Source organism: Esox lucius, chromosome 17, assembly GCF_011004845.1.
Source record: "Esox lucius isolate fEsoLuc1 chromosome 17, fEsoLuc1.pri, whole genome shotgun sequence".
NCBI lineage: Eukaryota > Metazoa > Chordata > Actinopteri > Esociformes > Esocidae > Esox > Esox lucius.
The window spans coordinates 8383870-8512241 of NC_047585.1; the positions used below are offsets into that span (position 1 = coordinate 8383870).

The following is a 128372-nucleotide window of genomic DNA, read 5'->3' on the forward strand; positions in this document are numbered from 1 at the left end:
GCTTGTACACTTTTTTCTACCACATCTTTTCCTTCCCTTCGCCTCTATATTAATGTGCTTGGACACAGAGTTCTGTGAAAAGCCAGCCTCTTTAGCTATGACTATGACCTTTTGTGTCTTGCCCTCCTTGTGCAATGGTCGTCTTTTGGACAGCTGTCAAGTTAGCAGTCTTCCCCATGATTGTGTAGCCTACAGAACTAGACTGAGAGACCATTTAAAGGCCTTTGCAGGTGATTTGGGTTAATTAGCTGATTAGAGTGTGGCACCAGGTGTCTTCAATATTGGACCTTTTCACAATATTCAAATTTTCTGAGATTTTTAAATGGAATTACTGAAATAAATCAACTTTTTGATGATATTCAAATTATATGACCAGCACCTGTATACTGTAAAAAGATTGCATACTGCCTGTTTTAATAATTGGGATAGAGATCATTATATAACCTTTGGATAATGTGACAATTCCCAATATGTTCCACTTCTAAAGAAATACAATTTGAAGGAGAATTCCAATGATTTCTTTCATTTGGACATCTGGGATTGTAATGGATTCATGAGGAGCTTGAACCCCTGCCATTTCCCAGCAGACTCAACAAGTGCCCTTCTTGGCCATCCATCATCGGTACCCTCAGTCTATTGTCATTCGCATTATCTGTCTGTGTGATGGCCGTCACTTGAGCAGTCGGGCATGCGTCGCCCGTCAGCACTTCGCGCATCTTGGAGGCTGACAGTCATAAGGAAACCAAACGGGTGCATTCCGAAATACAATTTGTTGAATTTTTTTTAAATACAGCCACCTAAAAATAGGTGAACTTCTCCTTTAATAGCGTGAAGCGCAGATAAGAAATCACACCGACGACTAACTGCACTTCCTCTACTTCTAGCTGAGTAATGTCCCGTGGTCTGTACTGTATTATCTCACTGTAATAACCTCGGACACACACGCGCATACACCCGGGGTAGGCGGTGCTTGTAGCAGCAATACAGCTCCGCGGTGGACTATAGTTTGTGTTCCATGAAGCGTCAATGCATGAAACAAAAGTGGATTCAGAAAAAAAGCACTTAAGGTGAAAAACAAAAAACTAATCTAAGCTACCTCAAGGGCGATGCGTTATGGACGTAAATATTTCCGTTTATGAACGTTTACCACTGACGAATTGTTAAAACGGGATTTATTCAGATTTTGTGATCGGATTGTTTTCAGTTCAGCCTATGTATGACAAGAGAAGAGCATAGCCCTTTTCTTTCCTATTTCCAATAAACTTTCCGGTTTTTGGAACACATCACTTAGCATCTAATCACATGCAAACTAGCGATGGAAACAACGACATGTCAAGGTAAGATTATAAAAAACCGTTCTTATTTACTTAGCTGAAACTCAACCAATGGAACTGAAGCATAACTGCCATATTGCGTAGTAAATGCATTTGTTTAATTTCGTTTTGTCAGTTTTGCAGACTACATTGCCAATAAACATGTTACTTTTATATGCGCATCCAGACTTGAGGTAAGCTATATCCTACAGTGTCAGTAATGTTATTGAGAAATATTATACTGTAGTATTGTAATTGATGTGGGTAGAGCTATGACCATTTACTGTGTGACAGATGTGGATTGGGCAGCTTGAGCTTTGCCAATACATTCTCTTGTCTACAGTCCATCACTCACATATCACTCGAGTGTATTCAGTATGAGCTCACTATGAGGCCACTATGGAGTTAAAGCAGTGAACAAATAACTAGTAACCTCATTATGTAGCAGGATGCTCAACTTCCTCCACCAGCCTATGATTTACAGTCTTTCTGTTGTCTACCTAACCGAGTCAGTCCTCTGGGTCAGAGACTTCTGTACTCAGATACTTCTAATGTTTTGTCCCATCTTTGTCCTGCCATTCATGGTCTATTACGAGAGCAAACATAGCATCAAGGTGCTGGAATGCTGTTGCCACTTGGTTTGCATTTCCAGAATCTTCTCCAATTCAGCAGACTGGGAGTTCTGATTCTTCTTTTTAAGGTTAATTTGTTCCAGGTCCCAGAATGCTTTCTGTTCTGTTATGTCCCATGTGCTTATGACTATGTCATATGATGACAGAAAAAATAAAGGAACTATATGATGGTTCTCAACAACATTTGCCATTTGGAGACATTTACTTATATGTTTTGGATTGAGACAGAGGAACGTTTTGCTGGGTTAGCTCAGTTGGTATTTTAAACATGTACTTCAACATTCAGTCAAAAGCCATGATGACAGATAAGGTGGCTGGCTTGAATTTTCACCTGTTGCAACTTTTGAATCAGCAGGTGTTAAGGCTTTAGTTCTAGAGGCCAGTATTAACTTGAGTAGTAGTCGTGGTTGTCCACACAATGTCTCAGACTTGTGCATTCCAGGATTTGTGTGGTATGTGGGAGCCATCAGGTCAGATGAACTGAACAGAAACGAAGTCCAGGGATGCGTCTCAATTCATACCTTATTCCCTACATAGTTTACTACTTTTGACAAGATAGAGGAGTGGGGTTTTAACATTTGGGACCCCCCCCCCCCCCCCCCCCCCCCCCCCCCCCCCCCCCCCCCCCCCCCCCCCCCCCCGTCAGGGCCAAGCCAGGGCAGGGAAAAGGAAAAGAGGACCAGCAGAGCGTGCTCACCCCTAATCTCCAAACTAATCCCCTTTCAGTGTGTCAGAAGATATAATCTTTTGACACCGATTGACATCCATGCTGCTCCTCTGCTGTTCTGCCCTGAAGTCCCTTCACTCTATCTCTATTTCTTAGTGTCTTTGTCCCTCTCTGTCACTCACTATCTTAATCTCTCTTTCTATCTCTGCTTTTCTCAGCCAGCGAGATTCCATCCCTGCCTTCTGTGTCAGGCTTCCCTCAGCTCAGTGAGTCCCCCTACAGTCCGTCTCAACATGGTTTCTCACTGTCCCCGTTTGTCTAGTTGCCCAGGGGCAGACAGAAAGTTCCCAACTCTTCCTCACACATCAGTTCACAAACCAAGCTCTGAATGGCCAGTGAGGAAATGGCAGATTGTAGGGTGGTTATGCGCATGCCTGATTGCATAGTGGTGGTGGGAGTCACAGGGTGCCGCTGGAAACCTTCTCCAGAAGTCTGGAAACTTCCCTGGAGCTTTAATAGTCTCATAGTTACCCCTCCCAATCATCTTCCTCCCTCTTTCCATCTCTCTCCTCTCTCCCTTGATCCTCCCTCCTGCTCCCTCTCGCCCAGCTGAGGGTGGCAGTTTGGGAACTGTTCCTTTATCCATCCTAATAACGGTTTATAATATTCCACTGTGCTCGTCTCTTTACAAACAATCCCCAAGTAATAACACATAATCCCTGAATGTTCCAATGGACAAGACATTTCTTCTGTGGAAAGAAAGTTACATTATTTTTAAAGTTGCTGTCGCTACAGTTCTTTATTTGAGGTTTAGGTGAATGTGAAAGTTCTAGCAGTCAAGACTGTTTTGGAGTTTCCACTATTTCCTTTTGTCCTAAATGAGGAAGAGATTAATTCTGTTCGTAAAAACAACAACTACTGAACAACATGTATGTAGTTCTTCCACTTAGTTCTTCAGTTGATAGGTTGGTCGTGCCCATATACAGTATTACTCTATACATACAGTACTATAGTATGACTGTGTAGCTATAATAGTTATTCTTGAGTTGTTCTTTTGGTTTCAACTGTATGGGGTGTGCTCCTATAGGAAAATGGAGGCTAAGGCAGTACTGTGAAAACATGGTGCATCAATGACACATTATGGTCTTCCAAGCAGTTCCAGTGGAGGGTGTGGGCATGTGAATCTGTCCCTGCCTGCCCATTATGCTCTGGCTTCATGTTGGATACAGATGTTTGTCTACCTCTGTCCTGCAGTCAGAGGCATATATTACGCAAAGTATGCAGTTATCACAGACATCATATCACCAGGGCCTTAATGAACTGAGCATGCTTAAAAATAATAACAGTGATTAAAAACAATGGTTGAATATAGTAAATTGATTACTGAATGTTATTGGTAGACTTAGGTTTACAGAATCAAAACATACACAGTCAGCCTCTTTGCCAGACATATATCAGTGGGTTCCTCCTCTGAATAGAAGAGAACTGCTTAATTGAACAGAAATGTATTGTTCAGCCAGATGTTGTAGGCTAGTTAGTACAACCTAAATGGACACAAGCATCAGTCAGGCCTACAAAATTATATTGTCATGGTTGTGGTAGGACACAGGCACAGAGTCAAAATAGTGGAAGTAATCCATGGTTTTTAATGAAACAAAACAAAACAAAACAATAGCATCAACCAGTGACGTAGGGCATTCAACACGAAACAAAACCAAAATGAACCACACTGGGTGTGGCCTCACATAGAACATAAATAGGGTCCCCAATTGGAGGCAACGATCTACACCTGGCTCCAATTGGGGAGACCAAAATAATTAGAGGTGGCTAAAGGCACCACATTCTGTCCTGTCCTGACTATGGCCCCAGCCCAGTGCAGAGATGGCTAGGGGCATAGCCAGGACATGATATATATCCACTGTTTTGTACTGGTTTTTGTTTTGTTTTAAAACAATGTTTCCAAAGAAGTTGGGACGCTGTGTAAAATGCAAGTAAAAACAGAATGCAATGATCTATAAATCATGTATACCTGTATTTAATAGAAAATAGTACAAAGACAACATATCAACTGTTGAAACTTGATAAATGAAACTTCATACATTTTTGGAAAATACTGAATTTGCTGCCAACACACAAAAAAAGCTGGGACAGGAGCATGTTTACTACTGTTTTGCATCACCTCTTCTTTTAGCAACACTCTGTGTTTGGGAACAGAGGAGACCTATTACTGTAGTTTTGAAAGTGAAATGTAATCCCATTCTTGCTTGATATAGGATTTCATCTGCTCAACAGTTCGGGGTCTCCTTTGTCATATGTTTTGTTTTATTATGTGCCAAATGTTTTCAATGGGTGATAGGTCTGGAGTGCAGACAGGCCTGTTTATGACCCAGACCCTTTTACTACATAGCAATGCTGTTGTAATATGTGCAGAATGTGGTTTGGCATTGTCTTTCTGAAATAAGCAAGGCCTTCCCTGAAAAAAACATGGATGGCAGCATATGTTGCCCTGTATATATTTTTAACTGCATACAGTATCCTACCAGTAAATGTTGTTCAGCATTAATGGTGCTTTTACAGATGTGCAAGTCTTCCGTGCCATGTGCACTAATGCACCCCCATACCATCACAGATGCTGGCTTTTGAACTGTCCGCTTATAACAAGCCAGATGGTCCCTCTCCTCTTTGGCCCAGAGGACTATCCCAAAAAGGTTTTGGGATGCCTTCCCAAAAATTACTCCCAAAAAGTATCTCAAATTTTTATTTATCAGACCACAGGACAGTTTTGCACTTCGCCTCAGTCCCTCTTGAATGAGCCCAGGGGACACTGTGGTGGTTTTCTGGATCTTGTTTATACAGTTGTGCTCATAGGTTTGCATACCCTGGCAGAAATTGTGACATTTTGGCATTGATTTTGAAAATATGACTAATCATGCAAAACAACTTGTCTTTTATTTAAGCCATTTATTATCACATAGTAGTTTTGCTCCTTTTTAAATCATAATGATAACAGAAATCACCCAAATGTCCCTGATCAGAAGTTTACATACCCTTGAAGGTTTGGCCTTGTTACAGTCACACAAGGTGACACACAGAGGAGAAAATGGCAATTAAAGGTGAATATTCCACACCTGTGGCTTTTTAAATTGCAATTAGTATCTGTGTATAAATAGTCATTGAGTTTGATAGCTCTCACATGGATGTACTGAGCAAGCAAGATACTGAGCCATGGGGAGGAGAAAAGAACTGCCAAAAGACCTGCGTAACAAGGTAATGAAACTTTATAGAGATGGAAAATGACATAAAAAGATATCCAAAGCCTTGCAAATGCCAGTCAGTACTGTTCAATCATTTATTAAGAAGTGGAAAATTTGGGGATCTCTTAATACCAAGCCAAGGTCAGGTAGACCAAGAAAGATTTCAGCCAAAACTGCCAGAAGAATTGTTTGGGATACAAAGAAAAACCCACAGGTAATCTGAGGAGAAATACAGGCTGCTCTGGAAAAAGACGGTGTGGTTGTTTCAAAGAGCACAATACGACAATACTTGAACAAAAATTAGATGCATGGGCAAGTTGCCCGAAAGAAGCCTTTACTGTGCAAATTCCACAAAAAAGCCCAGTTACAATATGCCCGACAAACAACTTGACACGCCTCACAGTGTCTGGCACACTGTAATTTGGAGTGACGAGACCAAAAATAGAGTTTTATGGTCACAACCATAATCGCTATGTTTGGAGATGGGTCAATAGTGAACAGAATACCATCCCCACTGTGAAGCATGGTGGTGGCTCACTGATGTTTTGGGGGGGTGTGAGCTCTAAAGGCAAGGGGAATCTTGTGAAAATTGATGGCAAGATGAATGCAGCATGTTATCAGAAAATACTGGCAGACAATTTGCATTAGTCTGCACAAAAACTGCGCATGGGATGCTCTTGGACTTTCCAGCACGACAATGACCCTAAGCACAAGGCCAAGTTTCCCCTCCAGTGGATATGGACGAAAAAGGTGAAGGTTCTGGAGTGGCCATCATAGTCTCCTGACCTTAATATCATCGAGATATCAAACGTGCAGTTCATGCAAGACGACCAAAGACTCTGCATGACCTGGAGGCATTTTGCCAAGACGAATAGGCAGCTATACCACCTGCAAGAATTCAGGGCCTCATAGACAACTATTAAAAAAGACTGCATGCTGTCATTGATGCTAAAGGGGGCAATACACAGTATTAAGAACTAATGGTATGCAGACTTTTTAAAAGAGGTCAGTTCATTTTTTTCTTTGTTGCCATGTTTTGTTTTATGATTGTGCCATTCTGTTATGACCAACAGTTGAATGTGAATCCCATAAGAAATAAATTATATGTGTTTTGCCTGCTCACTCATGTTTTCTTTACAAATGGTACATATACAGTTTTGGAAAAAATTAAGAGACCACTCCTAATTTTTCTTAAATCAGCATCTCTGCATGTATGGCAGCCATTCCATTCCAGTGTCTGTTAAATTCCAACACAGGCACACCTCATTTTACTTAATGAGGTACTGATTAGTTGATTACCTCAACCAAATCTAATTTAATGAGGAAAAGTATAAACACTGCTGTGGTCATCACTATCCTCTTGCAATAGGACCAGCTGGATGGCAAAAACAGTGCAAGTAGTACCTCAAATAATTTGAATAAAAAAATAACTATTCAGTGTGACAAAAGAGTTGGAAAAAAAAGCTTTGAGTGAGGAAAAGAAGGGTTCAATTCTGGCTTTATTAGCAGAGGGATACAGTGAGCGTCAGGTTGCTTCCATCCTGAACATTTCAAAGAGGGCGGTTCATAAGAACAAGGTCAAGCAACAGACATTGGGGACAACAAAGCTACAGACTGGCAGAGGGCAAAAACGACTGTCCACTGACAGAGATGACCATCAACTCATTCAAATGTCACTCAACAACCGTAGGATGACATCAAGTGACCTACAAAAAGAATTGCAAACAGCAACTGGGGTGAAGTGTACGGCGAGGATGGTTCCAAACAGGCTCTTAGGGGCAGGGATGAAGTTGTGCAAAGCTAGAAAAAAGCCCTTCATCAATGAGAAGCAAAGAAGTGCCAGGCTGAAGTTTGCAAAAGACCATAAGGATTGGAACGTAGAGGAATGGAGTAAAGTCATCTTCTCTGATGAGTAAAATGTTCAGCTTTGCCCAACACCTGGTTGTCTAACGGTTAGACATAGAGCTGGAGAGGACTACAAGCCACAGTGTCTCACACCACTGTGAAATTTGGTGGAGGATCGGTGATGATCTGGGGGTGCTTCAGCAAGGCTGGAATCGGGCAGATCTGTCTTTGTGAAGGATGCATGAATCAAGCCAAGTACAAGGTTATCCTGGAAGAACACCTGCTTCCTTCTGTTCTGACAATGTTCCCCAACTCTGGGAATTGGTTTTTCCAGCAGGACAATGCTCCATGCCACACAGCCAGGTCAATCAAGGTGTGGATGGAGGACCACCAGATCAAGACCCTGTCATGGTTATTCCACCAAATATTGATTTCTGAACTCTTCCTAACTTAAAACCTTAGTATTTTGTTGTTGAAGAATGTTTTCTTTGCATTATTTGAGGTCTGAAAACAATGCATCTTTTGTTTGGTTATTTTGACCAGTTGTTATTTTCTACAAATAAATACTCTAAATGACAAAATTTTCATTTGGAATTTGGGTGTAATGTTGTCAGTAGTTTATAGATTAAAACAAAACTGTTCATTTTACTCAAACACATACCTATGAATAGTAAAATCAGAGGGACTGATAATAATTTTGCAGTGGTGTCTTAATTTTTTCCAGAGCTTTATTACCAATTATCCAAGGGTATGCAAACTTTTGAGTACAACTGTGTTTTTCAAAAAACAATGAAATTTCTCAGTTACAATATTTGATATGTTGTCTTTGTACTAATTTTATTGAATACATGGTTTAAATTATTTACACATTATTGCATTCTGTTTTTCTTTAGATTTTATATCGTCTCAACTTTTTGGGAAACAGGGTTATACAATCAACAGAAATGTTTGTTTCACCTTTTTGATAAATTAGGGCTACATTTAATCTGTATTGCTGAATTACCCTAAATAAATAAATGTTTTCCTTTTTTCCTTTTTTCCAGTTTTTCTGCGTAGTTCTTATCAAGCTTTTGTTCAAACAGGAAGCCTTGTATAGAATCCATAGGCTCTGCCTTATATTGTGATTGATTGTGCTCACAGTCTCCCAATCTGCCACTAGCTGTCAGTAGAGGCAACCAAATTTGATTAATAGTAACACCAAAACCAGGATGTTGCTGGCCAATTGCACCACCCTCTGCGGGACCCCATGGCTAATCAACAAGCAGGATTTGAATCATGTTCTCACCATTACAGTTACTGCAAGGCATTTAACACAAGGACTGCCGACTGCCTGCGGGAATTGGAGTTTGAATTTGTAATAAAAATAAAACTGTCATTTTGAAAGCTACACCCTCCTCCTTCCATGACTTTTCCTATATAGGCGTATATTATATTGTTCTATTGTCAGAATTCTAAACTCGCAAACGAAATATATTTAGAGATGATTTACCTGTTTCTTTTGCCCTTTTTTACATCTTAATCGGCCAACAGCCCACGGCACTTAGCGTTGTTACCCAGGCAGCCCGCTAATGGTACCCAGGCGCTAATCACCTCTCACTGAATGCATGACGTCAGTGGATGAATGTGCAATACTCCCAGATAAATGATAGAGTCTTGGTTGAATTTGAATTAACTTACAAATGAAATTCTAAATGTCCATGACCATTCAACAAATTCATTAGGCCATTATTGAAACATAATACAAACGATATAGGCTACTTGACAATTCAACATATGTATCACAGTTTACTGTTTTTTGATTGGAGATTCATATTCTTGTGTAGGCTAATTCATCAAATGTAATCTAAAATGTAAATAAAAAAATAATAATTAAGTAATGAAATACCAGACATTCTTTACCAATGGCAAACTACCAATTTAACAAAGGTATTACACGTTACTGTTTATCTTAGGAGAGAAAGCGAAACAAAATCGCATAAACATCTTATCTCTCTTTGAAATTTCTCTGCTTATTTTACTGAAGATAAAAATTCTACAAAATGTATAAAGCTAAATAATTATTCACTAAACTAAATACCAACTATCACCATTCTCAGTTAAGCAAATGTATTACACGTTACTGTTTTTCATCAAAACAATCGACAAATGAATTTTCTCTTTTTTCATGTAGGCTACTGAGGGTAGAAATTTTATATAATCTGAACTCGGTGAGCAAATCAGACACAACTCACAAATTACACCTGTTGAAATGGCTAGAACTGACATAAAGGAACAAGCGCACCATGCCAGAAAAACTGCGAAAACTCACGGACAACTAGCAAACAATACTCCACACAAAGACTCCAACAAACACAAGGGCAGTTCTAGGCTGTAGTAGTGAGGATCCGGTGTGTGTAATGATGGGAAGTCCGGGGTGATGTGATGAGGGACAGGTGTTCGTAATAGTGGAGAGTCCAGGGTGTTCTGTGAATGCTTTGATTGTTGCAAACTGGTTGGTAATGTCTCTCATTTTACATTGTACATCATCAAAATTTGATCAAAATTTAAATTAAATTCTAATGAATGTGTTTTGAATAATTGACGTGTTGTGTAATTTTCATTGTATACATTTGTACGGCCTAATAAATGAATGAAGATACTATAGCTCGTTTTCCTAGAAATAATCGTTCTATGTATTATTTTTTACAGTGCCTTGCGAAAGTATTCGGCCCCCTTGAACTTTTCGATCTTTTGCCACATTTCAGGCCTCAAACATAAAGATATAAAACTGTAATTTTTGTGATGAATCAACAACAAGTGGGACACAATTATGAAGTGGAACGAAATTCATTGGATATTTCAATGATGTACAATGTAAATAGTCATTACCTTAGCAAACACAATGAACAAAAAAGACAGGAACTGTCCCAATTAATCAATGCAGATTTATTCAATGGACAGGGTGTTGCTGCCAGTTGTTGTCAGACATGCAACATGAACAAACATTTCTACAATGTTCTCGTAAAGTTTGATCAATATCCTGTACAGTACAATAAACCATATCAAACTATTCAGCCCTTAATGGGGAACAAGAGAAATCCAAACACTACAGATAAATGTCCACAATATCATGCATTTAGTTACATTCCAGTTCACTTAGTTTCACATCGCTCTAAGTGAGCCCACACCTGGTGTTCCAGCTCTTTAGAGAAGCAAATGTTATGCAGGACCCCAGATTAACATCACCCTCATTTCCATTGGTGCTTTACCCCGGTAACAGGGCTACACCAGTGATTTATGCTAATGTTGGCTCTAGACTTTCCTGTTTCAACTTTATGTTTGGTACCAAGGACTTAAGGAGTGGCTCAGATTGGTAGGGAAGACTAAACTATCAATGCAGCTACGAAAAATAGAAGGTGATATTTTTCTGGTAGTAAGATAACATAAACAATAATGCCATACTCAGTTTGTTTATAATATGACGTTGGAACCTGAGTAATAAAACAAAATTTCTTCCTCAAAATCCTGCGACCACTTTCACTTGTGACACCGCAACAAAGCCAGTGTATTCATTATTTAGTTTAATAAAGTATTTTGTCAAAACTGTCTACCCTTAATAAAAGAATTTGAGAGAATTCTGAGGTAATTTGTGTTGTCATAGGTTCTGCAGGAAACGTGTCGGGCTCGCAGCTCTGTACTTCTATTGAGTCACTGGTATCGTATCACGTTCATTTGTTCCAACTCTTTACGTTGTGAGTCTTTTCTTTCCTGTACTATTGCTTTATTTTATTTATTTTATCATGGATCTGTTTGTTAGATCGGATTAAACCCATCACGAGAAGCCTAAGACTAAGCAAATCAAGGGTGTGTTGGAGACTTGGTGGGGCCAGATGCTCCTCTTCGTCAAATTCACTTCCACTCTTCCTCAACAGATATTTAATATAACACTACAGGCCTGCCGTTGGGACTGCTGACGTGGTGAAATGATGATTTGAAATACCTCATTTACATAAGCATCCAGACCCCTCCGCCATAACATTCCAAACTGAGCTCAGATGCATCCGGTGTTTGATCATTCTTGAGAACCTGAGTCTGGAGTCTACCTGTGTCACATTCTATTTAATTTTTATTTAATAAATTACACATGATTTAGAAAGGACCCACACTTCACTGTGCAAGTCAGAGCAAAAATCTAACTCCAAAGAACTTTCTATAGACCTTTGATATTGTGTCGAGGCATAGATATGGGGAAGGTTATTTCAAAAATTGCAATTGTACAATGACTCCCCCATTGTGAAAAGGAAGAAATTTGGAACTACCAAGACTCTTCTAAAGCTGTTCATCTGGCTAGAATATGTAATCAGGCAAGAAGGGCTTTGATTAGGGAGCTTCAGTGTTTCTCTGCAGAAATAGAACTTCCCAGAAGGAAAACCATCTCTGCAGCATTCCATCAATCAGGCCGTTATGGTAGATGTAGCCAATGATGATGAGGATATGTCACCTGAAGGACTCTGAGAGTATGAGGAAAAAGATTATCTTGTATAATAAGACCAATACAAGTATTTTTTGAACTATTAGGCTTGAATACTAAGATTTACATCGGTCCAAAACAAGGTTTTGCTCATCACCTGGCTAATACCATACCAGTGGTAGGAGCATCACGTTATGGAGATGCTTCTCAGTGGCAAATCCAGTCTGGGAGACTGGTCAAGATTGAGGGAAAGATCAAAAGAGCAAAATACACAGAGGTCCTTGAAAAAAACCTGATCCAATGCGCACAGGACCTCTCACAGGGGCTTAGATTCATCTGTCATAATGACAACATCCCAAAGCACACAGCCAAGTCAGCATGGGAGTGGCTTTGGAATAAGTCTGTGAATGTCTTTGAGTACTGGAATTGAATTAATAGGAATCTCTGGGGAGACCAGAAGATTGCTCACTTCACAGACGCTCCCCATCCAATCTGAAAGGTCATGAGAGAATCAAATGTGAGAAAATGCCTCAAATCTGGAGGAGGGATAACCTAGAAGACTTGAAGCTGTGATCGCTGCCAACAGTGCTTTTACAAAGAACTGAATAAAGGTGATTGCAATGCAATCATTTAACCACAGTTTTTGCAACTTCTGGTAGTAATTGTCTTAAATTTGGTGGTCATGGGATATAGTGAGTAGCAGGCCATAATGTATTTTTCAGAAAATGAATTAGTCCCAAGTTTTGGTTACCACTACATAAAAAATGGCTAGCTAGGCTAACAAGTTGGCTTATAGTTTTGTTAGCCATCCATTCTTAATGGGAAGTGTGTACTATATTTAGTTTATCTATATATTGTCATGAAAGAGCACTTTGCATAGGCTTGTCCTTGCAAAGGCTATCTGGGCTAGCTCAAATCCTAGCATTGGCAACCATGTTATCGGGCAAGTATGTGTGCTTACATAAAACATTAGTGACTGATTAGGCTATTTCAGGCTAGTGTAGATGACAGGGAATTGTCAAAGACTTAGAACCCCAGCTACTAGCATATTTGTTGAAATAAAAAATAATAGTTCATCACCCCTCAGCACCGCCCCTTACTACTCAGCCAATTAGGAGCCATGACGGGTTAGGTTTAGTGGTTAAGGTTAGGTGAGTTTTTATTCTCTTAACTATATTATGGGGATGAAAATGTCACCAAACTCTGGTTAAAACAGCTTATTTTTTTTACCCTTTTTTTAAAAAGGCAATTGTTGGCTTAAGTGTTAGGTTTAGGTCCAAATTTACAGTTGGGGTTTGTGTTGTAATTAGATTTAATGTTTGGGTTCGTCATTGCCGTTTTTAGTTTTTTAGTTTAAGTTTAGGCGTAAGTGTTGTTATTGAGGTTATTGTGGTTAAGGTTAGGGTGAGAATGAGGTTAAGGTTTAGGGTCAGAGTTAAGATTAGTAGAACTGAGATTTATTAATAGCAATTTACTTTGGTGTCCGCATTTATTTACTTAAGTAAGTGTGTGTGTTTGTGTGTGTGTGTTTGTGTGGACTTCTTCTGTTTCCATTGCTGTGGAAAATGCGTTGCTAGAAAGTGAGGGCAGCTCTCAGGTCTATGCTGGAGTGCCAGCTGACTTGCACGCACGCTTTCACACATGGCCTAAACACTCAAGCTCATGTTTACTCAAACACTGACAATATCCACCAGACTTTTTCTCTGAGACTGGGCACACAATGGCCTTTGAAGTTGTTGAAAGGCACCCACTCTCCCTGGCACCCAGTGAATAGAAGCAGTCAAGCAAACAAGACCCTGTGAAAATACACAACAACAAACATGTGGACAGACACACACCAATCACGCATGCATGAATACATGAATACATGAATGCACACACAAATTGTGGAGTGAAAGACTAAACCGCCAAATAATAAGCTTGATGAACAAAAATGTTTAAGCCATACATTCAGTTGAATCTTATTTTACCACCACAGACCTTCAGAAATGTCTGCCCCTAATTGAACTGTTATTATTGGACCCAGACTGTTACTGTTGTAGCTCTCAGACCAGGAGCTGCAACTGATGTCTTCAGCAGGTGTTGAAATGTAGCCATAGAGCATGATCCTAGACTCATGAAATTACACTTCTCCTGTGTACCTCGTATGAAACATTGGATCCCAGACACTGGATAGTCCTATACCTCTGTGGCTGTGGCCTCTATCCCATAACATAATGTCATGTTTTGTTCCTGGGAGACTTTCTCGGACTGAAACCTGAAAGCAAGGCCAACGTTTTGACATGGAGCTGGTGACTGGGGAGGGAAGGATGGGAGAGAGAGAGGTGGTAGAAGTGAGAGAGCTGAATATGTGGATCCCTTGTGCCAGAAGACCTTTGTCTAGAAGTCTATTCTCTATCTGTCTCTGTTTCTCTCTCTCTCATTTGCACTCCTCTTCCTCTCACTTCACTCTCTCACCTTTCTCTATCTCTCCTCTGTTCCTTTCTTCTTCGTTCTCTCTTTCATATTGAATCTGTGCACAAATTCTCTCCAGATTTGAAACCAGGCCTCCCATGTTAGTGGCTGTGTCAAGTGAAAAGATGAGAGAATCATGGAATTCTGGTGATTTCAAAAAACAATTGACCTGATTATTCCCTTATTACTTTTATTTACTACTGATATTTTGCAAGCTGCTGCTGCTGAAGATCGATGAAGTTCAAAATTCTACATTTTTCAACCAGAGACCTATTGGAGAACATATATTTGATTTCCATTAGCTATACTTCGGATAGTATTTTTGTTGTTTTTTACAGATACATAAAATATAATACATAATGTGTCATTTTCTTCAGAATAGTCTGATGGTGGTTAATCAGTCTAATTAGATGATCTGAAGAAGGCATGTATTTGAAGAATGTGTATTTTTTAGCTCACAAGGTGAATCATGTATTCTTTATAGTTGCCATGGTGATAAAGGTTTGGCAGTGTTAGGACGGCACCCAGTGCTCCGGAAACAGCTGTGAGTGTGTCTTTATGTGAGTGTGAGAGTAGGCTGTCCTTTCCAGGTACAACAAACAAGATCAGGAAACAGTGTCAATGTCTCTACCTTCTCGCCCTCTCTCTTCCTCACTGCCTGTCACTCTCACTCCTTCACTCTCACTCCTTCACTCTCACTCCTTCACTCACTCCTTCACTCTCACTCCTTCACTCTCACTCCTTCACTCTCTCTTAGTTCTCTCTCTCCCTCAGATGTGACAAGGGTGATGTTCAAATTCAATTTGTATTAATCCCCCAAGTCTCATTACAGTACTTTTCCAAGCCATTTTTTTTTATTACCATCTGAAACAGACAGATCTGGCAACTGTAACAATGACACAACTCTGAACATCTAGCTGTCTTCTGGCTATAGTTTTTAAATCCAACATAAGTGGAAAATCTAAGTATATTGTTGCTCCTAGGCACTCTCCTACGGGCCTATGCACTGTATCAGGTGCCTGAGTTCAAGCATATTATGAAATAGACAGAGAGATATACATGTTCCTTGAATGGTTGCTTCTGTCTAACCCAGAGGTCAGAGGAATGACAGTAGTCATTCTAAGGTAAGTGTGCTGACCTTGTCATGTTTTGGTTATTTTAAAGTGTTTACAGGGTTTATATGGGCCAGAGGTTTTTCTTTACATGATCACATTGGTTGTAGATGAGATGCATCATTGATGTTCTCAGTAATTTGTCTGCAAACTCCTAGTCTAGAAAGTCTTAATCTTCCCAATTCCTGTCCAAACATTGTTTTAGAGTCCTATATAGTAGTCCTATATTTTCTCTATCTAGACTGCCTTTTGTAATCAGACAGTCAGTTGCTGTGGGTCTTCAGGTATGAAACCATCTCCTGATGGTAATGGGAAACTCATGGCCCCACAAATATGTTCTAACTGCATAACCTTTTTAAAAATCAAATAAACATTGATGTTGAGCACTTTTGACCACTAGATGGACCTATAGGTTTGTTTTTATTGAGGTTTCAGCCACAAAAAACCTGTCTCACTCTCAGAATGATCCTCATTCAGATCCTCCTGACACTAAATAATCGGTTAATACTAGGCTTAGCTTTTAAGAGAGTTAGAGGAAGGCAGATTTACCTCAACAACAGGTCCAGTCACTGCTATGGGTTGTTATTTGGTTCTTGTAATTAGACATCTTTAATCACTTATCCTGACTCACAATTTTCAGTAAAACAAACTCTATTTGGCACTAATGCTCATGATAAATGATATAAGGATAATTTAGTTTTTATTATTTTTAAAGCAAAAAGAAGATATAGATCAGTCACTGCACTATTATTTTTTGCAAACACCTTAAAGTTCTAAATCCTGTAATACATACATAGCCTGCTAATGTCTTATGTGACACTTTCTGCTGAACCCTTTGTCCATGGCCATTTGGTAATATACAGTGCCTTCAGAAAGTATTCAGAATATTGGCTTACTCCATAATCTCTTGAGTTATGGACTTAATTAATAATTGATTACATTTCCTTTCCTGTCAACACAATAAAAACAAAATACATAGTAGGGGTGTCACGATATACTGGTATTGACGATAACCGTGATATTTAAAAAACAAAATATTGACATCATGTTAATAACACACATGATAATATCATATTCACTAGGCGAAACTAATGTTGTATTTTTCCAAAAACCCCTCTTTAGCAAAATCAACTCTTTAGCCCCACTAGAACCCCAGGAGAAATCCACAAAGACGCACCATTTTTGTAGCATTTACATGGAAAAGGACATTGTATTTATCCAAAAACTCCTCTTAGGCTCTGGGATCTTTTGTTTATCAGTTTATCTGGTTGCCTTTTCATTATCCATTGTGTGTAAAAGTTCTTTTTGTACGCTTTTATTTTTTTATTTGTAGACTTATGGTTACAGACTCTCTTCACCTCCATACACTCGTATGTTGATTGTAAATCATTTGAAAAAAAATAGGGGGAAAAAACACATTAAACGTAGTTGAAGATTAATTTGACTGATATAATTTTTTTACTTCAAATGTCCTATAGATACCGTGATAATATTATTACCGTGAATTATTTTGGCCACAGTAATCGTGTAGGGAAAATCTGATATTGTGACAGCCCTAATATATAGTGAAAACACATATTTAAAGATTTGTGCCAATTTCTTGAAAATATCCATATAAATAAGTATTCAGACCCTTTTTCAGTACTTTGTAGAAGTGCCAGTGATCACAACTGTATTTTATTAGGTATTCCCCTACCAGCTTTGCACCCTTGTATTTGGCCAGCTTCTACCATTCTTCCTTGTAGATCCTCTCAATCTCTGTAGGATTAGATGGGGATTAGGGTGGCACGATTTTGACAAAATGTAATGTTGCAATATTGATCATGAACATTACGACGTCGATATTCATTTCGATATTCTGGGAAAACACATTAAAATAAATTAATAACATGAAAACAACAAGTTTTCTTACAACACAGGTGTTTATTTCAACTGACTTGGTTCACACTTGGTTCAGTTCTTTCAAAATGTATTTACAAAACATAAAATAAATGTGTTTTGTGGAATTTGCAAAGATTGTCTGCATGTTTGTTTCTGTTAATGTACAGTGTAGAATGGAGACAGTTTCTTATCTACTACTGTAACCCTGCTGAACTCGGTACCCAACACTAACCCTACCCACCTGCCCACCACTTAGTACTGCCTCTCAGGGACCAGCGTGAAGTTGGCCACCCACCCAACGCAAAACTTCAACAAAATAGGCTCAATTGTTTGTTCTCCATTTGTGCTGGTTTGTGCCTTTAACATTTTATTTTGTCCAACATTGGCAAAGATGTCAAGTCCTTGCTGTGTATTCCGGCAACATCCACGCCATCAATGTGTCTGTTTTCTGTAGCAAGAAACATTGCATCAAATCACAGAGAAAGGCTCAGTTGATTTGCTCATTTATGTACATCGCAACCACCACATGCTCATAATTTTGCATACCCTGGCAGAAATTGTGAAATATTGGCATTGTTTTTGAAAATATGACTGATCATGCAAAACAACCTGTCTTCTATTTTAGGATAGTGATCATATGAAGCCATTTATTATCACATCGTTTTTTGGCTCCTTTTTAAATCATAATGATATCAGAAATCACCCAAATGGCCCTGATCAAAAGTTTACACACTCTTGAATGTTTGGCCTTGTTACAGACACACAAGGTGACACACACATGGCAATTAAAGGTGACTTTCCCACACATGTGGCTTTTTAAATTGCAATTAGTGTCTGTGTATAAATAGTCAATGAGTTTGTTAGCTCTCACGTGGATGTACTGAGCAGGCAAGATACGGAGCCATGGGGAGCAGAAAATAACTGCCAAAAGACCTGCATAACAAGCTAATGGAACTTTATAAAGTTGGAAAAAAAAAGCCTTGCAAATGCCAGTCAGTAATGTTCAATCACTTATTAAGAAGTGAAAAATTCAGGGATGTCTTCATACCAAGCCAAGGTCGAGTAGACCTTAAATTAAAGATTTCAGCCAAAACTACCAGAAGAATTGTTTGGGCTACAAAGAAAACCCCACAGGTAACCTCAGGAGAAATACAGGCTGCTCTGGAAAAAGTGGTTGTGGTTGTTTCAAGGAGCACAATACGATGATACTTGATCAAAAATGAGCTGCATGGTTCAGTTGCCAAAAAGAAGCCTTTACTGCGTCAATGCCAGAAAGAAGCCCAGTTACAATATGCCCGACAACACCAGTTGAATGTATATGAAATAAAAGACATGCGTTTTGCTTAATCACTAAGTTTTCTTTACAAATGGTACTTACACTCACCTAAAGGATTATTAGGAACACCTGTTCAATTTCTCATTAATGCAATTATCTAATCAACCAATCACATGGCAATTGCTTCAATGCATTTAGGGGTGTGGTCCTGGTCAAGACAATCTCCTGAACTCCAAACTGAATGTCAGAATGGGAAAGAAAGGTGATTTGTTGGTTGTTGGTGCCAGACGGGCCGGTCTGAGTATTTCACAATCTGCTCAGTTACTGGGATTTTCACACACAACCATTTCTAGGGTTTACAAAGAATGGTGTGAAATGGGAAAAACATCCAGTATATGGCAGTCCTGTGGGCAAAAACTCCTTGTTTTTTGACATGCGTTTTTCTAGGATTTTTTAGTTGTTATTCTGTCTCTCACTGTTCAAATAAACCTACCATTAAAATTATAGACTGATAATTTCTTTGTCAGTGGGCATACGCACAAAATCAGCAGGGGATCCAAAAAAAAATCCCTCACTTATTCAGATTGGAAACATATGATTTTGGAATAATTATTAAACATTAAATATTGTGCAAAGATATCGTTGTCATAAAAATAGCTGTGTTCTGGCTCAAATAATAACGATCAGGCAATTCTGTAATAATTCTGACAGCCCAAATGCCACCCTTGAATTCCAACTTGCCACTCTCCTGCCAACCCATGTTACATTTTCTAGAAATACCACTGCATATATTAGTAATACATAAAATACATATATTAGTATATATATATATTTTTTTTTAATATTTACTAATAGCTTTTGAATTGACCAATCAATTGTTCATTTTAAGAGACTTGTCTTTTCTCTTTTGTATATTTACCATCATCCTCATTATCTTCCGCTTATCTGGGGCCGGGTTGCAGGGGCAGCAGTCTAAGCAGAGATGCCCAGACATCCCTCTCCCTAGACACTTCCTCCAGCTCTTCCAGGTGGACACCGAGGCTTTCCCAGGCCAGCCAGGAGACATAGTCCCTCCAGCATGTCCTAGGTCTTCCCCGGGGTCATCCGAAACAGATGCCCAAGCCACCTCAGCTCACCTCTTTAAAAAGCCCTACTCTGGATCAGATTTTCTTCACGGGCCTCTCTATATTTTGCTCCATTCATCCTTCCCTTATTCCTGACCACTCTCCTAGTCCCCGCAGCTCAGAAGATTTCCCATTGCATGATTCTCCCACTATGCTTCACCATAGGGATGGTATTAATCAAGTGATGAGCGGTACCTTCTTTTTGCCAGTTGTAGCCCTTGGCATTCACGCAGGGTTTCCCCATCTCTGTAGGAAACTCTAATGTTCTGTTAGAGTGGATACTGGGTCCTTTCGCAGATCTAGGCTTTGACATAATTTGGTCACTGAAGCCTATGGAGACGTCATGAGTTTGTTTTAGCTCTGCATGCACTGCTATGTGTGGGACCTTATAGAGACTGGTGTGTGCCCTTCTAAATCATGTTAAATTAATTGGTGTAATCCAGGCAAGTGTAAGGATGATGAAATGAAAGGATGCATCTGAGCTCAATTTGGAGTTTCATGGCAAAGGTTCTGAATACTTTCATGTGAAAAATAAGTACACTCCCTGGAAGGTTTTTTAACATACAGGGGTGGATGAAATAATGGGAAAACTAACATGTATGTCCAAGCTTTTCACTTGATGTGTCTGCTGTAAAAGAGGTGCAACAAATAGCTCTTTGATTTGAAATTTTTCTAAGCAGCTTGATGCAACTAACAGAGTTCCAAAGAGGCCATATAGCAAATGCCTGAATTGCAAAAATAAAATGCAAAATTCAATATGTAAAGGGGAACAATCTCAAAAACCAACATAATACAGTATATGCCAAACAAGGACAAATTGCTTCAGTAGAGGAACAGTGGTCGCAAGTTGAAGCTGACCCACAGGGATAGACGGAGACGTAACAGGGTAGTTACTCAATGCCCTGAAAGCACAGCCTCGAAAAGTACCACAGAATTGACCGAGCCTTCACCAATCACCAAATCTGAACATCACTGAACCATAATGGGAAGTTCTGGAATCCAGAGTATACAGTAGATTTCCTCCTTTATCCCTCAAAGAACTAGAGACATTTCTGCTTGAGGAGTGGTGCAACACAGTCCTTCACACAGTTCAGGACTTGAATGACGGCATTCCAAGAAGGACTGGAGCTGTTCTGAAGGTACAGGGGGGCCTACTCCTTATTAGTTCCTTGATATTAATATATACTGACAGGTGAAGGTAACCTAATTGAGCAAAGGACACTGAAATATTGTACTTTGCAATCATTCATCCATCAAAAATAATCAGAAATACAATTTTATCGTTCAGTAGAAGTTAATACACCCTTAGCTTCAATAGCTTTTGTTGACCCCTTTGGCTAAAATAACTTCATGTAGCCGTTCCTTGTCTCTCAGTTTTTTAAATCAACTGGGAGGAATGTTTGCCCCCTGTTCTTTATAGTTCTGCTTTAACTGTATCATGTTTGAAGGCTTGCAAAACCTGCCATGCACAGCCTCAGAGCATTTAGATAGGATTGAGATCTTGGCTTTTACTTTGTCATTCCATAACTTTCCATTAAAGGGGCACTGTGTAGAATCCTGCCTCTAAACAATAACATTTGTAATTGACTTCTCTTCCTTGTCTTCCCTTACCAAGCAAGACCCATATCATATTAGCTAATCCAGGGTGGTTTAGGGTGCAAAGGATAGTGAAGAGTTTACAAGTATGTGCAAACTGACGGACAGGCGAGAAAGTTTAAATAGGGAATATCTCAACTACTCAGATAAATTTAGTAGAAACATTTTATTTGAAAGATGTGCACTGGTCACTTTTGCTTTTATGTATGCTAGTACTACTACTAATAATAATAATATTTAATATTTAATCATTTTCTTTTTAGGCAACTTTCTAAGCACTCAAGGTCACCATTCAAGACACAAATAACAATAAAAATAAAAGCTCAAGGAGGATGAGAATGGTTGATTGTCCAGAGTCAGCTGCAATGAGAAGATCATTAGTGATTTTTACCAGTGCTGTTTCAGTGCTATGACAGGGGCGGAAGCCAGATTGGAATTCTTCATAGAGGTTATTGTCAGACAAGTGTGCATGAACCTGAGATGCAACAGTTTTTTCTAGGATTTTAGAAAAGGCAGGTTAGAAATAGGACAGAGGTTATTGAAATTGTTGGGGCCTGCACCATGTTTCTTAAGTATAGGAGTTTTTGCAGCAGACTTTAGTGGTGAAGGGTTGAAGAGGTGCCAGAGGTGAGAGAAGAATGTATATTGGTAGTTATTAGGGAGGAGAGAGAGGGTAAGCAGACTTTTACCAGGGTGGTAGGTAGAGGGTCTAGCTGACAGGTTGTTGGCTTTGACTTTTGAATAAGGTCAGATATTTCAGCAACAGAAGGAACTGTGAAACACGAAAATGCACGAGAAAGAGGGGCTGAGAGACCTGAGAGAGACAGACTACGATAAAAATCATACATATTGCCCCTTTAATATTTTTTTGAAATTGTTTTCAACTGTTGTAGTTTTGCTTCATTGTGTTTTGGATCATTGTCCTGTTGCAAGATTCATGTTTGGTTCAGCTTCTAGGTTTTTGGCAGATGGCCTCACATTCTCCTCAAGAATTATCTGATAAAAGATTAAATTCATGGTTGACTTAATGATAGCAAGTGGGCCAGGCCTGAGGCAGCAAAGCTGCCCCCAAACCATAATACCACCGCCTCTATGCTTTACTGTTGGCATTAAGGTTCTTCTGGTCGAAGGAAGTGTTTTGCTGTTGCCAAACATGGCCTCGTATAGGTCTATTGATCTTGGCATGTTGTGTTAAGATACGATTAAGACCAAACCGGAGCAGGTTTCTAATCTTTATGGAGTAGTGGACCCTCCCAAGTTACTCTAATCATTTGGAGCTGTTTTTGTATGCCTGATTCAAATTGTACCCATTTTATGTCAAATGTTAGACATTTTCAATTTAACTGTCTGGTTATGTGTGTTCATATTGTTGTACGTTTCAGGCCTTGGATGCCCTAATATTGCATTATGTCCTGATCTAATATTGTAAATAGATATTGTGGCATGGGTATGTCTTAAATGTTTACTGGTGGCTGAGACTAAGCTGTGGACGTTCAGTGTGACTTGGGTTGTATCGGTGAATCTCTGATGTGTATGTCCAATGAGTGTTCTTCCATTAGTCCTGAAACTCAGTAGTGAGACCATGATGTATTGTCTCCTGCAAATTAATTTGCGATCCAGCATTCTGTCACAGAAAAAGTCCCTGAAAGTTGTGTAAGTTTTTTCTGCTCTTTGTAAACAGATGAAAACTATCAACCCATTTTCATCAGGCCTCTTCTAGCCATCCATTTTCAGGATTCACTGTATTTATTGCTTTATCTTAAAGCTTTTTGTAAATGTCATTATATTGCATTTGGAAGTGCTCTTTTGGCAGATGTTTTCACAATTTTTCTTTTAAAGGATTACGTAGAGCACATTTATTTGTATAATACAAACCCAGAATATTAGTTAGGGGGGAGGCTACATTTATGAGCATTAAAGTGGACATGGGGAATTAAGTAGTGTGTATGGAGGAGAGTACTGTAGTGTGCATGGTACATTGACCAAAGTGACACTGGAAGCAAACTCCCCCAGTGAGTTCAGAGTGAGTCACAGGCAAAGCCTGTTGAATGCTCAATGGGCTCATTAGACCTGGGTCCATTTATGGTCATTTCCTGCTAGCGGACATTTCCTAGGTTACCCAGAGGGGCCTATTACTGTACAATGGCACATTAATAGGAATAATACTCCAAACCCAGATGCAGTGTATTGTTCAATTATATATTTATTGTATTATGTAAGGATGTCTTTGGACCAGAGTTCTTATTTTCTATACATATTGCTTCCCTACTAAATAAATATTTGGGGCAATATTTTCCTGTGAGGACTTGCGTAAGGATGGTGAATTGCCAAAGCCATCACTCAGCAGATTCAACTAATGTAGTTTGAATCAATAATTAAAACAGTTAGTTAGTCTAATTGGGTGGGTTTTCACTTTAGAGGGCTGTGCCCTCATCAGCCCATTGCTGATAAGATATGGACCATAAACACAAATACGTATGTGCACTTGCATGAATGAGGGTCTGTGCACACAGGCATGCTTTCGTGTTTAGGGTGCATCAGCGGCTCATAGTGTTAGCTAAGGATTATATTAATGGTACTCAGTTTTTTTTATCAGAAAATAGGACGTGACTTGTCAATACCTCTTGTCAGAGAGTCTCGCTCTTTTGGTTAAAATGCTGTTATCACAACCACTCTTGCAGCCTATCTGACCAATGACCTCTAGGACCGTGGGAAAAGACCTCAGCTGATAAGACAAGAATGGAGCACATCTTGGTTTTGCTTCTTCAATGGGTGTTATGGGAATAAACTTTATCAGGATGACATTTTAATTGAAATAACATGTAAGTAATATGTAGATACAATTTTATATTTTATATTAGAAAATTTAATATACACCAGAGTTTGGTAATAGGTGCCACACAAAATATGATCATCCACATCTCCACACTCATCTGTTGTGATAAAAATATCACAGCAAACACACTTTGATGAGAAAGAACCATATTATACCTAGCTTCACATCCTGAATATTTTGTTGATACAGTAAATAAGGAGAGAGGAGGAATGCTGGATGTGGGTAAATCTTTGCACTTGCTTGCTGTCCTCTGACAAAGGACATTGTTTCTCTGCTGATGTGTCCGCAGCTTGTAAATTGACTTAGGCCTCAAGACATGAATGGATATCATGACATTATGGAGGAGCTTGGTCCTACTGTTGTGTCACAAAGATATTGTAATTTTGGGCTAGTGACTAATTACTGAGTTTCTATTCCATAACCCTGACTGAACTTTACGCCAGATCTTTGCTGCTTACTGGCTAGCCATCTTTATAATAATCTCTGAACTCAGAACCAAATCTCCTGTTTGCGGGCCAGCAAGGTTAGCCTCAATTCCATTGGAAGTAAAACAAACCCCAATTCAAGTCTTTCTTTGTTCAAAATAATTGACAATATTTGGAATTCGAATGAAATTCCAGTATTGACTGGAATCGAAGTGCAATTGACTACAACCCTGCTGGCCACATAGGTTTGAATCCTGTCTGCTGGTCAGACCATCTAACTTACTTATCTAACTTACTCCCCATAGATAACCTGACTTCAGCCGTCTACCATGCTAAAAGCATGCTGTCAGTGTCTATGATTAAAGTCTGGCTTAGTGGCTTCTCTTTAGCTTAGCGGCTACTCTTTAGAGCACTATAAACACACTATAAACACACTTTAGAAACAATGTAAATAAATGTCTCGGATCGTCACCATCGGCAGGTCTTTGAAGTGTCCTTAATCACCAACGAACCATGTATCATGGCCATCTTTAGACAATGCCACTTCTGTCCGTTAACACTTACGATAAGGCCTGTTGGTGTTTAGGGTGTTGTGGATGTGTTTGTGTGTATGGCCAAGCGTGCGTGTGAATGAGGGTCTGCGCACACTGCCTCGATTGTGTGTTTAGGGTTCATCAGCGGCTTCCGGACGTTCACAGGGCCAGTCCAGGTTCATCCCCATTAACATTAACAGAGAGGTGATGTCGTTACTGGGTCTCTGTGAGGGCTGTACTATAGTGAATGCGATTAGAGCCTAAAAGCTGAAGCTGCCGCAGCGTCTTTGTTGCGACTATACTGTGGTTTCATGAAGAGAGAGATTTATACTGTTTTTCTTCTTTTCTCTCCCATCCTCCCTTTCTCTCCTTCCTCAGGCCGGCACTGCAAAAAAAGACATCCTTCTCCCTCCTCCCTTTGCCAGACAGCTGGATGTTCAGAGGGGTGAGCTGTCTAATTACATTATAAATCTAATTATTGTTCTAATTATTACTAATTAATCCCTCAGTTCTAAAATATAGCCTTGCGTCCCAGAGGGGAGCTATAAGGATGTTTCTGTTTAAGTGTGAATCATATTATACTCCTCTGAATCTTTCTCTTAGCAATTTGATTGATTATAACTCCCAGTAATTTTGTCAATGAAGGCACCCCGCTCAGAAATGATTTCCGGTAGAGTATGATATCATTTTCACTTGCAAATTCTCACTCAGTAGGTCCTGCCATTTTCTCTGTCCTGTCTGTGTGTTGAATGAGGTTAAGCTGAAGGACTGTCTGTGGCAGAGAAGTCTGGATGTGCCTGAGTTAAAGTAACTTCACTAAAGTGTTGAGAAATGGGTGACATTTTGGACTAAGCCACCAATGTGTTTTGACCTATTTTGTTTTCCTCTTTAAAAAGGGCTAACAAGATGTAATGCTCTGTGATGCTGTACATTTTGATCTGTGAGGCTAAGGTCAAGGAGGACTTCTGTCAGTCAATATAAAGGCCTTTCTGTCTAGCTTTCGGTCCTGTCCTACCTGCTAGTCAATATGAGAAAGAGACTGATTCAGTTTCCTGCCTGTCCTGTCCATGGCTTTTGGCGCTCAACTCAGTTCCCCTCCTCCTGCACATTGCTCTGACACTAACGCTGGGACTGAGACATGGTCGTTTGAGTGAGCAGACAGTGTGTCTGGTGGTTGGAACAGCCAACACAAACAAGGCCAGGGGCTGGCACCTCACACCCAGGGATGAGCCCTGGATTTCTGGACTGATTCATTCACTGGTGTGGAAAAGAGCGGTGTCTTCCTTTCCAAGGTTAGGGCACAGCATCTCTTGTATGCTGCCATGCATCTCCAGTCAGAAGGTGGTATATGATTAAAGTTTGTTTGAAACATTGGTATTTCATTGTCAAAGCCAACACATTTCAGTGAATGACAAGTTGCACATCAAGGCTTTAAAGTTCGAAACATTCCAGAGATTTCAGTTGGAGCCGCAGCGGCTCTTGATACGATGTCTTTGATGTAGATATCAAACACACTTTATGGCTTCTTTTTGATCTCTTTGGTATTCACTGGTTACAGTTTCCCGTCCAAGAGTTTACCGGTAATTGTGTTCAGCACAACCTTTTTTGCAATATGCTTAATAAAAATCATCACAAAGTGAGGGACAAGCCTTGATACATGTAACCACACATTCAGAGGTATGAATGCAAGCACTAACGGTCTCTAATATAATAAATAATAATAAAGCATGTTTTGACTCTAAAGTGTTACATATATATTTTTTTACAAACATTCAGATAAAACCCGCTTATATTTTGGATTCTGATGACATTTGAGGTGCAAATTATTATATTATTGTAAAGTCCTAAAAAGGATGTAGCAACTAAGGATTACATTTTGTTTTAATGTTCCAAGAGCAATTCTTCCTTGCATTTCCATGATTTTCCTTGCAGTTGCATTGGATTGCATGCAGTTATTTTGGGGGTTTGTATGACTGGAACTGTTACAACAACTTGCCTGACACTGGTTTACATTAGCAGTGAGTGGATGTTTGATAATATAATTTGGAGGCCTTATTTTACCAGTGACTTTGCCAATCCATGTCTGGAAAGCACACTGTGAGAATAACTGGGTTTTTCTGGGAACATTCAAGTTGGGGGAGGGTGCGGAAGCAGCCCAAAGACAAACAGAAAGATTTTCCCAAACTACAATGCTTTATAGACACAGCAACATTATTTATAGCAGACATGTTATCTTCTGGACTCTAGGGAACTCTTATCAGTGTTCTACTGTTTGCTTTTTTTTTGTAAAGATGTTTCTCATCGCTTATATCAAAGATAAGGTTTAGATTTTATTTCTAGAGAAAATTAGGAGAATAAAACTGAGTGCGAGGGAACACATCCCGAAAAAGTTTATCTTTGATGGCAAGTCATCAACCTTCACCTTAGACTCTTGTCAATCATATACACTGATTATATGCGCATAGCTACATTTCTTTGTCATTGCTATTTACTGACAGGATTTTTTGGATCTGGTTTCCCTTGTCAACGTTTCGTTTGGCAGAGCTTACTCCCTGCCTAGTGACAGACCGGGATCCGGGGATCCTTTCAGTGCAGCAGGGTAGGCCATCCCTGGGTCTGGACCTGGACCTAATCATGCCTCTGCAGCGCTGGTTTCTGTCTGGTCAGCTTCAACATGATTGACCGCTTCTACCTGGCTACCCATCAAAGCCCTTTGTGTTCAGCACACACGCAATATACACATGCAACCACACACACACATACACACACATACACACACACAGACACGTTTTCAATACTTTATTTGAATCTCATTACAGGGGGAATGATTCAGACAATATAATGGTTATGGATATCTTACGGGTACTGGAAGCACCTCCTGCTTCATATCGCCAGGCTTCCCATGTCGCTGACACAGAGCAGAACCTTGCTAGTTGTTTTGCCTTGGTTTTAGACAGTCCTGCAATCTGGAGGCCATGCACTGTCAACATGTGAGCGTGGACATGACCAAATATCAGAACTGCTAGGGTTAGTCCTGATGAGATAAGTGTGCTGAAGGCATTTGAAAGCATGGTAACCAGAACAGCTGCTTTCTCTATTTCTCTGCCAGTAGCCGTTATGCAGTTGTTTAAATAACCTGAATTGTAGAGGAATTAATGTATCTACATAGCCTTGTCTGGTCTGGCTTGTACTGTACAGGAATGACACCCGGAAACCTCCAGTGGGTAAAGTCACTCTCATATTACAATTGCATCATTGTGGCCTTGAGTTTAAATCCTGATTGCAGCATACCAACAATGACCGGCATGGTCTGTGGTTGGTTGGGTTCATGTAAGGAAGAGATGCCCTGCGTTGTTGCACTCTAGGGATTGTATGTGGTAGGTTTGACACCTGCAAGCTCAATCATGGTGGTTGGCCGGGAAATTTAGCTTGCTAAATTACCAACAACAGCAGATTTACAAGCAGTCAGAATGTCTGAATATATTTTATAGCTACAGAAGATTAGTGTAATGCAGGTAACATTAGAGATTTGGTTACCTCTGCCCCAAGGTATTGCGTACAGCTTAGATGAAACTGGTACAGCCTTGTGGGAGAGACCTACTGTTTTTGTCACAATTTAATTTTAGCAAATAATAACAATGCAGGGCGTAGCTCCAAAAGGATGCAGTAGTCAGGCAGGAACTTGAGAACCAATATGAATGGCCAAATCACCACTTTTCATTACTTGTACCATTTTATGTACAGTTTGCATACCCTGGCAGAAATGGGATATTTTGACAATGATTTTGAAAATACTGATCATGCAACAAAACTGTCTTTCATTGAAGGATAATGATCATATGAAGCCATTTATTATCACATAGTTGTTTGGCTCCTTTTTAAATCATAATGATAACAGAAATCACCCAAATGGCCCTGATCAAAAGTTTTCATGACTTTGAATGTCTGGCCTTGTTACAGACACACAACGTGACACACGCAGGTGAAAATGGCAATTAAAGGTGACTTTCCCACACCTGTGGCTTTTTAAATTGCAATTAGTGTCTGTGTATAAATAGTCAATGAGTTTGTTAGCTCTCACGTGGATGTACTGAGCAGGCTAGATACTGAGCCATGGGGAGCATAAATGAACTGTCAAAAGACCTGCATAACAAGCTAATGGAACTTTATAAAGTTGGAAAAGGATATAAAAAGATATCAAAAGCCTTGCAAATGCCAGTCAGTAATGTTCAATCACTTATTAAGAAGTGGAAAATTCAGGGATCTCTTGATACCAAGCCAAAACCACCAGATTGTTTGGGATACAATGAAAAAGCCACAGGTAACCTTGGGAGAAATACAGGCTACTCGGAAAAAGACATTGTGGTTGTTTCAAGGAGCACAATATGACGATATTTGAACAAAATTGAGCTGCATGGTCCAGTTGCCAGAAAGAAGCCTTTACTGCGCTAATGCCACAAAAAAGCCCAGTTACAATTTGTCCGACAATACCTTGACAAGACTCACAGCTTCTGGCACACTGTAATTTGGACGTGTTGGTCCCAACCAAGTGCTATGTTTGGAGAGGTGTCAAGATGGCCTATAGTGAACAGAATACCATCCCCACTGTGAAGCATGGTGGGGTGTGTGAGCTCTTAAGGCACAGGGTATCTTGTGAAAATGTATGGCATGTAGAATGCCGATATTATCAGAAAATACTGGCAGACAATTTGCATTCTTCTGCACAAAAACTGTGCATGGGATGCTCTTGGACTCTCCAGCACGACAATGACCCTAAGTACAAGGCCAGGTTGACCCTCCAATGGTTACAGCAGAAAAAGGTGAAGGTTCTGGAGTGGCCATCACAGTCTCCTTACCTTAATATCATCAAGCCCCTCTGGGGAGATCTCAAACGTATGGTTCATGCAAGACGACCAAAGACTTTGCATGGCGGCATTTTGCCAAGATGAATGGGCAGCTATACCACCTGCAAGAATAAGGGGCCTCATAGACAACTATTACAAAAGACTGCAAGCTGTCATTGATCCTAAAGGGGGCAATACACAGTATTAAGAACTAAGGGTATGCAGAATTTTTAACATATATATTTTTTTCTTTGTTGCCATGTTTTATTTTATGATTGTGCCATTCTGTTATGACCTACAGTTGAATGTGAATCCCATAAGAAATAAAAGACGTGTTTTGCGTGCTCACTCATGTTTTCTTTACAAATGGTACATATATTACCAATTCTTCAAGGGTATGCAAACTTTTGAGCACAGCTGTATGATCAAAGTATTCATGAAGTATGTTAGCTAATGATTTTGAAAATATCTGTCATATTTTCAAAATCAGTGCCAACATTTCAAAATTTTGGCCTGGGTATGCAAACTTATGAACACAAATGTACTTATAAAAGAACAGGTACAACCAAGATCTTTTTAACAGATGAACAGAGAGCCCCATGATCTGCTAATAATATTTACAGATGTGAGCCATAAACAAATAAAGGACAATTAAGGGCCACATTTTCTCTCCCAAAATATAATCTCCCACACCAAAGGGGGAGATACAAAGACTGGTTAAACAACAATGGTACAAAGACTGGTTAAAGGTACTGCCATTCAGTTAATACACTGATCAGCCATAACATTATGACCACCTGCCTAATATTGTGTAGGTCCCCCTTTTGAAGCCAAAACACAGCTGACCCATCGTGGCATGGACTCCACTAGACCTCTGAAGGTGTGCTGTGGTATCTGGCACCAAGACATAGCAGCAAATCCATTTAAGTCCTGTAAGTTGCGAGGTGGGATCGGACCTGTTTGTCCAGCACATCCCACAGATGGTCGATTGGATTGAAATCCAAGTCAATACCAACCACCTTGAACTCATTGTTGTGTTCCTCAAACTATTCCTGAACCATTTTTGCTTTGTGGCAAGACACATTATCCTGCTGAAAGAGGCCAATGCCATCAGGGAATACCATTACCATAATATGGTGCCCGTGGTCTGCAACAATGCTTAGGTAGGTGGTACATGTCAAAGTAACATCCACATGAATGGCAGGACCCAAGGTTTCCCATTGCCCAAAGCATCACACTACCTCTGCTGGCTTGCCTCCTTCCCATAGTACATCTTTGTGCCATATGTTCTCCAGGTAAGCGACACACAGGCACCCGGCCATCCACTTCATGTAAAAGGAAACATGATTCATCAGACCAGGCCACTTTCTTCCATTTCTCCGTGGTCCAATTCTGATGCTCACGTGCCCATTGTAGGCACTTTCTTCAGTGGACAGGGGTCGGCATGGGCACCCTGACTGGCTATGCAGCCCCATATGCAACAAACTGCGATGCACACCTTTCTATCAGTACCAGCATTAACTATTTCAGCCATTTGAGCTGCAGTAGCTCGTCTGTTGGACCACACAGGCCAGTCTTCGATCCCCACGTGCATCAATGAGCCTTGGTCAAGGGCTGCAGTTTTGGAGATGCTCTGACCAAGTGATCCAAACCTCAATTTCTTACAAAACCTTTTTTATGTTATTGGGCCCCTCCCTATCTTAATAATATTTTAAAACAATTTCTTGAAATTCTACATAATCTCCAAGGATTTGTTTGTTATTTCAAAGCAAATTTCATTATGTGTTGTTACTTTAATGACCCCTGCTGGTGAGTTATGACCTTGCGGCCTTGGAAGGCCTTGGAACGGAAGGAGTTAACTTTGCACACCTGTACCAATTAGAGTTAGAGGTTTGTTAAAGTGGGGAACGTTTTTATTTCTTCTTTTTGGATGTTGGAAATACATGGACGCCAGCAGGCATATGGTTTTTCAATGTATTTACTGGTCGTTTATCATCATGATGTGTTTGAGTTTATTATCAAGAGAATAAATGACACATTGGAATAAAACGAACAATATATATTGAAACCCCTGAGGCCTCCGAAGTGACTTACTGGAAGGCACTGCATAGTTGAAAAACATTTTGCTACTGGATAGAGGAACCTGCTGCATTGGGATATTTGGAAATCATCTGCGTTTGGAAAGTTTGATTTACGGATTTACCCTTAGGATACTTGGAAGAGTCGGAGCTGCATTTCGTAAAGTATGTGGATTATACACGTTCGTGCTGGAAATACGTGAGAATTTAACCTTTATTACCTTGGACATTTGTGAGTAAAACGCGGAATTGTTTTTTTCGGTGAGTTTACCAATTTACAAGCAACTGTGCAAAATTTGATAAAAGATGCATACGAAAGGGAGGCCGACAACTTAGACTGGTACCAACCCAAATATCACCTTTACAAAGGCTTCTTAAAAGACATCACAAATTGGCTCGAGGCTGATCAAGATAATGAGGAAGAAGAGCAGGACGATATAGGTGCTGTTAAGCCACAACATGGCGCATGTCAAGTAGCGCACAGTGACACGCATTGCCGTAAAGCAACAAGTGCTCTCAGGTGCGCGTCACGAGAATCTTTCATTCATCTAAAGGCCGAAGCGGAATGTGCGGTTATTAGAGCAAAGGCGCAGGCTCTGGATGACAAAATGTATCTTGATATCGAAGAAGCAAATATCATTGCAAAATGTAAAGCTCGAAAAGAAAAAATTGTCATAGATTCCGAACTTGCTGCTGCAGAGGCAAGAGTTAAAGTATTCAGAGAAGCTGAAAAAAAACAACGTTCAGTGTCGGGCGTATACAAATATGTACCAACGGAAGATGATACCCGTGCAACAGTACAAAGACCAGCGAGATTCAAGAGGGAAGGATCAGTTCCTCGAACTGACTTTAGGCAACCTGTAGGTGCCAATCAGAGCGTCTTCGTACCAATAGGAAGCAGGATTCACTCAGATCGCAATGATACAAACGTCACTGATGTATTAAAAAGACAATCTGAAATCACTGAAATGTTAGTGAAACAGCAAACTCTCTCTTCTGCCAGATAGAGAAATTCCCATATTTAATGGTGATGCTCTTTGTTATAGGACGTTCATCAAAGCATTTGAGCAATGTATTGAGAATAAAACTACTAATATGGATGACCGACTATACTACTTACAACAGTATACAAGAGACCAACCCCGAAACCTTGTCAGTAGCTTTATGCATATGGATTCCTCCATTGCGTGTAAAGAAGCTAAAAGGCAATTAGAATTCAATTTTGGGAACAGCTATAAAATAGCGTCTGCTTACATGAATAAAGTCTTGAACTGGCCAACCGTCAAGCCAGAGGATGGCAATGGGTTGCAATCATATGCCCCCTTTTTACATAGCTGCTACAATACAATGCAAGACATTAAAAACCTAAAAGAGCTTGAAAGTTCCACCAATTTAAGACTTATGTCTAAACTTCCATTTAGGCTGCGAGATAAATGGCGAGCAAATGTGTGTAGCATGCAAGATAACCAACACATAGCAACATTCAAGGACTTGGTAGACTTTATTGAAAGACAGTCCAGAGCAATGCTTGATCCTTTTTCGGTGACATACACAACTCAGAGAGTAAAGTAACGTCACACATTTGAAAATTGTGAAAATTTTAAGTCTAAATCAAATAGTGAGAAAATAGAATTCCTAAAATTAAACGAAATGTGTTTTGGATGTTTAACAAAAGGGCATGTTAGCAAAACCTGTAAAAACAGAATGAAATGTGAAACATGTTCTTTGTCTCATCCAACCATCCTTCACATTCACACTGGCAAAGAAAAGGATGGAATTAAAAATGACTGTGTCATGACTGGAAACAAACCACTGAGTAGTGCTATGGTTTCTGTAGAAGATGAGGACCCAATGGGAGTCAGTCAATCAAAACAATGCAAAAAGTCTCAAATTCAGATAAAATCATAAATACTCATGCATTTTTAGATCCCGGTAGCTCAGCTACATTTTGCACAGACTCATTGAAAAGAAAGTTAAACATCACAGGTAAAAACACCATAATACTCTTGTGCACAATGGGACAGGAAAAAAAATGTCCACAGTAGTATAGTCTCTGGTCTTGAAGTCAGCAGTACGGAAGGCCTGTTGTATCAAACTCCCAGAAGTCTATACTCAAACAAAATTACCAGTTTCAAAACGACACATACCAATAGAATCAATAGACGAATGGGAATACTTATGTGAGGTGAAGATTCCACAATTGGATGCTGACATTGAGTTGTTAATAGGCACAAATGCTGCAAAGCTTATGGAGCCTTGGAAAGTAATAAACAGCAGAGGTAATGGGCCATATGCTGTCAGAACACCCTTAGGTTGGGTCGTCAATGGGCTCATGCAAGAAACATGTCAAATGCAAGGAAGTCACTGATGTGCTGTAGTTAATCGCATATCTGTAGCAGATTTGAATGACTTGCTGATTAAACAGTATCATCAAGATTTTCCAGAACTGGCAGCTGAGGAGAAATTCAGAATCTCACAAATTCAGAACACGAAGTGCACACCTCGTTTATAATGGGGAAATCACGAGTTGCACCAATGAAACAAACTACAATGCCAAGAACGGAACTTACTGCAGCAGTACTAGCAGTACGAATGGATAGACTGATCAAGGCAGAGTTACAACTTGCTCTTGAGAACTAAATTTTTTGGACAGATAGTACATCAACATTGAAGTACATTCAGAATGAGAACAAAATATTTAAAACATTCGTGGCTAATAGAGTGAACACAATCAGAGAAATTAGCAAAGTAAAGCAATGGAGATACATAAACACTAAACAAAATCCAGCAGATTGTGCATCACGTGGTCTCAAGGTTGGTGCTCTTCTGAATTCAGAGGGTTGGCTAAATGGTCCAGAATTTCTCAAATGTCAGGAATCTGAATGGACAAATTCTGACTTTATCATACAAACACATGAAGATGATGATGTGGAAGTGAAGAAGGATGTTCTCATCATGAACTTAATTGTAAAGAAAGTGTATGAATGTATGAGTAGGATTTAGTTCTCTCTCTCAAATTGGAACGATCTAACCAGAGCAGTAGCATGGCTACATATGTTAAAAGACGTTCTCTTGCAGTTAAGTCTGAAAAGAAAAGAAATACTTGCCAACATGAGTATTAAACCCTCAAATGCAGAGAAACCACGTCTGACGGAAAGAAAAATGCAAACAGTCAAAAAATGCATGCATGTACGATTACCTTAGAAGATGTCAAAAGGGCAGAAAATGCAAATCGTACGCTTTACTCAAATGGAGGCATTTTCAGAAGAAATCGAAACCTTGCAAAGGGAAAATTCTCATGTCAGTCATCAGAGCCACATTCGTAAGCTTGATCCTATTCTGCAAGGTGGATTACTTCGTACAGGAGGGCGATTAAGCCGAAAGGCTATGACAGAGGATCGAAAACATCCTTTGATTCTTCCAAAACACCATCATGTGTCCAAACTGGTGTTGAAACACATACATGAAATACTAGGCCACTGTGGAAGGAACCATATGTTGGCCAAACTGCGACAGCAGTACTGGATTCCAGCAGCAACTTTCCTTGCTAGAAGGATACGGTCTGAGTGTGTGTTCTGTAGACGCCTACACTCAAATTTAGGAGAACAAAAAATGCCAGACTTGCCAAAATAAAGAATAACACCAGATTTACCACCATTTACCTTTGTTGGAGCAGACTTCTTTGGTCCAATTATAGTAAAAAGAGGACGCAGTGAAGTGAAAAGATATGGTGTCATTTTTACATGTTTCACAACTCGAGCAATACATTTGGAAATAGCCAATTCACTTGACACGGATTCATGTATCAACGCAATCCACAGATTTATAAGCAGACGAGGACAAGTACGGCAAATAAGATCTGACAATGGACTTCAGCTGATCGTGAACTAAAGAATGCCATAAAGGAATGGAACCAAAGCCACAAACTCCAAGTTGCTCTACAACAAAAGGGCATAGAATGGACTTACAACCCACCTGCCGCTTCACACTTTGGAGGAGTATGGGAAAGGTTAATAAAACAGGTCAAACTAATACTTCTATCACTAACAAAGGATCAAATAGTAGACGACGAATCCCTTCACACTTTCATCTGTGAGGTAGAAGCCATAATGAATAGTCACCCACTTACCTCAAACCCAGATATTCCAAATGACCTCTAACCTTTCACACCCAACCACCTTTTACTTCTCAAGGGACAACCCACACTACCGCCTGGCTTATTTCAAAAAGCAGATGTGTATGGTAGACGCAGATGGAAGCAAGTACAATACTTAGCTGATATGTTTTGGAAAAGATGGGTTAGAGAGTATCTTCCAAACCTACAAGAAAGACAAAAAAAATTTTAAGAAAAAAGAAACTATGCAAATGGTGACATTGTGTTAATTGCAGACTCTACTGCCCCTAGGGGATCTTGGATGTTGGGAAGTGTTATTGACACAAAGAAAGATTCAAAAGGAATTGTTCGTAGTTTGACATTAAAAACAAAGACAAGTGTTATAGACAGACCGGTCACAAAGGTTTGCTTATTGTTGGAAAATCACATGTGGATATGAATGTCCAATGTATGTGTAATGTTTCCTTCACCTTGTAGGAACTAACTGATCTTTTCACACGCTCAATGGACAATGGACTATTCGAGCAAGGAATGTCTTGCAACGTGCACATATACACTGAAATGGACTATTGAAAAAATTTTAAAAAAGGAAAAAATTGATTGCATTTCTATTGCATTGATGGACTTTAATTTGAATTTAAATTAATATTGTCACGGATGTACTGAAAGAATCTTGATGAATGAAACCAACGTATTCATGTTTGTATGCGTGACCAATTCCGGTTATTGATGATTCGACAGATTATATCTGTCGTGCTTCTCAACAGAGCTGTTGTTAGCCCCCACACGTCGTCAGCCCCCCCAAGGGGCTTGAACCACCGCGTTTGGCTTCCATAGATTCAAGGTTGTCGTCCCCCCATGTTGGGGGGGGTATACAAGTTAATTAAGATACTCATCAAAGAGGTAGGTTTTCAGCCATTTGTAGGAAGATTGGCTGGGATTCTGCTATTCAGGCTTCAAGGGGAAGTTTGTTCCACCATTGAGGTGCCAACACCGAGAAGGGTTTTGCCTTGGCTGAGAGGGAGGGTTGGGTGGCCAAAATACATGAAGTGGCGGATTGGAGTGCACGGGTAGGGTTGTAAGGTTTAGGCATATCCTGTTGCAGAGAATAACAAGTTCTTGTCGAGTATCACGCCAAGGTTCTTTCCGCTCTGTGAGGGGATCACCGTAGAGTTGTCAACCGTGATGGACAGATCTTGGAGCAGGCTGGCCTGCCCCAGGACAGAGCTTAACCCTGATAAGCTCTGTCTTATCAAGGTTAAGCTTGAAGTGGTGGGCTGACATTCAAGCTGAGATGTCTGACAGGCATGAAGATATGCGTGTTGCAACCTAGGAATCAGAAGGGGGAAATTAAAATAATTTGTGTCATCGGCGCAGGCCATGTGTAGATATGACCGTGCCAAGTGACCTTCTGCAGAGAGAAAATAGGAGTGGGCCAAGGACTGATCCCTGGTGTACACCAGTACTGAGAGTGCATCACAGAGACAAAGACCCAGTCCATGCAATCTAGTAGGAGTCAGGTAGGATACAAACCAAGAGTGGGCAGATCCTGAAACCCCGCAGCTCTAAGAGTGTGGAGAGGAGGAAATGGTGGTTCACAGTGTTAAAACTAGAAGAAAAGAGGAAAGAGAGTTTGCTTTGGCAGTGACACAAAGAGCGTTCCTGGGCGAGTGACCGGTCTTGAAAATGGATTGGTTAGGGTCCAGAAGATTGTTCTGGGACTGATAAAAGACAGGAGTTGGTTAGGAGCAGCAAGCCCAAGCATTTTAGAAGGAAAAGGAATACCAGTCTGTAAGAAATACTGGTCTGGAGGATTAAGTGTTGGTTTCTTGAGGAAGGGGGTTACACGAGCTGACTTGAAGTCAGAAGGAACACAGCCAGTGGATAGGAAGGAGTAAGATAAGGTAATGTCTCTACAGAGATGTTCTGGAGAAGGGAGGAAGGGATGGGGTCAAGAGGACAGGTTGTCAGACGCCAAGACATCACTAGACACAGGATTTCATCTGAAAAGAGGGGAGAGAAAGAGGTCAAGGAATAAGGTAGTTATTTCATGCTGACATTGGGGCCAAAAGCCTGAACAGGTTGAGTGACAGAGGAGCGAATCTTGTCAATCTTCCATTCCAAATTGTTGGCAAGGTAGTCTGCCAATAGGGAAGGACGTGGAGGATTTAGGTGGCAAAGAGTATCCTTAGGTTAGAGGCAGATGCTTGACATTTAGAGCAGTAGAAATTCGCTTTAGCTGCAGAAACAGGAAGAAAATGTAGAGAAAAGTGAATGAAAGGATGACTTTGTTTTCTTCCAATTTCGCTCGGCAGCCAGCAGCCCTGTTCTGTTTGCTCTCAGTGAGTCAGTCAGCCATGCTGAGAGAACCAGGGACAGAGATAGTCGAAAGAGGTGGAAAGAGAGAAGAGTAGGGTTGAGGAGCCAGACTCAGGAGACAGGAGGAAAAGACAGGTGTTGGGAGGTAACAGTCACCAATATCTGTAAATGGAGAGTCATCATCTGGAAATAAGCTTATAATAAGTGTCAAGCTCATTTTGGAACTCTCCTAATGCCCCTGGTGGATGATGTTCCCAGGGTTTGACAGAACACGGTTGAAGAAAGAGCGGCAGGGGTAGCAGTCCATGTCTCTGTCAGGGCCAAAAAGTCAAGTGATTAAAGGGCAGCATAGGCTGAGATGAAGTCTGCTTTGTTGACAGTAGATTGGCAATTCCAGAGCCTGCCAGAAACCAGGGGTTCTACATGGGTTGTACGTGAAGGATACAGTAGTTCAAAAGGGTTTGCCTGACAGGGAGAGGAGCGTCTAAGACGCTAACAAGGGGATGAAAGGACAGGAATAGATACTTATCAAAGCAACAGCAAAAAGGTAGAGAAAAGCTTACAAAACTAAATATTACCAACACAGTGGGAGAGGGAGGCCCTGACAAAGTCCCGCAGAACTTCTCGGCAGAATTTTTTTCAGCAGATCTTCATTTCAGTAACACAGCCTCTTACAAGATGGCCACTGTCAGCTGCCACTGAGAAACCACAGGCACTGAAATACTAAGACTGATTGCTAATTGCCAGCCACAGGTGAAGAGACACGCCCACAGATTTGCAAGAGGTATAGCCAGGGAGGAAGTTATGGCCACACCCCAAGTGATACCTGGATAACTTAGGTGGCAATACTGTAAATTGGACTGAAACTAAACCAATCCACAATCATAAATACTGAGCAATCAGCTACTACAACAACAAGGATTAAATAAGCTATGTGAAAAAGACTACACTAAATTTCAATAGGTCAAGCAAAACAATGCCAGTAAAAGCTATTAGGATAAAGCAAAATATACTTCAATTCTTGTGAAGCTGTAGTCCCAAAATACAGATGAAGCACTGAGTGTCAAGATTCTTTGAGGTATCTTATATAGGCAGGGAGGCAGTTAAGACCACACCCCTGGTGATACCTGGATAAATTAGGTCCAATACTGCAAATTGGACTGAAATGAAACCAAGTCCACAGTCACAGTAGTTACAGTCACTGAGCAATCAGGTACAAAAAAACAACAAAGATTAAATAGGCAAAGTGAAAAAGACCACACTAAATTTCAATAGGTCAAGCAAAACAATGCCAGTAACAACTATTAGGATAAAGCAAAATATACTTAACTTCTTGAGATGCTGTAGTCCCAAAACACAGTAGAGACACAGTTCCCTCTTCAAAGATGTCTTCAACCACTCACCTTCTGGACGTCATATCACTGATCTGCTATGTGAAATCCAACAAGGTCACCGCTCAGCAGCAGAATATGCACTTGACTTCTAAAACATGGCGACGTGTAGCAACTCAGCTCTCCTTACTCTATACTGGAGTGCCTTGAATTAGGAGTTACAAGCAGTTGGACTGCAGAGGGGACCTAATGAACCTAAGTGAATACATTTGCTTGTCTATCACAGTCGACAATTATGTAGCTGACTGGCGAAGGACCCTAGCACCCAAAGGTCCAAAATTCTCTCCACCTGTCCCATCACTTCGACCCAAAGCCCCCGAACCGATGCAACTGGGCCATACACCTCTTTCCCCTGTGGAGAGACAGAGGCACATCAAAGAAAGACTGTGTCTCTACCTAGGAGAACGAGACCATCTCCTTGGTCAGTGCCCTATTCGCCTGCCATGGAGAGATGAAGCATCCGCCTCCATCTCTGCCCAGGTAGGAGTATCTGTGTTTTTAAATGTATCTCAAAGACAACTGTTTGTTCCTGCCCTTTTATCTTACCTCCATATCGCCCATGGGACTGTCATATTGACCTCATACCAGGTGTCACTGCTCCTAAGGGCTGTATCTATCCACTGCCTACCCAGAAAATGAGGCAATTCATAGTTATATTGATGAAGCACTTAACATGGAATTAATTTGTCCTTCCACGTCCCCGGCTGCCTCCAGCTTTTCCTTTGTTGGAAAAAAAAGCGGCAGTCTCCGGCCATGAATCAATCATCGCTCCTTGAATGGTATTATAGTAAAAAAGTGTTTCCCTTTTCCTCTCATCCCGGATGCTTTAGAGCAAATTGGACAAGCAACCATCTATACCAAACTCAACCTCAGGACTGCCTATAACCTAGCCTGTATCAAAGAAGCGGACAAATGAAAAAACTGCTTTCATTGCTGCAAGAGGAAACTACAAGTACCTGGTAAAGCCTTACAGCCTTAATGAATGAGGTAATCCAAGATATGATTAATTTGTTTTTCATTGTGTATATAGACGACATCTTAATCTGCTCTCAGACCCTGTACTAACATGTGTACCATGTACGATGCGTCCTACAACTACTCCAAGATCACCATCTGTAAAAGCGGAGGAAAGTGACTTTCACATAACCATGGTAACCTTCCTCGGATTTGGGTGAACACCAAGGGGTGTTGATATGTGTGAGCGCAAAGTAACCTTTTTTCGCAATTAGCCTAAACACACCATGGTGAATGATTTAAAACGCTTCTTAGGATTCTCAAATTACTATCTTTAATTTTCTCCGAAAATGTTGCATCACTGCCACCCCTCTCTCAGCACTCACCAGCCAGAAGATCCGTTCCCTACATTGGATAGAATCGTCTCACTCTGCTTTCGAGACTCTAAAAGGCCTTTTAACATCCACTCCCATTCTCCGTCAATTAGATCCAACCCTTCTGTTCATCCTGGAAGTAGCGTCAGAAGTAGGAGTTGGAGCTCTACTCTCTAGGCGAGTGGGAACGCCCCCTAAACTACGCCCCCTGCGCCTTCTTTTGAATGGGCATTTTCTCACACAATGAGACACACCAACATGGAGAAATGTAAACATATTGATTGACTTCTCAGATATTAAAATCAAAATTTTGAAAATATCTCTTACCAAACACGAGATATTGCAACCAAAGTAACCATAGCCACCCGATTTTTAGCAATATTTCCCAAACAGCTGCAGTTTATTTGAGTTTCCCAGCAAGGCAGAAAAAAGTACAATTATTTTATATATTCCACTGCTTGTCAGCTATTTAAATCAGAAAAAAATATGAAAATATCTCTTACCTAACTCATGCAACTTCAACCATGTAACCATGAAAACAGAATTTTCCCCCTACTTTTCAAAAACAGCTCCATTGGAAAGTACTTTTTGAACCATACACACAAATACGGCTTTAAGTATATGTACGTCTACTTTTCACCTACATGAATTATGAAAAAAATTATGAAAATATCCCATACCAAACTTGAGATATTGCAATCGCGGTAACCAAAGCAACAGGATTTTAAGCGATACTTCCCAAACTACTGCTGTTTAACCCACTTTCCCAGCAATACAGAGTACAAAAGTACAATTATTTTATATATTCCTCTGATTGTCAGCTATTAAAATCAGAAAAGATACAAAAATATCTCTAACCAAACTCAAGCTACTTCAACCGGAGTAACCATAGCAACAGGATTTTTTCCAACTTTTCAAATACAGCTCCAATGGAAAGTACTTTCTGAACCAGATACATCAACATGGATTTACTTAAATGTACCTATACCTCTCATCTATTCAAATCAGAAAGAAACTTGAAAATATCTATTACCAAACTAGAGAAACTACTACTGCGGTTACCATAGCAACATGGGGTTTTTTTGCAATATTTTCTAAACAGTTGCAGTTTCACCCACTTTCCCAGTAAGATAAACATAAATCATGAATATACATTAATCTACTTCACATCTATTCCAATCAGAAAAATTGCTGTTTAACTCACTTTCCCAGAAAGATAGGGAATTTCATAAATACCTCTACTTCTTTAAATCTGAAAAGATGTCTCTAACCAAACTTAAGATACTGCGACTGGAGTAACCATATCAACAAGATTTTTTGCTTTTTTTACACAAATATGGATATCAGCATTCAAAGACTTTTCACACTTTATAATCGTATGATTGTTCAAAGTTTGCAGTATCAATGTACCGGCCAAAAATTACTTTGAATGCATTTAAGAAAGCCCCAGTAACTTACCTTGTAAAGTTCAAATCTAGTGTAATTTGTTTTCTCCCATTAACAATCAATAGAAAGAACAAACTACTTTTGCATAAAATGATATATTGCGACGAGATTGAGCCAGCAGTCAAATTAGCAACTAATGATCATAAAAAAGTAAGCACAGGGCAAATCTCAAGACATACGAGTTTTATAAATGATAAGGGGTAGTATGTAACATACATCTTTTGGCAGATGTAGGACATCATCGCGATCAAGTGACAACATGGTCAGTGAAGCATAACTGATTTTTGGCTAGCTAGTGAAAGTGACAGACAAGCAAGCAAGTTTATGTATATTCATACATCGAAGCAATTCAATGTGCTTTACAAATAAAAATATATGAAAGTTCAATAACATAAAAAACAAATATTCAAATAAAAACATAAAAACAAATAAAAACATCATAATAATAAAAAATACAATAAAAAACATATAAAGATTAGAAATGGGATAAAAACATAGGAAGCTATAATTTTAAACAGTGTGGTTAAGTTTAAGTGCTCAGTCATAGGCATGTGAAAAGATAAGTGTTTTTAACCTGGATTTAAAAATGTATAAGTTTGGGGCACGTCTAAGATCTTCTGGTAGTTTATTCCAGTTGTATGCAGCATACCTGCTAAACGCAGCTTCTACATGTTTAGTTTGGACTCTGGGCTCTACTAGCTGACCTGTGTTCATGGAACTAAGAGCCCTGCTCGGTTTATATTCTTCAAACATATCTTAAATGTATTCGGCTCCTAAATCATTCAGAGATTTATAAACTAAAAGCACCACTTTGAAATCTGTTCTGTAACTGACTGGAAGCCAATGCAAATATTTAAGAACCGGAGTGATGTGCTCTGTTCTCTTGGTCCTGGTTAACATTCTAGCAGCAGCATTCTGAATGAGCTGCAGTTGTTTTACAGTCTTTTTCGGGAGTCCGGTTATGAGGCCATTACAGTAGTCAACCCTACTAGAGATAAAAGCATGGATGAGCTTCTTTCACAAGCGAAACATTTGAGGGCAGACGACTTTATTTAGTTGTCTAGTTAGCAATGGCATTTTCCATATTTGAATAATATCTGAAAAAAATCGAAAAAACAACCAACTTGTCAGCCGGCTACACAGCTACTGCAACACTTTCCATTACTAGACTGAGCAAGCAACCATTTGAGCTCCACAGCTGATGTGCTTGTCTATCAAGTTATCATGACAGGGTTGCTGTTGTTATCTAAAAGATATTACCTACATTTCACAAAATAAAGTATGGACACAAAACACATAGCCAGTGATTATTTCTTACTCCCCTCGACAGCATTCTCGCTTTCAAAGAGAAAGGACATTTCTAAACTCATCCCCAAACAACACAGAAAATTGTTTTTGTTATAAATCTCTTCTATATAAAAAGTAATGGCCATTTTGCGCAAGCATTTTGAGTAAGGAAATTAATATGTCAATTAACCTGTTGGCTTTTGAAGACAGTAAAAAGACAGCAGGGATTTTGGCCCACTCTTCCATACAGACTTTCTCCAGATCCTTCAGGTTTCGGGGCTGTCGCTGGGCAATATGGACTTTCAGCTCCCTCCAAAGATTTTCTATTGGGTTCAGGTCTGGAGACTGGCTAGGCCACTCCAGGACCTTTGAGATGCTTCTTACGGAGCCACTCCTTAGTTGCCCTGGCTGTGCGTTTCGGGTCGTTGTCATGCTGGAAGACCCAGCCACGACCCATCTTCAGTGCTGTTACTGAGGGAAAGAGGTTGTTGGCCAAGATCTCGCGATACATGGCCCCATTCATCCTCCCCTCAATACGGTGCAGTCGTCCTGTCCCTTTGCAGAAAAGCATCCCCAAAGAATGATGTTTCCACCTCTATGCTTCACAGTTGGGATGGTGTTCTTGGGGTTGTACTCATCCTTCTTCTTCCTTCAAACATGGTGAGTGGAGTTTAGACCAAAAAGCTCTTATTTTTTCTCATCAGACCACATGACCTTTTCCCATTACTCCTCTGGATCATCCAGATGGTCATTGGCAAACTTCAGACGGGCCTGGACATGCGCTGGCTTGAGCAAGGGGACCTTGCGTGCGCTGCAGGATTTTAATCCATGACGGCGTAGTGTGTTACTAATGGTTTTCTTTGAGACTGTGGTCTCAGCTCTCTTCAGGTCATTGACCAGGTCCTGCCATGTAGTTCTGGGCTGATCCCTCACCTTCCTCATGATCATTGATGCCCCACAAGGTGAGATCTTGCATGGAGCCCCAGACCGAGGGAGACTGACCGTCATCTTGAACTTCTTCCATTTTCTAATAATTGCACCAGCAGTTGTTGCCTTCTCACCAAGCTGCTTGCCTATTGTCCTGTAGCCCATCCCAGCCTTGTGCAGGCCTTCAATTTTATCCCTGACACAGCTCTGGTCTTGGCCATTGTAGAGAGGTTGGAGTCTGTTTGATTGAGTGTGTGGACAGGTGTCTTTTATACAGGTAACAAGTTCAAACAGGTGCAGTTAATACAGGTAATGAGTGGAGAACAGGAGGGCTTCTTAAAGAAAAACTATCAGGTCTGTGAGAGCTGGAATTCTTACTGGTTGGTAGGTGATCAAACACTTATGTCATGCAATAAAATGCAAATTCATTAAAAAAAAATCATACAATGTGATTTTCTGGATTTTTGTTTTAGATTTCATCTCTCACAGTTGAAGTGTACCCATGATAAAAATTACAGACCTCTACATGCTTTGTAAGTAGGAAAACATGCAAAATCAGCAGTGTATCAAATACTTGTTCTCCCCACTGTATATGTGTATATATATATATGTGTGTATATGTATATGTATATGCATATACGTGTGTGTGTGTGTGTGTGTGTGTGTGTGTGTGTGTGTGTGTGTGTGTGTGTGTGTGTGTGTGTGTGTGTGTGTGTGTATACACCCACAGGGGATTTCCTGACTGGAAATTAGGCAAAGGTGGTACCCCAACCTCCACGCTCTACCAGACACCCCGCTGTGAAATACTTTATATAATATCTGGCTACACACTTGAGAAAGATAACTATTATTGTCACGACTCCCTCCCCTGGGGCTCCCCCTGCTGGTGTGCCTGGGCCCCGTTGGTCAGCATCACCGGCCTCCTGAATCCACCGCCCCCCTTCCCCTCTGCATCACCAGGTGCACCTTTTCATTGTTGTTTGATTAGTGTAGGTATATGTATGTCTGCTGTTTAGGAGGGAGTTGTGGGTTATTGTTTGTTGGCACCGTTCTGTTTGTTAGCACGCGTTCTTGTTTTTTGGGAATACTGTTGCCCAGCATTCATTGTGTTTGCCTGCTTAGGCATCCTCCTACGCTTGTTTGGCCTCTCAATAAACGGACGCAAGCTACTCCCTGTGTTTGACTCCTGTTTCCTTAGACAGGAAGTGACAATTATAGTGTTAAATCTGTCCTGTTGCCTATTTGAGCAGCTAGTGCATGCTACAATGTCCTCCCTAATAGCAACCAAAATATATAAGCAATATATTTATTCTTAACGTAGGCCTATTAACTTGTTTTAAAAAAATAAATATGATCATCAGCTTTATAATTAATCACAGTCAATACTATTCTTGTCTATTTTCGTTGTTATGCTATGTTTTTGTTATATATATATATATATATATGCGTGCGTGCATAAAAACGTCACATGGTTTGTCTCCCTCCCTTGAGTTCCTTAAGCTGTACTTGGCTCTAATACTGTCGCTGATACAGCGTCTGCATGTTAATATATTTATATTATTAGTGACATAAATATGTTAATTCTGTATTTTTGTATACTGTAAAAAAGACACCTGTCCACACACTCAATCAAACAGACTTTGATTGAGTGTGTAGACAGGTGTTTTATACAGGTAACAAGTTCAAACAGGTGCAGTTAATACAGATAATGAGTGGAGAACAGGAGGGCTTCTTAAAGAAAAACTAACAGGTCTGTGAGAGCTGGAATTTTTACTGGTTGGTAGGTGATCAAATACTTATGCCATACAATAAAATGCAAATTCATTAAAAAAAATCATACAGTTTGATTTTCTGGAATTTTTTTTTAGATTCCGTCACTCACAGTTGAAGAGTACAGACCTCTACATGCTTTGTAAGTTGGAAAACCTGCTAAATCAGCAGTGTATCAAATACTTGTTCTCCCCACTGTATTTAGGAAAGGTCATGGAAGGAGGAGGGTGCAGCTTTCAAAATGTCAATTTTATTTGAATTACAAACTCCAATTGCCGTAGGCATTTGGTGGTTCTAGTGTTAAATGTGGCTACACTGGGCCCAATTCTGTGAAACATCTGCAAATTATACATCAAGATTAGTAAAGTACAGGCCAGGCTTGAAAACACCTGCTGAGAAAGTGGTTGTGTTGGGCGTAGTATAGTGTGATTTGACTCTTGTTTGTAATGTAGAATTGATTTCAAGCATTATCAAAAACAAATGTTTACACAGGCGGACCATGAGGTCCAGATATGGCACTGGGTGATGTGAGGTTGTTTCCAGGTGTAAAAGGCTCCCTTTTCCCATTACCATTGTCTGCATGTTGATGGTCACTCCAATGTAAAGACACAAATGCAATCCATTTTAGTGCATCAATAAGTGAAGTTGAAGGTGTTGTATTCAAGATAGTGTTAAACATTTTGAAAGGTGAGAAGGATAATTGGAAAAGGTTAGTTAACGTACTGTACCTTAACCTACAAATTCCACAGCAGTCTATGCTGGAACGATTGTATCATCTCAATGGACACTCCCAGATAAAGTGCCTTAAAAGACGAAAATGGGAACTGTTATGATGACAGCAAAAGCTGTGCTTAGAGCGAAGACTGGTATATTTTGCTTAATTAAAACATGACAGTTTAAGAACAGGTTGTCGGCAATGTGGTGTTCAACATTTTATATTGTTAAAGTTTTCAGTAACCCTTCAAATTACAGCCCGTAACTTACAGGGTAGTTCCCACGTAACTACGTAGTAACAATAATGTAAGTATGTGGTAAGAATGGGTAGTTATGTAGGAACAATGTAGGTGTTACTTGTATGAACGGAGAATGATACAACTCCAAATGTACTTAACACACGCTTTTGGGCAATTGGTTCTTGCCAAACCAAAAGCCGCATTGACATCAATCACAAATGTATGAACTGATTATAGATGCATGTTACGAATCAAGCCACAGGAAGCACTTATCTGTTGGGTGTCCTACAGGAACGAAAATGGATAGGCTTAACAAATAAGATTTTGTCAGATTTTACTGTTGTTGAGGACAATTAAACTCTAATATTAGAAGGCATACTTTAATGTGGATGACCAAAGGTGCTTGGCTCACTATGCAAATCTCCTAAATGTCGTGGTGTTTCCAAATGTAGAGACAAATAAGATCCATTAGCCTGTCCATTAAAACTAGTCTATTACATAATAACACCTGATAAAAAGACAGTAAATGTGGTAAATTATATTTTGTTTTCAGTTAATACTCCATAACATACCTTCACGTCATCATCCTGTTGTAGATTATTCTTTCCTATACCTTGTGAACTTCACCCTGACATAACATGTTAGTTCCTAGTAAGTCCATCATCTTTAACTAGTTCTTATACAGTACCAACAACACTTAGTTTAAGTACTATGAAAGAGGGCTGTAATTTCAAGCAGTGTCTGTTCCCACGTAAATACACAATAGTTATAAGGAAAGAGGGCTGTATTTTGAAACAGTGTCTCTTCCCACATAGTTACAGTGTAATTACAAGGAAAGAGGGCTGTACTTTGAAGCAGTGTCTCTTCCCACATAGTTACAATGTAGTTACAATGATATAGGGCTGTAATTTGAAGCAGTGTGTGTTCCCACGTAGTTACAGTGTAGTTACAAGGATATAGGGCTGTAATTTGAAGCAGTGTCTGTTCCCACATGGTTACAGTGTAGTTACAAGGAAAGAGGGCTGCAATTTGAAGCGTGGTCAGTTCCCACCTAAATTCACAGTAGTTACAAGGAAAGAGAGTTGTAATTTGAAGCGGTGTCTGTTCCCACGTAAATGCACAATAGTTACAAGGAAAGAGGGCTGTGATTTGAGGCATTGTCTCTTCCCACGTAGTAACAGTGTAGTTACAAGGAAAGAGGGCTGTAATTTGAAGCGGTGTCTGTTCCCACATAGTTACAATGTAGTTACAAGGATATAGGGCTGTAATTTGAGGCAGTGTCTGTTCCCACATGGTTACAGTGTAGTTACAAGGAAAGAGGGCTGTAATTTGAAGTGGTGTCTCTTCCCACATAGTTACAGTGTAGTCACATGAAAAGAGGGCTGTAATTTGAAGCAGTGTCTCTTCCCACGTAGTTACAGTGTAATTACAAGGAAAGAGGGCTGAACTTTGAAGCAGTGTCTCTTCCCACATAGTTACAATGTAGTTACAAGGATATAGGGCTGTAATTTGAAGCAGTGTCTGTTCCCACGTAAATGCACAAAAGTTACAAGGAAAGAGGGCTGTAATTTGAAGTGGTGTCTCTTCCCACATAGTTACAGTGTAGTTACATGAAAATAGGGCTGTAATTTGAAGCGGTGTCGGTTCCCACATAGTTACAGTGTAGTTACAAGGAAAGAGGGCTGTAATTTGAAGCAGTGTCTCTTCCCACATAGTTACAATGTAGTTACAAGGATATAGGGCTGTAATTTGAAGTGGTGTCAGTTCCCACGTAAATACACAATAGTTACAAGGACAGAGGGCTGTATTTTGAAACAGTGTCTCTTCCCACATAGTTACAGTGTAGTTACAAGGAAAGAGGGCTGTACTTTGAAGCAGTGTCTCTTCCCATGTAGTAACAGTGTAGTTACAAGGAAAGAGGGCTGTACTTTGAAGCGGTGTCTCTTCCCACCTAGTTACAGTGTAGTTACAAGGAAAGAGGGCTGTACGTTGAAGCGGTGTCTCTTCCCACGTAGCTACAGTGTAGTTACATGGAAAGAGGGCTGTAATTTGAAGCAGTGTCTCTTCCCACATAGTTACAATGTAGTTACAAGGAAAGAGGGCTGCAATTTGAAGCGTGGTCTGTTCCCACCTAAATACACAGTAGTTACAAGGAAAGAGGGTTGTAATTTGAAGCGGTTTCTTTTCCCACGTAAAAACACAATAGTTACAAGGAAAGAGGGCTGTAATTTGTAGTATTGTCTCTTCCCACATAGTTACAGTGTAGTTACAAGGAAAGAGGGCTGTAATTTGAAGCAGTGTCTCTTCCCACATAGTTACAGTGTAGTTACAAGGAAAGAGGGCTGTAATTTGAAGCAGTGTCTGTTCCCACATAGTTAGTGTAGTTACAAGGAAAGAGGGCTGTACTTTGAAGCAGTGTCTCTTCCCACGTAGTTACAATGTAGTTACAAGGATATAGGGCTGTAATTTGAAGTGGTGTCAGTTCCCACGTAAATACACAATAGTTACAAGGAAAGAGGGCTGTATTTTGAAGCAGTGTCTCTTCCCACATAGTTACAGTGTAGTTACAAGGAAAGAGGGCTGTACTTTGAAGCGGTGTCTCTTCCCACGTAGTTACAGTGTAGTTACAAGGAAAGAGGGCTGCAATTTGAAGCGTGGTCTGCTCCCACCTAAATACACAGTAGTTACAAGGAAAGTGGGCTGTAATTTGTAGTATTGTCTCTTCCCACGTAGTTACAGTGTAGTTACAAGGAAAGAGGGCTGTAATTTGAAGCGGTGTCTGTTCCCTCATAGTTACAGTGTAGTTACAAGGAAAGAGGGCTGTATTTTGAAGCAGTGTCTCTTCCCACATAGTTACAGTGTAGTTACAAGGAAAGAGGGCTGTACTTTGAAGCAGTGTCTCTTCTCACATAGTTACAGTGTAGTTACAAGGAAAGAGGGCTGTACTTTGAAGTAGTGTCTCTTCCCACATAGTTACAATGTAGTTACAAAGATATAGGGCTGTAATTTGAAGCGGTGTCTGTTCCCACGTAAATACACAATAGTTACAAGGAAAGAGGGCTGTAATTTGAAGTGGTGTCTCTTCCCACATAGTTACAGTGTAGTTACATGAAAATAGGGCTGTAATTTGAAGCAGTGTCTCTTCCCACATAGTTACAGTGTAGTTACAAGGAAAGAGGGCTGTAATTTGAGGCAGTATCTGTTCCCACATAGTTACAGTGTAGTTACAAGGAAAGAGGGCTGTAATTTGAGGCAGTATCTGTTCCCACATAGTTACAGTGTAGTTACAAGGAAAGAGGGCTGTAATTTGAAGCAGTGTCTGTTCCCCCGTAAATACACAATAGTTACAAAGGAAAGAGGGCTGTAATTTGAAGTGGTGTCTGTTCCCACGTAAATACACAATAGTTACAAGGAAAGAGGGCTGTAATTTGTAGCATTGTTTCTTCCCACATAGTTACAGTGTAGTTACAAAGGAAAGAGGGCTGTAATTTGAAGCAGTGTCTCTTCCCACATAGTTACAGTGTAGTTACAAGGAAAGAGGGCTGTAATTTGAAGCAGTGTCTGTTCCCACATAGTTAGTGTAGTTACAAGGAAAGAGGGCTGTACTTTGAAGCAGTGTCTCTTCCCACGTAGTTACAATGTAGTTACAAGGATATAGGGCTGTAATTTGAAGTGGTGTCAGTTCCCACGTAAATACACAATAGTTACAAGGAAAGAGGGCTGTATTTTGAAGCAGTGTCTCTTCCCACATAGTTACAGTGTAGTTACAAGGAAAGAGGGCTGTACTTTGAAGCGGTGTCTCTTCCCACGTAGTTACAGTGTAGTTACAAGGAAAGAGGGCTGCAATTTGAAGCGTGGTCTGCTCCCACCTAAATACACAGTAGTTACAAGGAAAGTGGGCTGTAATTTGTAGTATTGTCTCTTCCCACGTAGTTACAGTGTAGTTACAAGGAAAGAGGGCTGTAATTTGAAGCGGTGTCTGTTCCCTCATAGTTACAGTGTAGTTACAAGGAAAGAGGGCTGTATTTTGAAGCAGTGTCTCTTCCCACATAGTTACAGTGTAGTTACAAGGAAAGAGGGCTGTACTTTGAAGCAGTGTCTCTTCCCACATAGTTACAATGTAGTTACAAGGATATAGGGCTGTAATTTGAAGCGCTGTCTGTTCCCACGTAAATACACAATAGTTACAAGGAAAGAGGGCTGTATTTTGAAGCAGTGTCTCTTCCCACATAGTTACAGTGTAGTTACAAGGAAAGAGGGCTGTACTTTGAAGTAGTGTCTCTTCCCACATAGTTACAATGTAGTTACAAAGATATAGGGCTGTAATTTGAAGCGGTGTCTGTTCCCACGTAAATACACAATAGTTACAAGGAAAGAGGGCTGTAATTTGAAGTGGTGTCTCTTCCCACATAGTTACAGTGTAGTTACATGAAAATAGGGCTGTAATTTGAAGCAGTGTCTCTTCCCACATAGTTACAGTGTAGTTACAAGGAAAGAGGGCTGTAATTTGAGGCAGTATCTGTTCCCACATAGTTACAGTGTAGTTACAAGGAAAGAGGGCTGTAATTTGAGGCAGTATCTGTTCCCACATAGTTACAGTGTAGTTACAAGGAAAGAGGGCTGTAATTTGAAGCAGTGTCTGTTCCCCCGTAAATACACAATAGTTACAAAGGAAAGAGGGCTGTAATTTGAAGTGGTGTCTGTTCCCACGTAAATACACAATAGTTACAAGGAAAGAGGGCTGTAATTTGTAGCATTGTTTCTTCCCACATAGTTACAGTGTAGTTACAAAGGAAAGAGGGCTGTAATTTGAAGCAGTGTCTCTTCCCACATAGTTACAGTGTAGTTACAAGGAAAGAGGGCTGTAATTTGAAGCAGTGTCTGTTCCCACATAGTTAGTGTAGTTACAAGGAAAGAGGGCTGTACTTTGAAGCAGTGTCTCTTCCCACATAGTTACAATGTAGTTACAAGGATATAGGGCTGTAATTTGAAGTGGTGTCAGTTCCCACGTAAATACACAATAGTTACAAGGAAAGAGGGCTGTATTTTGAAGCAGTGTCTCTTCCCACATAGTTACAGTGTAGTTACAAGGAAAGAGGGCTGTACTTTGAAGCGGTGTCTCTTCCCACGTAGTTACAGTGTAGTTACAAGGAAAGAGGGCTGCAATTTGAAGCGTGGTCTGCTCCCACCTAAATACACAGTAGTTACAAGGAAAGTGGGCTGTAATTTGTAGTATTGTCTCTTCCCACGTAGTTACAGTGTAGTTACAAGGAAAGAGGGCTGTAATTTGAAGCGGTGTCTGTTCCCTCATAGTTACAGTGTAGTTACAAGGAAAGAGGGCTGTATTTTGAAGCAGTGTCTCTTCCCACATAGTTACAGTGTAGTTACAAGGAAAGAGGGCTGTACTTTGAAGCAGTGTCTCTTCCCACATAGTTACAATGTAGTTACAAGGATATAGGGCTGTAATTTGAAGCGCTGTCTGTTCCCACGTAAATACACAATAGTTACAAGGAAAGAGGGCTGTATTTTGAAGCAGTGTCTCTTCCCACATAGTTACAGTGTAGTTACAAGGAAAGAGGGCTGTACTTTGAAGTAGTGTCTCTTCCCACATAGTTACAATGTAGTTACAAAGATATAGGGCTGTAATTTGAAGCGGTGTCTGTTCCCACGTAAATACACAATAGTTACAAGGAAAGAGGGCTGTAATTTGAAGTGGTGTCTCTTCCCACATAGTTACAGTGTAGTTACATGAAAATAGGGCTGTAATTTGAAGCAGTGTCTCTTCCCACATAGTTACAGTGTAGTTACAAGGAAAGAGGGCTGTAATTTGAGGCAGTATCTGTTCCCACATAGTTACAGTGTAGTTACAAGGAAAGAGGGCTGTAATTTGAGGCAGTATCTGTTCCCACATAGTTACAGTGTAGTTACAAGGAAAGAGGGCTGTAATTTGAAGCAGTGTCTGTTCCCCCGTAAATACACAATAGTTACAAAGGAAAGAGGGCTGTAATTTGAAGTGGTGTCTGTTCCCACGTAAATACACAATAGTTACAAGGAAAGAGGGCTGTAATTTGTAGCATTGTTTCTTCCCACATAGTTACAGTGTAGTTACAAAGGAAAGAGGGCTGTAATTTGAAGTGGTGTCTCTTCCCACATAGTTACAGTGTAGTTACATGAAAAGAGGCCTGTAATTTGAAGCAGTGTGTGTTCCCACGTAGTTACAGTGTAGTTACAAGGAAAGAGGGCTGTAATTTGAGGCAGTATCTGTTCCCACATAGTTACAGTGTAGTTACAAGGAAAGAGGGCTGTAATTTGAGGCAGTATCTGTTCCCACATAGTTACAGTGTAGTTACAAGGAAAGAGGGCTGTAATTTGAAGCGGTATCTGTTCCAACATAGATACAGTAGTTACGCCTGCTAAGCAAGTACATTTTGGAGTAGTCACATGAAGCAGAGTCTGATTAACAATAGTTAAAACATGTTTAAAAACAATTTAAAATGAGAGGGTATGTTCAAAATAAAATAAACCTAAGAAGGATATTGATCAAAACAAAATCTGCAACATCATCTAGCATGACTGGATTGGTGGGTCAGTCATGGTCTCGGGAGGCAGTGATGGTCTGGGGAGGTTGCACAGACCTCCACATGCTGGCCAACAGTACTCTGACTGCTGTTAGGTACCGGGATGAAATCCTCAGACCCATTTTCAAACCTCACGCTGGTGCAGTGGTCAATGTACTGGGAGCTTATGAGTATGCAACAAAAACTTCCTCCACGGTAAAATGTTGAAGTCCTGCTATTGCGTCCTGGTGAGTACCAGCCCACTTCAAGCACTGGTTGTGCTCCCATAGGAGTAAACACTTAAAGAGCATTTTAATCGATGCATAACATTTATATTTATTTTTCATTTGAATAGCCTAACAGGAGTTAATTTACTAGTGAGACAGGTAGATTAACATTGTAACAATATCTCCAGGGTATAAATGTTCTGTTTCGCTTAACCAATACTTTTTTTGTGATAAAGAGAAGAAGAGGGTGACACTCTGGACACAGTCTGTAATTTATATTCTGATTTACGTATGTTCCTGTTCTCAACAACTGTTCCTTTCAATGTTTAGATTGACAGATTTTAGAGGAATCCTGTTATGGGCAAAGTTGCAACATTTCCCCACAAATAGCTGAGTTGGAACTTTAACAACTGAATATGTTTGAGGAGATTTGTCGTTTGGGTCACCTTTGCGTCTGCCAGTGTTATTGATGTAGTGGCAGATTGATTCTTTCCTCTGTGTCCACTAGACAATATTTGACAGTCCTAAATACTTCCATGCAAAGATTTCAACCAGAGTTGTTATATATGTAACTCAGTAAAAGTGATCTACAGGCATAACTTTCTGGTTATATTATTTTCCACTAAACTAACCAGTAGTCTGCTGTTGGCGGGGGTTTATTCAAACCCCCGCCAACAGTAGTCTGCCTTCTTTTAGGGGTTTATTCAAATTTGAACTAAAGGGGAACCCTTATAGGTTCTTTGAACAAACCTTAAATACTATGTTGGGGTTTTGATGGGGTATGTTTTAAAATAGATCTCAGAGGAACTATTTAAATTTGTTTTTTTTAAATAATTTGGGGGTTCTGCCTCAGTTTCAATCTGAAGAACTCCTAAAGGATACATAATAACCTTTCAGTTTTAGAGTGTAGTGATTTAATTATCAGACTTATTACAAAAGGTATCTAGTCTGATAATGATTAGTAGATACCTGGGATGTGGCTTTAAGACCGGAATTGCAGTGACAATATTAACAAGACTGTTAGGGCTATTCTAATGTGAACTTGTACTGCAGCTCAGTGGTACTCAAAGTGAATGTAACTGCACGTTCAGGGGCATATTTATAGCATTACTAGTTATTGTACAACGATTGCTGCTGAAATTCTGGCATCACCTACATTGTGCCTGATACAACGGTATTTTAAGAAAGTCACTTTTTAGTACCTCCTGGAAATAAATGATTGAATCCACTGGTAGTTTGTTTTATCTAGTCTCAAAATGATTTATTATAGTCACCACCTATATGAGTAATAAACAGCAGTTTTTCTGATAGAATTGCCTAATTTAAGGTACTATGTCATAGGAAATGCCCAATGAAAATATTTATTTTAATATTTATTTTAATTTTATTATCTGATAGGTCATACTCAAATAATGTTGTTTTCCGATTTTTGTGTTTGTGTATTGGATATCAATTTCATCTGTAAACTTTTGATCTGACCCCCGTCAAGACCAGGTCAATTATTTTATATATCAGTACTTGATTGGACTAGGATCTGAGGTCTAGCTCTAGATCCAATCCAAAATATATCTGAGATTAGGGATAATCATATCTAAATTGAATTTGAAAACAGCTTGCAAGTTAACTATGTCAACCTCAAACCAGATAAGAAGCGGCAGAGATGTGGTGTTGATTAATTTTACAATGTGTAGCAAATTACATTTATATAGGATATGAATTTTGTACAGTATAGTAAAGATATTTTCTTCTTTAAACATAATTTTGGATTTGGTCGTTATTTCACATTATTACACACATCTCAGATCCCTGGCCACTGAGCATGATCTGTCTCAGGATTTTAAACAATGCCAGATCCATTCCAGTTGGATATCAGATCGGATCTTGGTTAATTGGATTTAGGTATATCTTTGAAAACTTTAAATCATAAATAATTGTTATTATTGGTACACCCCCACACCATTCATGCACTGAAAAGCTAAATAATGAATTCCTTTTTGGGAGAATGAAAGATATCTGGAAACATTGGACAGTTATATTACTTTGGTTGTACCTTTTTAAAGTGGTCACCCACTATTCCCTCACAATTAGGAAATACAGGAAATTATTCCAGGATACGTGACTCACTGTTGCGTTTTAGCTTCCTGTTGGCTTCCTGTTCTCTCAGGCAACACCCTTTCAGGTGCTCAACATCCTATCATTCACCTACTGTAATGTTGGCAGTTAACTAAATGCTTCACCACACACTGTATTTGATTGTATATTAGTTTTATATCTCAATGTATATGGCCTAAACAGGTTTTGAATTACAAAGTCTTTGAATAGGGAGCAAGATGATGATAACACAATGTGTGAACAATGCAGGCTGTACAAGTATTTCCTACTAACAGCATGGATTTTTCTGTGGAAAGTAAGCTTTTAAGCTTTGTTTTACTGCCAGTTGTTTATTGACCTCTAGTAGTGACCTTCAGAAACGAATTGCACATCAAGAGAAGGGGGCAGCAGCTTGGCAACACCGACTTTTCACACTGCTGAACTAAATGAAGTTCAGCTGAACCAAGCCGAAGCCTATGAAGTGAAAGGAAAAATCAAGCAAACACAATGGTGCTGACAATGGTCAGAATAGGGAATTCATGAACAGGGATAGCTCTGACTGTCCATGTGTCTGACAGGTTGCAAGACGGCCGGTACACAACCTTGAGTCAACAAGAAGATGAGGGGGAAAAAACAAGGTTGTCCACCGGCAATTGTGACTCCTCAGGCCCAATATAGAAACAGCTCAGTTTCCCCTCTCGCTTGCACATCCTGTTGTGAAGCAGCGCGACTCAGCCTCAACTGGCTGTTGCACATGCATGGGACGCTCTCACACACTCATATGCGTATGCTGTAAGAGGAGAAGCAGCCTGAATCTGACTTTGTGACTGGGTAGCTGACTGAAGAGCAGGCTGGAGTTGAGTCTGTGGGCTCTGTGTGCAAGCAGGCTGGATCTAAGATCATGTCAAGGTGACCTGGAGGATCAGAGTGCATGTGACCCAGGATAGCGCTAACAGCCCTAACTGAACAGGGAAAGCGTTAGCGGAAGAGAGCGCTAACATAACCTTTGTGAATCTGGGGAATAAACCGGCTCAGGGATCCTTGATGATGGGGTGCTGTCTGTTTGTTCATCAGAAGGTGAGTAAGAGAGCCTCCATAGCTGCTCTTTTACTGAGATGATATGGTGCTGATAATATGAGGTCCTACATGTAACTAGGAAGTGTTCTCACATAGTGTATATCACCACTGACCCATTCTCAAGACCGATACAGTTAAAGATCATTATTTCAATATTTCTTGTTTGTATACAGCTCTTTGGGCTGCTGGCTTTTCATTCACTAGCAAGATTATGCTTCTGATGTTTGATTTATAGCAGAACAGGCATAAGCCAATAGTCAGGTAAGACGTAGTCCCCTGTTAAAGGAATGAATAAAATGGTACATAATCTCTGGTAAATATACCAAGACTTAGAGTATTTCATGACGCAACACAGTGTCTGAGTACAATACTTATATGTGGTATATTTGCAATATAACACAAACCACTTGGTGTCATAATGTTATTATAAACTCATTACAAGGTTTTAGAAAAGTTAACAATTATTTGTCAAACCCCAGGTATTAGGTCTGATATCTGACAGTCAGCTGATAGGAATTCAGGGTTTGAACCACTGGTTTATAATGTGTTCAATTTTGAATATCCTCTGAAATTCTATTGGGAGGTTATGCAATTTGGCTTTTTTTTTTGGAACAGAGGGTTGTCACATTAGTGATGTCTGCTCAGGATTTTGGTCTGAATGGAAAATAGGTAGTTTCCCTTTATAGTAAAACCGAGAAGTTTATTCAAAGTGTCATGACCAGCCTGGAAAGTGACATGCAATGAAAGAAAAGTTTGTTTCTTGCTAACCAGCTAGCTATATTAACCCAGGCTGATTAGCCCAGTCAACAAATAAACTTGTTCAGGTTACAGTAGCTATTGCAAGTAACGTTAACTAATTACAGTAGTATGAGACTCATTAGCTCTATCTAGCCCATGTAGTAAAGGGCAAAATATGGGTATGGGGACTTGGGCAGAAGAGATTTAAAAGCCAGTGCTTTTGTCTTCATTGGATTAAATCCCTAATCCCTTTTGCCCTTTATTAAACGGGGTTGCTGAAAAAATTGCTTTCAAATGTCTCTTTTTTTATGCTTGCAGACTACACTAAAACATAAGAAGTCTAGACCTTTTCAGTGGAGGAACGTTAGACCACAATTTTTTTAATTGTTACTTGTCATCATTGAAATAGATCATAATGATTGTGATATTTAATGCAAATTCAGCATAGAGTATTTACCTCTCCTCTCAGCCATGCATCGCTCCACATTCCGCTTTCCCTCGTCTCTTCCACAAATGCGCAGTACAGTGTTGACTGGCTCCTTGTAACTACTGACTTAAAATACTGAAAAAAGCACTCAATTCTAGTAACTTGGGTATTTTTTATTTACAGTGCCGTGGCTAGGAATCCTGGTCCCATTGAAAAGATACACTACCATTCAAAAGTTTGGGGTTACTTTGTAATGTCCTTGTTTTCAAAAGAAAAGCAAATTTTTGTGTGCATTAAAATAAAATAGATCAAAAATACAGTGTTGACACTGTTATTGTTGTAAATGACTACTATAGCTGGAAATGGCAGATTTTTTATTGAATATCTATATCAGCGTGCAGAGGCCCATTATCAGCAGCAGTGGCATGTTGTGTTTGCTAATCCATTTTTATCATTTAAATTGCTATGTGATCATTATAAAACCATTTTGCAATTATGTTAGCACAATTGTGTGTTCAATTACAGGATCAAAATGGACAGAAACAGAGAACTTTCTACTTTGTCCATTCATGTTCTGAGAAGGCTATTCCCTACGAGAAATTGTTGTACGAGAAACTCAAGATCTCGTACATTGTGGTGTACTACTCCCTTCACAGAACACAAACTGTCTCCAACTAGAATAGAAAGAGGAGTGGGAGGCCCCGGGGCACAACTGATCAAGAGGACAAATACATTAGAGTATAGTTTGAGAAACAGACACCTAACAGGTCCTCAACTGGCAGCTTCATTAAATAGTATCCGCAAAACACTGGTCTCAACGTAAATAGTGAAGAGGCAACTCTGGGATGCTGGCCTTTTCCCCCAATCTTCGTCTGTCCAGAATCTGGGTTTTTTTGCCCATCTTAAACTTTTCTTATTGTTGGTCAGTCTGAGAATGTCCTTTTCTTTGCCTAGAAGGCTAGCTTCCCGGAGTCGACGCTTCACATTGAGACAGGGGTTTTGCGGCTGAACAGTAGTATATATGCCTGGGCCCTCTTACTTACAGATGACATGTTTTAGAACTTCAATCTATCCTGCTTTTACTGAAATTCACATAGTTTGATGTCTAAATGTAACTCTGATATTAAAGCAAATAAGCAATTGGAGACAAAAAATAAATAATGTAATCGTTTTGTTTAAACAACAACATTTTATCTCCATTTTGGACTCATCAAAGTAGCCACCTTTTGCGGACATAACAGCCGAAACAAACACTTGGCATTCTTTTAACAATGGAAATTGAATGTTTTTCGCAACGTTTTTCCCATCACTGTTGCAGAAGATGTTTTGCACTTGTAGGTTGCTTTGCTTTGACCCTTATGCCCAGTTCAACCCTAAGCAGCTCAACAGGGTTTACGTCTGGAGGCTGTGCTGGCCATTCCATGATTTGAAGCCTAACATATTATTTTCTTCTAATATAGTTCTGACATAGCCTGGAGATATGTTTTTTGGTCATTGCCTTGCTTTAGGATGAACACCTAACTAGGCGTACAGCAGAGGGTATTGCATGGTGCTGCAAAAATTACGTGGTAGCAGTTTTTGTTATTGTTATTAAATATATTGATAATATTTATTAATAACCTGCGGTAGGTTTTTGTACCGAAACGTTGTTATTAAATTCTTATTGCTAGTTACGCAGATTGGGTGCCGGAGTTCTTTTCTTTACTTGAATCGACCTTTGGTCTTCTCCGATGCACCGGTCGGTCTACAGGTGTGCAAAAGTTTGGTTTCTCAATTTCCCCTTCAGAAATGGGCTTTCTGTTGAAGGTTGGAATCATCTGCATTTCGATGCTGACAATGCTGTTATATGCCATTGCACCCACGGTTGACCAGGGTCTTTGCTGGCTATGATCTAGATTTTGATGCCCTGTTAAGGTCCCTTTTTGATTTGAAGTTGGTGTTAAATTCAATTTTTTTTTAATGTTATTTACTTATATAGGAACCCATCGAGGGGCAAACAAGACATAGTTGTAAACAATAAGGACAAGGACAGTCTGCATGTAAGAACAAAAGACAAAAACCAAACATAACAGGCTATGTTCAAAAAACAAAAAACAAAACCAAACAGAACAGAACCTTATGTTTGTCCATGTAAAATGTAAGGACAAACATAATGCAATGATGTCTAAATCATTTAAACCCTATATTCAATAGAAAATAGTACAAAGAACACGTATCAAATGTTGAAAATCAGAAATGTTATTGTTTCTTTTTAAAAATATATGCCCACTTTGAATTTGATGCCAACATCCTGTTTCAAAAAACGTAGGACAGGGGCAACAAAAGACTGGAAGACACAGCTAATTAGGTTAATTGGCAACAGGTCAGTAATATGGTTGGGTATAAAAAGAGCATCCCAGAGAGGATGTGTCTTTCAGAAGTAAAGATATTTCTGTGAAAAACTGCGCAGGCAAAAGTCCAAGAGGTTTTCAATTGGATTAAGGTCTGGGGAACGTGAGGGCCAGTCAATGGCATCAATGCTTTTGTCATACAGGAACTACGCACTCTGGTTACAGGAGGCCGGACATTGTCCTGTGTCTGGGGATTTCATCCTAGTACCTAACAGCAGTCTGGGTGCCGTTGGCTAGCTCATGAAGGTCTGTGCAACCCTCCAAGGATATGCCTCCCCAGACCATCACTGACCCACCTCCAAACTGGTCATGCTGGATGATGGGGCAGGCAGCATAACGTTCAACACGGCATCTTTCACGTCTGTCACATGTGCTCAGTGTGAACCTGCTCTCATCTGTGAAGAGAACAGGGCGCCAATGGCAGACCTGCCAATTCTGGTGTTCTCTGGCGAATGCCAATCAAGGTACACGGTGCAGGGCAGTAAGCAGTCCCACTAGAGGACATCGGGTTCTCATTCCACCCTCATGGAGTCTGTTTCTGATAATTTGGTCAGAAACATGCACACCAGTCGCCCGCTGGAGAACATTATGTAGTGCTCTGGCAGTGCTCCTCCTGTTCCTCCTCGCACAAAGGAGCAGATACCAGTCCTGTTGCTGGGTTGATGCCCTTCTACGGCCCTGTTCAGTTCTCCTCATGTAGCGGCCCGTCTCCAGTAGAGACAAGGACACTTGCAAAACGCAAAACTAGAGAAAAGTCAGGAAGGATGAGGAGAGAGCAATTGTCTTTGGCCACCACCTACAAAACCATTCCCTTTTGGGGGTTGTCTTGCTGTTGCCTCTCCAATGCACCTGTTGTCACTTTCATTTGCATCAAAACTGGTGACATTGATTCACAATCGCTTATGCTTCCTAACTGGACAGATTGATATCCCTGAAGTTTCATTGACTTGGTGTTTTAGTGCGATGATTACGTGTTCCTTAATTTGTTTGAGTAATGCATGTAAGTAGACAGACCATTTATTCAGTACATACTAGAAGAACCTTTGGCAGCAATCACATTCACATCACACCTTAAGTCTTTAAGGGTATGCTTCTAACAGGTTTGCACACCTGGATTAGGGCAGTTTCTCTAATTCTTTCTTGCAGATCCTCTCAAGCCCTGTCAGATTGAATGGGGAGCGCCCATGAACTGCGACCTTCAGGTATCCCCACAGATGTTCAATGTTCTAGTCTGGGCTTTGGCTGGGCTGCTGATAGACATTCACAGACTTGTCCTGAAGCCACTTCAGCATTGTTTTGCCTGGGTGCTTCAGGTTTTTCTTGTGCTGAAAGATGAATCTACCCCACCAGTCTGAGGTCCTGTGCACTCTGGATCAGGATTTCATCAAGGCTCTGTCTGTACCTATCACTCCACAAACACATCCCGGACTTGTCTTCGTGTTGCATGTCTTCAACTAATCACACCAGGTCCCAATCATCTCGTTAGTATTTGTTTAAATGTTTCCCCTCTGCTCCCCACATCATTGTTGTCATTGTCTGTATGTACATGTAACTGGTGAGTGTTTTCCGTTTTGTGCTGTTTAAAGCATTCAGCCCCTTTGTTTTCTTTAAGTTTCTTTTTGTATGCTTGTGTTTGTTTATGCATTAAAACCTACATCGAGCTCATTTCGCCTGCGCCTGGTTCCTCCACTACCGCCACCATCGTTACAGAATGATCGACCCTGGAAGAATGAACCAGCCGGTTACGAAGGAGGAAAATGACCTTGTGAACCATGCTTGGGTCCATACGCTTCCGACAGCTGGAACTGGAAGCTCCCCTTACTGAGGAGCGTATGGAGCAGGTGATCGTGGAAGGGTGTGGTCGCCTTCAGATCACCGGGACAAAGGAGCTGCTGGCCCGGTATCCGTTCCGGCTGGAGAAGGACATTTCCCCTTGATCCGGACAACCCAGCCGAGGAGGGCAGCACCACAAGGTAGGGCAAGGTGCCCGGTCCACGGTTCCCCCCCGAACCGAGGCCTCTCCGGATTGTGGAGACCCGGAGGCCTCCCTTGGAAATGTTTTGGGGGGGCTGAGGGGGTGCCCAGAGGGGGCTGTGACAACCTCCCCTCTACGTCCGGTGCCAGCTCCAAGGCGCCGGCTGTTCCCCACTGCTGCCCAGGAACCGCCGCCAGCGCCCCCTGCTGCCCAGGAGCCGCCGCCAGCACCTCCAGCTGCCCAGTGGCCGCAGCCGCCAGCTCCTCCCGCTGCCCAGTGGCCGCAGCCGCCAGCTCCTCCCGCTGCCCTGTGGCCGCAGCCGCCAGCTCCTCCCGCTGCCCTGTGGCCACAGCCGCCAGCTCCTCCCACTGCCCAGTGGCCGCCGCCGCCAGCTCCTCCCACTGCCCAGTGGCCGCCTCCGCCAGAACCCGCCGAGGACTGGTCGCCACCAGAACACGCCGAGGACTGGCCGCCGCCGCCCGAGCCAGCTGATGACTGGCCACCTCATCCAGCGGCGCCCTCTCCTGCCCAGGAGCCGCTGCCTCGTCCCGCGGCACCCTCTCCTGACCTGAACATTTAAACACATACTAACAAGATGATTGGGACCTGGTCTGAATAGTTGAAGACATGTGACACGAAGAAAAGTCCGGGATGTGTTTGTGGAGTGATGGGAACTGGAGGTGTACGGGACGGTGGCACTGATCCTCACCGTGACAGTACCCCCCCCCCCCCCCAAAGGCGCAGGCTCCCGACCGCAAGACAGGAAACAACCCAGGGGGGGAGGGCGGGACGACGGCACCAGGTCAGGCGGAGGCTCAGCACCCGGAGCCGTCGGTGCAGGCCGGAGGGTCAGGAGCCGGCTGGAGGAGCCGGCAGAGGAGCCGGCGGAGGAGCCGGCGGAGGGTCAGGAGCCGGCGGAGGAGCAGGAGCCGGCAGAGGAGCCGGGGGAGGAGCAGGAGACGGGAGAGCCGGCGGAGCCGCCGGTGCAGGCCGGAGGGTCAGGAGCCGGCGGAGGGTCAGGAGCCGGCGGAGGAGCAGGAGCCGGCAGAGGAGCCGGGGGAGGAGCAGGAGACGGGAGAGCCGGCGGAGCCGCCGGTGCAGGCCGGAGGGTCAGGAGACGGCGGAGGGTCAGGAGACGGCGGAGGGTCAGGAGACGGCGGAGGGTCAGGAGACGGCGGAGGGTCAGGAGACGGCGGGAGAGCCGGCGGAGTGGCCGGGACAGGCCGGGGAGGCGGAGCGGCCGGGACCGAAGAGGGCGCCGCGGGACGAGGCGGAGGCTGCAGGGCAGGAGAGGGCGCCGCGGGATGAGGCGGCGGCTCCAGGGCAGGAGAGGACGCCGCTGGATGAGGCGGCCAGTCATCGGCGGGCTTGGGCAGCGGCGGCCAGTCAGATCATTATAAATGCTTTAGCAATTTTGTTAAAATCTTTTGTAGATCTAAGCCTAAAAAAATCCATCTTGAAGGTCTACGGAGAGTTTCCTGGACTTCTTGGCTTCTTGGTTCTTGCGTGTGTGATTTTGAAGTGAATATGCCACAGGTAGACTCAAATAAGGGATGATGAAAAATAACTCAAGGATGATGAAAAGACACAGGATGCATACGTGATCAATATGGAGTGTCATGACAAAAGGTCTATAACACATCAAAACGGGGAGAAAGTAACATCATTCCATCTCGTTAATGTTTGGATTTAATAAAACACTGGTAGGAGGAAGTAGGCCTACTTTAAAATGGGAAGCATGAAAAGTTTTTAATTACAGTAAAAAATTCTGAAACCAATTGTTTTTGTGCATTTCTTTCCCTTTTAGTTAAGCACACTATCTTTAATTGATTATTTAGGGCCAAATTTGATCACATTCTTCTACTGGAGACATCCCCATTGTCCTACTGTTGCCTAAAACTCTTGCTCCATAATGGAGCATCGTTGCCTCTTAGGAATTCCAATGGATGAAACAATATGTGCCAAGATAGTTTAATTTACTAAAGAACCAAAATGCTTCACTAATGCCACAAACAGTCAACATGAAGACCAGAATTGCTGGGTTTCACTACAACTAAGCCTAAAATGTGATAGTTACTTGTTAACAACGGTGAACTGAACAAACAGCATATGAGAAAAATAAGAAAAATGTATTTTTTGAGAGTAGGAGTTTGGATAGGACTGAAATATGCAATTGCCAAAAGCATAAATTCAATATACAGTAAACCAATCATTGAAGCACTTAATAGCTTTGGCTTTTCTCCAACCATTTACTAAGAACTAGGCTGCTGTAATTACAGACCTAGCGGCCGTTAATCGAAACGGATTCCATCCGCTGTTTCCTTTTACTTGGCATTGTATTCTACACAAACTGTAGTGTGTTATTATTGTTTCCCTGTAACCGTTTAATTCCCATGACAACAAGCATACCCGTGCCTGGCTACAAGGAGGCGTCTCAGAGGTCAGTGAGAGGAGTTGAGACATTGGAAACACAGCTGTGTGTGTGTGTGTGTGTGTGTCTAGAGCAGTACTGCTAATCCAGAATCAGACCGGAGTCTCCTCTGACCATATAAATATTATTGATTGTGTTCAAAAATAAATATAAAAAGCAAAAAAGGAGACAGATAAATTACACTGTTCTGAGGACTGTTAACTTGTTAGATACAGACACACAGAAGACTAAATTGAAACGACATTGCACACCCTCAATGTTGTAGAATATACCCAGACAAATCTTCTGGAGATTAATTCAACAATTACATAATCTTCAACACAACACATTTGTATTGATCTTCCAGACTAAACAATTGAGCATGTGGAGTTCAGCAGGGATATATTGGTTAGGTAGAGTATCATACATATGGGTTTTATGGAAATCTTACATAAAGGGCCTTGGTAGCATGCATGTTAACATATATATTATATTTAAATAATTCTCAAACGTATGTGAACTATAAGACTTCTGAAGTCCATAATAAGTCACATTCATTTCTCTGATCCTGAAGACTGGCTAAAAAGTATGACATACCCTAACAAACCTCTGTCTAAATATAGGTCTTGTATACGTGGCGTGGGCAAAAGCTAGAAAAACTACTTATAGCTGGGACATGCAGACTTTTAAGATATTGAGAAACTAAAAAAATTAAGGGAACAAGTAATCATCACAGTATAACACCAAGTCAGTTAAACTTCAGGGATATCGATCTGTCCAGTTATGAAGCATAAGCAATTGTGAATCAATGTCACCTGTTTTGCTGCAAATGAAAGTGACAACAGGTGCACTGGAGAGACAGTAAGACAACCCCCAAAAAGGGAATGGTTTTGCAGGTGGTGGCCACAGACAATTGCTCTCTCCTTAATCTTCCTTACTGATTCTTCTCTAGTTTTGCATTTTGTACCTGCAGCCCATTCAGGTTGCACAGGTAATCCATTTTCTGATAACATGCTGCATTCATCTTGCCATCAATTTTCACTAGATTCCCCGTACCTATAGAGCTCAAACACCCCCAAAACATCACCATGTTCACAGTTGGGAAGGTATTCTGTTCACTTATAGGCCTTCTTGACCCTTCTCCAAACATAACGCTTATGGTTGTGGCCATAACGCTCTATTTTGGTCTCGTCACTCCAAATTACAGTGTGCCAGATGCTGTGAGGCGTGTCAAGGTGTTGTTGGGCATATTGTAACCAAGCTTTTTTGTGGCATTGGCGCAACTCAACCACACCGTCTTTTTCCAGAGCAGACTGTATTTCTCCTGAGGTTACCTGTGGGTCATTCTTTGTATCAGAAACAATTCTTCTGGCAGTTTTGGCTGAAATCTTTCTTAGTCTACCTGACCTTGGCTTGGTATCAAGAGATCCCTGAATTTTCCACTTCTTAATAAGTGATTAAACAGTACTGACTGGCATTTGCAAGGCTTTGGATATCTTTTTATATTCTTTTCCATCTTTATAAAGTTCCATTACCTTGTAACGCAGGTCTTTTGACAGTTCATTTCTGCTCCCCATGGCTCAGTATCTAGCCTGCTCTGTGCATCCACGTGAGAGCTAACAAACTCATTGACTATTTATACACAGATACTAATTGCAATAAAAAAGCCACAGGTGTGGGAAATTCATCTTTAATTGCCTTTTATTACTTGTGTTTGTCACCTTGTGTGTCTGTGACAAGGCCATACATTCAAGGGCATGTAAACTTTTGATCAGGGCCATTTGGGTGATTTCTGTTATCATTATGATTTAAAAAGGAGCCAAATAACTATGTGATAATGAATGACAGGTTTTTTGCAGAATCAGTAATATTTTCAAAATCAATGCCAAAATGTCACAATTTCTGCAAGGGTTTGCGAACTTATGAGCACAACTGTATATTGACCATTACACATGTTCTCTCAACAACAAAAACTTCAATCCTATATGTTTTTATTTTTGTTTATAGAAGAAGAGGAAACAGAAGAGGAGAGATGTGGATTCTCTTAGTCTATGCAGCCTGGACATCAACGTGAGTACAACTTCTTCTCAGACTGCTGGCTTCACATTAACACCCCGCCCCCCAAACCCCCTTGTCTCTTCACTCTCTCCTCTATCATTATGGCTGTTTGCTTGAACCCCCCAGCCCCCTGTAGCTGTACCTAATGCCTCTGACATGAAGTTGTAACGACCATCTTGGAATCCATATGACTTATGTTCCCTCAGTTCCTTTTTGTGTCTGTTTTCAACCTGTTGAACCCCTCCTCCCCTTTCCACTTCCCCTACCAAAAGTTATTGTTTAAAATTGTCGATAATGGAGGAAACTGCAGAACGATTAAACAACACTAATCAGGAGAACACTCACTCTTTGCTCTATTACTATCTTTATTTACTATTCTTTTACTCTCTCCACTCACTCCTTTTTCTCCTCTCTTTACCCTCTCTCTACTTTATGTCCTTTCTTCATCTTTCTCGTTCTTGTGTGTGTGAGGCACTTCTCTGTAGTCTATATGAGACTGTTTGCTCCCCAATGGTCAGTCCATTTCCAGGTCTAGTTTACTCTCCTCTGGTGTCATTAGTAAATGGCTAGTCTCTGACATTCCAGGCCCTATGGCTCACTGTGGGAGACCAGTGAATAGCAACAGGAATAGCTGAGTGTTTGTGTTTTCATTTTGTAGTCTTTGTTTGGAATTTTCTCTGCCCTGAAGCACCTTAAAATGCTACATTGCAGAAATACAGTGCTAGTTTCAAATATTTTCATTAAATGCTTTTACAACAGTGGTACAGTGTGACGCTAAGGTCCCTCATGTACATGAATTTTCTTTGTGTGCATGTGCGCTCCAGGCACTTTGGCTGCTTCTGTTGATGTGCACATTAATTTGCAGCCAAGTCCAAATTCTTAGACGCAAGATAATCTACTTATCTTACAGAATAAAAACCACAATAAAAACAAAAACATCAATTTGCTCCAAGGCAGTACTTTTAAACACCAGACTGAAGAGGCCTTTGTCTTCCAATCTCAGACAGCAGTGTAACCAGAGAACAATAGAGGTTTGGGCTGACACCAAACGCTTCTATCACGTTGGTGATAAATGATATGCCTTGAACTTGTGTTGGCTGTTGGCTATTTTCACACAGTACATTGAGCGTGTCCAAACAGAAAACCAAACGGTGGAATCTGCTTTGAGGGATTTTGCAACTTAGCTACTCTATTTAAGTGTTGAGACATAGGCATCATGGAGGAGAGAATTGTTTAGAAGTCTGAGTGATAATGGAGTTTGTGAGTGTCTCTGGGTGGGGTGTCCGTTGATTGACAGGTCCAGAGCCAGGGAGAACAGAGCTGGGTGTGGGGTGGATGAGGTCAAATGTGAGGAACCGTGGTGATTAAATGCTGAGCATTGTGATGATTAGAGTTCAACCATTGTTTTTTAAACAGCACTCCTCCCTTTACCGATTCTAGTGAGTCAACTGTAAACGCTAACAGAATAGGAAAAATGTCTCTCCATGGATTCCCCCCCCCCAATTTCAGGTACACACTATTTATTTAATACAAACTATTTAAAGATTTTCTGTTAATGTTGTCATTGGCACACAAAACATTTAATTGAAAGTGACAACTGAGTTGTCTGTGTTGTATATGTAAATGTACTATATATATACACATTATGAACGTATATATATATATATAATATGTATATCTTATTGAAATATGTTATTTTTCTCTTACTAAAGTTGTCAAGAAATAATCCAGCTTGATATGTCTCTCAAAATGTGCCATTAATGAAGGTAATAAAACATTTACTGGTAGAACTCATCAGAGTTTCTTTCATTAACATTTTGATTTTTCTATTATTATTGTGAAGTTGTTTTGTAAAATAATATATTAAAGTTAAACATATAATTGTATTTGATTATAATTCCTGCTGGAAACACCAAAATTGTGCTTTAAATTTTCCAGCAGCACTCCCAAGTCCTTGACACGTCATTGCACAACACTTGATTAAATGATGTTTCAACAAACAATATAATGGGTTATTTTGGGAAATATCACAAGACGGTGTGTTTCAATACTCAAAGGCTAAAGTTTTATTTTCTTTAAATTGCTGGAGGTGGTTTCTCTAGCTGTTTTCAGTACTCTAATCAACATGTGGTGTTAGAAGGTACAGTACTTATTACAAACTGTAAACTATTAATTTAGAATTTGAGGCCAAACCGGGTCTTGTATGTGCAACATACAGGTCAGGGCAGGTCAGGGCAGCGTCAGAGCTGGATCCAGGTAAAACCAAGGGGTTACAGGGAGAACCGGTGCCACGTGCCTGCTTGGCATGCGCTAAGCATGGTGACTGATCTACTGACTGACTGGCTAGCTAGCTGACACAATGGCCAGGCTTATATCAACAAGTCCAAGCAGCTTCTGGCAGGGTGTGCGTGTACAACTGGAAAATTCTATTGTTTCTGTCCCTAGTCATTTTGAAGAGGAAAATTGTTAGTGATTGCTATCAAACAGTAAATGTTAAAATCACCAAAGTCTGAAGGCAATATACACTTCAACTAGCAGGGCCAGAAAGTTTGTATAGTATTCAAAGCCAGTGCATTTGTATTGTATATGTAGGACTTGGGATGCAATACTTGGGATGCAATGGTTACACAATTAGGCATCATAAATCAGGATTACAGTTAAATAATAATAAGCCCTGAATGTACTGTGATCCTAGCAACGCCTCTGATGCAAATTATTCAGAAACAATGATTACTCAACATTAAGTAAATATGATTAATCCAAATGTCATGTCTAACATTTACCAATTATATATTTCTCCTAAAGTTCTCGGAAATTCAAACATTATTCAAATGATAATACTACTATAATAGACAAATGACTAATTTGCCAAATGAATACATCTATTTAATACATCATTTGGATGGCCTACTATTGGCAAAAATGTGTTAAACAAAAAAAGACAAAGTACGAAAAAAAGACAAAGTACGAAAATAAATACTAGACATTTACCTATAAATAATCTGAATAATGAGCAGATATTCACTTTAAATTTGTTCATTATTATTCAGTATTAAATTAGTTACATTTGAAAGAACCGCAAACTCATATCTGAAAAAAAAAAAGAATTGCTTTACAAAAATAACACTATCAGAAAATGCAACCAAGTCTTTAAGCAGTTCAAAAAGGAGCACTCAAAAGTCAAACAATTAGATAATTCAATACACTATTCAACCTGCAGCTTACTAAGCCCCTGACAATTAAGTGGCTTTCAGAACTTCAACAAGAGAACAGTTTAGATTCAACATATATGAAATTTAAGCCAGCAACTTGAGTACCAAAAGAAATTAAAACAAAAGCAAATAAATGCTGTAAAATATCCTGTCCAGAACCACACACAAACCTGCTCTCCATATCCCTCCCTCAAGTTTGTAACAAAAAAACATAATTTTTGTGCTTTTCACTTAATTTGCGCATTCTATGGCATGCACAATACATGAAACAACAACACAACAAATACATTATCATCAAATAAATCATAGCAAAAATTATGACTGTGTTTTTATGTTAAATAATTAGCATGTTTTATCAGGTTAGCAATTATTGTTGTTGCATGAAGGACAGTTAGCAAGTAAGATAGGTGTGCAATTGCTATTAGTAGTCACCATATCAACATTTATCTGCAGCTAATGGGAATCACCTTAACTAGAATGTGAAGAATACATGAATTGTGTTTTGGACCAGAGAATTATATGCTTGGAAACAATGCTTATTAAAATATTATTGAGATTTCGTCAAAGCTTGTCACAAACATTTTCAAGCATTAAGCTATGTGAAATGTTGAGCCTTGTCTGGCTAGTTGCGATTGAAACAGTTCATGGTTAAAACAAAACACTTGTATTCAAATGCATATGAATATCTAAAGGAAGGATATCATCCTACTTTTTCTACATCAGATTCACCACTTATTTACTACTCACCTGCAACAACATACATCTCTCTAGACCATTTACACAAACGGAAGCATTGCACCATTAAAAATAGTCACTGAAATACATTGCAAGTACGAAAGATAAAGTATAATATTAGAAGCATTTATAGATTCAGAACTATTTACAATGTGCCATGTTGTATATTGTCCAAGTTAGCCCAAGCTGTCTGTGAAATACTTTTTTAGTGTAGCTCAGCGCTTCTCAATAATGAGGAGCAAAAATAACAAACAGAACTTCAGCCGAACAAGAGCAGAACAGAAACATTCTGTGCTATCCTCTCCTACCCAGATATACATATATACAAAATCCGAGTGCATTGTTACATTATGCTTATCTTGTTGGCTGTATACAGCTTTGGCTACAGGAAAGCAGATTTTAATAAGAATCCCTCATGGTTTCATACATTACTGTCACCGCAGCAGAGATATTGCTTTCAACTTTACAAAGCATTGTTTCTGGAGTTTAAACTAGATAACTGAAACAAAGCCACATTCATTTCCTTATCAAATCACTAATGTTACACCAATAACAACACCTACCTTACGTGTTATCTGTATGTTAACCTCTGCTTATATACCATAGCTAGATATCAACTGTACCCTGTACAACTCCTTGTTTGAAAGTAGATGGACCCTGATTTCTGTCATTCATTCATTCACTCACCATAGAGCAGTTGTAAATAGGATGAAGACAAACAGAAACAGCTCATACACTGGGGATATGAATTCCGATGCCAATGTAGTTTGACTGTTATAACAAGGACATTTCAGAATATGTACAAATGTACTTTGTTCTGATATTGTACATTGTTCAGTAAAATATTTGTCAAACCTGTTAGCTTGGCATTTAGAGCAACTGCCCAGGATCCGTTGTGTTTGGTAGATTAAGGGCCAGTTGGCAGGGTCTTGGACCCAGGTCACAAATTTCAACTGTCTCAATCTGCTTTAGAAGGTAAATAGTCAGTATTTCCTTGATCTGGCAATGTGCAGTCAGATTATTTCTGGATCAAGAACCTTGGAAAACCTTGGCTAAAATGTCATTGTTAAAGGAATGTTTGTCTATGATGAAATTAAAATGTGACTGGAATTCTATCCATTCTGTGTTGCTTAGAGATGTGTCTCAAATCATATCTAACCAAATTCCTGGATTATGTAATAGACAGAACCAACAATAAGCCAACACAATGGCTTTGAAACCATCTGTAAGGACTCAACACCACAGTCTGTTTTTAGCTACCAACAATTTGTCAGTACAGACAAATGATCAATCAGTCTGTGTGTGAGTGTGTGTGTGTCTGTGTATGGGTGTATGGGTGTGGGTGTTTGTGTGTGTGGGTGTGGGTGTTTGTGTGTGTGTGTGTGTGTGTGTGTGTGTAAATGCATTAGGCCAGTCTATTTCAGGACAGATGAGTCAGGGATCAATCTTCCTGTGTTCCTGAAGCCAGAGAATAGTGGCCACTTTTTATACTGGTGGATAGGAAGGCTGACATTAGTTGGCATTTTATAAATAACCCTCTTTCAATTAACAAAGCACCCGAATACAATCTTGAATGGTTTTAGGTTTGTCTCATTGTATTTAGCTATATAGGTGCTTCTTAGGTTTAACGCTGGGCTGCAGTAAACCATTTCATGAGCCTTTTACTGCGCAGTTCCATTTCATGGACGTTTGTTCACACTTTTCGCCAAATAAATATGTCTATGGATCCCAATCATTTCAAACCTTTAGATAAGTATCTGCATTAGTATCTGAAGATGTAGAAGCTTTTGCCTATGTGTTGTGGTTTTAATCTCAGATCTTCTGAAATATGAACAAGAGAGGTGGGCGATTGTATTGTAACGGATTATTGTTTGTCTGTTTGTGATCGTGCTGGGACGCTTGCTTACATTTACCAGAAGAAAATAACTTATTTTAGAAAACATTTGAATCGTTCGTTTGGTTTCTTTTTTCTTTTTGCCTCTCTTTTACGCACTCGTTATATTCTCACCATCATAGCTACATTCAAGTTGATTGACGTCGATCAAGTCTATTAAATCAGAGCAGCGCACCCGAAATCTTAAGCGGGGGAGGAATTCAGCAACAGCAGATAAGCGAAGATCAAGCTGAAACTAGCCCACTCCGCAAAGAGTGTAGAGAAGGTAGTTATTTGGGAGCACTTGAGAGACAGGGTGAACTTGTCAGAGAGAGAAATGCAGAGAAAGTCAGAGAGAGTGAGACCAAGGGTACGTGAGTGGACACAGTCGTGTGCAGAAGGTACCAGTGGAAGACAACTCATGGAGAGATTACATGGGTATGATTTGTCAGCCAGGTGTGCATCTTAGGTCATCTCTGGGTGAACTGGCTATCTCGCTGGCTCAGTTGAGGCTAGTTGTGTACTTGTGGCTGGGAAATTGAAGGTTATAAAAGCAATGCTGGGCAGGCAGCATTCCTGGCTCAGCCTAGCGTGCGAGGAGTGGGTGTCTGTGTGGGTGTGTTGCTCATCGTGCCTCAGGGGAGCAGACAGCTCGTTGTCCTCAGTGGAAGCCCTTTGATTGATGCCTGTTACAGCAAGAGGCTGCACCCAGTCATCGTTAAAACATTCACTCAACACACACACACACACACACTCAGGCCCTCAGAAAAGTTTGACCAATAGAATATCATTGATTAACTGTCACTTGATCAACAACACTCCAGTCATGTCTGAAATCACTTCCTGTTAATAAGGTACTTCTTAAATTCTTTAGTGGCATGAATCTCTGTGTTTGTGGCTGGTTAGCTGTTCTTTCATCTCCCCTTCTCTCCTTAACTCTTTCTCCTGTTTCTCTCACCTTCTAATCTAAAAGCTGATGTGTGTGTGTGTGTGTGTGTGTATTCTTGGAGATGTTTTACTTTTCCCAGATGTTTGGGTTATTGAGCGCATCTCACTGTGTTATCAACCCAATGAGAGCACCATGTTCTAAAGTCTAAGATAACTGCCCAAATAGTGAGAAACCTCCACCCCTTTTTAATCAGCTGTGGTTCAGGCAGAACCTGGCGGTGGATGTGTCTACATCTCCACTGTTAGAATAAAGCATTTTTTCCCGTTGATTGCAGAGATTAAGGGAATAAACACATGCATGCCAACCACACATACACACTTCCCAAAAATCGAGGGTTCAGAATCCCAGCACCCCCACACCCCTTCCCACCTGATCCAGACCCGTGTTCTGACAGGTTGTTTGATACCCACCGCAGCTTTCATGTGCTGCCCTTTGAAGAGCACTTCACTGAGCTGAGCCATGTCAGCGAACAACGGTGACCTTAACCTTGATATATTTTGAAGAGCTTTTTCACTCATTACATTACATTGGTCGAAGTCACTATTAAACTATCTTATCCTCTCCCCTCTCAGTTACAGGGGAAAAGGAATCTTGTAAGTGAAATGAAAAACCAACAGCCAGTTGGTTATACATTTTATTTTGGATGTGCGTCGGACAAAATGAACACAAATTGATGTTGGACAAGAACATTTTCAATTTACATTTATTATTACTTTGTCATGTTTAAATATTGCACCGCTTATTATTTTAAAGAAGCTTATATAGTGACATTGGGTTCATAGCGGACATTGTGCCAAAATGTGTACCATAGGTGAATTGAGTTATGTCACCCTTTTATGATAATTAATTAAATTGCCATTTGATAGATATTGAGCATGAAAGTAATTGAATTAAGCTTGACACAATGTATGAGAGTACTAACTACACTCACCTAAAGAATTCTTAGGAACACTATACTAATACTGTGTTTGACCCCTTTCGCCTTCAGAACTGCCTTAATTCTACGTGGCATTGATTCAACAAGGTGCTGAAAGCATTCTTTAGAAATGTTGGCCCATATTGATAGGATAGCATCTTGAAGTTGAGATTTGTGGGATGTACATCCAGGGCACGAAGCTCCCGTTCCACCACATCCCAAAGATGCTCTATTGGGTTGAGATCTGGGGCCATTTCAGTACGTTGAACTCATTGTCATGTTCAAGCATTCCCCACACCATTACACCACCACCACCACCAGCCTGCACAGTGGTGACAAGGCATGATGGATCCATGTTCTCATTCTGTTTACGCCAAATTCTGACTCTACCATCTGAATGTCTCAACAGAAATCGAGACTCATCAGACCAAGCAACATTCTTCCAGTCTTCAACTGTCCAATTTTGGTGAGCTCGTGCAAATTGTAGCCTCTTTTTCCTATTTGTAGTGGAGATGAGTGGTACCCGGTGGGGTCTTCTGCTGTTGTAGCCCATCCGCCTCAAGGTTGTGCGTGTTGTGGCTTCACAAATGCTTTGCTGCATACCTTGGTTGTAACAAGTGGTTATTTCAGTCAAAGTTGCTCTTCTATCAGCTTGAATCAGTCTGCCCATTCTCCTCTGACCTCTAGCATCAACAAGGAATTTTCGCCCACAGGACTGCCGCATACTGGATGTTTTTCCCTTTTCACACCATTCTTTGTAAACCCTAGAAATGGTTGTGCGTGAAAATCCCAGTAACTGAGCAGATTGTGAAATACTCTGACCGGCCCGTCTGGCACCAACAACCATGCCACACTCAAAATTGCTTAAACCTTTCTTTCCCATTCTGACATTCAGTTTGGAGTTCAGGAGATTGTCTTGACCAGGACCACATCCCTAAATGCATTGAAGCAACTGCCATGTGATTGGTTGATTAGATAATTGCATTAATGAGAAATTGAACAGGTGTCCCTAATAATCCTTTAGGTGAGTGTATCTCTGTAAGGTAGGACATTGGATGTCCCATTACTGATGGATCCCAAACATCCTGTCCATACCACCTGTTAGGAACTGTGTATGTGACTGTCATAGGACTCTCTGAATAGACCCTTGGGTCATAGGTTGAAATACGCCATACATGGGTATTTTGTAGAACAAACTATTTCTTATAATAGTCTGTGTAATGGTTGGCTATGAACACTAACCACACATTAAAATGTCTGTAAGACGTCAGTAAAACATCAGTGGAGACCTTTGTGGTTACACCATGACAACGGGCTTTCACCATTCACTTCTACATTCACAGATTGTCACAATGCTGGAAATGAAACACATGTGGAGGTCTGGGATTACAATTCCAAGCTTTAGACCTTCACTTCATGCCCAGTAGGGCTTGTATCTTTCCAATAAAGGAAATTGATGTTCAGGGGAACATTGAACCCTTACATAACATAAACAGATCTTCCACCAGCAGTGAGGTAGAGAGAGGTCTTTCATTTCTGACATCAATGAGAGTTATTTTTTCCATCTCTCTTTAAAGATGTGTAATGCCTTATTTCTTTGTCACCTGGAGTGTGTGTGTGTGTGTGTGTGTGTGTGTGTGTGTGGGGGGGGGGTTCAGGTGGTCTTTGCTAGTCAACGCTGCAAAAGCAAATCAAAGGTGTAATGTCACCTGAGCTCACATTGTTATTTGTATCCTCTTGGCGACAAGATACATAATACAGTGCAATGTGGTTTGAGTATGAAAACATGGACAATATTTCATTGGAGAGCCACATCCACAGTAACCTTTAGTAATTAGGGTGTATTTGTATGAGGATGTTTACACATCATAGCAATGCGTCTTGCAGCTGAAATTGAAAACAAGCATTTATCATTAGTGTCTCCTCATGCTAAACCATTTTCATGCATTTTGTATCAGTTGAAAACAACCCTGTTCTGATAAAGTAATGAGGGTCCTGACTGAAACATTGATCTTCTGCGCTAAAACAAATACCAGGTCCTAAATTAACTAGAAAAGCCAATATGGACATGAGGACAGTGCTGAGGGCTGTTGGACAAATGAACGGGTGAAAATAACCCCAATGCAGAGACACACACATGCAGCATTCACTGAAGCATAATGATATGGATTGACTCCAAAGCCTGAGAGTCACTGAGTATTTTTTGGTTCCCTAAAGCTGTACATGTATTATTTACATGCATTTTTTCATATATTAACTGCTTTTCGCCTGCACATCTGTACAGAAACTCTGAAATCTTTATATTCTAGTTGTGGTCAGTTAAAAATAATCTCAGAGCAAGGTGTCTTTTACAGAAATGTTGTGGTTGACATTATTTGCGGTGTGGCATATTTTTAAAGAAGTACTGTACAGTCATAGTGGTATTGTACTGCATTGTAGTCATGTGCAACAAGAATGGTAACATAGTGGTTATGGCTGGTTCACATGGACAGAGAAAATGCCCCAGTGAGTCAGACTGTCATTTGCACTATGGTAAATAAACTGAATGGAGCTGTGATTCAAGAGATGCTCTTTTGGTGTAAGCCTTGTTTATCTTACACTGGGCCTGCTTACACACAAACACATGCTGCCACACATGTTGCCTCTAATTACATTCATGGAGAATAAAGAATTGAGGACCCTTGATATGGTTAAATGGGTTCCTGTTATCCCCCAAAAACACCCGCACAGTGCCACCTAAAATACACAGATGCAAACCTACGCTCCCCTCAGCACTGCACCTCTGCATCGCTGACTCATCTCTCATCTGACCAGCAGAGCATTCATTAATGTAGAGGAAGTTCAGTGAACTGCTTCATCGGCTGTGTTAGTCAGCCCTGTCAGACAAACTTGAGTGTTCAGAACTCAGGAATCGAATATCTGGACAAGTTCTACATGGCAACCATTTGACTCACATTCAGGTTTCCAGAATTTGTGAAATGATTCAAAAAGAAGGATGACTCTTACTTGGGACCCCAGAACCAGTCATATTGGAGTAAATACAGGAGTAGGAGCTCTGTTTTTCTGTACAGGGTTAAGGGTTGTCAACTCTGACTCCAATGGGTATACACAACTGCCAGTGGGGAGGATTTGATATTCAAATGGATCTGAAAGTTTTTTTTTTATGAAGATCATGTATTTATAGTGTACCTTCTGAACCCCATTAAATTTGACACTGCTACAAAAAAATGACCCGGGTTCAGTCAGGACTGGTGCCAAAGTCAAAGCTAGTTCTGAATTATCAAATACACTGTAGATCTTTGTTCATGGTGATGAAGAAATGCAAAAGCCAGAAAGGGCTACTGGATAATGTACTTATCAGCTGAAATTATTACAGATCATTATCTTTTTTTTAAGACACTTAAAAAAATGGTATGGACAAATGTGGTTAACATACCTTAAAAAAGAATGACACAATTTAATAGTGCTTTGTTTTAAAGCATTATGTAATTAGGGGTCCTCTGGTAGGAGAAACCCTATTGTAATTAGGGATGTACCGATACCAGTATCGGGAATCGGGGCGATATTGGGCTCATGTACTCGTACACGTACTCATAGAAATACGCCGATGCCACATCATGGAAACGAACTGAAACTAGTTGGTTGTGTCGGACACAAGTATAGAATAGAACTCAGATTGGTAGAGCGGCAATGACACAAGTAGAGTGCAAGCTCTGCTCTGCTAAATTGTCAAGAGGAGGAAAGGGAAAACAGTAATTTAACACAAGCAATTTGTTTAAACATTGTTTGACATAACAGCGCAGAGTATAATTAGTATGCTAATGTTAGCAGCGCAGAACCACAACAACAGCTAACTCCAACACTGGAGAACCAAAATAATGTCCTTTTTTTCTAGTGACACAAATCCTTTTTTCTAGTGACTCTAGTGACAATTGTATCGTTCATTGTATCGAATGTTTGACAGTTGATTTCTATAACATGATCACTTGCTTCATACCCGGTCCTCCAGCTCAGTTCTCCGATCAACTTCTATTTACATTCGCAGAGAAAAATACATCAAGGCAGGAACATCATAAAGCCATGTTTATAACTGATAATTGTACGCAGACTATGATACGCTGTTAGTTTTACTTTCACAAAGAAAAATAGATAAAGACAGTAGCATTATAAAGATATGTTTGAAACAGATCATTGGACACATGGTAGGTTTAAAATAATTAATGTAGTAGTTGATTTTTGATTGTAATGATAAACACAGATGAAATCATAAACTGAGCATTTGCCTAAGTAAAAATGACTCACGAACGACTCACTCAGTCAGTTTTATCGTTCAATTGAAAGGTTGTTTAATTCATTTGAACATCTGCCAACGGAGTTCTACCCCAAATGCTGGCTTCCAGCTCAGTACCCTACTCTCCGTCCAACAGCTGTTAGTTTGATGTTTTCATAGAAAAGTTGATCAAGAAAGTAGAACTGTAAATACATGTTTGTAAAAGGTAATTGGACGCATGGCCTACAATAATTAATGTAGTATTGGATTTTTGATTGTAATGATAAGCATAGTTGTAATCAGAGAAAAACAAGCATTTGCTTAAGCAGAAAAGAGACGTAAACAACTTTATGATGATGAGCATTCGTTGACCCCGGGCTGTAGGCATTACTGACTCAAATGAACAAAATGTCTTGAAAGATTCAAACTTTTTCCTGTACGACTCGACAAAATCTGATTCAGTAGAAAGAGTCAAACTTCCCATCACTACTGGCGAGGTCAGAGAAAAGTTACTGGCTGTGTCTATGCATACGCACGTTTGGGTTGAACTGTCAGTGACTGTCATATTGATATAAATGTAATCATCATCTGAGCAACAATCCAAGATAAGCTAGCTAACTGTCACAACTTGATAGCTACAATGGATTAGCGTCATGCAGGCAAAATAAGAGATTCGGCAGCAGCAAGACCTCTCATTTTCAAAAAACATAATCTAAACAAAAGCCTGTAATGGGTTGTGTGTATTGTTTATATTTTAAAAGGAAAAATTGTTTGGGGTCAAATGTAAATTAAACAAATGACTATTTAAATAATACATTACATAAGGTAAAGAATATTATAAGGTGGAGCATATTGAGAAATGTTTAGAGCTTAAGTTAATGTAGAGAACTACAACATGTTTACAGGGGACAAAACATTTGATTTTGGCCTGAAAAAATCCTACATAGTGCAGCTTTGAGTACTTGGTTTCGGCAAGCACCCAAATATAAGTACTCATACTTGTACTCAGTCTGAAAAAAAAATGGCATAGGTACATCCCTAATTTTAATTGTCTGTATTATTGGAGGACACCTATTGTAATTGTTAATATTATTATTAGGGGTCCTCCGGTAGGAAGAACTCTATTGTAATTGTTAGTTAGGAGTCCTCTAGTAGGAGTAACCCTATTGTAATTGTCGGTATTACAGTATTATTATTCATTTATTTATTTTTCCTTGAAATTGCTGAATAACTCAAAGTCCCTGATTGAAAATGCTGTACACTGAAATTATAGACCATGAGTACCTAACTCAAAGACACCTTCCCAGATTCCTCAACCAGGGGCGCTACAGTACAAGATTCAATTAGCTAATTTCAAAATAATGGCATTTTAACCCTGTTTGACCTATAGTTCCACATCTTTGGGGAAATGTCTCATTTCTCATGAGGAACAAAAAAGCCTCAAGAACCCATTAAAATCCATCATAACTAAAACTTTTATAAAGATGGATTGAGCTGCCCTTTGGCATACAGGTGTCTCATACATGCCTCCCTAGATTTGATTTTGGGAATTAGAGATATCTTGCAAGATCGTGAAGAAAATGGCTGATTACTGTATAATATATTTATTCCAAATATTAATGTCTGCATTGTTTTATGGAACTATAATCTATACATTTCATATTCATTGTGCATTCTGATACCACGCCCATATCACACCATGTGCATTTGTTTGTTGATATCTCAAAGGACGGCAAAATGGTAGCCAACAAAATTCTGACCATTTTCAGCACAAGCTAATGCTAATGCTACTAAATGCCTTCAAAACTCTTCTTCACCTGAATCATACATCAGATTTATTCACCAGTAAATTTACAGACTCTAGGCCATACTTCTGAACTGTTAATGAACCTAGTTGCTATGTCAAAAATCAACTTAACTATGACTTAAAGTTCGCCCTTTATGCTAACTTTAATCACCACTCTAAAAATTCCCTTATAATCAACCGGTAGTCCGATTGACTTGACAGTTGGTGTACAGGTGGCTCATATGTGCCTAGAAGGCTGTAAGGAGATAAATTGCAAGATGGCGGATCAATTACATCAGTAAAAAGGTGGTTAATGTAAGTCCATTGGCCAATAGAAGGTAGGTGATACAATGAAGTAACCAACATCTATGTTGTCTGAATCTGTTTGTCACACACGCACACACAAACACTCTTAGTGAAACATTTTTAACAACATATTCTTGCAGTGTCCTACCACTGGGTTTTCCATTGCCAGTGTTTTTGCCAATGGAATCTTCCAGTAGCTACCAGTTGTTTCTGTTGAGGGTGTTGGTGCAACGCTAATTTGTGCGGTGTGGGTGCATTCACACCACATTGTAAAAACATGATTCTAGCAGTTTAATGGATACCTATCCATCGACCTATATAACATTCAGTCCCTGCAATTGCGCACACACACCCTAGACCCCTCTGGCACAGTGAGAAACATAACTGTTTATTTTGCTGTCCACTCATGATCATCAGTCTCTTCCACAAAAATGATTAGGTGATAATGCAGAGTTTTCTGTCCCATGCATTCACTACAACACTAGAACTAGAACACTGCCTGAACAAACATCAGTTTGGCAGCATGGAGGTGCAAGAATTGACCAAAAAAGCAATTTGTGAGAAATTTATGAGCTTGTAGTTATTATGAGTACTAGGAAACTGCTGCTAGTTTCCCTCAGATACAATTCTGCTATACTGTAGATCTCATTGTCTTCCCACTCCTTCTGAGACTCCTGTTAGGGAAGTTAAATGGTCACTTATCTTTCTCATAGACATTTCAACAACATTACTGCTTATTCTGCTTCCAAACGTTGAGTAGTAAAAAAAAGCAAAATTATTTAAATATGAGCATTTGCAACAAACAAATTGCTATATAGAGAGTCATTGGCTGGGAAGGCAGGACACAACCACAGAGGTTTTCCTGGACAAACATAGTTTAATTATGTATAACAGAAAAAACGTACAAACGGCAGGAACAGGCTACAGTACCAACACACTAACGACAATGAACAACAAGAAACACTGGGGCAGGAGGAACTTAAATAGGGACACAATGAGGGAGCAAACAAGGCACAGGTGGAAACAATAAGGACAAGGACAGGCTGCATGTAGGAACACAAACAAAAACCAAAAATAACGGGGCTACATTCAAAAACAAAAAACAAACGGAACCGAACCTCACATAGAGAAACAAAGTTGGATTGTTTTGTTACATTTTACATCATATATTGATAAAAATAAATAAAACATGCGATTTCTAATCTTTTGAATTAAACGTTCAACATCGAGACGATTGCATTTATTCAAAATTTTTATTCATGAGCAATCTTGTAAATGTCGGTTAGAAAGATGAGTGACCAATTTACGTTCAAACCTGAATCTCAAATAGAGTGGGTGGATTGTGTGACCCTATTTAATTGTGGGACAATAAAGGTTTTTGGTATTCTATTTTACTAAAGTAGTTTGCTACAAAACGTGCTCTCACAGTGACTGCCAAAGGGCTGGATGTACTACCACTGAAATGCACTAATTAGAACAAGTTGCCAAGTTGATTTTCAATAGAGCTCAACAGATTCTGTGGGGTTACTAGGCTCCTGCACTGATACAAAAAGATTCTTATGTCTAAATAACCAAAACGCCTGGCTCTAGATATGACACTTGAATAGTATAGTTGTCTTTCTGTGTAGCTATGCCTATTCCTTAAAAAGTTGGGTTCCATTTACTATTTCTATCATCCAAATGGTTTTATCAATTGACCTATTCTGTACGGATTACTGAACGAACAGGAAATGGTAGAATATTATTTCAATGTTTTTTTCCAAATCGTTTTTTAAACCCATGTTGTACCCAGTAAGGTGACAGAGAAACGTGTTTTCATTTGCAGCAATGACCTGAATATTGGGCCAAACAAGGTTAGACCCAGACATAACCAGGGCATAGTGTTGGTCTAATGTCCTGAACCAGTCAGGTCAGGACAGGCTGATTCTATTTTCTATTGTCAGATATTGACACTGTGAATGGGAATGGCATTAAGGCTTTGACTGTTTTGAAACATTTCGACCAAGGGCCGTTTGGTTTGTGTGACACTGCTGAGTGACAATGTGAGAAAGCCTGTTTGTTTACAGCTGGGCAGTACTGTAGCTCGAGGGCTGATAACTAGCCAGGGCTGGGACAGGGCTGTACACACATGTACAGATGAGCACACACACAGGCATGCACTACACACACACGTGCACATACACACCGTACACTTTCCTCCCCTGGCCTAGCATACATATTTCTCTGGTCTGATAGGAAAACACAAAGCCAGGAACTTCTCAGCCCCTTCCAGAACAAAGACCTTTAAAACTGGAATCAATTTCCTGCTGGTCTGTAACATGAGCTGCCACTGTGCTACACAAGGTGTTAGGGACCAACCTAATAGTTGCTCTTTTTAGTCTTTTAATACAGTAAGTACTTCACCAAATCATAGAATCCAAGGATAGGCTAATCACCCAATCTCTGCTTACTGAAACTGGAACAACAGGAGAATTTAATAAAGTATGCATTTTGTTCCGGCAGTTTTTTCATTCATAATTACTGTACCAAATCCTAAAACACAACATTTATGCAACGCACCCCAGGTAGAGGACTCAGATTTACTTTTATAAGTCAAGAGTGACCCTAGGTTTTTTTCTGATTCGTGTTTAATAGCTTTCCCATACTGCACAGAACACTCTTAAGTCATTGAAACCGTGGAGGGGAGAGGTGTGCAAGGCATGACACCAAGGTTATTTTGGGGGATTATAAAAATAGACAAACAAATGTTTCATGAGCTCATCTCAAAACTTGCTGTGCTTAGAATTTTTTTTTTTAACTAATGCATAGGACGGCACATTCTGCAGCTCAGCACACCTCCATTGAGATGGGATGTGATGAAGGTAATTTTTCTCCCCAGTGCGCGGCGCAATCACCCGCTCTCGGTTGCAGTGAACTGCAGGCACGCTAAGAGCGCACGAGTCTGCACAGTTACGGTTTTTGCTGACAAGCTCACACAAATTTTCTCCTGGCATTTGTGGTTTGTAAAACAGTGGAACAGACAGTGACAACGCACCGGGGATGAGTAGGCAAGAAGAGTTTATAGATTTTACCCTACTGGAACTTGACTTCTCGCAGCCCTGGCGAGCACCGTAGCTGCTGGAAGACTAGCCAGTGCCTGTGACTACCCAGCCGCTTTTACCTCCGTGGCCGGGGAAAGTGACAGCAGCATGGTGGTGGCCAAGGATTACCCCTATTACCTCGTCGTGAAGAGGGCGAACTGTTCTCTGGAGGTGCAGAGTGTCCGTAGCAGCAAGATTCATCCGCGTAAAGAGCTGGAGGTAGGGAGTTTCATTTGCGAAACACATAAATTTTATTAAATTCCTACAATTTACACATCACGATTGTTTTTTGATTTAAGGATAGATTTTCTGCATCATGAAAGCAACAATAGCCTGAAACAGTTCGGACTAGATACAGTTCCATTTCATTGCAAGAAACAATTATGTATATTATATACATTTTAAAACTTTACCAAGCGGCATGGTTTGGGTCATTGCATAACTATTTCTCTGATTTTAACAAATATGTAAACGTCACACTGAGTTAATTTTACATTATTACATTTCTGGGGTCAATTGTGTACATGTACAGTACTGTAGTTTGTGGGATTTCGTTATTTTGGGTAAAAACCTATCCTGAGAGCTGTTGGCCGATGATTACTCCCTCACTGTTATTCAGGCAGAATAACAGGGTTCGGAATTTTATATCTGAGCGAAAAGTCAAGTGTCACACAGCTGGTTATGTGCTCTTGTGTGGCACGTCTTATTATGGTGCCTCTCTAGTGCAACCACGCAGCCACGGCGGTTTTATTGGAACATTATTAGTTTTGTTCTTTTTCTACAGCTTAGTTCTTGACAGACGCTTTTTGTCACATCAGCCAGTCAAAAGCTGTGTTATTAACAGATCGATAGCTTAGCCTACTAACAAGAAAACACATAATCAACAAAATCTAGGTCGCAGGTTTCTTTCTAATCAGCAACCATATGTTTGTTGTTGCAATGTAACACAAATAAGCTGCTTCAAGTTGTAAAACTTAGTAGGGAACTAGCAAACTGTGTTTAACATACTCGTTGAGAAAGGATGAATTTTGAACTATTAGGAGAAACTTCGCAAATGCTTTTGTTACTTTAAGCTCAGAGGTTAACATTTTCCATAACACATGAAAGTGGCCTTAGACATTCTAACTGATTGATGGGAGACAAGGAGTATGTTTGATCCTGCTAGGGGAATGAAGAGGGGCAGCCTGGGACCAGAAATCGACCCTGGTATTTCTAACACAGGCCCGCAAAAAACTGTTAATGAAAGAACCTGTCTGCCCCTGTAAATGTACTCAGGAATACTGCTGTTAGACATTTTACACATTTTGGGGGTAAGAGTTACACAAATGTACTAAACTAGATCCATTTTCTTCAGTTAAGTTCTATTAGATACCGGGAGCTATTAAAAACAATGCATTTGTAATAGGGACTGGGAAACATTTGCATTAATTGTCATTAATCACTGTATTGATATCAAGAGTTGAAGTACTGCTAGCTTTTCTACCTGATGCATTTATGAGAATTTATTTCATTTACCTCCTTTGGCCAGTATGTGTACTCTATGGTTTCTATCAATCAAATCAATCAATCAAATTCATTTATAAAGCCCTTTTTACATCAGCAGTTGTCACAAAGTGCTTTTACAAAAAGTTCAGCCTTCTCCCTAAGAAGGCTGAAATTTAGGAAGAAACCTAGAGAGGACCCAGGCTCAGAGGGGTGATCAGTCCTCTTCTGCCGTGTGAACATATTAACAGTACAAATTGTAATAATTAATAAATACATGTGGGCTGAGTCCGGAGTCTATTTTAACTTAGTCCAGGTCGGAAGCATGACCAGATGGACAATGACAGGGACAACACGGGGGAGGGGGAGGTGTCAGCACAGTGGCAGCTGAAATCGTCAGGTATCGTCTTGATCTGCAACACAACCAGGAGGACTTTGGACAGGGACAACAATGGGTTTTTCAAGCCAGGTACTCCTCAGGTGTGGGCCAGGACCTCATGTCCTCCTAAATGTAATACTTGTGCTTAATCTATCAGTTGAATTGCAATCATACCTCAGTTAGCGATAACATTTGAAGTTTGAAACGGAGTGATTTTAATGATATGTCCACAAAACAACACTTATGTTGAATAGTACACCAAGTTCAGGGAACATTTTGGGCTCAAAAGCGAAATTTTACAACCACCCGTCAAAAACTTAGGACAGCATTCACCTGGTGTCGCAGGCCTGAATCAGACCTTGATTAGACGGACAGAATGAAATCCGACAGGACTCGGTCCCAAGGCCAGGAGTGAAAAAACACAGTCCGAAGTACAGTACATGCCTCATGTTTAAGAGTGCTGTGAGAGAACTGATTATGTTCATTCCTGTTTTATACAGCAGGTAACAACAAGGAAGCTGAGTAATGAAGTCCTTCTTATTCCACAATGCCGCTTTTGGGAATTCCCAAAACAGCAGCTCTTAAGTGTTTGTTTTTCTTACTATGAAAGTGTTAGTCAGCACAGTACGACTTGCAGTACTAATCCAAGCCATCCGACCGCCGGTTATTTACTTCACTTACTGCATTGGGTGCCTTATAACAATATTGAGCAGGCCCGTATGGTAATGTGGAACAGGGGCTGGGGCTGGGGCCGGGACCCACCACAACAAAACATGAGTGTTCCTATTGCTCATTATAACGGGAAGTCTAGAAAACAGCCAGGCTACTGTAGAGCACCATGTCAGCAGCCTTTAACTTGGGAGTCATGCAGTGTCAGGTTTCAATGTTCTGAGAATGGGGGGGATGTCAAAGAAAGGCACGCCAAGAAGAACCGTGAGGCTAGGGAGGAGAGAGCAAAGAGACTTGAATGTGAAGACAAGCCGCGTCTGCCCTGAGTATCTGATGATTCACACACACATTTACCATGACATCACCTCTTTGCTCTCGTTCCCTGTCTCGTTCCCGTGTTTCTCATCTGTAGGATCAGTCGCCTGCGGTCCTGTTTTTTCATGTTGTTGCCAGCCTCCACTTACTGAAGCCACTCCTCCAAACACGCATGTTTTTTTCTCTGCTGTGTGTTTGAGAATATTGGCGATTGACCCCCCCAGCACTCACATTGACATGCACCTATTTAAGGTGACTCTAGGCACAGCATTTATTACATTTTTAAGTGTTTTATTAATGGTCATGGTTGTTCAAATGTAATGTTTTCTCTTTTTACAGTGAGTTATATCATTTTGCTGTGACAACAACCGATGTCAATCCTGATTCAGTTCCCATGTTAAATCTCTTTATGTTTACAGTCTAAGACCAGTCAAACACATTTGGGTAGGGGTTACTGAGGCTGGTTTTTCAAAAGTTATGTACCCGGATTAAACTTGAGCTTTTCCCTGAGCTAGTACCTTGGATTTATCACCTGGAGAGAGACTCACACCTTTTTTCATTTCCCAAAAGTTTTACAAAATTCGCATAGATGGAAATCAACCACCCGTTTTTCTTTGTGGAGAATAAAACATAACTGAATAACAGCAGTGACTCACCTAGGTGTCTCAGACACTAACAGTGGGTTTAGTAGGGGTTGGAGGGGCGTCAGTGGGGCTGCCATGCTTGGTTATGTACACTCTATTTTGGGAGATGGGAGTTCTACCGGTTTCCCTCCCAAATCTGTCACCCAGCTTGTCAATCAGTTAACAAGGCAGTAGGTACCACAAGGCCTGGGAACCTGGCTACATCTGGGTAGTGTTGGTAAGTCAGCCAGACAGGATGTCAGCCATGGCTGTGAGAGGAGATAGGATACCAGCCAACCCCTGGCAGTGCTTTTCTGATTGTATGAACTATGAACAGAACATGAGCAACAATTAGTTCCACTTTAGTCACAGACTCAACGAGAACTGAAAAGGGCTAGGTGTTTTTATTTTTGTGTGTTCTTTTTTACATTTACTGACTTTTCTATTTGGAAGTATATCAGGTGGAAGATTATTCCTGGACTTGTTTTTTTTTTTTTTATCCATGAACACCTATCATTGCCTCATCGTAATTATTTTAGTTGAACAGTTTACCTTATCACATAACAAGGTGAGTAAATCTAAAATACAATGCAATGCAATGTATTGCCGTGTCCGTGCAAACCACAAACACACATTTTTCCCTTATCCTTCACCCCAAAGGGGGTAGCAGGGTAGCCTATTAGTCAGCATCTAACCAGTAACCAAAAGTATGCTAGATTAAATCTCAGAACCTGCAAACTGCAAAATGTATTGTTCTGTCCCTAAATCAGTTAACCCCTTATTACTCCCAGGTCTTTTCTGTAAATGAATGTGTGTTCTCAGTCATGCTTACCCGGAAAACAAATAACATCTAACCCTAATTCTAATCCTGAGTCTAAAGTAGCAGACCTGAGGTATGCATTGAGAGGTTAATGCTGAAATTAAGGGCTGCTTTTTTATTGATATGCACAAATGTCTGATCGTCAAGTTATGTTCAAAAACTGGCTTTTAACAATTCTGATTAATTTAAAAGTGATTGATTTTCACTGTTTGTATCATCACAATGCCCTAGATACTGGAAAACCTTCAACTGTGTTGCAATGTTGTAGTACCATGTAATGAGCCAATATGTAACACCATAATTGATTTACTAGTTCCAATCAAGACCTGGGAGCATGTTTAGGACAACATAACATCAGGACATAATTAACACGGCCTATATCTTGTGTGTATATTTTCATTTGACTTACCTGGTAGGGACCATAATTTCAATACAGCGTTTCTGGCATTTTTCAAGGTGTAATTTTTGATCAACTTTCTACTTTTGGATAGACCTTGATTTTCATTTTAGGTTTGTTTTTCCGAATCTCCAAGCCATGCATCAGTATTTGTTTTGTTAGTTAATCCGTGAAACTGACTTTTTCATGGAAAACAGTTATAACTACATTGGGCAGATAGCAAATAGTTACCACAAATACAATAAAGTACAGGTGTGTCGGCTGATAATTGAATTGTTCCTGAATCCTGCATATTACGATGTCTCCATTTCTAGAGACAACAATCTCTTTCTCTGTAAAGATCCAAGACTTATGTGATTGAGTGGCATCTCAGCGAGGGATGCAGTAAATACATGAAGGAACTGCTGATAGTGACAACACTGATTGGAAGGTCAAAGGTCAAATTAAAACACATCAACAGACTGCCTTACCTCTTGGTCCTTCCTTAAGTCAGTCGGGTGTCAAAGCCTTGTGAAGAAGGGTGTACCCAGTCTGAAAAGACAGAATCCTGTTCAAAAGCAGTAGTTATGTCACAGGTTGTCTGCAAAAGAACAGAGAGAGAGGAAAGTATATGACAAACAAGAAAAAGAGAAGAACAAGACAAAAAGGAAAGGGGGAACTGAGGATGGATGAACTGAGTACTAAGGCTGATGCCTAGGGCTATTGCAGGTTGCAAATATTCATTTCCTGTCAGTCTGGCCCTGTTGATTTTGACTGTAAAAACCAGAGATTGGAATGCTCTCCTGATGGAGCGCCCGCGTGATGCTGTAGGGTCATAGTCTGTCATGATCAAAGAAGCGCTGTATTTCTGTCAGCTGACGTAGTGAAGCCAAGCCACAGACCGCCCAACCTGCAGAGGGGAGCGAACAAGGGTAAGGGGAAAGAAGCACATTTCACTGGTGAATGTGCTGGAGTTGTGTAGGCCTTTGTGTCTGTTTTCCGATCACAGACACTCTTTCTCTCTATTTTAAAGCATAGTGGATAAACAAAAGTGTTGTGTGTGGCTGGCACGGGTGTTCCCTTGGTTAACGGTGGTCAGGAAGGTTAAGTCTTCGTAGTCATGATAGATGTGGGGTTTTGAAGGAAGAGAGAGCGCCATAGAAATGACTAGGTGTGATGAGGATGAATATTTCGCTCCTGCCCGGTCAAGTCAGTGGGCTCCGATGGATGTTGTCAGGCAAAAGGTATCAACTACCACAAATCTGCCAAACAGCCACCAGCTGTTCCACATCTTCTGTCTTTTATGAGCTGTGTCTCTCCTGTCATTAAACTTGTGGTTATCTGTGTGTTAACTGCCAGGTGTCTTCTGTCCTTCTAGGAGCCCAGCAACAAGCGGGTGAAGCCCCTGTCTCGGGTTACATCACTGGCCAACCTCATACCTCCAGTCAAGGCTGCACCTCTTAAGCGCATCGGACAAACGCTGCAGGTACGGCCGCGCACCAAATTCTTCTGACAAAGGGAGCACATGACAGAAACAGATCCAGTGTAAAATATTGTATAATGGAAACACAGAGAGAGACATAATAACAACAAAGAAATCCAGAAAAACACATGTCAAAAATGTTAGAAATTGATTTGCATTTTAATGAGTGAAATAAATATTCGACCCCTCTGCAAAACATGACTTGGTGGCAAAACCCTTGTTGGCAATCACAGAGGCCAGACGTTTCTTGTAGTTGGCCACCAGGTTTGCACACATCTCAGGAGGGATTTTGTCCCACTCCTCTTCGCAGATCTTCTCCAAGTCATTAAGGTTTTGAGGCTGACGTTTGGCAACTCGAACCTTCAGCTCCCTCCACAGATTTTCCATGGGATTAAGGTCTGGAGACTGGCTAGGCCACTCCAGTACCTTATTGTGCTTCTTCTTGAGCCACTCCTTTGTTGCCTTGACCCTGTGTTTTGGGTCAATGTCATGCTGGAATACCCATCCATGACCCATTTTCAATTCCCTGGCTGAGGGAAGAAGGTTCTCACCCAAGATTTGACAGTACATGGCCCCGCCCATCGTTCCTTTGATGCGGTGAAGTTGTCCTGTCGCCTTAGCAGAAAAACACCCCCAAAGCATAATGTTTCCACCTCCATGTTTGACGATGGGAATGGTGTTCTTGTGGTCATAGGCAGCATTCCTCCTCCTCTAAACACGGCGAGTTGAGTTGATGCCAAAGAGCTTGATTTTGGTCTCATCTGACCACAACACCTTCACCCAGTTCTCCTCTGAATCATTCAGATGTTCATTGGCAAATTTCAGACAGGCCTGTACCTGTGCTTTCTTTAGCAGGGGGACCTTGTGGGCGCTGCAGGATTTGAGTCCTTCCATGGCGTTGTGTGTTACCAATTGTTTTCTTGGTGACTATGGTCCCAGCTGCCTTGAGATCATTGACAAGATCCTCCCATGTAGTTTTGGGCTGATTCCTTACTGTTCACATGATCATTGCAACTCCACGAGGTGCGATCTTTCATGGAGCCCCAGACCGAGGGAGATTGACAGTTCATTTGTGTTTCTTCCATTTGTGAATAATCACACAAACTGTTGTCACCTTCTCACCAAGCTGCTTGGCGATGGTCTTGTAGCCCATTCCAGCCTTGTGTAGGTCAACAATCTTGTCCCTGACATCCTTGGACAGCTCTTTGGTCTTGACCATGGTGGGGAGAGTGGAATCTGATTGATTGATTGCTTCTGTGGACAGGTGTCTTTTATACAGGTAACAAGCTGAGATTAGGAGCACTCCCTTAAAGAGTATGCTCCTAATCTCAGCTTGTTACCTGTATAAAAGACACCTGGGAGCCAGAAATCTATCTGATTGAGAGGGGATCAAATACCTATTTCACTCAATAAAATGCAAACCAATGTATAACATTTTTGACATGCATTTTTCTGGATTTGTTTGTTGTTATTCTATAAAATTATAGACTGATAATTTCTTTGTCAGTGGGCAAACGTACAAAATCAGCAGGGGATCAAAAAAAATATTCCCTCACTGTAACATAAGGGAAACCATTTGTTATATGCAAAGCTTGTATATCTAAAGTATGGCAGGCATTAGACAGTGGGTTTAGATAGAGTTTTTATTCCTGAAGTAACAGTGTGCTAGATTCGAACCCATGCTGCAGCACTGCATTTGCCACCAGACCACCCTAGGAAGCCTGGTGTGGGCTTTCCTTTGTATTCTCTAATGCTTTTCTGGGTCCTAAAGTCCCACTGCAACCCTAAATGTCTTTCTATCCGTTCCACAGCGTTCCATCAGCTTCCGCAGTGAGACTCGGACAGAGCCAGCGATGCCACCCAGACCGTGGACACGGCCGGCACCCCCTGCCAACACCAAGCGCCGTGACAGCAAACTGTGGAGCGAGACATTCGATGTGCGGCTTGGACACCAGACTCTGTCATCCAAGGAGATCAAGCGTCAGGAGGTGAGTATTATTTTTTGACTCTGGTTGCTAAGACACATCACTGCTACTTAGATGACCAATGCATGCAGTACATCAGACTCTACTGATAATCAATATTGAATTAACAGGATAAAAAAGGAAATTCCATGCTGAACACATGCAGCAATTCTAATGTGACCTTGTTTGGCTTGTGTAACTCACACAATGTTAGTCTTGTAACCAAAGAGCTGGCTGGTGGAGAGCTACTACCAAAATATTGTTTATCAGAACATTATGATAGGGTGATGCATATTTAAAAAAGTCTGTATCACTAACTCTTTAAATTTGACGTCTATACCAACAAAGTGCATCTCCTAGACTGCTTAAAAAGCTTTAGATTGAGTGCCCAAAACCAAGAAATACACCCCCTAGCAACTAGTCTTAGGGCACATTCTGCCATGTAAGCGTTGATGTGAAAACCCAAGATGACTGGCTGATGGAAATGGGCGGCAGGAGATGGCAGGTGGGATTAGATTACATCCCAGCTGCTTCTTTCTCTGTTCCTCAACTCTCCCAGTGCCGGAGGATCAAGTGCTATATCACTTCACAGTTTTCACAGTTCCAATTAGTAAGGCCTGTCTGAAGCATGTCCTGCTCACCCTGCACTTGGACTGGGATCTCCCCCCTCTCAGGCCACACATAGGACACTTCAAAGGACAGAGGGGATTCCCAAGCGAATCCAGCTAACCACTGGGAAGTATTGAGTTTTAAGGGGGTCATTGAGAAGGTGTTTTTCTTCTCCATGTGCACAGCAGAACTCTGGGGGATAGGTCATTGGGCTTCCAGGGAGGAGACATACTGAAAGCTCATCCTGTTTGTAAAGAGCTATCTGTCTGCAGTTTTTGTATTGTTGTAAAAAACTTATTTTATACCTGCACTCCTTTTCAAAGAAGGAAAATAATGAAATGTTGTATTAATTGCGTTTTCATATTTTGAGGTGATAAAATGGCTTGTTGTTTTCCAGTGACCTGTTTATGTGCGTTCTTTGTTTAACCATCCTGTCTCTCTTCCTTTTTGTGTGTTCACAGGCAATATTTGAGCTTTCTCAGGGGGAGCAGGATCTTGTTGAGGATCTAAAACTGGCCAAGAAGGTACAATCTGCCATGTCCCATTTAATTGAGCTTGTTATACAACCTTGGTCGTGAGCAAGAATTCCACAGAGTATATAGTGTGTGTTCTGGTAATGTGGGTAATTTGTTTGTGCGAGCCACCTTAAGCCAGGGTCAAAGCTTCTTTTAGTGAAACACTTTAGATGTCCATATCACAAGCAACCATTATAGCACTCTAAAACCATTAGGGAGTTTTCAATCACTGTTGATTTAGACTTTCACATGAATAGTTGAATGAATAGTTCTGGTTTGCTTTGCTATTGTTCTCACTCAGCATTCTCTATATTTCTGGGCCTGAAGGCATACCATGATCCAATGCTGAAGCTCTCTATCATGACAGAACACGAGCTCAACCAGATCTTTGGTACCCTGGACTCGCTTATTCCGCTGCATGAAAGTAAGAAGGGGCACGTACAAAGGATGAAACATAGGAAATTGCAAAGAAATGCAATTCCTCACACAAACACACAAGTAAACACACTGTTCCACATTCACAGGCGCTCAAACACACACACACACACACACACACACACATATGCACAATTCAAAAAGCTGTTAGAGTTTAAGTTGTATCCTCTATCTCCTTCTTAAGATCTGCTAACTCTACTGCAAGAGGCCAGGAAGCCAGACGGCTCAACAGAGCATGTGGGACACATCCTGGTGGATTGGGTAAGGCCATCTGCCTGTTGTTATAGTGCTGTTACTATCAAACTGTATGTACAAAGCTTGTTCACAAGGCAAAATCGAAATACTATGTAAACACTTAACATCTGATTGTAAAGGTAATCTGAACAAATTCTTAAAAATCATGAGGTACAGTTCCTCCACCTTGTTGAAGACATCACTACCCTGAATGTAAACAAACAGCAATAAATGGAAATCAAGCTGGTTTGTGCTGCACCACTTATTTCTGGAAATTATGTATATTATCTATAGTTTAAACAGAAAACACCCAGTGTTAGTAGCCCCATTTATTAGAGAACTTATGCACAGAAATGTACATACAAAGTCTTCGCATTAAGTTCTGCTCCTCTGGGGTAACTCATTGCCATCACATGATCATCTATACGATACTACCAACAATAACATCAGCATAATATTATTAATAATAGCAATCCCTATAGGCAATGAGCAATGTATATAGTATCGATCCCCCTGTAAAGGAAACACAGAACCAAGCAGGTGGAGGCAGGGGTGGTGGATGGACTTGCCCCTGCATGCTAGTACGACAATAAACATATTGGACTGAGTGAGTGACCTGACGATTAAGTAGAATATAAAACCTGACATTGTGATTAGAGTGCTCTGACGTCGGCCGACATGTCACTGACCAATTAGCACTCCGGTTTCCTGGCTGAACTGGCTACACTAATTTATTCCAAAAGTATGGAAAACTGCCCATGTGCTGCAAGGGTGGTGATGCTATTGACCTTGATACTGTTGAACTATCGAACGATTAAAACGTAGTAGCAGTAACAGTACTGTTCCCAGGGCTACAACCAGATTTAGATTTATTTTAAATGCAGTTGTCAGCTAAGAAATAATTCAGATGTGTATTTAACAAAGACTCCACATTTTTTGCTAGGCATGACAATTTGAAATTGTACAAGCCTCTTCTTTGTCAGTACTTCATTATGGTGATGTGCTATATATGAATGCCTCAGCTTCCATACTAAAATCTCTAAATGCAATCTATCATGCAGCTTTGCACTGTGTTCTGAAACCTTTCTATCAGTACCAGCATTAAAATTTGATTAGCTTGTCTGTTGGATCGGACAACATGGGCCATGACCCTGTCGCCGGTTCACCTGTCAGTGGTCATAATGTTATGGCTGATTGGTGTACATCAACAAGTTTGTATGTACAGTTTTAAGGTGGGATGTTTACTCATCCAAATTTACTGTGTTAATTTTACAAATGTTACTTTTTTCTTAAAAAGTAAGCAAATACAGGTTTGTATTTTTACACCAAGCATAATTTAAAAAGCTTTTTACTGTTGCATAACAAGCAGGGGAGAAACAAATTGACAACATGACAATCCTCTGTGCATTTACATGACAATACAGCTGTAAAATGTATTGGCCAGGAATAGTTGGACCGGTTTTGTTTGGGACAGAATGTGCTTCAGCCTAAAGGCATTGGCATTTGTTCTGTCATCATTACAATGTTGTTTTGTTGGCAAACTGGCCTTTGACAAGCCTATTCGGAGGAAGGACATCAACCATTCAGAACATGAAAATGTCTTGTTTAGGTTTTTTTTAATTTTTATAGTGTATCTGGCTTATGAAAACAGTTTTGTTTGGCTCCCATAACTTTGTCAGTTGGTAGCTCTGGTTCACACACCCACACTACCAGTTTTTTACCTGTACTAGTGTGGAAAAGTAAGAAACAGGCTCTATGATACCACAGACTGAAACATTTCTCAGAATATGTGAAGTGGCACTTAAGCTGCACACTTGGCACAGAGTTACTATTAGGCTAGTTCTACTGTACTGTGAAGGGTGTTAGAGTCCCGGGCTGTTTGGAAGTTTAGAGATACTAAGTGGTTTCTCATCTGTCCTACACCTTCAATCCATCCCAACTTCCTGTTTACACAAGGTAGTTGAGGAGAACAATGTGTGCCTGAAAAGGATGCGTAGAGCCTCCTCTACTTCAACTTTGTTTACAGGCCCTAGTCGTCTTCTCCTGTGAACTCTGCTCCGCCATGGAAAAATGTCAATGCAGTTGCGTAATGGAGTAAATATTTTCCAATTCCACTTCCTCTCCACGTTAGATGGCCTGATTTAGGCCTTTATCTAATTATCTTTAAACAATTAAAAGCTGAAACAAAGACCAATCCTCTGTCCTATGTTTCCTAAAGCTATAACCTCTGATCAACCAAATGTGAAATGGAGCTTCAAAGATCAAATAATGTCTTTGGGGTTGGGGCAGGGATAATAAGGTAATTGGTAGTCATGTTCTTGTGAAAGGTCGACAGCAAATTTCAATATAATGCTCAGAATGCAACATAAATGCACAATTTCAAAGTTCTCCTTGTCCCCTTAATGGCATCAGGCTTAAGGTCCATCCACTGAGGCCCTCTCCTCCCCTGCAAAAAAGGGGAGGCGAGGATTCCAGTAATAAAGAAAATAGGATTTGAGAAAGAACCACTGACTCAGTTGTTTTAGTTGGTCATTCTCTTGGCTATGCAGAAGATTATACCAAGAAAGCTTATCTGATTTGTTTACTTGGAAGAGCATGATTGATGTTAGAGCCTCGATTTCCCCATCATAGCCCGAGGGCTGGTTATGGCTCTTATCTTCAGGCCTTCTGCCTTGGCTTCGCATGACATTATGTTGAGTGTAGATGATTGATGAGTTTAACTGTACATTCCTGCCTGCCTCAAGAGCAGGGCTCTTCATCCACGGCAGGTGTTATTATATAAACCGTATACAGTGTGTTCAGTGGCGGCAGGATGACCTCAAGAGTCCCTTTCCGTAATGTCCTGGTTCTCAGAACAGCCAGATGCGCACGTCCACACATACATCCACACTGTCTGAATGCCAGGGAACCAACAATTGCACATTAGTTGATTCATTCTTACAATATGTGAGGCAAATAAGGGGATATCAGTTGCTTACTGTGTCCAATATTACCAAACAACATGTTCATAATGCTGTGTTGTATAATTAACACACAGTATGTTGTTTTAATAAGTGACAAGCATTTTTTTTCAGGACATTGCATACACAACTCTCCTTTCCTTGCTGCGTATCTTCACTCTGTGTGTAGACATCTGTGTGGCTCATGAGCTGCACCAGCCCTTACCCTGATAGCTTTTGATGTGATGCAGTCCAGGTACACTGAAGAGCAGTTTGACGAAGGACCTCCAGCACACTGCTATTAGCGAAGTCTGCTCAGTGTAAAAAGACTTGAGTGTTTGGTGAAATGGGAATGCTACTCCACAAATCAGTAATTTACAGAGGTCTAAGACCTGAAACGTTTGCATAATAAACAAGTGATACATGGCAAGTGGCAGAAAAAAATAAACTGACTCCATATATCTGTCTTGCTCTCTCCTTCTCTCTCTCTTTCACTCCCTCTTTCCTTCTCTCTCTCTCTCTCTGTCTCTGTCTTTCTCTCTTTCTTCCCTTCAGCTGCCCTGTCTGGACTCTTATAACTCATACTGTAGTAACCAGGTGGCAGCCAAAGCTCTCCTGGACCATAAAAAACAGGACCACAGGGTGCACGACTTCCTGCAGCGATGCCTGGAATCTCCCTTCAGCCGGAAGCTGGACCTGTGGAACTTCCTGGATATACCCAGGAGCCGGCTGGTCAAATACCCACTGCTTCTCCGAGAGATCCTCAAACACACACCAAATGACCATCCGGACCGACAGCACCTGGATGAGGCCGTGAGTGGGCAAAGAGACTTCTCATGCACACACGCACACATGATGTAAACACACACACACTCACTATATCGATTTCTCTCTCTCTCTCTCTCTGTCTGTCTGTCCAGGTCAGCATGATCCAGAGCATCGTGGCAGAGATCAACACACAGACAGGCGAGTCGGAATGTCGCTTCTACAAGGAGCGACTCCTCTACCTCGAGGACAGTCAGAGAGACCTGCTCATCGAAAGCTCCCGTGTCCTCAGCTGTCACGGCGAGCTAAAGAACAACCGAGGCGCAGTGAGTAGTTCTGTCATAACAAAAACAGAGTGGTGCGACTGGAGGGGGGAGGATAAGCCTTGGTTAATCTGGGCCAGTATGGCATCCGGCTTCAACAAGGGCAGCTTCATTGAAGCCAAGTCCATTTTGAAGTGGTACATTTTCTCATGATTGGCTGATTTTCCTTCTGAGGAACCACTTGGACGCATGCTAATGGGGTCAACTGGAGGGATCAGCCAATGATTTTGGAAATCCTGCCCAGTTGAGCCGCTTCCAAGTGGTGGAAGCCCTCCCCTGTCTATTGATAAACGTGTTCTTTCCCAGATCTCTTTCCATCTATACGCTGTAGTATTTTGTGGCCGCTCTGAGTTGCTCGGCAGGTTAAGGTTCTGTCACTCACCATAAAAACATCTAAACAATATTGTAAAATGACACTGTAACATCCCATGGGTGCAAATTCTTTTCATTTACTCACTAACACCTCGATGCTAGCTATGTCGGCTGACGAAAATCAATGGATAGAAGAAGTCTGTTAAGAGGGGGGTTTTACCTTACTCCCGTATTGATGTGTGAAGGGCTTCTTAATCCACGCAGTATGCTATGATCAAGCCCTTTGCTCATTACCACTATAGCTCCTGACTTTGGCCCTGTGTGGGTAATCATTCCTGCTGGAAAACATCTACTCGAGGCGTGTCCACCAACCTGTGTTTGTATACATCCTTTTCTCTTGATTAAGCCTTTCTAGCTACATAAACCAGCAGGTGACTCAAAACCTGCCAACCCCAACCAGCTGTAGCTCCAGACAGGCTAAGACAAACAATCAAACTATTTGAAGGATTATTGAAAGTATTTTAACCTGAAAGGCAACCAGAGCAGGAATGTCATTGGTGTATGAGTTCCCATTGGAGGTCTGCAAGGTCAAGACAAGAAGGCAGATCCTCTGAAGCATTCAGTCACTCACCCTAGTCTGTCAAGGCTGTTGCACAAATTAGATAAAAACAACATTCTAAAACCACAAAGTATTACATAAAGCATATTATATTCTAAAGCCGACAAGGTGAAGAATCTGTCATTATGCCCATTAACAAGGTCTTTCCCCATTAGTAGTTCTGGAGCATCTGTCAAATGAAAAAAATGGGAATTTGTTTTTGAAAGAGGATTGTGTCTCTATTCAAATGGAAGGACACGCCCTATACCATCTCTAGATGGTTTGGAATGGCTGTCACTGGTATGGCTTCTAATTAAATTAAATGTTAGAAAGAAACATGAAGTGCATGGCATAGCGTGCTTTTAGGAAAAGAATATCACTTGTGATGGCAGAGTAGCTGTTTAGGTTCTGGCTGCCGAGATGAAAAGACTCACACTGTTAGTCAGTAGGAGGGTTCGTAACATTTGTTATACATTTCCCCTCCTACGACCAAAGCTTCTAATTTGGGTTTTGTTTACCCTGTTTGCGCTTAACTGTACAAATTGGAATCACATGGCTGTCTCGTCAGATGTTGTGCATTTCTAATTTCATCACTTTGTAGTAGTAGTAATCTTGCGGTTGCAGTTTTGACATGGTTCAGTTCCCACCATCACTCATGTTTCAGACCAGCAGTAATAAGAGGCTTGTAGTGGTGTGGAGGGAGGGGACAAGAGGAGAGAGGGGGTGTAATAACAGGAAAGTAGATTCAGAAGGCTATTAATCATGCATTGCTAGTCAGGAACAGCCTGAACGGCCTTTCAAGACTGTTGGGAACAAACACAGAAACCACGTAGCCATTATTATTTTTTCACAGTTGACCAGTAAATCCGACATTAATACACAGGAAAATAACTAAAGGCGTTGGTCTGAATATCTGCACAGATATTTTGCGGTGACGTGTATGAGGAGGGAAGGACCATGGGGTGTTACAGATGAGATGAGGTGAGTCAGTGACATGACGGGTCATTGTGTTGTGCTGACTCAATGAATCTGTTGAGGCAGATGGGGAAACGGTGAAACCAGACAAAGACAGTGCTCTTTTTTTTTTGTCTTTTCATCGGGCTGTGACCTAAACCAGCCAAGTGGAACGTGAGGGTCTTCATAACAAACCCACTTTAAATGTACTCCCACACCGGTCGTTCTGCTCCTTTATCTCATACATTCCATATCACACTTGTATCCAGTGTTTTATTGGTATACATTTTGTATCCCTCTTTCATCATGGCTACTACAGCTTTGTCATATCATAACATTTCCCAATGGATTCTGGAGATTTGAAGATGCAAAAGTCTTCCTCCAAGGCATCCATGCCAAGCTATTCTGCCTTTTTTCCCTACACTGCTCTTCCAATCAGGAAGTCAGGTGTTTCAATGAGTGTGAGGGCATGCTCACTAACCTGGCACCCTTAGGCCCGCAGGCACTCAAACAACTGTTGAAATCCCAGCTTACAATACCTCCCTGAAGGAGTGGCTGACTGTGCTGTCAGCTGTTGACACAGTGAAGGCCCATACCTAAATCATGATAGTCAGATTGGTGTTACAAATTGAACCACTGCGCCACCCGGGAGGCCTTTCTTATCAAATCTCACAATCTCTGAAAGGCAAATCATTCTTAGAAGTGAAATGGAAATCTTGAAAGGCGAGATCACCCTCTAAAGGAGTAGTGGGAGTCCTTCTATCGCCTTGGTTTACACTATTCTTGCGTAAAACCCTGTATACTCCCACAATACATCAACTTTGTACCACGTCCATCTCCACTCCCTTTAAACTTCTACAGTGTTTACCAAACATTAGTCCTCTTAAATCCAACTGTGTTAGTATGACGCAAACACATCACGCTCCGAAATCCAGTTTTAAACTTTAAATGAAAGTCAAAGAAGTTCTCTCATATCAAATGTTTTAAATCGGGGTCAGTTTAAAAAGCATCAACAGAAGAAACTTGTGTGCCTGGTGGTGTAAGCACATGGACTCAGCCACACGCAACAGGGGGTTCAATCCCTGTCTCAACTTTTCCTGCCTTCTCTCTCCCAATCTGTTTCCTACATGGCTTCAGGTCTGTCGAAATTAATACATACAATATATATTTTAAAAGAATCTCACGATAATTGTACATGAATCAGAGTGTGGCAACCGTGTGTTTAAAGTTAACAAACCATCTGCACCAGTGTTGCTCCAACTGATTAAGGTTCCCTTGGGAAAGAGATTCTTACCATGGTGAGACACCTGGATAAATGTGTTTTTAAACCATCCCTTCCACCTCCCCCTTCTACCTCCAGAAGCTGCACGTGTTCTTGTTCCAGGACGTGCTGGTTATCACTCGAGCCATTACCCACAATGAGCAGCTGCACTATCAGCTGTACCGTCAGCCCATCCCTATCAGGGAGCTGCACTGGGAGGACCTGCAAGACGGGGAGATACGCCTTGGTGGCTCTATCAGAGGAGCCTTCAGCAACAATGAGAGGAGTGAGTGTTTACTCCCGTACTACATTTGATTGTGAATTACTGGATGGCTTTAGTTCATCCATGGATAGGGACTGTAGTCAACGATGGCTGGTGCTTGACACCTCTGGTTTATATAATGTTGTCATTCACGTGTAATCTGCCCGGTTTCTAGTCTGTCCTCCCTTAACCTTTCCATCACTCCTCTTCTCAGCCAAGAACTTCTTCAGAGTGTCGTTTCGGAGCGGCGGACAGCTCCAGTCACACTCCTTCCAAGCCAGTGATGCCTTCAACAAACAGCAGTGGCTCAACTGCATCCGCCAGGCCAAAGGAGCTGCCGAGTCGGCCGTGGGGACCAGTAATGGTGACCCAGTGCACCCTCTGAGAACGGTTAGTCACCTGAAGCCACCAGAACCTCCCCTCTCGGGACCACTGGCCCCCCAGCTGGAGAGCATGGACCACAGTGACAGTGACTCATCCGCGGACTCCCCAGACTGCAGCATGGACATGGACACAAGCGAGGCTTCAGCCACCACAGTATTCCTTGGTTCTGCCCAGATGGACCTAGCGCACTCCAGTAGCAGTACCAGGCCAGCAGAAGTGTGACCTCTGGGGTGTTATGGACTCTCTTGGTTAGAGAGCCTGTAGGGGCAGTATCGGTGGTAGCATGGCAGTCCTCCCTATTATAAAGGAAACAGGGAGGGGAACACTGGATGTTGGACCGGAGTTGGTTTTCTTTGTTACTAAGCTCTATCTCCTTTCCTTTCACATTGTCTCTATCTCTCGTCACTACTCCATCTGTATTCTAAGTGTCTTTGAGACACATTTATGATTCTTAGTCAGTAGCCTTGACTACAGTGCATGTTAGCAGTGACTGTCTGCGCCACTGTGGAAGTCTGCATGAAGAGGAGGGAAGGTGGCCATGACAGGGACTTAAGCACAGTATTGTTGTTGTTCCTGGATTTGCTGGCTGAGTCCTCCTGCCCTGCGAGCTCTGATCAATCACTGCCATTGTCATGTGGTCACTGCATTACCACTGTGGCCTCCAAGAACTGACAGCTGATATTCTGATATATACACTGCTCAAAAAAATTAAGAGAATGTGTTATCATCACAGTGTAACACCAAGGCAATTCAACTTCAAAGATATAAGTCTGTCCAGTTAAGAAGCATAAGCGATTGTGAGTCAATGTCACCTGTTTTGGTGCAAATGAAAGTGAAAACAGGTGCACTGGAGAGGCAACAGCAAGACACACCCAAAAAAGAAAATGATTTTACAGGTGGTGGCCACAGACAATTGCTTTCTCCTTATCCTTCCTGACTGATTGTTTTACGTTTTGCTAGTGTCCTTCTCACTACTGGTAACATGAGTCAGTACGTGCAACCTGAATGGGCTACCACCTCATGCTACCAGTAGTGAGAAAGTAGTCCAGCTTCTCCAGGATGGCACATCCATATGTGTGGTCACAAGGTTTGCTGTGTCTCCCAGGACAGTCTTAAGAGCATGGAGGAGATACCAGGAGATGTGCCATTACACAAGGAGAGCTGGACAGGACAGTAGAAGGGCATCAACCCAGCAGCAGCACTGGTATCTGCTCCTTTGTGTGAGGAGGAGCACTGGCAGAGCCCAGCACCGTGCAGCTTGATTGGCGTTCACCAGAGAACACCGCAATTGGCAGGTCCACCATTGGCGTCCCATTCTCTTCACAGATAAGAGCAGGTTCACACTGAGCACATGTGACAGACGTGAATGAGTCTGGAGACGCCGTGCTGAATGTTATGCTGCCTGCAACATCATCCAGCATGACCGGTTTGGCGGTGGGTCTCGGGGGGCATATGCTTGGGGGGTCAAACAGACCTCCACGTGTTAGCCAGCCGGGATTAAATCCTTGGAACCATCATCAGAACTTATGCTGGTGCAGTAAGCCCTCGCTTCTTTCTCAGTTCCTCAGTGCAGGACATTGCACGGCTTCATGGGGCCAGAGTGCGTAGGGAGTTCCGGGATGACGAAGGCATTGATGCCATTGACTGGCCCTCACGTTCCCCAGACCTGAATCCATTTGGGAACGTCTGGAACGTTATGTATTGGTGCATGCGGACTGTCCAGGAACTCACTGATGCCCTGATCCAGGTCTGGGAGGAGATCCCCCAGGACACCATCCACCGTCTCATCAGGAGCATCCCCAGACGTTGTTGGGAGTGCATACAGACACATGCGGGCCATACACACTACTGAAATACTGAACTGAACTACTGGAACAGCCTGGGATATCAATTGTATACTTTGATTTTCGGAGTGAGTTCCAGCCCTCAATCGGTTGATTTCCCATGTTTTCCCATGACTGTTGTTCCAAAAAAAAAAATCTCAACAAATTACACAATTTACAGTGAGGATTGTGATCTTTAATACATTTCTTTCATCGAGACCCAATGTGTGGTTTAAGTGTTCCCTTAATTTGTTTGAGCAGTGTATATATTTACGTATGTGTGTATGTATATGTGTGTGTGTGTGTGTGTGTGTGTGTGTGTGTATATATATATAGATCGATAGATATATATAAATATATATATATATATATATATATATATATAAGCTACCTATCTATATATATATAGATATAGATATAGATGTGTGTGTATATGTATGTATATTGATGTAGGAATCTAGTGGACATGTTGTTTGAAACACCCAGTCAAAATGACCAGCAGAATGTTTTCAAAGACAATCAATATGATGTTGATGATGATGTTTATGTAGGATTTGGAGGGTGATTTTGTTAATGACTGATTACCATACCATTATCAGGGCAGTAAAACTATTCACCAAAATCACATTTTGGTCAGGGTGAAAAGCTGACTCTGGTGTTCCAGGACTCTGGTGGTTTAAATCTCTGGTGTTTTAAATCTCTCTTCAAGAGGTTGGGAACTGGCCGCTTCTAGAACTGATGTCAAAGTGACATCATAGTTAGGGTGGCAACTTATGGTTATGAAACATAGTATAAACACATGTTGATCAGAAGGGAGAGGTGTTATTGTTGGTGGGTAGAGTTGGTTTGATTACTATTATTATTATGGTGTGTTTATTTGAATCTCTCCTCTGCAGTAAATTAATTCAAAATAGGAGTGACATAAACAAAAAATCGATTAGTGGGGACCATAGCATTTATAAGCAAGTGAAAAGCCCATCCTTGGGATTCTTATTGGTGTCAGCAGTCAATGTCCTACAGAGAAACTTTAGAATAAAGCCAGTACTCAAGTAATCACTGTTGGTGTCTTTAAATTGTAAGGTTTTTATCACCTAGCAAGTATTTAACTCTGGTTGTTCCTGAGAAAAGTGAAGCAAAGACAATATTATTGTTTAACAGAAGTTTTCGCTAGTTCTGTACAGCTGCGCTCTGAACAGTCATGCGGCTCTGGGTGCTCTGTGTGTTGAACTGTCTAAACTGCTAATATGTTGCCAAATAATGTGTAAGTCGGGTAGATATGATCTTGTGCAAGTTTACTTTTGTGGTCTCATGTTCTCTCTCATTTGTAAAGAATGTAATTTTTATAGGAATCAGTTTGACCAAGTTAATCACTAAAAGAAATATATAAAAACAGTATATTATTTTGGTTCAATTGTAATTTTTTTAATGAAAGTGTACTGAAATCCATGCTTTTGGATGTCTATTTATACCATCACGATGATTTAATGTTAGTCACTGGTGAAAGTAAATTTGACAGTGGCTAGTGAATCAACATTCCTCTGACAGTCTTTACATTTTGTCTTAATAGGGGATTAAATTGTTTGCCGGACCGTGTTAGCAGAGCCAGACAAAAAGAGCAAATGTCTCTTACTAATTGAGTGAGTGCCTGACTTGCTGACTACACATCGTTAAATATTGTAGTGGGTAGAGATGCAGACTGACACGTAGTCAATCTGGGTTTGATCCTCGCCACGGACCACACAAATTAGGCATTAGGATTTGTTCAGGATCAGTGTTAATTTTAAAAGTAACTAATTAGAGTTAGTAGTTACAGTTCCCATTATGTAACTGGTTAAGTTACTTAGTTGCTGTAGAAAGTAAGGTGTTAAGTTACTTAGTTACTTTGAAGTCCTTTGATTTTATATTCACATGTTGGGTCATATTTTTATGGGTTATCGTATCATTACATAGGCATTCCATAGTCCATGACTGTCACCAGCATATAACAAAATTAATCATCATCTCATGTAACCATATACCATAATCAGAAACAATGTTTGCAATTAGTTCTTTAATCAAGAATCTCTTAAAAATCAAGAAGTGCAAGTGCATCCACATTTTCAGGCCAGGTTTGTTCAACCACCTATATAAACAGACTTCAGTACTAAATAGATCAATTGCAGCAAACAATGAAAAATAAAAACATCTGTGGCTTTGTGCACCTTCCCAAAAAAGAAAATGTTAGGCCCATAATTAGGCAATAATTTAATGATTTGGCATCGAACTTTGGTTGTCCAACAGGCAAGAGATTCTACCAAAACTTAACAGCAATCCCGGTGATTGGTTATATGGACGGGTAATAATGACATGTTCGAAAGTGTAAAGTGCTTCCCAAGCTCGAATCGTGCAGCTCAGCCTTCTGGTCTACAAATCGCTTGTCGACCCTACGTATGAATTTGAAATAAATTGGAGCTGGGCACATGGCTTTGGTAGATGTATCATTAACTTTAGCAAGGACAGCTGGTTCTGCCATCTTTGTATCCATTGTGGCCACTTGCTACTGGAGAGAAAATGCTGTGTATAACTACGTTGGTTTCACTGAGAGAAATTGAGTAACGTGTTATTTATTTAAAAACAATAACTACTAAGCGATTACTTACAGTGGGGAGAACAAGTATTTGATACACTGCCGATTTTGCAGGTTTCCCCACTTAGAAAGCATGTAATTGTCTTTGAGTGACGTAATCTAAAACAAAAATCCAGAAAATCACATTTTAAGTAATTAATTAGCATTTTATTGCATGACATAAGTATTTGATACATCAGAAAAGCAGAACTTAATATTTGGCACAGAAAACTTTGTTTGCAATTACAGAGATCATATGTTTCCTGTAGTTCTTGACCAGGTTTGCACACAGTGCAGCAGGGATTTTGGCCCACTCCTCCATACAGACCTTCTCCAGATCCTCCAGGTTTCGGGGCTGTCGCTGGGCAATACAGACTTTCAGCTCCCTCCAAAGATGTTATGTTGGGTTCAGGTCTGGAGACTGGCTAGGCCACTCCAGGACCTTGAGATGTTTCTTACAGAGCCACTCCTTAGTTGCCCTGGCTGTGTGTTTTGGGTCGTTGTCATGCTGGAAGACCCAGCCACGACCCATCTTCAATACTCCTACTCATCCTTCTTCTTCCTCCAAACACGGAGTGGAGTTTAGACCAAAAAGCTCTATTTTTGTCTCATCAGACCACATGACCTTCTCCCATTCCTCCTCTGGATCATCCAGATGGTCATTGGCAAACTTCAGACGGGCCTGGACATGCGCTGGCTTGAGCAGGGGGACCTTGTGTGCGCTGCAGGATTTTAATTCATGACGGCGTAGTGTGTTACTAATGGTTTTCTTTGAGACTGTGGTCCCAGCCCTCTTCAGGTCATTGACCAGGTCCTGCCGTGTAGTTCTGGGCTGATCCCTCACCTTCCTCATGATCATTGATGCCCCACGAGGTGAGATCTTGCATGGAGCCCCAGACCGAGGGAGATTGACCGCCATCTTGAACTTCTTCCATTTTCTAATAATTGTGCCAACAGTTGTTGCCTTCTCACCAAGCTGCTTGCCTATTGTCCTGTATGGTCCCCAGCCTTGTGCAGGTCTACAATTTTATCCCTGATGTCCTTACACAGCTCTCTGGTCTTGGCCATTGTGAAAAGGTTGGAGCCTGTTTGATTGAGTGTGTGGACAGGTGTCTTTTATACAGGTAACGAGTTCAAACAGGTGCAGTTAACACAGGTAATGAGTGGAGAACAGGAGGGCTTCTTAAAGAAAAACTAACAGGTCTGTGAGAGCTGGAATTCTTACTGGTTGGTAGGTGATCAAATACTTATGTCATGCAATAAAATGCAAATTAATTATTTAAAAATCATACAATGTGATCCGTCTCTCACAGTTGAAATGTACCTATGATAAAAATGCTTTGTAAGTAGGAAAACCTGCAGAATTGTCAGTGTATCAAATGCTTGTTCTCCCTGTTGTAAATAACCAACGCATTACGTTATTAGTTACCGTTAAATGGTAGTCTGACAACTATAACCCCAATACTATTACCCCCAACACTGTCCAGGTTAGACTAAAACTTAGTTGGCAACAAGCTTCAGTAGCTACATTATAGTAAGCCTAAAGCAAAACTGTTTACCGTTATATTGCGATGGACGACCTGTACGGACAAGGAACATAATGCTCTCGAATTCCAAAGCGTAGTTCACGTAGCGTAGTGATTGGCTATTCAATTGTCATTCTTTTGTAAAGAAACAAACCAGCCATGGAGTGATTGGAGTAATTGTTTTTGTTATAGGTCCTGTATAGCTTTAGGTAGCCATCTAGAGTAATCTCATTCTAATTTAACGCGTTGAATGTAGTGTTGCGATCCTGTTATATACCTCTTGTTGGTTTGGATGTTAGCAGTGGCATTTTTATATGTAAAAAATTGGTGGAGCACAAACCATTTCAAAATATAGGATACATAACAGTAAAGCTACAAAACTCCCTCTTGCTACTGATGTGTCTTTTTAACACATCAACAAACAGCGTGGCTCCACAAAACACTTATAACGACAGAGCAGCTTGCTTCTACCAGGTGTTGTAGTACACATTCTGGAGAGAGAGAGAGACCTTGTGTAATTGCTCTCCTTCTCTCTTACACATTAAAAAAATTTGGAATGCAACAAAGCTCAGAACCAATGTGCCTACAGGGCCATACGCGAACAGCAATGAGCTCAACACTACTGAAGGCCACAACAAAGCGGAAAGACAACTTTTTAGGGATAGAGATCCATTCTATGACAACAACCTTAATAGATAAGCATAGACACAATCGTCACCATCTATATCAATCGATCCAGCACAAAAATATGACCAATTCACAGACCAGCACCACAAAGGCAGGATGATAAAATATGCTTTCACTCACCAATGCTGAGGGCTCACTTGAAGAGAAAGGTGGCATGGCGGTTCTTCCTCTTGGCAAACTTTTCAATGACTTTGGGAATGAAGTCATATAGCTGCTGAATCAGCTGGCTTCAGGGTGGAAAATTCCTCTCTGACACAGATGTCATCATTGGTGTTGTTATGATAATTTTCAGCAGAGTGACAGTCTCAGCAAAAGTCTCTACATTGTTCTCATGGATGGATCTTAACAGAGACAGGGCCGTCTTACCAGTGTGAAGCTCAGTGTGGCGGTACAGAGTGGTCAGCTCAGACTACAACTTTTCCGTGTTTCCTAACGGCCATAGTTTCCCTGCACAGTCAAGCTCAGATGTAGGGAATGACAGGACAAATTGTGAGAAGAGCGAGCTGTCTACCAGCTTGGCAGCGATCAGGTGGTCACTTTGGGAAAACCTCTGCTCCACCTGGGAGATTACTGTGTCGCATGCCTCCTCCATCACCGGCGCTGTGTTGGTTACTTGTCGGCCTGGCTCGTCTGTTCCATCGTGAACGGTGGCAGCCCATTCAGCAGTTTGCTTCCGCATATTCTGGACATTCTCCTTGAAACGGGGCAGCGCACTGCTAATCCCTGATGCATTGATGCTCCTTTTTTGTAGAATGTTGTATAAAACATCAACTTCTGGGATAAGGAAGAAAATAAAATCCAGCAGCTGCAGAAAGACTTGGTCCCAGAGTTTTTGTGACAGGCGATATGCCTCACTTATGGTGGCGTCATCCCATCCTGGTTGTGTGCGTATGTCCTCCATACACAGGAGCAGCACAGTGCCGTTTTCCCAAACTGCATTGACAGTTCTACTTTTAAAGTTCCATCATACAGTGGGTGGCCTTGGAATGCGTCTCAGTGTTACCTCAGCAAGTACCACAACACGTTTTGGAGAGCCAGAGAAAAAGGTGGCAAAAGCAATTAAATCTGCAAAAAACACCTTCAGGATGCTCATCCTTGCTGAACAAAGTTGCTGCAAGGTCAGGTTCAGCTGATGAGCATAGCAGTGAACAAACTGGGCATGTCGGTATGTCTCTTTCATTAGCGTCTGTACCCCACTCATTACTGCTGCACCATCATAAGTCTGAGCGATCAGCTTTTCTTCGGTGGTTCCAGCACATCCCCCCAGCACGCCAAGTCCAGTATTATCTTTGACTTCCACAAACTCCAAAAACCTCTCTGTCACTGTATTGTCAGGCAACATGTATCGCAACACAACCACCATTTGGGATTTACAGGAGACATCAGTTGTCTCATCTGCCTGTATGGCAACAAATGATGTCTCGTCCACTTGCTTGGCCATCTCCTCCCTGTACACTTCATACATACAGTTTTTTACAGTGCTAGATGTCCCTTTGAAGATGGGCTGAGTGTCATAGTGCCTCTGAAGTCTTGAATTGCCCTCACACACAGTCTCGAAAATGCATCTGAATATTCCAGGATTCAGGGAGTCCACCGACTCGTCGTGCCCCCGTAGTGCGGTTTCACATTTTCCACACAGTTTAATACATGTTGTATTAACTGAGAACGTACCTGATTTCCTCCACCTGTTTGTTATGCTGCTCAATGGAGCGCCTGTATGAACTATCAACCTGGGCTGCGACATTTACCCTTCCAAGTAAGCCCAATTTCACACCATTGTCCCGATGACTCCCACTGCTCTCATGTTTTGAAATCCTCTCAGAAAGATGTTTCAAATCTTTGTAACCTGTCCTCAACCAAGTACCATCTCCACCAAATAGATGCTATATTCATAGATAATAAATTATAGGAAGTATAATCTTCAAGAAATAAGAATAACATAATTTGGTTGCAGTTCTTTCTGTTGACAACAGGGCTGTGCCCCACCTGCCCCTAATGACCAGTCGCCCCTGGAAGTTAGTAATGTAGGGGACCATTTTCGAGAACCGTGGAATTTTGTCTAATTGGTTTGACAGTGCAAGAAGTAAACAGATGCCACATCTCTACGCTAGTATCACTTGCAAGGACACCCGCAGTTTAATTGTAGTGGTTAAAGAACCAGTCTGTCACATAGGAAACCACTGATCGAATCCAGCCAGGACAAGAACATTAATCTCTTCGAATCCTGGGCTGGCAGAACTAGGCTTGCCTGGTTCCTTTTCTTTTTTCTTTACCAGCTACATAACCTACTCCTCATTTTTAATATGAAGACAAAATTGTCTAACATTTTCCAAATTACAAAGAGAAACAAAAACATAAATGTATGTCTTTACCGCATAAATACTTGTTGGCTGCAACTTTTTCAGAAATTATAGGAAATATTTGAAATTATGAACTCGGTAGTTCTAACCCTGAATCATGATTGGCCTCCCTTGTGGCACAGCATTTTAAGGCGTTCTTCTGAAGCACTAAGCTGTCCACCACAGTCAGGATTTTGCCTTGATTGTAGCCTCGTGCTGCTGCCTAATCCTGTGGCCTACACTGGTAACCATGAAGCTGTTAAATGTAAGCTCACAGAATCAGGCGGCTGTGCTAAGCTACCTTGACTGTGCCGCTAGTAGACATGTGGCTGGGTAAACTCAAGGGTGACGCAGATCTTCAAAGATTTCCTGGTCTCATCATGCTCCAGAAAATGTATCCATGACTTTCTGGTTGGACCAACTTTATGGAAGAAAGGGGTTGGCGTATTATACATTTTTATTTTTACATATTTGCATAAACATTTATCTCGGGTTAGATTCTTAATATTGCTATTTATATATTTAAAATGGGATTTGCTCCTTTCCTTTGTCATTAGCAAGGATATCAACAACATGATGATATCACCATGTAGAAAATTTAAGGGATCAACCAAATATAATTAAATCCATGTAACTGGCCTATATGACAAAAAATAAAAACACTCAAAATAAACCATTCTATTAGCAATAAAATGTTTAAGTAATATTGCAAGAAAAGACGGCAACAACCCGTTTTGGATTCAATACAAACTGCTAGATTAGGTCAAATTTTATACAACTGGATAGAATTAGCCCTTCTGTCATTTTCAAGAACTGTGATGGGTTGAACGAAAACTAACCTTTGTCTTTTACCCTGAAACATAGTTGTACTATTCTGTCAGACCATAAGCTACACCACGATATACTAATTGCAGTAAATGCAATTTCAAGAAGTAATGACGTGTCTCTTATTTGCTTGAAGTCATACAAAAATTCATTGTTGCTGATAATCGATGATTGAAATCGGTTAATTTATTGAGCTCTTTGAGTAATGTTGTGATATGCCAGTGTGACATGCCTGACATGGCCTTTAGCTTTATCTCATATGGTGCTGTGCTAACTGAAAGAATCCAGATGAGGGCAAACCAAGCAAAAAGGTGTTCTCTTGCGCCCTAGTTGTGCAAATATAATGTAAAAACTGCAGAATGTGAAGACTGCAAGGGCTGTGTTGACTTTCTATATCCACTGTAGCTATATATGTATGGGTCATGCTGGAGGTGAGGTGGTGTATGGACAGGGTGAGGGGTGTGAAGAATGAGTCTGGCTGAGCTCCTACTGAATGTTGTTACAGGTAAGGCCGTTAAAACCCCTCATATATGTAGAATTAAAAGAAAATAGTACAATTGCAAGATGGTGGTTATATAAATGATGGAGAAGGAATTACATGAATATGTGTAACCTAATGGTATTTAAACTGTGCCAAATAAAAGTAATGAACAGTTCTTGACCTGCAATGCCTCCAAGTGGTTTAATAGTAGTAGTAAATCCAGGTACAGCCATAGCCTCAGGGATTCTTGAACTTCCAGACAATATCTTTTACAATTATGTTTTGTGATCTAAGCAACATTTTACATGTTTTTAGAGACCAAACGTAAGCTATTTGGACATGTAAACACTGTGATAATTGGATTCATGCCAACGCTGTCAGACACTATAAAAGCTGTCCCATTTTTGTCTGTATAAACCACCTTATTGAGAGGAAGAAGCCTCGTCATTGGATTAGGCAAATGAGAAAAGGTCACAGAATATCTTATAAAATGTACAGCGCAACATTTCAGACTGGTCTTTTACCACTTTAAGATTTTTATTTTTTATTCTCGGATTTCTACCAAGGGGGCTGCACTTAGGAAATCAGGATCCTCTTGGTTTAGGGCGAGAAGAACAACCCCAGAAAGTTCTGCATGCTTAAAGGACTAGAGTTGACAAAATGTTAAAAGGGTTATTTTTCATTCTGTTGGTATACAAAGTAGCATATTTTTTCAGCTTCTTTTGGGGGGGAAATTGTAATTGACATTTTGTGGTTGATATTTTATGGTTGTGACCATGGATATTTGAATATTGTTTTGCTTAACTTCCAAAATTAAAAAAATTGAAATACTACAAGTGCTCTTGTTGCACTACATTTAATTAAGACATGAAGGGGTCCTTATTTTATTGTTAACTGCCCTCTGCCATTGTGCCTATAACGCAGTTTAAACAATTGTTAAATGAGCATTTTACAGTGGACTGTGTTTTTATTGTTTTAATACAGAGCACCACTGTAAATGAGATTTTGGTCTCAGTTGGTTTTGCTTGTATGAATAAAATGTTTTAAAAAACCACCTATTTATTTATAGTGCAATTGATGAGTATTTGGACAGTGACACAATTTTCATTGTTCTTGCTCTTTAAACCAGCACTTTGAATTTGAGATGATACAATGACTACTGCATGCACAAGAGGGCTGTCAATGTCTAGTCTTGATTCAAGTCTTTGTATTTGCACTTGAGTGTTGGTTATTGGTGTCTGACAACACAAGCACAAAATAAGTGTCTATGCAAGTCAAGCTGGCCATAATGATGCAGATGTACAGAATACATCAATCAGAGGCATAGCCAAAACATTAATCAAATCAACAGTTTGGTACATTATGAGGAAGAAAGAAAGCACTGGTTAGCTCAGCAATGGAAAATGACCTTCTAGACCAAGGGGGACCTTTACAGTGGATGATTTAAGAATGCTCACCATAATGAATAAAAGAACTACAACAATGGACCGTCAGACAGATCAGGAACAATCTCTAGGTGGTAGGTGTGGAAATGTCAGCCACTCCCATTCACAGAAGACTTTAAACAAATCAAACTTTATTTATATCAACTTTTCTTACAAAATGTGTGTCAAGGTGCTTTAACAGGTGAAAGTCAGAATAAAAACTGTTAAAAAATATGAATTACAGTATAGATATAAATGAAATAAAATGAAAAAAATAGGTTACAACAAAGGGGATAAATGACTATATAAATGTATACTAAGACAAGTTGAAGAAAATCTTTAAGAAAGCCAGGATAAAAAGGTCTGTCTTGAGATAGTCTGGCAAGCTGTTCCAAGGGACAGGTCAAGAGTGGTTGTAAGGCTTAAGAAAAGGTTTTGTTTCTGACCCTTGGGACAACCAAAAGACCAGTATCAGATTATCTGAGGGACCAATCAGGCACATTTAAAAATCATGTCAGACAATTATTCAGGTGCAAGGCCATGTTGTGCTTTAAAAATAAATAGGGCAATTGTATAATCAATCCTAAAACTCACAGGCAGCCATTCATTGCAGTTTGCCAATACTTTTTTGGGTCAGGTCAGACAGTAGAGAGTTGCAATAGTTGAGTCTGCTGGTGATAAATGTATGAATCAATCTCTCAGGCTGACCTTTGATATGTTTTTCAAATGGTAAAAAGCTGTTTTCATCAATTGTCTGATATGGGGCTCAAAATTCAAGTCACAGTCTAAAATTACACAAAGATGTTTTGCTTGATGTGTTGAGTGTAGACAAAGAGAAATTAAATAAGCACTCAGTTCCTCTCTTTGGACCTTGGCATCAATAATCAAAACCTCAGTTTTGTCCTTGTTAAATAGCAGAAAATGTTGTGCCATCCATAAGTTAATGTCTGTGATGCATTTAATCAATGTGTCAAAGAGTTTTAAAACATCAGGAGATACAGACATTTATTGACAAAGTTGTGAGTCATCAGCATAGCTGTGAAAATGTATACCATGTTTAATTTTGATGATACCAGGAAGAAGCATGTATAGATTGAACAGTATAGGACTCAAACTTTAACTCCACATGTAATCTTTTTTATTTATTTTATATATCTTTGATTTGTGGTTACCAAGGGCAACAAAAACATTTTAGCCAGTGAGGTACATCTTAAACTAGTTTTGAACTAGACCAGATAGTCCAATCCAATTGTGAAGCCTATCTAGAATGATTTTGTGACCTATGGTGTTAATAGCAGCACAGGTTTAGTAGTATAATGATAGACAGCTTTTTCTGCCTGTGTTCATCCTAAGGTCATTTACAACAATTAATGCTGTTTCTGTACTATGTTGGAATTTTTCAGACTATAATTTTTCTAAAGTAGAAAACAGGAACTCTGATTACCATTCAACTGTATTAATGCTTTTCAGCTGTAAAAAATGTGAATGAAAGTTGCGTAGATTACTTAAATACCCGGACACGTTTCTGTTTAAATGCTTGATGGGTTTTCAATGTTAGTTTGAGTTAACACTGCAACTGCTAGTGAAGACGTCTGCTTCAAGCTAACCAGTGGCAACAATATATTGTCCCATGCACAATAGCGTGACAATAGGCAGGTTGATGCCTGGCAATGTGGGTGGATTGATTTCCTGCCTGTTGGGCCCTGTCCGGGGCCTCCCCCGGGAAGGGCCACAGTGTCACCGGACCCCCCCGTCTCAGTTCCAAGGTGTTTCGCTGCTATATTATTGTGCTGGGGGATATGAGGGATGTACTACTAACTTTTTTCAGTCTCCTCCAGTTTTAAATTTTAGGAGGAGATCAGGTCCTGGTCCACATCAGCGTTTTTCCTAGCCACTGAAATTCAACACTACTGTTGTTTGCTCCTTGGGGTTTAAGGCCGGGTGTCTCTGTAAAGCACTTTGTGACAACTGCTGTTGTAAAAAGGGCTTTATGAATAAATTTGATTGATTGACTTTTCTATATAGGCAATTATCTCTATTTTTAAGTGAGATTATCTATGCTGTTTACACACATGTTTGGGGCAATTGCAACATTTGTCTAAGAAAATGCTATTCAATATTTTATCCAACTCGTGCAGCCCAACTTACATAACACAATTAAAAACAGTACATGTAAAACCTACATCTAAATTATAACAATATGATTTAGAATACATTAGCATAGTTAAATAATATTATTCAACCCACTAACAATATAGATATCTATAGAATCACTTGACATAAAACAGTTTCCTATGTTACGGCTATCCCAACTAAACATTCTGTAATGTTACTGACTATGAATATTACATGGACGTTACTAGTATTAGCTTACCAACAGTATCTCTGTTGTTTAAGCTAGACACCAAAACACATTTCGTCACATGTTTATACCATATATACCATCCTAACTCCTAAAAGGCCATTCCAGATTTTTGTTGTACATCGACAATCATTACATAATTTGCATAGATATGCCAAAATGATCAGACACTTTTCCAAGCATTCAAGCTCAACACCAAATCAACTATTAATAATCTTAACTCATAAAATGTTTTTTATATTCATTAACAAGAGACAACTTGTTATCTCAATGAGACAACTTGTATAAATAAACAACAAAAAAGTCTAATACACAGTCCACTCTCCTGCCCTAAAACTGACTTTCTGGGCACTGTCCAGGAAATTAGGGGTCCATAAAATATCCCTGGAGAACCCCATGCTTCTCATTTCTGGAGTATCCCACACAGTCTTTTAAAATAGCACTCTGCAAATAGGACACAGCCCTTACAGCCCAGGCATCTTGTTGAGGTTCCACACCTGAATCAAGAACAGAGGATTAGAATGAGCATGCTTATATTTACAATACTGCCCAACACAGCATAATACACATACCAATTACTGTTATTTATCAATCAACTGTGATCTAACACATTATAATGCTGTACTTCTGCCGCCCTGAACACAAGTTTGATAAGTGAATATACTTTCTATTCCTAAATCACATTTAAAAGGTCAAAAACATTTGATAATACTTAACAGTATAAGTGTTGTTTGGGACCTGAGAGTTGAATTACTTTTCTAACTAAAATACTCTCCAGCCAGCCAAAGTGGGCCAGCTTTCTAAAGTCCTGAGTGTGCACCACATACGTCAAAGAACATAATGTGGATCAAATTTAGTAAAAATAAATTGTGCACCACCTATCATGTTTGTGTATAATAAACTGGTTAATATCTGTAGTAACTCATTTAGAGTCTATAGACTATGAATAGGGATGCACCGATACCACTTTTTTTAGACCTAGAACGAGTACTTATATTTGAGTACCTGCCGATACCGAGTACCGATACCAAGTACTCACAGATGCACTAGGTAGGACTTTTTCAATTAAAAAACTAAAGTTATGTCCCCTATAAACATGTTGTGGTTCTCGTTAATTTACTTAAGCTCTAACCATTTCTCAATATGCTCCACCTTATAATATTATTTACCTTATATAATGTTTTATTTAAATAGTAATTTGTTGAATTTATATTTTACCCGAAATAGTTCTTTGAAAATATAAACAATACACATGAGTTGTGTAAGGACATCAGGGATAAAATTGTAGACCTTCACAAGGCTGGGATGGGCTACAGGACAATAGGCAAGCAGCTTAGTGAGAAGGCAACAACTGTTGGCGCAATTATTAGAAAATGGAAGAAGTTCAAGATGACGGTCAATCTCCCTCGGTCTGGGGCTCCATGCAAGATCTCACCTCGTGGGGCATCAATGATCACGAGGAAGGTGAGGGATCAGCCCAGAACTACACAGCAGGACCTGGTCAATGACCTGAAGAGAGCTGGGACCACAGTCTCAAAGAAAACCATTAGTAACACACTATGCCGTCATGGATTAAAATCCTGCAGCGCACGCAAGGTCCCCCTGCTCAAGCCAGTGCATGTACAGGCCCGTCTGAAGTTTGCCAATGACCATCTGGATGATCCAGAGGAGGAATGGGAGAAGGTCATGTGGTCTGATGAGACAAAAATAGAGCTTTTTGGTCTAAACTCCACTCGCCGTGTTTGGAGGAAGAAGAAGGATGAGTACAACCCCAAGAACACCATCCTAACTGTGAAGCATGGAGATGGAAACATCATTCTTTGGGGATGCTTTTCTGCAAAGGGACAGGACGACTGCACCGTATTGAGGGGAGGATGGATGGGGCCATGTATCGCATCAGTAAGAGCATTGAAGATGGGTCATGGCTGGGTCTTCCAGCATGACGACGACCCGAAACACACAGCCAGGGCAACTAAGGAGTGGCTCCGTAAGAAGCATCTCAAGATCCTGGAGTGGCCTAGCCAGTCTCCAGACCTGAACCCAATAGAAAATCTTTGGAGGGAGCTGAAAGACTGTATTGCCCAGCGACAGCCTTGAAACCTGAAGGATCTGGAGAAGGTCTGTAAGGAGGAGTGGCCCAAAATCTCTGGTGTGCATGGACAATGGATGGAAGGGAAGAGGATTTCCGGAGCTGAGCAGCCTTACAGCCTGTGGAAAGAACCTGTCCTGTTGCCTGTTTATTTTGTACTGAATACTCCTGTACCTTCTGCCTGATGGCAGCTTGGTAAACAGTCCCTGGCATGGGTGGCTGGGATCTGTAATGATCTGTCTGCTCCTCCTCCTACACCTCTCTGTGCAGAGATCCTGCAGGGATGGCAGGTCAGACTTTGTGATGCACTCTGCGGTTTTAATCACCCTCTGAAGTGCTTTGCAGTGGTGACACAGCCGGTCAGGATACTCTCAATAGTGTATCTGCAGTAGTTGGTGAGTATCTTGGAATCCATGTCAAATTTCCTTAACTCTCAACGGTCCCAGGTATTTACAACCCATAATGATTTCTCCATGTTTCACCCACAGTCAAATGGGTGTTAATAGAGTGGCAGGATGACCAAATTAGATATTAGATATAAGTAAAACAAATTTTTCACAGTTGACATCAATGTTGGACTTATTGTAAGTTAAAATAATCTCAGAAATAATGTAATTAGTGTACTTTTGTAAAATTTCTTCATTTTGTTTACCTATTCCCATGTCAATCAGTTGACAGCCTAATAGTAATATAGTAAAATGTCTGGCCTTTAATGCCTAATGAGAACTTTCTGAAAACAAGTGTGACCACAGACTATCATTAGAGAACATGAAGAGAAGCTAACAACTGTACACAGACACAGTTTATATCCTATGAATTCTGCATTTCTCATCTATATCCTCTCCTCCCCAATTCAGACCGAGCCTATGAACAACGGTGCGGCTGACCAAGACCGCAAGATGCCATGAAGAGAAGCGAACACACATACATACAGTAGACACACGCACCTTCCATAATATTACATCTGTCCCTTAAGACATTCATACTTAGACATACACAGCTTCCATACTCTTACCTCTGTCCCTCTAATACATATATACTTATACACAAACAGCTTGCATATTTTTACATCTGCCCCTTATTTCTCTACTCTAAGTGAAATAATTCTTACCATAACAGATTATTAAGCAAAGGTACACACAGTTTGGGCTATTATATTCAATAAACTCTGCCCTTCTTATTTTTTCTCTTGTCCTCCCCACAGACTGAGCCTATAGACAACAGTCAATACTGGACAGCCATGCAGGTGATTCTCCTGGGAATTATCTTTTATGCCGTGCAGGAGTTTAAATGGACAATCAAACCCATGACGCTGCAGTGAAAAATAAAATTGCCATGCAATCTGATGTATAATGCATTCTGTCTTCTCTTTAAAGCATGTACAGGAAATTATCTTAATGATGAGGAAGTAGGTTGTACATAAAAATGTTGTTTTACCTCCAGGAACCTGAACTAAAGGATATTTCACATGATTAAAGAACCACATCCTGCAAATAGTCTTAGTGAAAATATTCTGCTTTATATTTTTAGTGTTATTTGCATGATTCCTCCAGGATTTATTTCCTGAAGGACTACCTACAGGATCCAACAATTGTCCTACAGGAAAGGGGACCCAAAATCCTGTAGGACAAATCCTGCAGGATCACCTACAGGATTTAGAGGCAACGTTCCTGTATGAGGATTTGTTGGAATTCCTGCAGGATGTTTTATGCAGGATTCCTGCAGGATCTATTTCCCGAACGACAACCTGCAGGATTCCTGAAGGATTTATTTCCTGAAGGACAACCTGCAACCTGCAGGAACTGTCCTACTGGAAAGTGGCCCCAAAATCCTGTAGGACATCCTGCAGTATTTTCTGAAGGACTGGTCTTGCAGGATTCCTGTGGGACCTTTTTGTAAGAGTTCTCCAACCACTAGAAACGTAAGTTACTATTTACAGAAGAAAGCTCACTTCAAGTTACGTTCAAAGCATCTCAACTGAACGTACTGCCAAATGAACACCATTCTTTACCATTTCTATTAAATTTGTAATAAGTTTGGATGTGATGGAAAGTTTGACCAAAAAATAAAAAAATCATGAACAAAATATATTGACTGGCATATTGATTTATTATCAATATGTCTAAAGCCCCCCTAAAATAGGCCTAGCAATCTCCCCAGTGAAAGTTTCCAAGGTTACCCCCCACACCAAAAAAAAAAGAACACATGATGCCTTTAGCTGATTAACATTTGACTGGCACAGTTAACCAGTTGCCGTAGGGATTGATTTATGTTATTGAGTGCAGTGCAGATGCCAGTAAATATTTTATTTCCTGGATTGAGTTGATCATTGTGACTAGGTCACTGTCTCCCACTGACACAATTCCCGACAGGGATGTTTCTTAGACAATTTCTGCAATGTGGGGGGGGGGGGTTCTGTAGGGGAGAAACGCTTGCAGCAATGTCCCGCCTGTGTGCAGCTACGGCCTTTTTCGCACTTGATTTTAAATCAAACCACTTTTTTTATTTCTGCCAAGGAGCGCCTCTGAGAAGATGCTGCGTTAACAGCAATTGTAACCTTTTCCCAAGCAATGTTCTTTTTTTGGTGTTCAAAGCACCACTAAGTGTCCCGAATAAAATTGTTTGGTGGCACTCAACCTCCACCACCAAAACCTCCATTTCATTTTGGGAAAAATGTGTTTTCTTTCCTTTCTTTTCTAGCTCTGTTTTCATTAACAATTTTTTGTTTCATTTGTTAGCTCCCTTTTTATTGGTGGTGATTTGGGGCGTTTCATAGGCAAATACTTGACATGAGCTCATAGGTTGTGCATGAGCTCATAGACTAAGAACAGGTGAGATTTTTCAAGGAAATTCTCCTAGAAGTGTGCGTACGGAGCTCGTACGAATGTTTCATAAATCGCACTTAAACTGTTTGTGGGAATATTCCAAACCTCCACATAAGAACAATTTATAAACACGCTTGATAAACGAGGCCCTTGGACGTCCACAGAAGACAACAGTGGTGGATGATCGTGGGATCCTTCCCATGGTAAAGAAAAACCCCTTCACAACATCCAGCAAAGTGAAGAACACTCTGCAGGAGGTAGGCATATCATTATCCATGTCTGCCATAAAGAGAAGACTTCACGAGAGCAAATACAGAGGGTCCACCATAAGGTGCAAACCATTCATAAGCCTCAAAAATAGAAAGGCTAGATTAGACTTTGCCAAAAAACATTTAAAAAAGCCAGCCCAGTTCTGGAACAGCATTATTTGGACAGATGAAACTAAAATCAACCTGTACCAGAATGACAGGAAAATAAAAGTATGGAGAAGGCTTGGAACAGCTCATGACCCGAAGCATACCACATCATTTATAAAACACAGTGGAGGCAGTGTGATGGAAGCCATGCATGGAAACCCAGTGTTTTGTCGATGTCAATGCATTCCTGACTTCAAGCAGTCATTGACTGCAAAGGATTCTTGGCAAAGTATGAAAACGTAACATTTTATTTTTGATTGTGTTAATTTGTCCAATTACATTTGAGCCCCTGAAATAAGGAGACTGTGTATGACATGACAATTCCTTAATGTTTCATACCATATATTTGTTCATCCCCTTGAATTAAAGCTGAAGGTCTGCACTTCAACTGCGTCTCTGTTGTTTCATTTCAAATCCATTGTGGTGGTGTACAGAGCTAAAATTATGAATATTGTGTCAGTGTTCAAATATTTCCTAACTGTATCCCTAACTGTCTGTATGAGTCATAATTCTCCGGCAAATTAGGTTAATACACAGGTTTGTATAGACAAAGCTATAAAATTAATGGTGCAGTTTACACACAGTGTGGGTTATAAACAGTGTGAGGTTTCCTCGTCATTCCCGGTCCGACTCCTCCCCCCCACGCTCCGCACCTGCCACCGTTACACCTTCACTTCCCAACACGCATGAATGCACCCAACACTCCAGATCCCAATCACCGGAATACTGAACACCTGTGCCCTGTTAATCCCTCTATTTAGCCCGTGCTCTACCTCCCCTCCAGTGTGAGGTATTGTTCTTAGTGGACCTGCCAAGCCTTCTATCGCGCTCTCTCATTGCCTTGTTGATTCCCAGCCTGTTGTGTCTCTACCCTCCTGTCCCGTCCTATCGCCTTGTTCCAGAACCCTGCGTCTTGACCTGTTCGCCTGCTCCGTAGAGTCTCTCCCCACCTAACCCTGCCTGTGTTGTTGCCCTTACGGACTGCCTACCCGGAACGTCGACCTACCTGCCTGCCCCTGGATACTCTTACTGTCTCTCCCAGCCTGTGCTGTTGCCTCCGCGGATTGATCACCCGGCTTCCTGACCTGTTTGCCTGCTTCTGGGTTTCTCGTCCCTGTCCATTCCTGCCTGTGCCTTCGCCTTCGAGGACTGATCTTCCGGTTACCAACTCTCTGCCTGTCTTTATCGTGCTAGCCTACTCCCTTGTGCGACGAACAATAAATCTACAATTGCATTTCTGCAATTGGACCCACACTACTCTGGTCCTGGTGTTCATTACAAACAGGGAATTAAGGTACACTAAAAATAACTACAAAAGATTTAGAAGTGAGTAGTTTTTCGAGATTTACGATTATACTTTTAAATCACTTTCATGAATCAGCCCCCAAATGTAGTCTCCCATCATGTTCTCGTTATACTGTCCTTGGTAGCGACATTCAAAGTCCAGTATATCCTGGTGGAAGTGTTTGCCTTGCTCCTCCAAGTATGCTCCCATGTTCTTCTTGAATTTATCAAGATGAGCATCAAGGATATGGACATTTGAGGGCCATCCTACAGCACATTGTGCCATAGTTCTTCACCAGAGTCTCAACCAGCTCCACATAGTTTTCGGCCTGATTGCACAGGAAGTCCTGAACGACTGCGAAAAAGCTGTTCCCAGCCGCTTTTTCCTTACTACTTAACTTCTTGGGAAATTCATTGCACTCTAGGATCTTCTTTATCTGTGGTCTGACAAGGACACCGGTTTTGACCTTTGCCTCAGACAGCTTAGGGAAGATGTCTTGAAGGTACTTGAAGGCTGCCAACTCCTTATCTAGAGCTCTGACAAATTGTTTTTTAAGGCTCAGTTTCATGTGCCGTGGTGGCCTCACTACCTTCCAGTGGCTCCCAATTGACATTGTTCTTCCCCACAGAACTCTGTCCGCTGTGGCCAGTCCTGCCTGTGGTAATGCGCCTTGGTGTCCTTGCTGTCCCAAAGACAAAGATAGCAGGGAAACTTGGTAAAACTGCCCTGGAGACCCATCAGGAATGCCACCAGTTTTAAGTCTCATATGACCTCCCAGCATTACTCATCATACTTCATGGCATCCAGCAAGGTCTTGATGCTGTTGTAATCCTCTTTGAGGTGCACCGAGTGAGCTAGGGGAAGAGACGGGTATGTGTTACCATTATGGAGCAGCATGGCTTTGAGGCTCCAGGATGAGCTGTCAATGAATAGGCGCCACCAATTGCCTGAAACAGACTGATCACATTGTGGCAATTTAAGCAATTAGGAAATAACACTTACTACCCAGGAACAAAAAAACACTGTGTATTCTGCTTAAGGTGATGGCTGACTTGATTGATGATATCTTTCCTATGAAACAGCCTGCAAACTCCCCACATTTGGAAGTAGGCATCAGATCATAAGGGGGGGGTTTGGATTTACAAGACTGTTGAAAAAGAAGCATTGGATTATTATGATCATTAGAGATTCATTTGGAGGAATGATTTTTTCTAGCTTTCTTAATTGCCTTATTGAATATAGAGACGTATCAATATGGACAAGGTGACTTACTCCATGTCTGTTCAGGCTTTTTATAGTTTGTTTTTATATTACTTGTTTCTTCATCCCTCCAAGGAGGTTTCTGTTTTTCACGACCCTTATTTTCAATAGAGCCACATCATCAATTGTTGTGCCTCATCTTTGTGAAAAAGTTGTTTACCAGGTCTTCACGGCCACCTTGGTATAATCGCTGGCGCCCCCTCGCGAGTCGCATGTGCATAATATGCTTCCGTGTATGCATAATATTCTGATATTTGAAACTAGGTACTATTCATTTAAATCAATAATGTATATTTTACATAATAGTTCATGCATAGCCAGTGCATGTGGGTGGGCTCATTGACATGTTGAATAAAATCCATTGAATTTAAAACCTCTTAACATCTTGATAATTTGTCCAATTGTCTCCTGATAATATAATATGTTTATCACAATATGTATGAATAAAAGATAGAAATTCAAAAAAATCTGATTTCAAAAAAGTTGGGTTTGACCTATTAAATGTTACAACAAGTATAGGTGGCTGACATTTTAATATTACAGCATGGTGTTCAAAAGAGCTAAAATCACCAACAGATATACAGTTGTTATTTAAGGCATTTGCAAAATACTGGCAGTGCCACCGCCCCTCTTTGTTTTCCTTGTTGGCTGAAAGAAAGTATAGCTAGGAGGAGTGGATTCAATTTGGGTTTGTTTGCTATAATACTAGGGCAAAGTCAGTTCTTTTTAAAAACATTTGGCAATGTTGTCCGACAGTACAACATTGCCAGCTAGCCGAAGCATTTATGGCTGCCGCTGGATCTGGCCCACTTAAATGTTACATTTACATTTTAATCATTAAGCAGACGCTCTTATCCGGAGTGACTTACAGTAAGTGCATATATTTTTTAAAAGCTAGGTGAAACAACCACAACGTTTAGTAGTAAGTGCATTCTAATTAATAAACTAGTTATCAGCAAAGGTCAGTGCTGGAAAGTTTAAAAAATATATATGATTTTCAGAGACTGCTGTCCTAGCCTCCAAAGGAAGCTGGGTCCACCATTGAAGTGCCAGGACAAAGAAGATTTTTGACTGTGTGTATTAGTAACTGCTGTTTGCTCTGAAGTGGCAGGAGGGTCAAACGAACGTATAGATGTTGAGGTTAAGCACTGAATAGGAGGGAGGAGAAACTCCTCTTGTTGCTCTGTATGCAAGAACCATAGCTATGAAGCAAATTCGACCTTCAAATGGAAGGTGTGCAAAGAAACAGGGTGACATAAGAGAAATTGGGAAGGTTGAACACCAGACTGGCCATTGCATTCTGAATGTGTTGCAGGTATTTGGTTATACATACTGAGAGCCCTTGCAAGAGTGAGTTGCAGAAATCCAGACATAAGAAGACAAGTGCCTGGACTTCCTGAGTAAGCTAACATTGCACTTTACTAATTTTGTAGAGCATGAACCTGCAGGAGCGAGTCACTGCCTTCATGTTAGTAGAGAATGACAGTGTGTCATCTAGTGTCAAGCAAAGGTTTCTTTTCACTCTGGTAGGAGGACACTGTGCAGTTGTCAACTATGATAGACATTTCCTGGAGCGAACAAGCCTTTCTGCAAAAGAAGAGCAGCTTAGTCTTGTCAAGGTTATGCTTGTTGTGGTGGGCCAACATCCAAGCAGAGATGACGGCCAGGCATACAGAGATGTGTGTTGTCACTTGGGTGTCGGAAGTGGGGAAGGAGAAAAAAAGCTTAGTGTCATCCTGTAGCCATCACTAGCTGCAGGACATAATCTGGTAAGAATGAGAAAAAAGCGATTAAGGTGTGGCCAAGATTGGGCGTGTGAGCAACCGGAGGGCTCACAAGGCTGAGTGAATATGGTACGGATATCGTCAACCTTCTTAAACAGGAAACCAGACAAGCCTAGTTCCGCCAGACCGCAATAGAAAGTATTGCCATCTTGAGATTGAAACCTGGGTCGACCAAGTGAAAGGCTGTTTCACTAATCACTACACCACAGAGCTCTACCTTCAATGCGTGTCAGTATAGCCTCTATCCTGGACAAATCCTTGTTTGCCACTGGCTGTTTTAACAGCTTATTAATAACCAGTAATAGGCTTTACCAGTATGTACTAACTTACTGGAACAGTCATAAGAATTGAGCAATTGCTAGTGAGTCTGCCTAAGCTATTTCATTTCAGGGCATAAGAACGTATTTTTTTCTTTGATGGCATAACAATGTACTTTGTTCTTTTATTTATGAATGATATTAATACAATAACTATAAAGAAAGGAGACAATAACTAACTTTTTAGTTATTAGCCATTAATAGGCTTACAGGTATCTACTAACTTCTTAGGAATAATCATAAGAATTGAGCGATTGCTAGCGGATGAACTTTTCCATGCCAGAAACAGTTGCAATATAACCGAAAACAATTTCAGGTTTCGGTTTCACCCAGCAAAGTTTTCGTCAATACGGAATAATTAACAATGCGTACTTCGCTTTGCCTGCGAGGAGATAAATGAACTCGGGACCTATAGTTCACATGTCCGCTTCTCTAACCACTACACTATTTAACAAGGGTCGGTCAGTCGGTCGATCGGTCTGTCACTCAGTCAGTCAATCAGTCACTCACTCAGTAAGAGAAATTCTCTCTTCTTTGCCGGCTCCGCTTACGCGGACCAGCAAAAAGTGTTTTCATTGTTGATGTAACTGCTGAGTAGAATGATTTCTGAAGTGTATAGAAATGTCTTGTCTCCTCAGACAAAATCAAATGCCTCAAAACGCACTGGATGTCACTTCAAATTACAGCAGGATAATGACCGCAGACATACTGCTAAATGAAGCAAGGGGTTTTTAGGGTCAAGTGTGAATGTTTTTAACTGGCCATTACAATTACTTGTTCTTGTTTCTGAATATGGCTGCACTACAGGAATGGTAAAGCATCACAAAAGATGATACTCGTCTGGTAATGTCTATGAGTTGCAAACTTCAGGCAGTCATCAACTGCAAAGCTTTTGTGACTAAGTAGTAAATACAATGACTTTAAAACAATGTTAATTAGTTCAAGTACAGTTGGTCCCCTAAAATGGTGTGATTATATATAAAAAGTGCTGTAATTCATACATGGTTCTTGGTTTATGGAAGTAAATATGATCAAATTAGTGTAGACAGTGAGTTACACAGAGAAATTAAGACCAGGCTATCCCTTGTTCTTTCAGAAAGTGACAAACACACAGAAATCATTTAAGATCAGGACACCTGTCTATGCAGCAAACCCATCATCACATTTATTGTGTTTTGTTGTCAAGCACAACAATAACATGCTAATATTCTAATATACAATTAGACTAATTTTACCTTTTAATATAAGAAAAAAAAAATACATGTTGTCCACTATTTGTGATGCACCGCCACACATTGACAATTGTGATTATTTTGTAAATGCAGAATATTTTTTTAAAAGATTAATCATTCATCCAAATTCAGGGAAAATTGGATGTATGGTGTCTGAGGTACTGTGCTGTAGAGTAATTACATTGTTACTCCACATGTGTACATCGATTTTTGGGGTAAGTTTTCAAAATGTATGTCATTAGTCAGACATGCCCACACCAACCAATATCTAGTACACAAAGAGAGTGAATTGTACCAGAACAGCTTTAATGGGCCAACTGTTCGCGTCATAGTAGACTGACTACCATAGGGGAGAAAGGCATAATCAGGTGTGTGGTGTTTTGAACATGTGTTAGTGTATCCCCTGGGTCCTCTTTAAATGTGTTGTGTGTTGGTGTATAACTCCCCTTTGTCATCAT

The 128372-nt window shown here is 40.7% G+C and overlaps 1 protein-coding gene across 3 annotated transcripts; it reads left to right on the forward strand.

Moving 5' to 3' along the window:
- The first annotated feature begins 977 nt into the window (after positions 1–977).
- Positions 978–103473, forward strand: arhgef3 (Rho guanine nucleotide exchange factor (GEF) 3). 3 transcript variants are annotated; one of them, XM_010882084.4, is made up of 12 exons: positions 978–1337; positions 25777–25843; positions 67755–67817; positions 90975–91082; positions 92891–93067; positions 94114–94176; positions 94495–94591; positions 94787–94863; positions 98331–98588; positions 98696–98866; positions 102088–102274; positions 102465–103473. In XM_010882084.4, the coding sequence occupies exons 1-12, from the start codon at positions 1303–1305 to the stop codon at positions 102854–102856; spliced, it is 1695 nt and encodes a 564-aa protein (XP_010880386.2). In that variant the 5' UTR covers positions 978–1302; the 3' UTR covers positions 102857–103473. The 3 variants fall into 3 exon arrangements, with proteins under 3 accessions (XP_010880386.2, XP_010880389.1, XP_028970119.1); XM_010882087.4 differs by lacking the exons at positions 978–1337; positions 25777–25843 and adding an exon at positions 57477–57807; XM_029114286.2 differs by lacking the exons at positions 978–1337; positions 25777–25843; positions 67755–67817 and adding an exon at positions 84758–85151.
- The last annotated feature ends 24899 nt before the right edge of the window (positions 103474–128372 follow it).

What these genes read in the sequence shown, in the direction of transcription:
- arhgef3 (XM_010882084.4), top strand. Translation starts at nt 1,303, where the DNA reads ATGCAAACTAGCGATGGAAACAACGACATGTCAAG. An exon ending in ACAGCTGGATGTTCAGAGGG is followed by an intron (nt 25,844 to 67,754) that starts GTGAGCTGTCTA and finishes TTTTGTTTATAG; the next exon opens with AAGAAGAGGAAACAGAAGAG. An exon ending in AGGAGATCAAGCGTCAGGAG is followed by an intron (nt 93,068 to 94,113) that starts GTGAGTATTATT and finishes GTGTGTTCACAG; the next exon opens with GCAATATTTGAGCTTTCTCA.